This window comes from Melopsittacus undulatus, chromosome 6 (assembly GCF_012275295.1).
Source record: "Melopsittacus undulatus isolate bMelUnd1 chromosome 6, bMelUnd1.mat.Z, whole genome shotgun sequence".
Taxonomy (NCBI): Eukaryota; Metazoa; Chordata; class Aves; order Psittaciformes; family Psittaculidae; genus Melopsittacus; species Melopsittacus undulatus.
The window spans coordinates 74,880,943-75,002,838 of NC_047532.1; the positions used below are offsets into that span (position 1 = coordinate 74,880,943).

Below are 121,896 nucleotides of genomic sequence, written 5' to 3' on the forward strand. Positions count from 1 at the left end.
TCACTTCTGAAGATGAAGCTAAGCTGCCTATTTAGATGGGTAATATTATGGGGCCACACATAGTGTAAGTATTGTCCTGGGGCACCCTATGGTAGCAACCCCTACAATGTCACATTCATGAAGTGAAAGAGTATTTTGCCTTCTGTGATGTCTTACACTAAGCAGAGGAAGAAGGAGAAAAAAAGCCTGTTTTGCACATCAGCAGCTATTAGGCTGTGTCTGGTCACATCCCATCAGGTGACAAAATGTAAACCAGTGTAAGCAGATAAAATGTGACACAAGTGTCATGTTGCATCAGGTTTTAAAGGAGTTGGCAGCCTTTACACCATGAAGGAAAAATAACAAGTCCAACCCTCATACCTGTAGGCCTTCAAGATCAAGCAGTGCAGCCAACCACCCCAATCCACATGTTCATATTCGAGTGGCACGTTTCTAGCTTATGAAATGACCAGTTTTACTCTCTGCTATGCTCCTATTCCTTCCCAAAAGGCATAGACAGGATGAGGGCTAACCCTGACACAGCACACACCAGCATGGAATTCACCTGCTGAAAAATGGGTAAAACAGAGCCTGTCTCAAAAAACTCCAACAAAACCCACTCAAACCAATAGCAACCCTTCTACTGATGCAAACAGAAAGCAGAGAAAGGTCTCCATGTCCCAGGAAATACTTATACATTACAACTGATTTCCCACTGAAAGGAAAAGCGTGTGGGTCTTGAAGGCTGGGAGGAAAGAAGCAGAGCAGTTCTGTGTAACAGAGCAGTTCTGTGCAACAGAGCACACAGATTACAGAGGAAGCAGCAGAGTATCAAGTACTAATCCCAAATTTGATTTCTTTGCAATGATTCCCTCATTTTCGACCCACAGTGAGATTGTCACCCTCAGGAAAGAGCAAGCCTGATGTTTGCACCAGCAGCAGGACAACGACCCATTGTATGTGCTACAGCTGGCAGAGAAAACATGGAACATGGGCACCACAGGGCCCACAAGGCACTGCCCCCCTCCTTACCCAGCTTCTGGAGCAGAAAACAGCTCAGGGTACCTTGGAGCTCCCTTACATGTGGCTTCTAAAGCAGTCATTTCAGAGCCACAACACACAGGAGAAAGAGAGCAGAAGGATTTTCCCCCCTCCAGCCACAGCTGCAGCTTATCCCAAGTGCCTCCAGCAGCCTGAGGGTATTTATCATGCAGTGGCTTAGTAGGATTCTGCCTTTACAGCAGGTCATTGGCGTGAGGCTGGAGACGCTTGTGCTGCATTGATAGGATAAGACCCCAGTAATGCACACAGTTAATGAGTTTTGTTACAAGCAGAACTTGACTCAAAACTACACAATTGCAGCCTGACAAAGGAAAGAAGGCAACAAATGGGCAGCATCAGCATTCACCTGCTCAGCAGCACACACCCTGCCCGCTGCGGCACCATGGGAGGTGGGATTTTGTTCCCTGTAAATCCATCACCCGGATGATTTATCTTCCATGTACTTAATATCCTCCCATGATGTTATGCGCACATTGGGAAAGTTTCCCTTTACTGATTTGCATGTCAGGGTGAAACAGAAAGGATGGGTATCCCCACAGGGGCAGGGATGCTGAGCAGGGAGCTGAATGTGCTTGTCAGAGGTGGCAGGAATTAAAAGGACACGTGGCTCCCTATAAGCTCTCAGTAACCTTCTCCTTGGCTTTGTGTCTCCCCTGTAATAATGCTTCAGAAGGGGAGCTGTGTTGAACACTCCTCTGCACACAGACCCTGCTCTGCCACACCGCCCATTTTGCTGTGACTCTTCCCTTTCTCCTTGGTGAGAGCAAAGGCTCATCTCTTGCTTCCTTTTAGTCCCAAAAGGCTCTCACAGCTCCGCTCCTCAGCCAGTGCTGGAGGAAGAGAGCTCATGCAGGGAGATGCTGGGGACAGAGGAGCAGCAGGATAATTGTTGAAGTCGTGTTCAACTTAGATTCCCAGTATATTAAAAGGATACCTGTGCTCTTCTCCAGGCTCCCACAGTGGCTGCTGTCAAGGACAGGCTGCACAGAGGAGAGACCCACATGGCTGAGGCCAGTGCTGCCTTTTGTACAGACACTGCAATAAAGGGCAGTAGAACAAACCAGGCACTCTCTCTGAAGTGAAAACATATCCCTTTGATCCTTCAGATCGTTATTCATTGTATGCCTGCAGGTGGACCGAAGCAAAGATACTAATTCAATAATGAATCCAGCAGTTTAGCAGTAGACTAAGACTCAAATTGCAAAACGATTCATCTTGGAAACTGTTTATAAGTGAAAAACAGGTATCTCGAGGCTGGCAACCTTTTAGAAGCACCACGGTGACAGATTCTGCCTGATAGGTCTGATGTTGATGCTGAACATTGCAGACTCCATCTTTTTAGCAGGTACATTTCTAGGTCTAGAGCTGCACTGAGTGCAGCATCCCCCTGGCCCATCATGGCAACCATGTGGTGCAGCTTGAGGTGTTACTCAAAGTCATTAGCGCTTGAAAGGCAAAATTAATTGACAAGTGTTCACTAATGGTGTGTCTCAGGGAATTCTCAACCCAACAGATCCGGGACCATTAAGAGCCTCCGACACATAGGGGAAGGCACACAAGCGAACAGAGACTCATGTGATAGCATTGCCTTCATTGTGGTGGGGGAAACAAGGCATCCTGGCACTGATGCTACACAGCATCTCACCACCCTCACAGGGAAGAACTGCTGCCTTATATCTAACCCTGTTTCAGTCTGAACCCATCACCCCTTGTCCTATCACTACAGTCTCTAATGAAGAGTCCCTCTCCAGCATCTTTGTAGCCCCCTTCAGACACTGGAAGCTGCTCTGAGGTCTCCACTCAGCTTCTCTTCTCCAGGCTGAGCAGCCCCAATGTTCTCAGCCTGTCTCCATATGGGAGCTGCTCCAGCCTCCTCTGGACTTGCCCCAATTTAACTGATGAAAGTTTATTCTCACTTTTTAAAATGAAGAACGTTTGAATTGTTTTGGTTGATGATTTGCCTGCCCTGCGAATCACAGAACGGTTTGGGTTGGAAAGGACCTTAAGATCACCCAGTTCTGACCCCCTGCCATGGGCAGCGACACCTCCCACTAGACCATGTTGTGAGAAACTAAATTCTTTGACCCAGTTTCTAAGGATAAATCCCCTCCTGAAAGCTGAGCACAGCCACAGCAATCCACACTGCCTGGCCAGCTGAAACAGGGCATCAGCATGGGAGTACACAGAGCCCACAGCCTTGGGGATGCAAATGAAGCTGCTGTATAATTCTTTTGGGCTTGGTTTCTTTTTGCCAAGGCTATTCTGCAATTGTGAGGTCAGAGCTGACACAGCTCTGAGCCAAGGGAATTGACTGCGCTGAGAACAGGAGATATTAGAAGTGAAAACAGAACCTCACTGGGAAAAAAATAGGAGCATTCCATAATGTATGAAGCAGGGATGCGCCGTTGTTTAAAGTACAATAGCTGGAATGCTGGGGTTTACTGCGATGCTGACAAATGGATGCAAGAAAAAAGAAAGAAAAAGAATTTTTTGTGTAGCAAACATTCCTTGAAAAAATTATGACCAGATCTCTATGAACAAACTTTTAAAGCTGGATTATATAGAATGAGCTCACGGGGTATCATATATTAACTGCTGGTTGCCCACAGTCACACAGATCATTTCCCTTTGCCTCTCCTTTCTGTTCAGGCTGCAAATCAGGGAGTGTACCTCACTGTGACCTCATGCGCACACCATAAATCAGTGGTAGTTGTGCTGCTGAGCTGCTGTGCTTAAATCAAGCCCCATGTGTATTAATAAATATGAAATCATGCAGCAGCTCAGTGCTGTGATGCTGACGGGGCTCTGAGGAGCCTGGAGCAGGAGCATTGTACCCTGGTAGCAATTGCATCCTGGCACCCAGGATTTGAATTGCTGCTCAATGCCAGCAAGAGCAAGGCTCAGTTTTCTTCAGGTTGTATAGACCAGGGCTCTTTAATCTCTCCTGGTGGTGTATTTACATGCTGTTTTTCAGGGGAAGTCGTGGCACAGGCAGAATACACAATCAGCCTTTCTACAAGGCCTTGATCTTGCAAACTCCTTGCTCAGTGAGACCCTGGCGCGAGGTCCAGCTGCACAAAACCAGGGATAAAAGGAACATCTCAGGGAAGAGCCATTTGCTGCCACATCCCTAAATCTCACTGAGCAGAGCAAAGCTGCAGCAGCGCAAGCCCAGGCTGCCCAAGATCAGAAATCCTCATGCCCCCAGCACAGTGCTCGCTTCAGACACAGTAACAAACACAATGCTCCAGCCTGGAAGGAGGCTGGAGGGATCGGGATTTACAGGTGGAACCGGACCCCCGCAAGCACCTCAAACACCAGGTTTCCTGGTGGAACCATTTACCTCCTTCTGAAGATGTAAAAGCACAAACCAAGCTCTGTCAGTGTGAACAGCGAAGCATCCTTTGCAGCAGTGTCCCCATCCCTGCATCCAGGCACACAGCAGGAGGAGGCACAGGCTGTGCTCCACCACACTGAGAACAAGTTGTGATTGACTTGCGCTCAGCCTCATCCCTCAGAAGGGATTCTTGTGCTGAAAGTATACAAAACTCAGATATCTGAAGACTAAAAAATTTGCAACTCCATCATTGTGCTTTGCTGCAGAGGATGTATCCCTGACACAGGGCAAAGAAGGAACTTTTGTTCTATTTGATTCAGAAAACCATATTTGTACCTTTCCAAGAGAAATATTTAATCCTATTCAGATGGGCTAAAATTGTGCTGGAAGTTCTTGTCTAGATTTATCATTTTAAACAAAAATAGGTTAAAAGTCATCCTTAAGGAGAACAAAACAAAACAGGTTTGAAGGCAAAGCAGATGGAATTGTGGCTCTATCAAGCAGCAAAGATCCCTTCACACTTTGAAAGAAAATACCCAACTTATTTGCAGTCCTTCTTTTACAAGAAAAAGAGGTTTTTGTCTCCAGCTGTAGAGAAAAGAGCTGTTTCCATTCCATCAGAGAGGAACTCTGTGGACCTGCTCAGCCACGCAATCAGTTTCTGAGAGCAATGAGCTCCTGTGAGGCTGTGTTTGCTTCATTTGTCCCCGGGTGAGAGATTCTGCATTAATGGTGATTCTACCAGTACAAGTTATGAATATATTATGTGTCAGAGTCTCTTCTGTGGGTTTCTTTCATGAGCAAGAGGTCAGTAGTGGAAACAGTGGTGCGTATGTGATGGTCACCTGCTGTGGGCAGTAGAAGACAAAGCTGAGAAGAGAGAGAAAATAGATCTTGAGGCTCCTGCACAGGTGTATGAGCCAGTAGACAATCTGCAGGATCGCGCTCAATTTGGATCAAGATAGCTGCCATCAATGCTTTAGGTGGCAAGCTTTGGTAAGGATGCTGGGAAGCGTACTTCCTATGCTGCCCATGACCCTGTCTGAATTCAGCTGATATAAGCATCAGTGCTTGATGGAAGACATCAGTGCTTGATGGAAGACATCAGCAGCAGCCCTGAGGACGTTTCCTCCAGCCAGAGCTACTCATCACATACGAGGTGGAGAAGAGCCATCCTGAGAAGGGCACCAGACACCAGACCTAGTCCCTTTTGAGTTCAAACACTGCTCTCAGCCTCATCATTCGGTGCCATGAAGCAGAGGGAAGCTGTGCTGCCAGTGGGGAGACAGCATGGCGAGGCACACGAAGAGCCCCAGAGCATGGAGCTGCTCCTCAGCAACATCCATTTCCTTCTTCTTCTCATGTCTCAGGGGCCTGCAGCCCTCCTGGGTCCCAGCGTGCAGAGAGACTGCATAAAAATTGTTTGTTTGTAGAGGAATTTGCTCTGGGAGCATAAACTGCAATGGAGAGCCTGAGGGAAGAGGGTTTTGTGCATCAAGGTGATCCAGGCTGTGATTTTTCTTCTCTGTCCTTGTTGGAGTGAAGATACAGCAACTGCTTCTATCAGTGGAGAAGAAAACCATGGCAACAGAAACTTAGTTCATCCTTTAATTTATTGCCATCAAGATATTTGCCAAGTGCCAGCTCCCTGGGAAAAATGCATTTTTCATCAGTGCTACAAAGAAATTAGCATCAGAAGAATTAATGCACTTAATAACTGTCAAGGAACACCAGGAAATGTGCCTGAGACATGAAGACAACTGCAGTTATGAGCCCCTTCAACCCAGAGCACACATCAGCTAACTGGATAAATGTCACTGCAAGTTTGAGTCATGATTTGGTGTCATTTTAAATTTAAGTGAAGCGAGGGTTTTCTTTATGTGGCTAATGCTGGAAGCAGCACAATGAATAAAGGGCACAAGCTCTTGTTTGTGTTGTAGATCACTCAGCCTTAAACCTGGGAGAAAGTGGAGACATCTCCCAAACAGGTCAAGTCATAAGCAAACATGGCTGGTTTGTCCCCTGAGGAGAAGGGGTGTGAGTCCCTTTAGCCACACAGTCTTGGGACTTAGGTCACCTCCTTCTCCTCAATTTCCCTCTTTTAACTAAGCAGGGAGCCCCTGAAGCCATTGGCATTGCCATGAGGTGTCTCCCAGTCACGAGAGCTCTCACGAAGCACACTGGCCACCATGCTGCTATTTCACAGGTGGCAAAGCAGCAGCATGGAACATTCATGGGTGTCTACAGGAGATCCAAACCCGCTCTGTTGCTCCATTCCCTGGCTTAGCTCCAAGGTTATCCTCTGCTATGCCACACTCCCAGCAGCACAACTTCTCCTCATTGCTTTGGTGTCCCCCCTCCCTCCATATCACAGCCTGCTAATGTGAAGTGACAGAAAACAAGCAACCAGCTGCCCAGAGCATCTTCAGGCTTCACATCCCTGTCTTGAGAGAGTGCATGTTTTGGGCCAGGGACAAAACCAAGTAACTCTTTTCTCCAACACTAACGCTGAATCACAGCTAATGCATTAACACAAGGGCTTCAAATACAACTAAGATGACTACAGGTAGAATCATTGTGTTTCTGTGCCTATTTTTGAAGGAGTGTTAGCTCTTCTTTTTCTTTCTGTTGTTTTTAATATCCTGCATCACCTACAGATAGCATCACCCACTGCCAGACACGTCCTGCTGGACTGAGCCCTGGGGCTGCTTTCAGCACCTACAGAGACTTTAGGAAACCTAGATTGTGATGGGCCTGTTTTCCTACCTGGAGCAACAGCTCGTCCATTCCTTTCTAGAGGACGGGGGGTCAGATGTCTCCTGATGTGAAGCCAGACTTCCAAGTTACTAAACAGCATTCACTTACACAGGAGGTTGCATTTCTGACATTCATTCTGGGTATGAATCTGTAAGCTGGTAACGAACTGACCACTTTATTCAGCCTCATGCTTTTACCAGGGAACATTATTTAGTGCCACATACAAACAAGCATCTTTTCCATGAGAAAAATAGCAACTGATTCATTGTTCAGCTGATGGGAGGAATTACCTCCACCACCATGTGATTCATCTTGATACATCCCACGCCTGGAATCATGGACTCATTTAAAGTCAACTGAACACATTGTCAAGCTCTAAACTAACTGCAGTGGCTGGGTATTGCCCTGGGCTGATGGGGAAAGCCTGCTTGGTACACATTGCTGAGGGATGGTTGCGGAGTAGCAGTACTGCAAAGATGAAAGCATCCTTAAAGACATGGATGCTGCTCCCTCAGGCAGGGTTCAGTGTGGAAAACCAGCTCTGGTTTCCTCTCTCAAGGGAGAAGGAAGAAAAAGCAGCAAGTGAGAGAAGAGGAATACAGTTTTTATTGTAGGCAATGCAAGATCTGTGCAGGGAGAGTGCCAAACATTGGACTGTTCCATGTACTGATGAGACACGACAGGGCATGGCAGAGCACCCTGAAATAGCACAAAGCCAAAGACAAACAGAGGACGGGTAACTAAAAGAAAAGCATGAAAATCAGAAGCAAATATGGGGAAAAGAGGGTTATGAAAGCAATAACACAAAGCAGATACTTCAGGATGAGTAACACTGACAGGTAAGGGTAATGAGAACAGCAGCCAGGAATATGACTCCAAGATCAGAAGGACTCATGTCCCTGATGGGTTTGGGTCACAGAGGTAACTTTATAGACAAATTGTAGTGTATTTATCTGCCACAGAGCACTGCTTCTTTCAGGATCCTGCTATGGCCTGGACAAAGAGCTGCATGAGACAATAAGTGTCTATTGTTCCCATGGCACAGATTTAACATGGGTTTTCTAACACTTCAGCACAGGCTGGAAAGCATGCCATGGTGCCAAGGGGAAGCCAGGGAGGGCAGCCCTATGGGATGGCCCAGCTTATAGATTCACTAAGTGAATACTCAGAAACGCTGTAATTGCTGTCTGGGATGCAGTATTGCAATACGAGCGTTTTAATGGAGAGTTAAGAGCAGCACTGACCTTTAAACACACATTCTGAGGCTGCACCAGCTGATTTTACACCAATTATTTATTAGCATTATAAGTAAATGAATTATTATCATTCATGAATTCTGTAACAATCAATTTGTTTCTCTGCCCAGAGCCTTGAAGTGCCTATTCCACCATTTCTTAGAGATGTAACCATAGGAACTAAGTGGTTGTCAACATAAACCTTCATAATTAACAATGATGAGCTTTCAACCCATGGAGCAAGGTTGAAATGTATATAGAGACAATGAAATGCACCTCCTGGGCCATGGGACCCTGAAGGCAGTGGTACATGGGCTGACTGTATGTGACACTTAGGTACTGCCTGAGTGAGTATTTTGGCTCAGCTGTGCACCTTTGGAACTCTGACACAAAGCAGCGTGCTGTGAAATGGAAGCCCAAAGAGGCGGATTTTCTGCCCTGGAAAGCAGACATCCCTCTGAGCTGTGATAAAGAGCAAAGGCAGAGCCCTGCCTCACTCCTGAGCATCACAGAGGAATGGCAAATGGAAGCAGAGAGAGGCCACAACCCCCTCCAGGGACTGTGCCATGTCCCTGCCCCAGGGCAGCTGCAGCATTGAGGGGTTGTGTTGGGGATGCAGCTTAGAGCAGCCCCCAGCGCTGGACCCAGCTCCCCTCCTGCCCCGGAGGAGGTGTTTACCTGTAGATAGCTCCTGTGGAGTCAAACACACAAAGACAGGCAAACAGCTCCTGTGGGGATCCCTCCTGCCCCTTTCACACAGGGATGAATATTTCCACTGTGTTCCCATCTGAGGAGATTTGGTTTTAATCCTAAGCATCCAGTGCTGGGGCACAGACAGCCCCGCTGCAGATGATCATCCTCAAGTGGGTGTGTGGTTTCCAAGCAATAACGCGGCTTTTCCTAAGAAATCCTACAGAGACGCCAACACTGCATCCCTGGAGGTGATAATTTTATATGCTTCTATACCAGGGCATCAAAAAACTCTTTTGCTCTTTCTTGCCTATGACTGGGAAGGCACGAGACCTTCCTACATAGGAAATTGTTCAGTAACCCCACAAGTCAGGCTGGCAAACTGCTTTCTTGCCAAGAGAGCATGTTCACTAGAAGTGAGGTGGGGTGAAGTCAGATTGAGCTTGGTGCTATGGGTCCAACAAGCTCAGCTGTGGCCTCTCCTAACATGCATTTAAAAGTGCAGCCCAACCAAGCTGCTCTCTCTGCTTGCAGACTGGCTCTGCAGGCACAAGCAATCCATCAGGTCTGGTGGAAGGTGTCCCTGCCTGTGGCAGGGCATTGGAACTGGCTGAGCTTTAAGGTCCCTTCCAACCCAAACCCTTCTATGAATTCCAGTGTGTCCAGCTCCATGTTTCACACTTTCTTGGTGACCTCTGAGGATTGTAAGATCTCTGTTTTCTCCTCTGTATTCCAGCAGGAATAACCTGGAGGAATAATAATTTGGCCATATATATTTATATCCTATCAAATTATACTCTAAACAACTGCCTCTGGGTGCAAGAAATCACATTAAAATGTATGCAAACGAAGTTAACAAATGTCAGCTAGAGTCCCAAATACAAACTGTGCTGCTCAGCCCCCAGGCTGGAAATCTGAATAAACAGATGTTCTTTGTACTGTGCCTTGAAGGTGAATTTAACCTTTGTTAGACAAACAAGGGACACTGATGTTGTTTTCTAAATAAGAAGGGTTGATGGCATATATAATCCAGGTTTGACATATTTTAGGTTAAAGATTTTAGCAAAAAAAAAGAGGTTATAGTATTTCTAGGAAGGGAGAGGCAAACAGGCACTGCATAATACATCAATAAATCTAGAGGTCAGAGGCATCCCCTGAGAGACACCATCTCCCTGGTTCCATACCTACTTTCTTTGCAGTTCAGGGCCCACACCAGTAGGAGAGATGATCTCAAAGCCACCTTGAAGGAATGGCTCCCCCTGAGCACCCTGTTCCTAACAGGTTTCCAGGTTCATTCAGAACAAGAGTTTTACTCTCTCACATACCACTGACTTAGGGTTTGAGAACTGGACACGAGTCATTCCACCAGACGTTTCAAGCCAGACCCATGCCCATGATGAGAATATCAGAATGATAGAATCCCAGACTGGTTTGTGTTGGCGGAACCTTAAAGCTCATCCGCTTCCCTACAATGAGCAGCGACACCTTCCACTAGAGCAGGTTGCTCCAAGCCCTGTCCAACTTGAACACTGATTCTATGTTGTTTCCAGAATTCATGTGCAGAGACAATGCCTTTTAAACTGTCTGCAGCAAGACACTTTGTATTAGGAAAGTACAGAGCTATAATTGTCGATCGTCTAATTAAATTCCAGGCTAGGTTTGCTGTAATTTGATTTACTGATGTGCTCTGAGTGATTCACAAACATCTTGAAATAAGAGCCTTGTACGACAACTGTGCACAACGGCACAGAAAATAAAGGCCTTTCCTATGCCAACTGGAAATAAATCCACAGTTATTTAAACAAAGACATGAATTATTTATGGCACTTCAGTAGCACAAAGATGCTGATGCAGACACTATTATAACACAGGATATAAAGGCAGAAACTAAATATGTGACTTAACCGCCAATAATTCTGTAGCAGGTCTAAAGATACAGTACCTGGTTCACTTCAGCAGACCTTTTCCCCAGCACACAGTGGACAGCAGTTCTGTGTTTTAGTCATGGAATCAACTGGACTACATCAGTATCTTCATACCAGATCTTTTTCCATCCTACAGCAGAATCTCTGCTAATGTTATTCTACAGAGAAAGTGTCTGTTGAATAAATCCAGGCAGATATGCCCATTCCCATCATAAGCTTCACAACAGTTTCAATGCCTCCCGCTGAAAAAGTCAGCATTTTGCAAGATGAAAAAAAAAACAAGTTGAAAACAATCATAAAATACAAATTCCACAGCCCTTTCCAATGGGAAAAAAGCAAGGGCAATTATTCCTTTTAAAGCACAGCGTCTACTGCTCTGTTGTGAGTTGTGCTTAAATAGGGACTGAACTCATCATCTCCTCATTTCAACATCTGAAATAGTCTAAATACAGGACATTGGATCTGGATAAGAAATCTCTGCAAAAACACTCATTGATATTTTGTGCAAATTAGAGCTAACTCCATTCTGTACATGGAGCCCTCTGCTCTTCCCAAATGATCTGGAACAGTAGATATTTCTGTTAAATGGTGGCATTTTGGCTGCCTTAAGTGAAAGTTAAGGGAGCATGGCTGATGTGTAGTTAAATACTGGTTAAAATCAGGAACTAGGCTTGGTTAGATCCAAAACAGAATGCATGGGAAAGGGTGAGAGCTGCACTGCCCTGCTTCAGAGCTCCAATGTTAGAGCTGTATTATTTCAATTATAAGCTGCCCTGAAGCTATTAATAAAAGGACTAAAATTACAACCTGGAGATGTTGCACTTGCTGCATCCATAGCATTAATGATGGTTTCATCTCCTCTGTAACAGGGCACAACTTAAGCAATACCCTATAAAACACAACTGGACTCTGTACTTACAAGAGAGGGACTCAGCACCAGGGTGGTCCTACCATGGTGGAGCTGCTACAAAGGAGCACAGCAGCTAAGCATCATTGCCAGAGGAAATCTTAATTGACTGCACTTGTGGAAGAGGCATCAAAATGCCCCAAAATGAGCACATTATTGCTTTTTTAATGTGCTGACAGTCTGCCCCCAGGTAAACCTCTTGCACACTAATAGTTTTTCTTGGCCAACATCACGAATACAGATTTAGTATCTTTGCTAAATAAGAGGAACATTTACAATAGCTGCTGGCGAGAAAATTAACCAAGTGAACTCTTCAATTTGTCTGTCCCTGTCTGTCTCCCTCATTAATTTTTTATGGAAATCAAAGACTAATTCTGTCTCTCTGCTTGTAATCGCATTCAAAACATGCTCATGACTCAGTAATCTGCTTATGAACATTGCCGTTCTCTGCAGTCACTCTGCAGACTCCCACATTCGGGCGGGCTGAATGCTCACACAGCCTGCAGTTGCCAACACAGTGTTTTTTATCTTGCTGGTTTTGTCATTTCAGACTCTCCCCTCCATTCTGGCAGCTGACGGCATGAGCAGGAAACCCAGCAAGCCAAAGTTAGGAGCCACAAGGAGCTATTCGCCAGACTGAAAAACCCTGGTGAGCAGTTTCTGATGGCTTTATTCAAAACCTGAAATGGCTGCTGGTGCCTTATCAAAACAAGCCCAGCCTGAAAGGGCATATGTGAAACCCCACACTTTTAACCTCAGTGAGGGGAAATCTGACCCAGATCCAGTATTTCAGCTTAAGCAAATGCAGACAGCACGGTTCCTCTGCACGCAGAGCGCACTGTGCATGAGGTTTTACTCTAAAATTAAACTAGTTGCCAAGATGCTAACTTCCTGAGCTGTGTTCAGCATCATAATTCCCTGCTTCCACCAGGAATTGGTTGCCTTTGTACAGTAGGGCCATCCAGACATTATTCCTCATTCTGCCCCCATCAGAAAGTCTCTGCGGAGGAACTGGGAGCAGGAATCATGGCACCTTCCCATCAGCTATGGGAATAAAAAATGGCTGGGGTGAATCCACTTTTAATGGCAGCTTTACTGATTTGTGTATCATCAGTATATATGCTTTTCCACATTCAAAACATGGACCCAAATCAACCATCCTGCAGCATGCAAATGCTCTGTGGACAGCGCCAAAACACTGTTAGGAGAGTTTGTAGCAAAGTGATTTGAACACTTCTGCTGAAAGCTTTACTCTGTACACAGCAAATGTACATGTATGTGTTGCACAGAGCTCTGCTAATGTATTCTAATGTTCTCTCATGCTTCCTGCAATCACAGTCCCCAGAGCATAATATTTTGGAATAAGCTAATTTGTCATATTATCTAAAGAAAACAAGCACAATCTTCCCATCTCCACTCACACAGCAGCGCATAAAACCAGACAGGATTTCGTTATTCCTAAAGAATGAGCCCGACGCTGCCTAAAAATAAGCTCTGAGAAGCACATAAAAATAAACACCACAAATATGAATGAGAGAGAATTCTAAATGAGACATTTATTAGATCCAGGAAGGCAAAAGAATAATGAAGCCACGTGTGCCCTCTCTTCAGAACTGATTCTGTTCAATCTGACATGTTCATTTTCCTGTGTTTACAGCAAGGCAGAAACTTGCTGAAGAGCTGTGCTGGTGGGGCTGTACAAGTGGGTCAGAATGACATGTTTCTGCAGCTGAATCACAGCAGGTTTAACAATTACCTCCTAGAGACAGGGTAAGGACCAAAACCACGCCACTGCCAGCGCAGCAAAACCTCTCCTGCAAGTTCTTGTGCAGAACGCACTGTACTTCTGTTTATTTACCCCATGCCTTTGTTTCGTTTTGCCAGCTACAGCATTCCCATCTTCATCTAGAGCATGCTCATTTTCAACTTCAAAACTGGGTCAGCACACCCAGAAAATTCACGCCGAATTGCAGTTCCTGAGCACAGATAGGCAGAGTTGTCAAAATATTCTCATCACTGAGTAAATCTGTGCTTCGAGCAAAACCAACAGCCTGGAAAACACAAGTGCCCTGCAAGCTATCAATTAGCCCTTGCATCAGGGTAAGCTTGTGTCAAGAGGAAATGATTCCCATTTTACATGAAGACTTTCAGCTCTGCTTTGACTTAGCCAAAAGGTCAGCTTAGGAAAGACTCCATGTGTCTGCAGAAAGGGTATGTTCTTGCTGTGCTGTTTGATAAGATCCTATCCCCTCAGCGGGGTGCAATTTAATCTGAGCATCTTCTGCAATTTCAAAGATTTCCCATTTCTCATCAAGATGAAACAAAAACGCTCTCAGGACGTGTTTGTTTCTACAAAACCCACAAGGTCTCCCCAGAGCAACCCAAAGCTTCATGACTGGGGCAGCAATTTGGATGCTGGACTCCCCCCACAATGCCCTAGTCTAAATCAGATGCAGCGGGATGATGAAGCAGTTCTTCCAGACCCTGTGCAATTGCCTAGCCAAGGCTATTTGCAATTTAAAGGAAAAGCCTGTTTTTCAGGGAATAGGTATTTTCCAAAGGAAATACACCTCCAGACACCATATTGCATAAGATGTTTGCTTCATCTTTAGGTGAAGTATGGATTGCCCTCATCCCAAGTGTTCCTGCCAGGCTGTGTACAGCATCAGGGCTGTAGGTTCACAGGGAAAGTACAGAGAGGTTTCTGCTCATACAGTTTGTCCTGCGCTGGACCTTGCCATTCCAGCTGGAACATTTAGTTTCCACGTGTTGTTAACCTGCTTATGGAGCTGGCAGCATGAGTACGGACCCAGGGTGTCTGGAAATGGGAATGACATGTAGGAGACAAAAACACAGCCATAAGGGAAAGCTCAGCACTGGGCATAGCATGAACTCTGGTCTTTCTGCAGTCACCCAAATGAGAGCATCTACCACAGACTGCTCCAGCCCACCCCAAAGGCCACCACTTTCAGGCAGGGTCCATGCTCAGAGTGCCCTCCTCACCAGGGACACATTCCCAGCTAACAAAAGCTCTGCAGTGCCGGTACAACTCACAGATCCACTGTTCTTCAATGAAACCAGTTCTTCACAACCCAAGGAATCCACCTCCCCACAAATACACAGGAGAGACCAGTGTATTTTTCCCCTTGCTTACAGCCTTCTGCTCCCATGAGGCCTTTGCTTCAGAATAACATGTTGAACCAAACCCCTGAGCGATAACATCACTAAAACTGCAGGAAGAATGCAACATTTTAAGCTTTTGAAGTGTCTTTAGTTTGCAATGGCTCAAATTGGACTTTCTGTCTTTTTTAAGCTTCTCTTACTGCCTATAATTAAGGAATTAATTGTATTTGACTGACACACAGAGATGTATTCCATAAAACTGCACCAGAACCACATTTTTTCATAAGGAAAATGGACATCTGCTGGGGTTTCTTTCTGATCCTTGGAACAGATCTCAGGCAAGAAAATAGGGAGAGCACCATTATCTAGGTTATGCTCACCAGCCATGCTTCTCAGCTCCATATCAGACGCAGAGCAAGATGGCAATAAGCAGGTCAGCTTTTCCCTTCCTGTATGTACTCACACAGTATATGTGTAGTATTGAAGTCTACTTAGAGCACATGAATCTAATAGTGGGTGATTCAGATGCAGTGATTACATCTTTGTCTGCTTCTCTTTTCTTTTGGCAACTGGAAGCCAGAAGTGAATGAACCTGTCCTGCACAGCGTTTCCCAGCCAGATGAGACAAGAGAAATCAAACCCCATCTCCCTTCATTTCCAATCCAAGGAGCTCTCAAGATTTCTGGTCCTACAAGGAGACTGAGCTCACAGACCTGGAATTTGCTCACGGGTATTTTCCCACACCAGTGCTATTCGGTGTTATTGGCTGCACGTGGCTCCCAGTCCCAGCCCTGGCTGGCTGGTTTCCAAACAGCACTGCAACATGCTTTGGGCTGAATGTCATGGGATAACTACCTTAGACTCCAAGGGGAGTTAATGAACAGGAAAATAACCCTTTGGAAACAGCTCGTGCTTTTCAGGCTGCTGAATGGGGGCAATGTAAATGAAATGCTGAAGATCAGCTGATTTAAAGAAGAAAAAGGTGGAATGGATAAACTCATCCCTAACACGGTACATTTTCTAATCAGACACATACCCCTTCTGTTTCAGTACTGCTGATAGAGCACTACACCCCTTGGTAGGGCACACAGGATGGATGGGTCAGAAGAGTTCAGTTTTAAACTTGCTCAAAAGATGATGCTGTGTCTATTTTCCAGTTCTTGCCTGTGTTAAACTCCCCATATTGAGATATGCAACATTTACCAGTGTACACGTTTGACATTTCCTGCTTTAACTGAATGAACGCCCATTCTCTTCCTGCTCTGAACTATTCCAGAGCCTGTTAACAAGGGAAAATAGAACTGTCCAGGAAAATAAATTACTCTTTGAAGAAGACCATAGTGGTGCAGACATGGTTCTGAGTAAATGGATTGAGGAAGGGAAGGGAGTTGCAAATGATGTGTTTAACTGTACCTGGACAAATTGTCTTCGCATTACAAATTGGACTTGCATTATTCAAAGGCATCAGTTTGTCTTGTGTTAATAGTTAATAGTTAATTCAAGTAGTAGTTAATATTCTGTCAGAGTTAGTAGTGAATGCAATAAAAATTAAAATAAATACTATTATTTATATAAATATTATTTCAAATTATTGTTTAATACAAATATTAGATAATGAAAGTCAATAACAGTTGATTGTTAATTCAAGTTACTTGTTTCATGTTTAAGGGACCTATGTCCCTGGCACCACAAACCCCTACTCTCTCTCCTGCTTTTTCTTTAGCCCCTTCCACAGCAGCAGGGCACCAGGGAGATGGGTTCAGGGATGTGACATCCCCTTCCCATAAGCAGTGGGATGCACGGGGAGGCTCTGCCTGGCTTGTGACACCTCTGCTACCTCCAGCAATGCCCATTTCCAAGACTGCACCTCCTCAGTTTGCCCAGCAAACACCTTTCTGTTGGAGCCCACAGTTTCGGATGCAGCACTATGGATGCAGAGCTCCCCTCCTGCTGCCCCATGACCAGGGCCAGAGCACCCAGAGGTGCCCCTGCAGGGCTTGGGTCGCTGCTGGGAGGCAGGTTCCTGCTGCGTGCCAATCATCTATGAATTAAATCTATTGGCTTCATCATCAGTTTCTCCTGCAAGCGCTGGGCACTGACAGGGAGAGGGATGAAACCACCAAACCATTCCTCCTCTTCTGAAAGGATAAAGGCCAATAAAGAATGGATATTGGCATGCTGGCATGAATTACCACAGGACCTGACATTCTGAAATGTCCAGGCTTTGCCAGTATGCCTGACTGCTTCATGAACACTGAATAACATGACCCAAACACAACAGAAATCACTTGTGTCTGCAGAAATGATGGCAATCCATTTTGCTGTTCATTCAGCCAGCTCTGATCACCGCTTTTGCTTCAGCTGAGAAAAGGCATTAATCTGCCTAATTTTCCTCTTTGTAATTCAGATCAGACAGTCTCCATTTACTAAACGTGATTGATATATTCATTAATTGCACAACATTCATTGCTGACACTAGTTCTGAGCACACAGACTGGAAATAAGTCACTGGGAACCTCTATATGTGGAAGATAAATTATGGATGGTTCAGGGTTATTTTTGAACTCAGTACCAGAGGAGGATTGAAAGATTGTTTAACCTTGTCCAGTCCAGTTCTTCCCCATCTTACACCTTCAACAGCCATAAGAGATCACTGCAGTTGCATGGCCCAAACACAAAGGCCTGCTTGAATAAATGTATTGCTTCTGGCAGAAAAATTCCCCTCCCTATATGGCTCCATGGTCTTCTGGTCTTATTCCAGTGAGCACAAGAAGTCATTTCTTTCGCTTTTTGAAACAATAATAGCCAGCAAGTGAAACAAAAACGTTTGCAGTACTAAATGTTTGCTTGCTTGTTGAGAGAGAACATCGGAAGGACTAGATAGCACATAACAGAGGAGAACCTCACTGGGAAGAGACAGCAGCAGGTTTCCTGCATGGCCAGCAGCAGAACCAGGCTCACAAGGAAGCAACACTTGCTCCTTTATTAACCCTCACAGGCAGCCAGGACAGGTTGCAGTTGAGATGCACCCTGATTAATGAAAGATTGTTCCCTAAAGCTGATGAATCACTCATCAGGAAACCTGAAGCACATTCAGTTCCATCCCAACAGGAGGACCTTTAGTAGCTGTTCAATAAGCTTTATTACAGTATCTCCTGCAAGTTTTATGCATGCAATCAAAGCTCCAACATCAAGTTCTGCACATTTTAAACACCTCCATAAAGCAATGTAATGACCTTCACAAAAAAGGTAAATAAAGGCCAATAATAATCTTCACGTCAGCAAGGCACATATATTAACCATATGCAAATTGCACTGATAAACCTGAAAGGAGCAGGTGGTGTTCACCACTGCACATAGCACTACACACAGCACCACACAGTGCCACTGGAAATACTGGGACCAGGGGCATAAAATGCGCTGACTGCCGGTCCTGCAAGACAAGACATAGGTAGACACGTATCTCAATTGGGGAAACTAAATGCAAATGTGTTCATAGGCCTCTTTTTGGCAATGAAAGGATCAAAAAGGTAATTCAAATGTCACTTAATTTTTATGGCTTCAACAGCCAAACAAATGCCCTTTCCCAGGATTGGTTAAAACTTCTCTAATGGCAGACAATTAGGAAAGGCATTTAATAAATCAGTGCCAGCCCCTGCCCGCCACAGGCTGACTGGCACCTCCACACAGGTCCTTGCAACCTGCCCCTCAGAGAGATGGAGCTGGGAGCTGTCAGGGGACACAGGAAGGGCTGTCCCGACGAGGACAGCATCGCAGGTACAGCAGCTCTCTGCTGAACACTCTCAATGATAGGGAAGCCGAGCAAAGTCCTCCCTTTCATTTAACCCAGAGTGAGCATATAAAGGTGTACAGGTAATCCCACAGCTCCTTCACAAAAAGAATGTTTACTGTATCATTGTATTTGCTGGCTGTCTGCCACTAGCAAAGGACCTATACTCAAAAGCCATCATGGCATTTAACGCATTGTGCATCTAGTTGCAACACTTTGGCTGTTTCTGTTTGCACTGCATTACAGAACAACAAGATCTGCTTCTTTTGTAAGTATTGATAAGGCAAACTGAAAATAATATTGTCATTGCATTATTATCCCCTTCTTCATCCCTGCTCCTTCTCCTGTGCTGTGAGGATGCAGACAGCCAACGGAGGAGGTGTTTGAGATGGAGACATTGCTTTGACCAAGACTGTGGGCTGAGACCACAAAATGGATAAATTTCAACATCATCACATCAAACCACAGATCAGACTTAACCTGTTTTATCTGTATATACACAACCAAGCCAGAGGGAGCATGTTACCACCTCGCAGAACCATGAAGGATCATCCCAGGGCTAAGCTCTGTCTGCATTCAGACCATCACAGAATCATAGAAACAGTCACAGACTGGTTTGAGTTGGAAAGGACCTTAAAGCTCATCCAGTTCCAAGCTCTGCAAAGAGCAGGGACAACTTCCACTAGAGCAGCTTGCTTCAAGCCCCATCCAACCTGGCATTAGAAGAGGACATTACTCATACATTTCTGGTCCTGCATGTTGTCACGTGCAATCCTGCAGGAGTCCATAGGACTTTTGATGGAGCAAGGCAAGCAAGGCATTGTCTCTCCTTTCTCTACAACCACCCACCCCATGGTGAGGATGCCTGAGGCAGTTTCTATCTCCATGCCCTTGATGGCATCAGCAGATCTCTACAGCTGGATGCTGACAGCTTATGCTGAGGTCAGGTGCTGCAGAAGCAGCCCAGCAGCACTAAGCCTGGGTTTTAGATAAACAGTTTCTCATCCTGACTCTAACTCCATCCCTTGCTCCACTTAAAGCTGTGTGAGAGGTGACACTGTGGAGTCACAGACTGGAGAGCAGTGCTTCCAGAGGCCACACTGCCTGCAATTGCAGCACAGCCACAATTCATGTGCCTTATTCCATGCTGCTAGTCTGGTCCTATAATTACATTTCAGATTTAAGTTGCCTGTCAAGATGAAGTCTACTTCCCTGATGATGCTAATTTTCTCTTCCTTTCATACTGAAAAATAATACAAATAGGATGAGAGAGCCTTTTCATCTAGGCTGCAGAATTTTAACCTCCAAACTAGGTCAGCTCAGAGAAGGAACATTTAAATTTAATCTGTTACAGTGATTAACCAAGCTGTTGTATTGTTAAAGATTAAATGTGGAGGGTTTACCAGAATTATCAACCGTTTGGCACAAAGAGTTCCTAGATGATGCTAAGGAAAAGCAGCCAGGATGCAGAGGATGGCAAAGAAAAGAGTCTGGCAGAAGCCCATCAGTCTGAAGCTCTGATATTTTGGGCCTCTTATCACTCCCTGGGATTTGAAATTATGTCATCCCATGAATTAAGAAATTCAACACTTTCCACATCACATATAATCCTAACGAGCAGCATCAGAGATAGGTCATGGGTGAGGGAAGCCTGGTAGACTCCACATTAAGTACAGCAGGGTTCCTATCTTCTGTTGTTAAGTTACATCTTTTTAAAACTAACCAGCATCCAGCCCTTGAACATCAATAAAATTGGAAGCAAAACCTTTTCCCTCTGTCCCTTCCTAGCATTCTTGATGCCTGAAGATACAACCCCTCAGGGTCAGCAGTTTTGGGGTTGTTTGTAAGCAAGTCCTGTCATAGAATCACAGAGTCCCAGACTGGTTTAGGTGTGAAAGGACCTTAAGATCATTCAGCTCCAACCCCTGCCACAGGCAGGGACACCTTCCACTGCAGCAGCTGCTCCAAGCCCCTGTGTCCAACCTGGCCTTGAACACTGCCAGGGATGGGGCAGCCACAGCTTCTCTGGGCACCCTGTGCCAGCGCCTCAGCACCCTCACAGGGAACAGCTTCTGCCTAAGTTTTAACCTAAATCTCCCCTATTTAAGTTTAAACCCATCACCCCTTGTCCTATCTCTATTTTGGCAAGGTGCAGTAAGCCTCAAGCAGAAGACCACCGGAGGTATTTAAGCAGGGCTGCAGCAAGAGGCTGCCCATCAGAGGAGCAGTGAGCTCCAACACTGTGCCCAAGCCAGGAGAACCCTTGTGGCAGCAGTGTCCCATCGCCTTCCATGCATGCCACAGTATTTGCTGCCTTCTCCCACTTGCTCTGCTGGCTCTCCTCATTGCCTCAGCGTGTCAGAAATGCTGGAACAAGTGTGCTGAAAAGAGCCTGGAGCTCAGGCTGGCTTCCTGCAAAACGCACGCCTCCATCAGCTTCAACGGGAAAAGGAGCTGACCTTTAAATATCACATTGCATTAGACTTGGAATAACTTTGAGCTCTTTCTGCATAATGATTTTCAAGTATATTAATTATCTACAGCAATCCATAGAGTTTTTGTGTTAGTTCACTGCCTTCTTTCCCCAGACTGATTGCAAATGATCTCCTCCACATCTGGTGGTGTCTGGAGTATGGATGCTCTTCAGATGCTGCCCTCATCTCTTGCCAAGGAGCAGGGGATGTTTTACACCTTGCAGTTAGGGATTTTTGCTACCTTTGTAGATATGTTCTGCAAAGTCTTCAGGTGCTTTTAGGACTAAAATTAAGCCTCTTTCATTTGTGTTTAATTAACTTTTATTTGCTTGACATTTCATTTTTATTATTTTTAAGCAGTCTGAGGTTCTTGGCATTAAAAGCACATGTAAACTAATCCAACTGATAGACTATCTTCACAAAGGACTTGCTTCATCATGCCACTAGGAATATTTTCCTGGGGAAAGAAAGCACTTTGATTACCTTGGTACAACTGACACCATGCAAGGCAATAGCAGAAGGGGAGAAAGGACCTGCTGAGAATGTGTGGACACTAAATCAGACACACTCTGCTGCTACTTGAGCTCCTCCAGGCAATAGGAAGGTACTGGAGTGACTGCAGAATATCTGTTTTGTTGGAAAGAAAGCACTGTGGCCTTTCAATATCTAAAAGGGCTGCAGGAAACCTGGAGAGGGGCTTGGGACAAGGGCCTGCAGGGACAGGCCAAGGGGAATGGCTTTAAGCTGCCAGAACAGGGGAGACTGAGATGAGCTCTTAGGCAGAAGCTCTTCCCTGGGAGGGTGCTGAGGCGCTGGCACAGGGTGCCCAGAGAAGCTGTGGCTGCCCCATCCCTGGCAGTGTTCAAGGCCAGGTTGGACACAGGGGCTTGGAGCAGCTGCTGCAGTGGAAGGTGTCCCTGCCCGTGGAAGGGGCTGGAACTGGAGGAGCTTTAAGCTCCCTTCCAACCCAAACCAGTCTGGGGTTCTGTGATTTATTTCCTGAGTGGTTTAAAATCTGATTTTAGCCTGGCTCCCTAAGGGATCAAAGAAGAAAAGAGTCTCTATGCCTCTCCACCTGCTTAATACCATGCTCCTTCTCCTTCCCATTTTGGTCACATCTGGGGAAGGACCTGGTGTGACTGAGATGTGAAGCCTCTTCTGCCTGGGGGGACATCAGTGGCCACACAGGAGCAGGAAGGTGAATCTGTGCTTCCCCAGGGCTCCCTTGGAGGACAGCTTTGACTGCAGCACCCCCTCTCCACTGACCCCATCAGCCTGAGCATGAATCACCCAGATAGATAAAGCAAACAAGCAAATCAATCAACATGAAGTGTAAGCCTGCAGGGAGCACAGCATCTACTGCTTTTGAGAATGCTATACACATAAAGAGACGCATCTGAGAAGTAAAGGAAGAGTTCAGGAGAAACTTGTATATCATAAAATGTAGGAATCAGTTCATACACTGGGCATTATCCAAACATCAGCTTGCTGAAGTGCCCTCAGGAGAGTCAAGGAAAACGGTGTTTTGCATTTACAGATCATTTCAACCCACAATGATCTCCCTATCCACTTCAAAGAACTCGTAATTCAGCAAAGAGAGGAATCCTGGCCCTTAATGCATAGGAAACCTTCTTGCAATGGCACAGTTGGTATATTGATTACATTGCTTCTTTTTAAATATTTTAACACAGTCTTTGGCTAATGGAGTATTTAATTAAAGAGAAATAAACATTAGTTTTCAGTTTATGGAATGCCCTTACCCGGATGGGATGATCCTCGCTGTCTTTGCACATTTATCACTTGTACCAGACGCGGAGAATATAAATAACACCAGGCTCAGACTGGCGGCACCCAGTCAGCCTTCAGCGCTTCAGGATGCTCTGCTGAAAGCACAGTGTCTCTGCAACGCCATCCTCAGTGGCAGGCAGCTTCTTCTCAGGGAAATTAAAACCCACTGGGAGATGAGCAATGGGGGTACCGTTGTCATTATTCAGCTTTCTAGACAATGCGGTCTATTTGCATGATAATAAAGACAACATGCTGCTTCCTGGGAATAGAAAACAATGTTTAATAAGCATCAGGTTTGCAAACACCCAATTTATTCCCCTCTTTAAAATTGAGTTTTGTTTCATTTCTTATAATCCAATGGAGCCAAAGTGAAAATTGCTATTTGCCAATTCCAACCATTACCGAAAAGTTATATTCCAGTCTGCATGGATGTGGAATAGAGGTGGTCAAGTGCATTGCTGCAAACAAACAGGCTCTTTGGAGCCTTTCTTGCCAACACCTCCACTGAAATCAAACTAAGGGAGCAAGGCAACTTCTCTGCTGCCTGACAATAACTTCAGACAGCACGAAACCCAGAGGAGAGACCATGGAGGCCGGGGATGTCCCCTTGCCAGCACAGCCGCTGGGGTGGGAGTTAGAGCTGAGCTCTTGGGAGAAAAGATGAGGCTTTGAAAACCAGCTTTGGGCACGAGAGAAGACTGAGGTTGATCGGCCACAAAGGGGTTATCTGGGCCACTGGTGGGATCTGAATGAAGAGACATGCTTAAACAGTGGCTTTCAGAACATAACAAGGCTGACACAGGGAAGGGACATTCATGGTTTTGGGATCTGTTCCTACATGGACCATAGGAAGGAGTCTGAGACCTCCAGAGCTTCATCCCTCCCCTGGTGTCCCAGACAGGTGACACTAGTGAAAGTGGAGAATCACACAGGGTCAAGGCAGAGATCCCCAGCTAACAGACAGAGCTGTTTGGGGTTGCTCACCAAACGATGGAGCAGGAACCTCTCCCAGGGCACTCTTAAGCTTTGGGCATGCCATTAATGGTGCCACCATCACATGTTGAAGGCTGTCACCCACCTCGTGATTCACATCATGACATTTCCAACTTGGGCACTTTGAGATGTGTTTGTTCACCCATCTGCCAGCTGCATGGCCCAGGCATCTGCAAATAATCTGGAGTCTGTGCCTGCAATTCCACCTAATTCTTCCTATGCAGCACCTTGGTACTGTCAGCATTGACTTTCAAAGCTTGCAGTGCAGAGTTAACCAGGAGATGCTCTTTCTAAGGGATTTCTGCTGGCTGCTTTCTTTCTCCTTCTCTTTACTTCTCTCGCCTCAGACAGACCTTTGGGAGAGAGTGCCTCAGCACAGAAACACTTTGTTTGGGTGCCAAATCGTCCTCGCAGCAGGGTGTAACCAGAAGGCTCGCATCCCTCTGCCAGAAAAACTCTTTGCTTTTCAGTAGCTCTCAAGCTCCAGCATCCCCCTGGCAGCCAAAGGCAGGAAAAAGCAACCTCACTCCCACCCCAAAGCACTTCATTTCCCCCTCCACTGCAGGCTTCGATTCCACAAGGCACATCCCAGCTCAGAGGCGTTGCTCTGGTCCAGGTCTCTCCCCACAGTCTCTCCACACAACCAGCCTCCAATTTGCTGCTGTGGCTCCAAATGTAGCATCCAAAATCAAGGGGAAAGCCAAGGCACGAAGGGGAGATGAGCAGCCCAGCTCCTGCAGCACAGCCAGCATGCCTGGTCCTCAGCACTGCACCAAGGACATGGCTCCCCCATGCTCGCTGGCTCACCGCCCCTTCAGAGCAGATCTGGTATCCAGAAACAGAAGAGACTCTATTTGCACCTCCTCTGGAGAGCTCTCGAGCTGCTCTCAGCACAGCGCTCATTCAGGAGCTGGCAGGGCAGCCATGCCATCGCTTTTGAAGCAGTCAGCAGCGGAGGCGATGCTAGAAAAGGAGCACAACTCCTGTAAGAACAGATTCTGCCTGGGCAAATGCTGCTGTCAGCAGTGGCACAGAGAGAACCAGCACAAGAAACTTCTGCCTCCCAGGAGGGGTGGGAAGAGCAGGGGCTGCACCATGCACTGTGCCCCATGGGCACCGCTCAGACGTGGAGGTGACATCTCACCCAACAAACCGCAAGCATCCCTCAGGTTCTTCCCCTCTCAGACAGGAAGCACATCATTTGCCTTTCTTTTCTGCTTTTTTTCATTGCCATTTCTTTCCTTGTTTGCTTTCCCCAGCAAGGAAGCTAATCCATAACAGCAGTGCATGATATAAAAGGGTTTTATTCCTTGCACCATGGAACATTTCCAGTTACGTCCCCCTCCATCTTTCTTGCTGGCCCTTTTAGGCACCTGGAGCTGCTCTAAGGTCTCCTACCAAACAAGCCCAGCTCTGTAGTTATCCATTTTACTCATTCTTTCACATTATTTTTAATGAACATCTACACAGATGTTGAAAGACAAGGAAAAGTAGAAGAAAAAAGATCAGTTAAACCTGCAGGAAAAGCTGGGTGTGGGGTTGATGACCCAATAAGAGACCAAGGGGAGAAGCTGAACCCAGCAATCTCCTCTGCTGGGGTCCCAGAGCCCCCCAAGCCAACAGCCACCACAGTCACTACCTGCGGAGCTAGAACTAGCACTGCAGCCTCCTCACAGGCTGTGGTCAAACTGCAGATGTTTTCTCCTAGAAACAGTGAAAAGAGGTTTTCAATGAACACATCCTCCTGGGAAGGGACAGGGCAGGAAGAACAGGAACAGCAAGAGAAATTGCTCCTGCAGAATAGACATGAACCCCCCACAGGCATGGGGACTGGCCAGGCCTCCTTGCACTTGCCACAGACTCACTGAGTAACCTTGTGCCATTCCTCTTTGCTTTCCTTATTTTCTGCTTTCATGACAAAAATCCCTGAAGGAAGAGCGGAGGGGGGTTTGGAGCTGGTAGAATACTGATGTGCAGCAGCTCCATCCTGTTCCTTCCTCAAGTTTGCTCCCATCCCTTCCTCACTTGACAGCTTCTAGCTGTTACTACTTTCAGCAGGCACAGGAGAACAGATCCTGGCTCCCCTGCCCAAACCCCTGACTTCTGAACGTCTGCCTAAGAAGCTAAGGAAATAAACCTCAACACGTCACACACAGCCCTGACCCGGGCTGTGCTGCAGGAGAGCTCTGCAAATGGCCCTGCTTCTCCTAATCAAGTTTTGTAGTGATGCATTTGCAGCAAAAAATATATCAGGCCCCAGGAAAGCAGTAACACTGCTTCAATCACTGAGGCTCAAACATCCATCCTTGAGGGGCCAACAGCACTGAGAAATGGAGCGTGCTGCACCATATTGAGGGCAAGAATGCCCAGCTCTGAAGCCCAACAATGCAAACCAGTCTGCAATTTGCCTTTCTAAAGAGATCTGGAGATCGCACTCAGCAGAAACACCAGAGGACAGAAGTCATATGAAGACCCTTCCTTTCCCCTTGCAGCATGTGGCTCTGGGGAACCTGATGGCACCACATCCATGCAGCACCAGTACTCACTTGGGGGCTTGTGAAACTGATGGCAGCTGCAGCCCACCAAGCTCTGGACCCTGTCTGGCATGTTTTGGTTCTGGAGATCTACCCCCCCCCATGCCCAGGCCCTCACATTTAGCAGATATACCCTAAAACCTCATTGGGAATTAGGGTTTGCACAGTGTTTCCTCTCTCAGATATCTCTGGGTGCCAGGAGTGCCTTGGCAGGGAGTTTAAGAGGGGCTTTGCCTCTGCTTAATGCCCTCTTTGAGCTTATCCAGGAAAGATCTGGTGTTTGCTTCAATCCTTCCCTCAGCACTCTGGGCGCTGAGGGAATCTCGTGCCAGGTTTGCACCAGGCTCTGGTGCAAGCATCTACTGGTGGTGGAGTTTGTAAAAACCACACTTTCTTCTCTCATGCCAGTTTCTCTGCTGGCAAAATACAGACAGGGATGTGCACAGGGATGTGCGGCACCAGCAGGACCTGCATTTGCCAACAGACCTTATTTTGCTTGTGAAACCAGCCTTCAAACCGTGCTTGTGTTCTGCTGCAGTGGCCAAACTCCTCAGCACAGCCCGAGGTGAATTTCCAGGTCCTGGCTCTGCAGCCCCTGGATGTCCCCGCTCTGTGCCTTCCTACCCATGCTGATGGGGAGAACTGGCCTCAGGTGGCTGATTTCTCACCCCCCTACTCCACTTTGCAGCCTGTCCCAACTAAAAGCTGCGCTACTTGCAGGTCTGAGAGCAATGGTATCACCCAGCAAACCCCAACAGGACCCCATCAATACAACCCAAAACGTGTTATCTTTTCTAAGAAAGGCTCCGACATGAAGATGTATTTGGATTTTAGTAATAGCAGCAAGGACAATTTTAATCAGTGTTGAACAATTCAGTTTCTCCCCTAACCCTTGATTAATGAGCATAAAATAGCATCTACCTTATACTTACTCCCACACACCTAAGTGTGTTAAACAGCCTTTTGATTCTCTCCAGCTTTCTGAGAGGGTGTCAAGCTTCAGTTGAATCCAATTTGTGCCATGAGCAACTGGAGTTATCCTGCATTTGTCACTGTTGGCATTACATTTCTCTTAACCGTAATGAGGTGACACTGAATTATAGAGCTCTTGATCCTGTTTAAACACTGTGATCATCCGGGTGTTAGGACTCTGCAGGAATGTTAAGGCAGTGAAGCTGTACATCTGCCCAGATGAAAAGGCAGTTATGTTTCCAAGGAATTTCTGACCAGGTAAATTCAATCACAGTCTAAGCCAGAAATGGCTCTCCTGAACTTCCCCTGCAGACAGGCAGGTGTCTTCTGAGGGACATGCTAAAACCCAGATAAATCTCAGCTATCAGCAGGAGCAAGACAGATCTATGGGAAACAGCTTTTGTCCAGAGAGCCTCAGGTCTAGTGAAGCCAAGCACTGAAGGTGACTACAGACACTTCCAGGACAAACTGAAAATCCAGTGGCTTGCTGAAGGTGTAGGATGAAGCCTTGCTAAACCCCATAGATGGATACCCCTAACTCCAATGGCAACTGATTCCTCTCACCCACCTCCTCCTACCTTGTAGCTGCCTTGGTATGCTCATCCCATCTCTGATCTTCAACCCTCCTTTTCCTGGCACACATGAAGGGCCAGGCACTTGGCTTGGACCATGTAGCCAGAGCATCCTATCTACCAAAACAAATACAAGATGTCTCCAGTGTGATTACAGCCTGGGCTTACCATGGTGTGCCCACAAAAAGGGCTCTTGGCAAATTCCCATCCTCTCCTGTGCTCTCCTGCAGAGGTGGTAACGTGCAGGACACCAGGTCTACGTGAGCCAACAGGATCAGGAGAGCTGTATTTTGGCATCCAGATGTAGACATGTTCCAGGGTAGAGACAGAATGGAGCATTCTGGGGGCACCTCTGGCCACAAGCACAGCACATGCTGCACATCAAACATGCACATGGATCAATGAGGCTGTTATTACCCTTTGTGCCAAGAAGGAAACCTGTGCTGTCTCCTTAACCTCGAGGAGAAGGCAAATATTCATGATAAAGCATCATCAAAACCCCTACTAAATATTTTAATCAACTCAGTCATCATATGAAACAGAAGTAATTTTCCCCTCTCAGGGCCGCATGGATGGGTGCACACTGGCTGCCTGATGCAGCAGCAATCATCTGTTTAGGCTGCTTTAGCTTCATAGCTAGAATTCAGCACTTTGACTTCCTGTGCTTAGGAAAGAAATTGGTATACATATTTTAAACCTTGAAATGGAGAGCAGCTCGTAATAGCCACAAAAAATGGGGGAAAAAAAGAGCATTCAGTGCAAAACACAGCCTAGGGTAACCCAGGGGAAGTTTAAGAATGTTTCCTCTCATATGGCCCATTTCTTTTGCTCATTTAAAATCTCTCTTTGAAGATTCCCACAGTCCTTCCTAAACCTTTGTGTTCTCTACATGATGGCTGCATTATTCCCTATCCAGATCATTAAAGCAGGCACTGAGTGCCTAGGGTGGTGGGTACTGGCTGCCAACTTTTGCCATGAAGAAAACCAGCTGTTTCACCCCAACTTAGCTCCTTTGGCCATTGCCTTCTGAATTGCTGATGTGCATCTTTCACCCTGTGGGATCCTCATTTCTCCAGCACTCCCTTGGCTAAGACAGCCACCTCTGCCATGCGCCTTATCTGACAGCAAAGCAGGGAGCACTGGTCCCTACTGCCCCAGATTGATTCCTCTATAAATAAATACATTTAAGCTGTGCTTTTACTGCTCTCATTTAATTCTGTTTAAACTGTGATTATATTTTCCAGCATTTACTGTGTGCTAGTGAACAGTGTCAGCTCTTCCTTAAAAGCATTAATCTCTCTGCTAATCTCACCCAAGGAGGTGTTGTTTTCATCTGCCTTCCTACTCCCCTTTCACTGCCAAGCAAACAAGAAAAGTGAGCAGGAACCTGTCCCCCTTTAAATAATTTCAATAGCAGAGAGCCTGGAAACACAATCAATAAAATACAACCTACAGGACACTTCATTTTCATCATCTTTCAGGCAAACCCCATTTGATTCTTCCTGGTAAATTTGAACTATTGAATCCATGATACTAGTGGAGCAGTAGAGATAGATGAGAGAGGGAATGCAGAAATAACAGGGAAAATGTATTTTCAGATGGGATACAAAGAAGACATGAAATATCCCATAGCTCTGGGCTGCTTTCAGAGCTGCTGGGTACAGTGAAGCCATCTCAGCCTGATCCTTGCCTGTATCAGGGCCAAGATGACTGAAATGCTGCAGAAATAGTTGGTATTCCTATTCCCCAGTGTAAGGCACCAACTCACACATATATCTTGGCTGCTCCTGAGTGAAAAGGCCAGCATGGAAAATGGGCACATATCTAAGGAGAGCATTCCCCTTTCATCTGAAAGACACACATCAGCCTTTGTGTTTTGCTTACCAGGATGGTGAAAAATTCCACTGCAGAATCACAGCTGCTGACAGCCTGAAATGAGCTTCAACAGCCACAGGCAATTAGCAGTCTTCATGTTCATTACCAGGTTCATCATCTGTCATATGACCTGGGTTTTAATTCTCTCTTTATTAGTGAATTCGAGTACAGATAAAAAATGCAATGAAAACTAAGAAGAAATCCAACACAACAACAACAAAACGCTACAGGCTGCATTGACAATAACCAGAAACTGGGTTTTTACACCTCCCTTTCTTTGTCTACAAAGTGCTCACCAACTTTCATCATCTTGCCTTGCTGAGGATAGGAAGAATGAGGATGTCACGGAATATATTCCAATTACATTCACCAGAGCTCATGTTTGCTTTACCATTACTGCTAATTCAAATTTGCACTATTATAAGATATATATTGGAATAATAAGTTACCCTGGAAAGGATTTCTGGAGTCCTCTAGTCCATCCCCTGCTCAAAGCAGGGCAAAATTCAGAGCAGGACAAAGTTTCTCAGGGTCACATACTCAGAAAGAACATTCCCATCAGAAACCCTGTTTTGGGCTGTATTCAGACAGCCATGGACAAGTTTCAGATCTGCAGATGTATTCCCAGTCCAAGCAGATTTTCCACCTCACTGCCATGTTCTTAGCAAGCTGCGGTACAGGTTGGCTGATGGAGCAGGGGGAAACACAAGACTGGCACCAGCTGAGATGCTTTTGGCAGAGATGAGAAAAATACATCTCTGAAATGGGTCTTACCACAGAGCCTTCCCCACAGGCAGGGACACCTTCCACTGCAGCAGCTGCTCCAAGCCCCTGTGTCCAACCTGGCCTTGAACACTGCTAGGGATGGGGCAGCCACAGCTTCTCTGGGCACCCTGTGCCAGTGCCTCAGCACCCTCACAGGGAAGAGCTTCTGCCTAAGAGCTCATGTCAGTCTCTTCTGTTTAAGTTTGAACCCGTCACCCCTTGTCCTCTCCCTACAGGCCCTGACGAAGAGTCCCTGCAATCCCCTGCCTGGAAAAGGACCTTTTCGGCACCTGCATGGCAATTTCCAAAATGCACAAAACCCCAAAATATCCAAAGCAAAGCCAAGCCCTCAGTTTCCTTCAGATGGGGAAAAAACCCAACATCCCCAGAACACTGAAAAAATCACTTTTCCCCGAGTTCTTCCCCATTTCCTTTGTACATTTCATCTCCACCAATGTCCCCAAAGTCAGTTTTCCCTCTTGAGTTTTGCAGCAGTCCAAATCCCCACCACCAGCAGCCAGCCTGGCAGTCCATGAAGGAGGTGAGACTGAGCAAACTGAGCAAAAAAGCACATTTAGGGCTGTTCCTAAATCTGGATGTTTCCCTGGCAACATGGGGAACTTGGTACATCTCATGACTTGTGCACAGATTTCCTTCTGCAGCATCAGCCCAGGGACCTGCAGGGAACTGGCTGGAAACAGCAATTTCTCCAGGCACTGAACAGCATTTGAGGGGACACAGACCCCTGCAATGGCTGTGTCCTACAGAAGGACAACGCAAAGGCCATCACACTTGTCATGCTCCTCATCCCAGCACACAGCAATGCCATAAAGTGGAGAAAACAAAGCAGCAAAGCACAGCTTTAATTCATTCCCACTTGAAAGGAAATACCACATTGTTTTCCTTCAAGGACTTGGAATGCATCAAGAAATGGGGCTTTTGGTAGAGCACAGCCTATGAGAAATACAAACCCCAGATCCTAAAACTGCACAAATGGGAAACGCCAGCATGTCCTCACTAGGAAACATTCCCCAGTTCCCACTGCAAAGCTGGAAGTGCAACACCATCTCCTGACCCTTACATCTCTGTGTGAGACAAATTACACAGAGGCCTCCACCTTTAGTAATGGCTTCCCAAGCTGCAGTGTCACAGACAGTGATGGTAAATGGGTATGTGGAGTCAGTGTTCACAAGGGAAATGCAAGCCTTGAAACCAAATTACTTAGAAAACAGAAGAATTGACATGATGATGAACAAGAAATTAACAAAAAGGAATCCAAAAGAAGCTCCTTGGCTGCTCTCACGGAAGATGTTTTAACATATTGTTCTTCAATACAATTCACATTATCTACTGGTAGAACAATTATCTAACTGAAAGATTAAACCATGATTAAAGCCTAAACAATCTGCTGCACAAACACCTCCTCAGCTTTGCTTGAGCAGAATTTCAATTCCCCACGTGCTTAGTGCTTCCCCCATGGATTTTGCTGGTGCTCAGGGGAGCAGGGTACACAGCAGCATCTCTTCCCCTCTCACACAGATCACAATCCACCTCAGCATTAGCAGGAGGACCAGCACTTTGGCTGCATTTCTTTGGCCTGGCCCAGTCCATGCAGTCAGCTCATACTGTTTCAGGTTCCCATCTATATGCAGTTTATTTCTCTCCCAGTGTGAAAGCCAGTCAAGCCTAATACCACATCAGCATGTACACAAGACACAAACTGAAACACAATAGGGCACTCCAACTATTTTCCTTACAGATACTGCAAAATTCCCCACTGATGCCATTAGAAATACGTGCATTTAGCAGACTGAAATGAATGTAAAGAGCATAGAAATTCCATTCTCAGATAAACAGCCTCGTGCCCCAGCAAAACACTGTCAGTGCCATGCAGGGTACACAGTTTGGTCATCACAGCTGAAACGATGCAAGGATGTCACCACAGACGTGGCGACATTATTCTTCCCATGGAAAGGCTGCAACATCCCCTGTGTCCAGCAAACAGCCCACATGGCAGCTCTCTGGATTGTCTTGGAAAGGGCTGATGCATTCAAACAGGAGATGTTTTCCTGCCCAGCCAGCTCCTGGAGCAGAAGAGAGTTTTATAACCCTGTGTAATAAAAGAGCATCCTAATGAGTGATGGCAGAAGCAGATGGGAGCCAGTGCTCCTCCTTGCCACATGCCAGCCATCCCCAGTGAGGCAGATGCGGCTGACCTTTGGGTGGACAACAGGAGAATGAACCCATCCGTTTGTCCGATGTAGACAATAAGATGCATGAAAAGAAGAGGTTTATAGCAGTGAAATGTCAATATGCCAATAGGCACTGGTGGCTTTCCATAGGACTCAGCACCACTTTCACAGCCAGAAAACATCACTGCCTTGTGGCAAGAGCCGCAGGCCTTCCAATGATATCTATTTAAGGACCCTTGCAGCCACCCATCACCATGCTCATCATCACCTTACCTGCTGCCATACATGCATCAGCAAAAAGCAAGGATAATCCATTGCTGAGAGCAATGAGAAATACAAGCACAACCTGTGCTTACTACAGCTAACTTGGAAACAGCTCAAAAAATGCTAAAGTGTTCATTACCAACCCAATGTTGTGCCATGGGTGCAGCAGCTGAAAACAGAGAAGATTAACCTGACAATCTGCATTCTGATTTATGGCACAAAAATGGCAGGATCTTTGCTTGTTGTGCTTGATAAATAGTTATGCAGCTTGACTTTGTAATTAAATTGTGACAACTATTTATTATATGACTATAAATTGTTTGGGTATCTGGCTATAGTACTGAGGGATCTGAGAGCAAAGGCCAAGCAAAACAAAACCTAATAAAAACGTGGGTTTTTTTACCAGAAAATCAATAGTCATTTCGGCATGCCAGGGGTCACAGTTCTATCTGGGAAGGATTGATCATCTCACAGGAACATTTGGCTGGTTTCTTCTGATTTCCTGGAATCACCTTCTTTTGGAGAACTGACACCAAAACGTTAATACGTGCTGATTTTTAAACGTTGTGCTTGGAAAATCCTCCATATAGGTGGAGATCAGGCAAGTGATGGGGAATATACATCTAAATAAACCTGTCCATAAGCTTGCTGAGAGAGGGGAAACACCCCACCACGACATGCCGCATATCCACATGCAGCAATCAAACCAGCCTGTAATACCTGTTTCCCCACATGAGAATACAATGCCAGGTAATAAGAATCAATACGTCATAGAGGAGGATCTACAGGGCAATAATAGACCTGATTTTGTACCACTGGTACAAGAAATAACCTGTTAACTTACAGTAATGTGAGGAGACTTTCATGCCCATTGGATGCCAGAAAACTGCAAGGAAAAACTACAGCTGAATGAAGCTAACTATGGAAAATCCTGTATAACGTAATGCTGGATGCAGAACTGGGGATAGCTACCCACACTTTTCTGCATTACAGATGTACATATTCATTTAGCTGGATATCCCAGAACAGCAAAGAGAAATCTGAGCATGAAAAGATTACATTTCTGTAAAGAAAAGCAGAAATATGTTAGGAATGCCTCTGCTTCCTTCAGTACACCTGCACTCACAGGCAGTGAACTTCTCCATGAGGACCACATCTTGACAGATACAACAGGTTCAATGTAATCTCTTATTTATGTGCAAAAGTAAATAGAAAGAGCCGGGGAAAACTTTACATCTTATGCAATATTAGCTGTGCAAGTCTAAGGAGTGAGGTTTACAAGGTCTCAGCTCATTTACTGTTTGCCAGGGACACTGAAATCATCACCACACCTAGAGCCTGGAAGCTGTTATTTATGGGAAGTGTTGTGAAAGCAAACCAGCTCAGAGCACTCACCTCTCCCTGGAACCCATTTCTTGAGTTTGGCTGACATTTGCTATTAGAAATGGTGCCTGCCACCTGCTTGAGAGGTCTCCCACCTCTGCCCTTTGCTGCCAGCCACTGGAATTCAGCAGAGAGGAGCCCCCAGCCAGACGAGGGCTTTTTCTTGGGTTCATTCTGTTGAGGGCTGCTCATGTTCCCTCTGCTCGTGGTGCCAATAGCAATATCCTTTTGCAGCTTGACAAAGCAGTGATTAAATCCAAGACTGCAATCTAAAGTCAGCCCCCAGCAGCCCCAGCCAGGGCCTGCCTGCACCAAGGCACCATGCATCGGGAGAGATGGGAAGGCGCAGGCACCGAGCCCAGCAGCACCTCTCACCCCCTTGGTGGGATTAACATGTTCCAGTATCAAACCCATACGAGGGTCTGACTCCCCATGGGCATTGAACCAGCAACGCTTTGCACTACAGCCTCAGCTCCCCTGGTCGGCCCCATGCGTTGTGCTGCTTTTGACAGAACTCTGCCTTGATCTGTGTTGCAGCAGAGGAGCTCCAGTGATGCCCAAGCAGTTTTCCCAGCTCACCCTCAGCAGGGAGGTGGTGGAGATCTAAAGGGGTTGGAAGCAAGGCAGCATCCCCTATAGGGAATGGGGGAAGGAATACATTTGCCTGCTGAACCTGTTCAGAGATGGGCAGAGGATGCTGCACTCAAAGCAGATGCAGAGATACAAGGACTCAGAGGAATGTTAATTTCTTAGCAGGCAGAGGCAAAACCTGCTACTGTGGAGACAGTGATTATCTCTGCATGAAAAGGAGGGCCTGGGGCTTGTGAATGTCTAGGACACACCTCAGCAGCCTCTCCAGACACACCACCCATGACAAATGGCCTGCCAAGAACCCCAGTGCATGTTGTAGCACAGCCCTGGGTGCTGAGCATGCCCTGACCCCTCAGGTGCTCTCTGCACTGCTGGTGTTGCACCGGGATGTACATGAAAGCAAATACCTTTTCCATGCCATGATGCTCAAAGCCCAGACCTGTTTCTCACCGTCTCTCTGAGGTGTTATTGCAATAACAAAATTAAGCAGTAATTTGCTTCTGTGGGAGAAGCGAGCTGCATTTTATTGCACCCTCAGAAAGCATTGACTTGTGCAAAGATGAAAGAGCACCAGCGAAACAGAATGGGAGCTGTGACTTCTCCAATGGTTGTGATTCCTCTGGCAGAACCTGGCGAGACAGCAAAGACTTTGCGTTATGCAGGCCAGATTCTTTCATTAATATGTCCCATCCAAAGGCAGGTTTATGAACTTCTACATGTTTTGAGGAGATTTCTACATCCACACTTGCATTATTGTGCATCCTTCTCCTCTTTAAAAGCTTCATAGTGCCAATTAAGTTTAAAAAGCTGTGCAAGCTGGATCCATGAGGCTTCAAAATGGTCAGGTTTAGAAAGATGCCTTGCTTTAAACATATTTGCTTTGTCCCTGTGCACAGAGCTGAAGGTGACTCCGCTTCGCAGCATGTTCCAGCTGCTGGTACAATAGGAGCCCCTGAATAAGATGTGCATGTAGGTACTGCAGAGCTTCCTGTCCTCCCAGGCCCCGTTTCACGCTCCTGACACATTCCAAGTCACGTTTGTGCACACCTGAAGTCCCAAGGAGGGATTTTTCAGCAGAAGGTTTGCAAGATTTGCCCTTCGGCACTTGCTGCCGAGGTTTAAAGGAATACCTGCAAGGCAGGATTCCAAGGAAAGTGGATGCAGAAACTCCGGGCTCTCAGCCTGCCAACTGGCAAAGCAGCAAGGAAGGGTCATACCTCTTGGCGAGAGTTCTGTGAAACACTTCATTTTCAATTAACTGGCATTTCCAAAGGAGAGAGTGCTCCATCAGAGCATCCCCTTCAGCTCTAACGTGAAGGTACCCCACAACAGCCCCCATTGCAACAAATCCCCCACTGAAACGTGCTCAGTTAACAGGGCTGTCTGCCTGGAAGGTTATAGAAGGACCTGTACAAACACCAGCAAAGATGAGGTGACGTTAACGTCTGGATTAGAGCTAATCCTCTGGAAATAATCATTTATTCAATCAACAAAACAAGATCAGTTCCATTAACCTTGACAGATCTACAACAGCCACTCGCCAAGCTTCATATATGCACATGATGAGGTTTAGCACCAACAGTTCCCAGAATCTGTTTCCTCACTCTATTTTTACCATGAAACAGTGAAAAATATCCTCAGGCCTTTTCACTGTTTTGCTTCCATGGAATTAAATAAATGGAAGCTAATTTTAATCTCATGCTCATGTTTATCACAGGCTTAACTTCAGCAAAGTGGCTATTCTTCATGTAAACACAAGTGGGGCAGCACTAGGGATTGAGGCACATGTACCCCAGGTTTCCAGGTACTCAGGAGACCTTTCCAAACCTGGGCATTGCCAGGTATCCCTGGGCAGAAACCAGCACAGGTTTTGAACTCCTTCTGCCCCAAACCCCACCCTGGGCACGGGACTCACTGTGTTCTCAGCATGTGCTTCTGCACACTGAACCAATGCCTGCGAGACGAGAGCCTCTGCAGCAATCTCAAGCTCAGCAAGGCCATTCCTGGAGTGTGACCATTCCTGGCACTGGAGCTCTCAGTGACCACCCAATGGAGAAGTGCTGAGATCTTGGCTATAACCCATCTTTATGTGAGCAGCATACACAGCACAGGAGCAGGTTGCTCCAAGCCCCTGTGTCCAACCTGGCCTTGAACACTGCCAGGGATGGGGCAGCCACAGCTTCTCTGGGCACCCTGTGCCAGCGCCTCAGCACCCTCACAGGGAACAGCTTCTGCCTAAGAGCTCATCTCAGTCTCCCCTGTTCTGGCAGCTTAAAGCCATTCCCCTTGGCCTGTCCCTACAGGCCCTTGTCCCAAGCCCCTCTCCAGGTTTCCTGCATCCCCTTTAGGCACTGGAGCTGCTCTCAGGTCTCCCCTTCAGGATCCTTCTCTTCTCCAGGCTGCCCCAGCCCAGCTCTCTCAGCCTGGCTCCAGAGCAGAGCTGCTCCAGCTCTCAAAGGAATGCACCCACAACAGAAATTGCCAAGAAAGAATGGTTTAAGCAGAGGCAGTGACCGGCTGAAGGCAGCACAAGTTGTGGTGTGCTCCTGCGGCCACCCTTCAGCTACACACAACTGCAACAAGTCACCTTCATTCATATCCCTGTAAGGCAATGTCGGTTAACTACCACCTATGAAGAGGCACTGGAAAGATTTCCTGCAGAGCTGGAATTACCTGGAAATAGCCACCAAATCCAGCTGCAGAGGTGCATTTGGGTGCTGTACCTGGTACCTGGGGAGAGCAGGGTCCCAAAGGGTGGTTTCCATGACCGCTGCATGGTGCTATACAGGAGCTGCCTGCAAAGACATAGAAGAAAAGCAGATGTCTTGTATTGGCCAGGATTTGGCCATGACATTCACATGTCCAGGTACAAACCAAATACTGAGGCATGGATCCATAGAGTGACAGGAGCTGAGCAGAGCTGGATTTTGGCACTGAAGTACAAGCCCAAAGGTCAGCTCTTGGATGCTCAACCCAGCTCAGGCTGAAGCCAAGGGAAGGTTCATTCCAACATGCTAAGGAGCAAAAGCTCCTGCTGCTTATATTTATAAATATAGCATTAACATTTCTGAAAGGTTCATTCTGGGAGCTCCAGAGAACAGCAACAGCAGAAGAAAGCAGAGTGGAGAAGAGAAAGGGGAGGCTGAGTCAATAACAGTGTCTTTATCAGCCACATATTTAACAACTGCACCTTTCTGTGCTGTTTCTAAAAGCAATCACCCTGCTTTGCTGTCTCTGCAGTTGTGAAACACCTTTATTCTGCAGTCCTCTAGGAAAATAATTAAACTTAATGGAATCCACCCACGTTCTAAAGCTGAAATGGAAAGTACTTATATTTAATAGAAACTACAGCTTCTAAATGATTATGGTAGTAAATTTGCATTCTCTTTGCTATTTCAACTGGGGCTTTATTAGAATAGCATTGTTGGCTGCAGTGTTTATCTTTTACCACCATTGTCATGATAAGAAAAACATGGAAAGCAGATGAAAACCAGGGAAAATGTAAAAAGACAGAGCACAGGCAGAGGAGGCTGAATATTTGTGTTTAGGGAAAAACACCTCAGATCTCTGCAAGGCTGAAATCCCCATTCACCCTCCATGCGAGCTTCCAGGAAGAGAAAAGAAGATGTAGGATGCTGCTGGCTCATTTCCATACCAATTAAACATCCTTTTGCTTCATCAAAGAGGAGCAGGCAGCCAACAGGTGAAACCTCAGCCCTCCAGTGAGCTGTGCCCATTGGCACCAGTGGAAGAAGCTGCTCTCAGGCTTCCTCCATCATCAGACAGCAGGGCCAAAGATTCCCATTTCTTCCTGTGCTCTCTCCCCCTCAGGACTCACTGAGCTCTGTGGGTTGGACCCGGTGCCAGATGTCTGTGTTTCTCCAGTTCAGATCCCCAGCCAGGAGATTACACGCGTCTGCACCCAGAGCATCCTCCTGGATCCACGTTAATGAACCCATCACAGACATCAAGAGGTTGTAACGCTGCGCCCAGGACACCCAGAGCATCTGCAGGGGTGGACCAGAGCAGGTGAGCCAGGCACAGGCGGGTGCCCAGAGCCCCCCCCTGAACACACAGCCGCTCTACAGCTCCTCCAGGCTCAGTGATGGGGAGCCAGAGGATAAACTGGCTGGGAAAAGGCAACTTGGTCACAACCCCAGTAACCACTCTCTGAGCTGGCACCAAAGGGGTGAATGATTACACAGGGTGACAATGATGCTCTGCAAACAGAGCTGCAGTCCCAGCATCCACATTCCCCTTTGCTACCAGCTCAGTGCCATTCCCCAGATGCTTTTGGAGAAGCTCCTCAGCATGTTCCTCCTCCCTGCCCCAGTGCAGATGCAGCTTTGCCTGCTTCTGGCAGCACAGCACCATTGCACCCTGCGCACTGCCTGTGGAGCTGCTCCGTGAGGGATATGGAAGAGACAACTTGCCTGGAATTCAGCGCAGTTCAGTGCTACAATGAACTCTGTTTCTGATGCATAACAAACTTACCAGGAGAACAACACGGCTGCTGATGAGATTTTAGGAGAAGGGAAAGGTTTGGTTTGGTGAACTGATGCTTTTGAAAACATCCACCTTTTGCTCACTGCAGACATGAGTTTGGACAGATCCCCACCAAAAAGCAAACTCTGAGCCAGAACAACACTCACCAGACCTGGAGCAGAGCCGAGGATGCCTGCAGCTACAGGAGAGCAAAATGCCTCTGTCCTGGGGTTCCCGCACTGTGATACACACAAACCATTGCAGACAGCATAGTTCTGTTAATAATTCAGATAGCATCATTAATAGCAACCGCTTTAATTCACCCTTGTCAAACAACACTGAGCAAAGCACTGCAATAACAACACACCAAGGTTCATGCAGATCTGCTCAAGATCTGCTCAAGCAGGTTGTCATCATCCTGGCAGGACGTCCAAAGAGAAAAGGGTAACTGGAACATTTATGCAGAGACACATGAGCTTGCAACCATTAAATGCAAACCTAGCAAAGAGCTTACTAGAAGGGGAAGAGGTTCAGATCAGAATTACTGAACATCCCTTCAATGGTTTCTCTGTGCCTTCTGAATGTCAGACTTCAGCCCTTCTCTGAATGTGTTCCAGGTCACCTTGGCAGAAATAATAGAAAGAAGAATAGTGCTTCAGTGCTTGAGGCCTTTCCTGTGCAAGGGCTGCTCCACCTCCACCCCCTTCTTAGATCTGCTACAAAAAGTGGGTCTGTTGAGGCCTTTGCAAAGCAAAACTTCTTCAGATGCTGATACATGCCCTGATCTGTGCTTGGTGCCAAGAGGAAGCAAGGAGACTTCCCCTTTGAAGTCTTCGTTTGAGCAGGTCGGTTCATCTGACCAGAGGCAGGGTGGCTACTCAGGAGCAGGTTTTGCAGGGGACTGTGGCAGAGAAAACTCAAATACCCCATTTCAATGTATTCAACTGACTTGCAGTTATCCAGTGTAATTCATCCCTGGCATGGGACAGAGCACAGAGACACATGTGGAGTGCCCACACTGGCCCCAGTCAGCACCAGTAACTGAACTGGGACCCCAGCCCTGTCAGAGCACAAACGCTGGAGAAATGCAAAAGGGTTCAGCTCCTCATTGTGGCTCCTTTCCATTATTCCAGCATGTGATAGGAGCACCACAGGCAGTCCATAGGGTGTGCATGGCCAGGTCAGATCCTACAACCCATCTCTGACCTTTGGCAATGCATCAAATCACTCCACTGGTGTGGATAGATGAGATGAGCAAGGAGTTGCCACATGTGGAGATGATGTCTGGAAGGTACCCCTGATGCAGAGGGGGTGTTTCAATGCAAAAAGACCATGTCCCATTGCACACCATTGCTGCTGTCCCTCACCAGGTCCTTGTCTCATGGCTGCATCCACCAGGCTGCAGCTGTACTTTGCTCAGTAGTTTGTGTTCCCTTCAAGGTGAGCTCTTCCCTCGGGTTTAATGTGACCGCGTGGGCATGTTTTTGTGCTCAGAGTCAAGTGAAGCTGATTTCCCATGGCAATGAGCCAGCGCAGGAAACCGATGCACAAGCTCATCATTATCCATGCATAATGCAGAAATTATTTGCATACAGTAAACAGGCCATCATCCTGATGAAGTGTCAAATGAGATAAAGTGCTAATGAAAGGAGAATAGACAAGAGGAGATCATGAGATCGAGAGAAAGTGGGGGTGGAAAAACCATATCCTCCAATGAACTTTCCAAAGTCTTTCCAGACTCTTGTGTGTGGCAAGAGATGCCCAAGCCATCTTTAAGCACAGCCCCAGGAGCCGTCCCCTCTCCCACATCAGTGTCCAGGACAGTACAAATACCCCCAGGAGCAAAGATCCATTTCAAGTCCAGCTCAGGCTTTACCTGGGTAGAAATCAGCTCTTTCTAAACAAACCAGAAGTTATTTCTTCCAAGAGCTCCCACCATTGTTAGAGATGAAGTGTTACATTACAAAAGGCTTCCCCTCTGTCTCATGAGGACACCAAACTCCTTTGTGTGCATTATGCATGGTGAGATTATTTAAATCATTTCACTTCACCCCTATCATTTCACTTCCCAGCCTCACTCAAGTCTCTTTTGTTCTTACCCTCTGTCTATGAGAGAGACACAGTCCCCACTTCCAGCAACTGCAGAAGTAATACCCTGTGTTATCAAGAGTGCTTATTAGCAACATGTTATTCAAAGGGAGAAGAGGAGTCAGACTCTGATACCCCAGCACTTAATTCATTCACATTTTACAAGGAGTGTCGCATCCAGGAGAGAAACCCAGCTCTTGCTGAAAGCATCCTACTGGCAAAGAAAAACAACCAAAGCTTTTTGCTGACAGGAAATGCTTCACTTTTCAATGCCCAGGTTCATCATTATTACCTTCAAGTGTGAATAGTCCAAAAAAGGGCTTTAGCTTTCAAGATTCAGAAGAAATGTGCCTCATTTTTAATGTGGTTTTATGTAGGTGAATATGTCATAGAATCATAGAACAGTTTGGGTTGGAAAGGACCTTAAGATCATCCAGTTCCAACCCCCCTGCCGTGGGCAGGGACACCTCACACTAAACCATATCACCCAAGGCTTCATCCAACCTGGCCTTGAACACTGCCAGGGATGGAGCATTCACAACCTCCCTGGGCAACCCATTCCAGTACCTCACCACCCTAACAGTAAAGAATTCCTTCCTTATATCCAGTCTAAACCTCTGCTGTTTAAGTTTCAACCCATTACCCCTTGTCCTATCACTACCAAAGTCTAGGTCTAAGTAGTTTCAATCTGAAGATAAGTCTCGGAGAAAACACTGACAATCTTCGTGAGAACAATGCTTTTTAGGGCAATTTTTCAATGTTTCATTTTAAAACCTTTTTTTTTCAATCATTACTGCTAACGAACCCTTTCGACAGAGAAAGGAACAGTGCAAAACCAAATTAGGCAGCACAATTCCTGTCCTGATTCACAGTGTATGACCCTGTTGCTTTGTACACATTACAACTGGCATAAAATTAAATAGGACTGAGAAGGTATTACACCTTGTAGTAACTCCTGCTAGACTGAATGACGTCCAAACAGGCTTTTTCAGGCTCACAGGGGCTATTGGAGTGGTTTATCATTGATTAGGTGTCATAAAAGGCCTGACTTTGCTATCTGCTTCCATTGAAGTGGAAATCAGTGGTATCTGCCCGGACTTGCAGTGGATTTATGATACTTCCACCGCACTGAAAGCACAGCTATTATTAATGGCGGGGCAGACGACATCGTCACTAAATACAGGTACCAAAACAGTCATTATCTTTTGATTATATTAGGGTTTGCTTGTTTCTACTCTCACATCAAGAGCAGCAAGGCTGCGTTCAGAGGACAAGGAGATAGGGGCCTGCTTCATGTGCATTCCTGTCCCTTTGCTTGCTTTTTGAGCAGATAAGGCTGCCTCACCACAAAACCTGTTTACAATCAAGGCTTTGGCCTTGCTTTCTCCTGGGTATCTTTTCCCCATGAGTGACTGCCAGGGGGAGCTGAGATCGGGAGGTAAATGCCTCTGCTGCAGTAGCATCGGCTGTAGCAGAGGAGAGCTGGCGACCAGCACAGCTTGCTCCTTCCTGCTGCTTTATGCATGATAAAAAGGATCTTTCCTGGTGAAAATGAGGAGAGAGGAGGAGGGAGACAAAGTCTGGAGAAGACAGGAGCACGTTGTGCCCTAAGAAGAGATTTAAGCACATCAGAATGAAAGACAGGAGCTTTCCAAGTGCATCACTTCCAGAGAATTGCATGGGATGTGGGTGGCTTCAAGGCTACAGCTCCTGCTCTGCCACAAACAGGTTTCAAGGTCAGAGTCTAATTTTATCCTGTGGTATCACACTTTGTTGTGAAGCTGCCGAAACGCCTGCTTCCCAAAGGAATTCATGCCTCCCTTTCCTTCCCTCCTTGTTTTCCTGAGGCTTCCGGCAGCACGGCAACAGGGCAATTTGGGATCACTCGGGGACAGTCACACATTGTCCTTGTGAAGTGTGCGTGGGACATGGTCACAGCCACAACCATCACTGTTGGCTGTAGAGACGGGGTGAAAGGGAAGGAACAGAAGCAGAAATCCCTATGGTGGACACAAGCTATGGAAGATGCCATCTTTTAGTCCCAGTTGCCCCACAGAAGCCTCAGCTTGAAACTTCACTGCTTCAATGTAGGGACTAGAAGTGCAAGGCAAGGAGATAACAGTAGCAGTGATTTTGTGCTCATGAATTCAGGAGCTGGTCTCCAATGAGCTTGGCATCACCCAGGGAGAAGCACTGAGATGAAATGGGATTTCAGGCAAACTTAACCAGAAGAGAAGAAAGCAAAGAAAAAGCAAATTAAATGCCACCAAGACAGACCTTGAGGAAGCTGATGCAGATAAACACTGTCTGATGTCTGTTCCTCACAGAGGAATATGGGGTTTGACAGGACCACAGGGCTGGCTGGGTGTGACCTCTGAAAACTGGTCCATCAGGATGACTGGGATGAGCTCCTGAGAGCAGGGCAGGCAGAGATCTTCACATACGTGGCTCCTGTCTTGGAGCAAGCTTGTGATAAAATGACTTTCTGCATCCCCTGCCATTCCATCATCTCTTATATCCACCAATTCCCTCTAATTTCTCTACTGTCATCCACAAAGCATCCCAAGGAGACACAATGAGCCCTGTGAAAGAAACTCAGGTAATGTTTTGTGATGCTTAGAAGGCTTTGTCTGATTCTCTGAAGCATCTCCTGAAATAAATCCTGTTGGCGTTAGTGTTGTTTCTAACACAGCTTTGACAATTCCTTGGGAGTTACTGATCCTGTCAGCCCTCAAAACAAGAGCAACAAAAAAACCCAACCAAACACAACGTTATCTTGATTTTGGGTGGCTTAGTGAACACCAGCAGAGAGACCAGTGAGGGGCTTGTGTTCACACACATTATGGATAGACCTGGCTGAAAAGAAAAAATCAATAATCCCCTTTGCTCACACAGGAATCACTGCTATCAGCTGGGAGAGCTGTGTGGAGCAATTACAAAAGGAAAAAGGAAGAAAAGGAAACAATTTCCCTTTTGTTACTCCTCCTGTAAGCCACAGACACACCAATAATGAACACACTTTGATTTTCCTTCATTTTCTTCCCAAACACAAACCTACAGATCCCAGGGCTGTGCAGAAGGTGCTGAAGAGCTGAACACATCCCTGCAGCCCAGAGCTGCTGTTCTGTCTGTCAGCCAGTGTCAGGGTCTGCTGGCACCACCACATTCCAGGGGCTGAACAGGGAGATGAGCCCTGGAAGGATGCTCCCTCCCCCGTGAAAGGCACTGAGCATCCCCTGAGTGCCCCGTGCTCTCAACCTGCAGACACATTAGTTTATCTACACCCTGCCAGCCCTGTCCCTCCTGTGAGCTTACCCGCAGCAATATCCAAGTGATCTCCTAATGACAAGCTCAGAGACAGGTTTTTTCCCTGCCTAAGCAAGATCAGTGCCAATTCCACCCACCACAAGTATCGACCGGTGCTGGGATGGGGTCATGCCTGGAGCGGGCAGACAACAGAGAGCTGCAAATTGGAAAAGACAAATTAAGTCTCCATTGACAGCTCTGAGCAGTGGCACAAAGGGAGCTTTTCCTCCTGCACAGGGCTTTGTGAGGCTCTGTGGATTGAAAAGAACAACACCGCATGGCAACAAGGACCTCTGGGCAAAGGCAAAGCCAGGGATGAAGCTGTTGCCTCTGCAGTGGGCTGGAGGAGGAGCAGGATTTGCTGTGGAGCACCAGTGGTGCTGAGAGCTGTGCAGCCACCACATTGATCAGCTCGGGGGTTTGGCTCTAATGAAGCCATCAGCCCCCCAGGTCAGAGACTCACTGAGAACACTGAAGCATCTCAGCAACTGGAAACCATAAATTTTCCTCTGAAACATAAAGCAAACCCTTCACTATCTTTCCATCTTTGTATTCATCTGCACTGAATCTTGTGTTTAACTGCATTAAAATCAGCTTACTCCACACCAGTCCAATGCTGACTACAAATTATGCTGCTGCTGATTATAAATTCTTCAGGAAAGAGACACAAGGTGAGAGTCTCTCCTATAAATCCTTTTACCACAATCAACCAAGCTTACTATAAAGAAAACAGTCAGAAAACCAGTACCATGTTTGCCTGACAAGGTTGTCTTGTCCTCCTTTAGTGTTTTACTGGTTATGAAGTAGGATTTAAACTAAAGATGCCTGCAAGGTCCCTTTACCCTTAGCAGATGGCAAAAGTCACAAGGCAAGAGTTGTAACTGAACAACCAACAGCAGGCTCATCACTTACTGCCTCAGTGCTGCAAAGGACAGGCAAGCAGGGTGTGTGTGTGCGCCCATTTTCCAGTGTGACATTCCTCAGCCATGGATGGCCACATCCCATATGGATTGCTCAGGAAAGCTCCAAACTGCTCTTCTGTTTCCAGGAGCAAAACCAGGAGATAGCTGTCATTGTACCTGACAATAAGTCCCCACTCACTTTTCTTTAATGCCTTTGGAGCTGGTTCATGAGGATTAGCAGGGGAAGGGCACTTACACTGGGATGGTGCCTTTTGCATCCCCCTGACCAGTGACCAGGCTCAGCCCAGAGTTTCCCTCACACTGAGGTGAGTGCCTGCAGAAAACCCACACTCCCAGAAGTGCTCCTTATGGATCTGGGTTGGACCCATTTTCATTACATCCTTTCCCACTATTGTTCTCCCGCAGATTCCCAGGCTCGTGCAGGACCAGCAGGACATGCTGCAGGGCAGGCTCATGATCTATGAGTTTACAAGGAGCTCTATTTGTAAGCCATAAGCATAAGGTCAGACCTGCATCCTCCAGGTCTCCTTCCTAAAGCATTCAATCCTCAGCAGCAGCATGGAAAGCTGAGGAATGAGTAGCACCTTGCCAAGCTTTTCAGCAGGGGCTGAGACCTGCTGGCCTGGCTCAGAAGGGACACAGAAGCACCCAAAGAAGTGTCTGGGCTTTGGCTGCAGCGCTGCCCCCATCCATAGGCTCCTGCATCCCTGCTTTTTGCACCCAAATCTGACCTACCCATTGCACAGCAGGGGGGAGGGTGGGAAGCCTGACCCAAGAAAGGGGCATCATGTGGAAGTTAGCAGGGTACAGGCAGCATCCACCCAGGAGCCATTCTAGAAACATCCCACAGAGCAGATAAATGCCAGGGGAGAGCATTTCCCTTTAATGGCCCCTTCATTTCTTCTTTATTGGATCTGAAGTATGCAATAAAAGGAAAAACGTCTGAAGCCATAAACAGCCACAGAGAAGCAGCTTGGCATCTCCTGAAACACTGTAGGGTTGGACCCCTGCAACTGCAGGAGGGGAAAGGGTGTTGGTACAAAGGAATAGTATTGATGGGCCTGTGCCAGGGGAAACCTCATCATTCCTCGGGATCTCCATCTGAATGAAAACCCCACCCTGGCTGCTCCTCATCACTTGTTCTGCTCCAGAACACTTGCCTGCAGGATCCTTGCCTGCAGGAGCAGGAGAGCCCTGCCTGGGGTCATGGAGGCAGCAGAAGCAGTGGGAAGGGGCTGAGGAGGACGCGGGTGCCTCCAGCAGGGTTGCAAACAGGGTTTCTGGGAGAGCCTGTCCACCCAGGGTTAATCCTATGGAGTTTTGCTGTTAAAAGAGCTTCAGACATCCAAGAAGGGAGCAAACAACACAATAAGCAAGAAAATTACCCATTGCAACAAGAAGAGTGAATAGGGGAGAGGTAACTCATTGAGATGCATCCGCAGGGAAGTCTCCCGTTGGAGCAGGCAATATGAGCAGCTTCTCAGCAGCTCATTACATCTGCGTGAGTTAGAGTGGGCTTGAAAGCAGGGAAAAAGGTAAAAGTCCACTCAGTCCTAATGGGCAACAAACATCTGAGCAGCCTCAGGACTAGTGCCATGACGACAGTGACATGTGTATAGGAAGATGTTAAATAGCATCTGCTGCTGGTTTTATTTAGCTGTATGCTGTGGAATAATGCCAAAGTAGTGAAAAAAGAAACAAAACAAAACCGAAAACAACCCAAATGACCCATTTCCACTCTCCAAGTGTCAGTAACCAAGGATGGGAGGGAGTTTAACAATGCTATTTAGAGTAGATGTGCATTGTGCTGTTGGTTGTCCAGGCAGCAACACCTCATTGAACCAAACTGATTCATTCTACATATCTAATTAGGAGGCACAATCTCAAGGCTGTGATATAATCACTCACTCCATGTCAGGCTTTTATATGACACAGCACTGATGACACTCACTTGTGTATGGCAAGAGGAAATGCCAGGGCTAGAATTGCAGCTTCCCTTTCCAGCAGATATTAGTTTATGACAGCCTTGATCTTTCTGTCATAAATTCACCAGTCTTACTTCTGCCACAGATAGCCCACACCAAATCCATCCAAAAGCATTATCCAGTACAGCTCTTGGCAGCACCAACTCGGTGATGCCACCCAGCCAAAACAGAACAACTTAGATCGTCTCTTTTGCTAATTATGCCCCAGAAGAAGATGTAAACAGAATCCATTAGGATTATTATGCATGAGTTCATGTTTGTGCACAAATCACCAATTACCTGTAATGCTCTTCTTACATAAATAACACTGGAACTATAAAGCTGACATTTTGGGCTGAAGACTATGACTTCATTTTGGCTTTCAGAGAAATTACCCTTAGATTTATGGTCTTATTAACCCATGACCCTGAAAATGGCTGATGAGTCTTGATTATCATCCTGGTCTGGTGGCTGGAAACAGTCCTTGATCCAGATGACTCAGTGCAGAAGCAATAGGGCTCTGAACCGAATCCTTAACAAATTGCTCTGGAAAACCACCCCCAAAGGTGTACAGGCACGAGTGTCCCTATTTTGCCCAGGAGAAAAGCCGTTTCTGGAGGATGAACATGTAGGATCTCTTTCCTTTTCTGATTCAAATCCATCTCAGGCAAAATGGGAATGCTAAAAGGGACAGAACTGCTGAAGGTGTTTATCCAGCAGCATTCCCAGCTCGCCCCAAGCTCGCGATGCTGCTGCAGAGCCATGCAGGGAGGAACAAAGAAGCAGCAGCACCGCCACATCCTGGATAAATAAAGCTCTGGATACATAAAGCTGTGCCCTCTCCCTGGGGCTTCACTCATGATGTGCTCGTGCTCATTGCTTTGCAATGTCACTCCCTTTCCAAAGCCCTCCATCCCCAAGCATCAGCCTCCATGCTTGTTTGGCCTTTTCTGTTGCAAAGTGTCAGGCAGTGACTGCACTCAATTTCCCAGTACCTTTGCACTTCTTTAACAGTGCATAACCCAATCAGGACAGACTTCTTTATTAATTAACCGTATTAGTATTTAGCTACTATTTTCTTCTGGGTTGCTAGACACAGGAATGCCTTTCTAACCCTTTGCACACTGCAAATTGCTTTAATTTGTACCTACCAAGCACTGGCCCACTGTTTGATTCTAGAAAGGCTAAATCTGCTCTGAAGAGATTGCTGGTTTTCCGCAGTCTCTTCCAGCAGAACTAGAAGGAAGCAAGATGAGAGCAACACAGGACAAGTATATCACCGGCTTGTACTGCAGATGGCTTTGCTGGAGCAGAGCAGTGGTCCCAGGCTCCTCCTCTCAACTGGCTTTGTACGTGTGCAGAAAGCTTCAACTGACAACCCTAAATAACCTCCATGACTCTTTAGAACAGTCCTGAAGCACAGTCAGGTTCACCAACCTTGTGGCATTCCCAGAATGATGCTGAGTCTTTACTTAGGAAGTGGGGTAAGAGCACCTTGTCCCAGCTTGTCTCCTGCTCTGCATGAAAGTGCATCCAGACCCTAAACATGATGCTTGTCAATGGCATCCATGTTCTCCTTGACTGTGACATTCACAGCCTTTAACTACAGGTAGTTTAGAGTGATATTAATGTCTCCTGTATAATGTAAGGCAGATTAGAGCTCATTTAATCTCACTCATCCATCATTTATTTAACTTTGCATGCTGTCATTCAAAGCAAGTATTTGAAAATCAAAGCTCCATTAAACCTATCCAATTACCTGTTGTTCTGGATAACTGTTATTACTGGGTGCAATAGCTTTTAATAACTGAAATAGAAGACCATGAAAATAAAAGTATGATTGTTAACCTTGGAGCATCCCCAGGTCCTCATTTTTAAGCAGCTCAGGCCTTAATCCTACAATTTATAAATAAATGATTAGTAAAAAGACTAGGAAAACCTGTATAAACAGGCAACTAAGCAATGTCTCCCATCATTGCTTTTGCCTTTTTAAGCAGGTAGGTCTTTCTTCCATGCAGCCCAGAGAATGGCTTTGATGTTTCATGTGATGCTGTCACCCAGTGAAGAGCAACTTGGAGGTCAGCACATTCAGCCCGCATGGAGGGTCCAGTATCACAGCTTCTGCACTCCCACTTAGGGAATGTTTTATAGTGAAGAGTATTAATACACCTTGAAAACTATGTTCAGAAGAGACAAAACTGGGGTGAGTCAATCTTAATCACTTTGTAATTAGATGTGGGTTTAGTAACTTCAAAGTAAGGGGAAATATTGATCTATTTCCGTACTATTGTTACTCTATGGCATGCTTGTAAAAACTTCAAAGTGTTTAAAAACCCGGTCTGATTTCATACATCATTAGGTATGGAACTGATGCTTCCAAACAGGAGCCGGAGACAATAGCACCCACTGCCTGCGTTTGGCAAGGAATAAAACAAGGCAGCAAGAACCAGCTGATAACCAGAAATCACCTCCCTACTTTCCAGAGTGGGAAAAAACCTTGGGAGGAGACAAACCGCACGGGCTGCACATCTTCACGCTTCTGGTTTGTGCCAGGAGTTAGAAAGGAAATCGGATGGACTGAAGCCTAGGAAATGGTCACAGATAGGAGGTGAGATTTGGAAACACATCTGAAACTTGAGGTGTTCCCCTTCTAAGAGAAGATGCTGCCAGCCCAGCTCTCTGGAGCCCAAGGGTGCCTGGTACAGCACCACACAAGTAACTAACGACAAGGCAAAATTGTAAGACTGAAATTTCACGGTGCTTAAACACAGCCATCAGCTTAATCCAGGCAGTGTTAACCCAGGCCTGCTTCTTAACATAGAACCCCAGCCTGGTTTGGGCTGAAGGGACCTTAAAGCTCCTCCAGCTCCAACTCCTGCCACGGGCAGGGACACCTTCCACTGGAGCAGCTGCTCCAAGCCCTAGCCTGGTTCGTTATGAGTTATCTTTCTCTCTCCTACCACTGGCCAGCACCACATCACCCAAATAGCCCCAGCCACTCTCCCATGGACAGCAGTGCCTGCCCAGCAGAGCTGACCACCTCCTCAGCAGTCTCTGGTGCAAAATCAATGCAGACTCTTATGAAGGTCTATATTTTTCTGTTGCTCTCCATCACAATGCAGTGAATGAAATCAGACCTTGAAAAGATGCACAGATGGGATCAGATGAGTTACAGGCAATATGAGCAAGAAATAGGTGGGTATTGACTAACCTTCTTGCTTAAAGTAATTACTGCAGGCTGCAGCAAGGAGCTGCAGTGTCCCAAATTCCTCCAGTCATATCTCATTGGCCTCCAGCCTGCAAGAACCTTTTCAATCACACGATGCTATAAAGGCCTATTTGGTTTCATAATGGCGATGAATCTCTCTTCTGACAAACGTTATTTGCTCGCTATCAGAAGGCCCAGCTCAGTGTCAGCTTTATCCATACACTTTTTAGTGGTGTGTTAATCACTCTATTGCTTTATCAGTGTGCCCGTATTGGGCAATTACCTCCATCCGAAGAACACTTGCTAATTGTCCCTGCTTGGGAGGCTGGACATCTGTGATAAATCTCATTAGAACAGCGTTGCAGTGGTTCTATCAGAATGCAATAATAAGGGATAAGACAACAGGAGAAAACCAGGATAAAACGCTGTGTTCTCAAGTGTGGGAAATCAACACCCCAGACCATGGCACACCATTCCTTATGAGAAAAGTACCTGTTGGATGGGAGAAATGCACTTGTCCTCAATTATCCAGAGTGCAGCAGTCGGTGAAATCTGCCTGCTCAGAGGTGGAGCCTTGGGAATTAGCTGCAGGAAGCAGCTCCCTGGGGATTGCCTGCAGGCAGTGCTGAAATGGGACTTCGTCCGTTATGACAATGCTGTTCACGGTGGCCATTGAGCATCCTGGTCCACAAAGCAGCTCTGACATTCACAGAACACAGAATCAAGGCAATCGCTGTCTTACAGAGGGAGACGTTAACACCAAACCTGGGCAAAACTGCACTCAGTACCAGGCTTTTCTTCTATTTTCCTTTACTTTCCTTCCCTTTCCTTTCTTCTCCTTTCCCTTCCCTTCCCTTTCCTCTCCTCTCTTTTACTTCTCTCCTTCCCTCTCCACTTCCTACCCCTTCCCTTCCTTCTCACCTCCTCTCCTCTGTATTTTAACCTCCCCACACTCAGCCCCACAGTCAGAGAGGGCTGGTGGTACCCGAGGTCCTCATCCAGCTGAAGAGCAGAGAGCTCTGCAAAGGGACATCTTGTTCTGCTCTGCCCCAGGCCCCCGGGGAGGGCAGCCAGGAGGAACGTGCTTCATCGCCTGAAGGATGAAGGCCTGGGGAAGAGGAATGTAATCAACGGTGCAATTTGCTTCTAATTCAGAAACCCTGGAGCTCTGCTGCTGTGAAATTGGTTATAACGAAGCAATTCCTACCCCTGCGCTGAAGAGGCAGAAACAAAACGTGTGGGCCAGGAGCAAACTGAAAGCCACTCCAACAGTCATCCCTCTTGAAGAGCCATCAGCACTGCTGCTCAAGTGCCTTCAGGGCATGTGAGGTACCATCCACCCATCCATGCATCCCTGCTGCGCTGAGCCAGGAGACCCAGATGGTGTCTGAGCTGCTCTGACGCAGGACTCGGAGCGTGAGATGCTCCCATTTGCCTCCCAGGAAAAAACTCACATCTCAGTAATTAAGCAGTGGAGGGAAATGGGGTTTATAAACCTCTAACAGACTGAAGCTCTGCCTGCGAGGCCTCTGCCCCACAGGGAGCACCAGCAAAGGCTCAGCTGGTGCAGAGGGTTTAGTCCACAGAGGGGCGACAGCAACTCCTGCACTGAGCTCAGTGCTCACCCTCATGAGCTACCAGTTACATCAACGAACTGCATTCATGTTAATACTCTCCCATTTATGCCACAGTCATTGTGCTTTCACACTCCACTTACCTCATGGTGGCCACTGAGACAAACAGTGGCTTAATATTAAAGCAGTAGCATCTCTGAACCCCCAAGGACCCCAGACTGGAGGAGTAAAGCTCAAGCTGGGACTCACTGAAGCCCAGATGCCGCACAAGGGATGCAGGGGAGAGTGGACCAGTGCTTGGCTGAGAGGAGGTGATGATTTCATATCAAAAACATAGACTCACAGAAGAGTTTGGGTTGGAGGGACCTTAAAGCTCATCCAGTTGTGAGACGCTGGCACAGGGTGCCCAGAGAAGCTGTGGCTGCCCCATCCCTGGCAGTGTTCAAGGCCAGGTTGGACACAGGGGCTTGAAGCAGCTGCTGCAGTGGAAGGTGTCCCTGCCCGTGGCAGGGGTTGGAGCTGGATGAGCTTTTTAAGGTCCCTTCAACACAAACCAATCTGGGATTCTGTGATGCTCAGCCCAGGACAGGCCTTGAACCCACCTACTGCTGCCAGCAGCTTCAGCAGCTCCCAGCCCAAACAGTCCTGGGAACATCTAGGAGGAGGCAGAGGAAATCTTCAAATTTATAATAATACTAATTATACTATATAATACTAATTACAATAATGCAAATACTATGATAATAATAAGACATCATAAGGACCAGCACACTTCTGAGTGGGGGCAATGCCTCAGCATTTGCCAGACACTTGATACCTTTTTGCTTTATTACTGCAGAGAATTACCCAGGAGGCAGGCTGCAGCACTCCAAAAGCCTTTCTACGGGTTGATATTTAATTTAAGAATCTAATCTAATTCCTTAGTAGCCTTTCCCTTCTGTTAAATTAACACTTAATTCCTTCCTTGCTGTTTGAATGAATCCATATCTGTGGTCAGCCAGAGAAGATGAAATTGGAAATTACCATTCTGGGGGTGTTGTGCTGCATGCAAGGAATGAGCACTGTGGGTTTTTACACGCATTTTGAACTTATTAATTCCCTTTAATACCACTTCTTGTTGTGTGTGACAACCTCATCGCAACCTGGGGTCGAGGTTCATAAACACGGCACATACAGAGATCAGGGGCAACCAGAGGGCTCAGTTCCGCTCCCACTTCCAGCCTGTCCACTGTGTGCCCTCCTGAGCATCACCAGCACACAGAGCAATATCCCAGGCCATCCATACCCTCCAAAACATAACCTGGGAGCTGGTGCCATGGCAGAGGGGCAGCAGCCAAGGCCAGATGTGCCAGATGTGCCTTTGGAGTGACAGAAAGGAGCCTGTTGTTCTGCACATCTTCCCCTCTTGCTGAGCGCTCCCTCGCTCCCATCACTGGATTCCTTGTTCCTTCACTTCTTCAGGGCTCTCATGCATCCTGCATTGTGCAGCCAGGCTTGACCAGGTCCTCTCCCACCACAGGCAGCCCTGCCCCTGCTCACACCTTCCCTCACCAGCTCCAGTCTTCTCACTCTCTGAGCCAAACCCTGAGGTGATGGATGAGTGACTACTGCACTGCTCCCCTGCAGACCCCACAGCCATTACTTGCCCTGGTGGCTTGCTGGGATGTGCTTGTTTAATGTGTACCCATTCCAACCCAACCCCATCCCATGAACTCTCTTGCTCACTCATAGGTGTTATGCACTGAGATGGGTGATGGCAGCTGGAAACCCCCTGCCCTGTATACCAGCTTTCATTGCAGCATCTGCCCCCCGGACAGGGGCCTCAGAGGGTAAAGCTTTTCCTCCCCAGCTGTGATCCTGAGCTCCCACCCTCTGGGCAATGCGCTCCAGGGCTCCAGTGGTCGCTTTGCTGCAGGTGGGTGGCACTTGCCATTGCTCCATGTTTGCAACCAGCCCTCAGGGACCATCCCAATGAAGGAGGGCAAGATGGGCTCAGTTTGCTCTCCAAGGCACTGAGTTCTGCTCCTGTGCTCGCTAAAGGAACAAGGCAGCTTTAATATGGGGATGGCAGCTTTAATCCTGCTGGAGGAGAAAATCCATCAGGAGTTAATTTAGTTCCATTGGGCAGAGCCCTGTAAGTCAGCTCTCAGGCCATCAGACACTAGTGAGAGGCAGCACCAGGTGGGAATTAACCCATATTGCAGTTACAGCTAAGCCTCTGGGTATAAGTATTTTAAAGGAAGCATTTGAATCCTCACTCCTGGTCTTTCCAAGAGATCTCAGCCTCAAAGCAGGTTCCTTTCTACAACGGCAACTTCAGATTCTCCCTATGGTAGGAGGGATCCAGAGCCCCAGCGGTCCCAGGCCATCAGACTCATCAGGTATCCCATGACCATCAGCCTCAAGGGGTTTTCTACACACAGAAACAGCCCTTTTGCTCTATTTCCCTCCCTCCACTGGTGCAGCTGAAGCTCATTTTCCTTTATGCCAAGCCTTTATCCCTGAACAACACTGTCCTGAGAGGATGCAGGAGGACTGTGGAGAGGTTTGTGTATCATAAGGTCACAGCAGGCTTTTGCTAACATAAGCCACCAGCAGTGTGGCCAGAGACAGCAAACGACATAAGAGTCTGAAGTGGTTCATTAAATAGCATTTCAAAGCGATACTCAGCCAGCCTGGGACGAGGACTGGATTTACAATGGCTTATCCTTTGCAAAAAAGCCTGTACGTTAGAGAGGAATATTCAATGCAACCACACATCCTCTTGGTGACCTCGTTAATCTATCCCCTTGCTAAAAATCCTCTTGGCTTGTCTCTGGGAATACAGTAACTCTCATCAGCAAGCCGTGGTTATTCTTATCTAATACAACAGCACAGACTCATAGACATGGAAAATACATCAAAGACACTAAATGGTGGCTTTGTGCCTGAGTAGTAAAAACAGTCAAAGCAATGAGATATTTTATGGTGAGAATATAGGGAAAACCCAAAACCACTACATGCAAGAGCTACTAATGGGACACGGCTTGGAGCAAGCTGCTCTAGTGGAAGGTGTCCTTGCTTGTGGGAGGGGTTGGAGCTGGATGAGCTTTAAGGTCCGTCCAATACAAACCATTCCATCATTCTATGGTCCTGCACAGCTTTCTAAGGGAAGGGGAACCATGGAACACAGACCCCTGCACGTGATCAGCTCCTCAGTGGGAATGAGGAACTTCACATAACCTGGGTTTTCCCAGGTTTTCTTCCCAACTCTAGTCCTGTTTCAAAACACAGCAAAAGGGAAAAGTCATCCCAGATATATCGAGTCCAGCAGTGCTGGTTTCTTTGCATGGATACTGGCCTGGCCTAAGCGGGTGGTTTATGGAAACAAGCACTTTTGGCAACTGCTGCTTTTTAACCAGATGCTTTTCTTGTTTAGGTACCATCACTGCAGAACTCACTCATCCAGGATCTATAGGAAAAGAGGCAGCTGCTTTTCATCTTGACACTGCTGGCTCCAGGTACTACGATGGGTTTACTCTTCAGAGAACACCCTGAAAATGAAGGTGGAGTATCTGCTATAGCACCTCTACAGCTGTGGATGCAGAGATGTAAAGGGTTTCTTATGCTATGGTTAAAGATGTTAATGAGCATCAAGTCACTTCACACTGCATCACAGCAGAACACAGTCTGCAGGTTTGGGCCAATCTCTGATGTTTGCTTTTCACTCCTGTTGGGGAGGTGCTAACTAATGACACTGTGAACACTTGAATCCAGGGGAGGATTTAAGACAAAACCTCAAAGATGAATTTGACTGAAGCACTACACTTAATGCACTCTGCTGTGTCCAACACTAATGACAAAAAAACATCCCAAAGTCATTCTTACACTGTGATAATGAACCACTGGAAGAAATCTGCATCATGGCCAAATGCCATCTCCTGAGCTACCCTCAGGGCTCAGACACAGAACTTTGACACAGGTTCATAGGATGGTTTCAGTTGGAAAGGGCCTTAAAACTCATCCAGTTCCAACCTTCCACTAGAGCAGGTTTCTCCAAGTGCTGTCCAACACTGCCACGGATGGGGCATTCATAACTTCCTTGGGCAACATCCTGCCTTCTAACCATCTCATAATGGTTAGAACCCACCCCAAGCTTCTTCTGAATAAGGAACACCAGTGAAGACACACACTATTCCTTAGGGAACAGTGGAGCTCCTCTTCCCCAGCATACAAACAGCAGGTTATATGTACATTATCCAACACAAGTTGCAACTACAAGTACTTTTAGGTTTAATTAATACACCAGGAATGGGTTTCAGGAGATTTAAACTCAAGCAGGCTCCAAAATCTTACCTCTGAGCTGGAAAAAATGTATCAGTAGCACAGGACACTTCAATGACTGAGACATGGTGAAACCACAGAGCAACATTTCCCATCAGGGGCCTGGCACAGCATCAGAAGAACATTCTTAAGGTGACAATTCATATTGCCTGGGCTGCTTTAGGAGTATCCCTGTGATCACATCTGCAGTGGTCTCCCAGCAAACCAACCTCCCCACCCAGACACACAATGCACATCCTGGGACCAGTGAGGCAGAGGAATCAAACCCAATGCTCTAATGATGTAGCTCAGACTGAATAGCTGCAGTTAAAAGTTTTATTGAACAAAAGAAGGTAAAACGTGGTAGTCCAAGTCCACTGAGCAAAAGCAGCTCCCACTGAAGCTGCACCTTGTGCTAAATAACCTTATTAACGGAGACTATACAGAGGACACGTTATGCAAGTTATCTCAACAGCAAAGGAGAAAAGGTAGATTCAATGCAATTCGATGGAACGATTTGGTCAAATTCAGTGGCTTAAGTTAATGTTTCTAGCCCTTATCTACCTATATTCAGTACAGGCATACAGCAGAATATACAACTGCACTGAATTCCCATTAGTTAACAGTGTGCTCCCATGCAAGCGGAAGCCAAGTCCTGGAAAAAAAAAATCCAAATTAAAAACCCCAAACATTTTAAGTATCTTTTGTTTGAAGCATCATTCAACTGGCTCCGGAAAAACACTCAATGTATGCTATAAAACCCCCCCAACCTCTGCAAGGTCTGCCCCTGTGTAGTGCTGATAGTTTAAAATCACTTTCTCTCTCCCCTCTGCCTAAGAAACTTCATACACTGAAAGCACCCATGGCTCAGGTGGGCAGATATGTCAGGATGACTCTGTGAAGAGAGGGAAGTAGCTCAGGCTCCTTGGCAACCCCCTGTCATAGTTCACGTTGATGTGGGTCTACCTCCCCTTGTCACCTGTGGTTAAAACGGGAAGGAAAAAGGATTCAACTCTGAAATTTGGTGAAAGAATGTGATCAATACAAATTTAACTCATTGGGCTTCCAAATGTCAGCTAGAAAGTACCTCACACCCAATACACAACATTAATAACGTACCTAGGGCATACATTTTATAGACAATATCTTCTCATTTGTTAAACATTTGGCTCGGGTGAGTACATGGGGGTTTGGAACCACTTGACAAACATTCTAGGCCAAACAAACAGCACAGATAATGTCAAAGTCTTTTTGTTTTCCAGTAATCGTACGAAACGCTGTAGGCTAAGCCTAACAGAAACTACTGAAGAGAAGGAACAGACTCCATGATGCAGTGCAGAGGTGTTACTACAACATCGTAAGTCAAGGGATGTTCTAAGGTGCTGACAGAGGAGACTCTCTGGATGGTGACCCTGTATTGTCCTCCGGGGGGAACACGGTGAGAGTGCAGGCTCGGATGCCACCGAGGGATTCCGGAAGGTCAAACACTTTATGCCACTCATCCTTTTCTGGATCATATTTCTGAACTATTTCCACCATGCACCGATTATTCCAAGAATATCCTCCAACAACATAGATTTTATTTTCAAAGACAGCAACCCCAACATCACTTTGCCCACGCAACATGGCAGCAATTGGAGTCCACTGGTCTAGAGTCGGTGAGTAATATTCACAGCTTAGAACATCATCATAATCACTGGTGCCTCGAAAGTGATTCCCACCAATAACGTACAGCTTGTCTCCTACAGTACACATGCAGTGCAGACCTCTGACTGTGGTCATTGGAGCTTTTTGAGTCCATTTGTCTGTGTCAGGGTCAAAACACATAAGTTCCTTTTGGAAAGTATCATGAGTAATTCCACCTGGAGAAACAAAACACATATTAGAGTATAACACACCCTCATAAGCTCAGTTCTTAGAGGTCATCCCTTAACATGGGATGAACATACATAGTTCTAGACCTCTGCAGAGATCAGTGACAGACAGCTGGAACCTCCTTTCAAAATTGAGCAGACAGCAAGTTCTCAGAACACCTATTGCTCCGGTTTGGGAAAGGCTGGAATGAAACTACAACCTCAGTGACATTGGGACCGAGCATATTACAAATGCAAGACCAGAGCAAGCACAAACATCATGTACATACTGAGATTAAGATGAGAGCTCCCCCTTTTCCATTAGCTCAATAAAAGCAGATTTTGTTCTTTAAAGTATTAATATTACCAATGCTTCCCAAAATGTTTCAAAGCGGGTATGTTCAATGGTTATCACTACATGAATGTCCATGCATGGTGTTGCTACAGAAAAATGTACTCTGGCAGTTAAAGGAAATAACTGTTTTGGAATTTGGAGCTGTCATTTGCTATGTAAATGCATAATATTATCTAAACCAGCTTCCCCTGACTCTACAGTCTATCTGCTGCTTGACTGCCTTCATATGAAATCGCAGCAAACCTACTGCAACCAGAGACTAATTTTCACTGTCTCCCACTGAAACAGGAGCAGTCAGGTAAGTACTTGTTCCAGAGAGATAATGTGATTATCGGAATTACTTACCTGAAATATACATTAATCCCCCATACACAGTTCCAGCATGTCCATAGTGGGGTTCGTTCATCTTCGCGACATAGCTCCATTCATTCATTCTGGGATTATAACATTCCACAGTGGCTGTTTAAAACAGATGAGAATATAATGCTGTTGAAGCTGGCCTGGCAGTTTGGATTCAAGTGCAGTGGCAGTAATATATTCATAGACACAGGAAGCATCAATGAGAAACAGTGTTCAGCTGAGAGAGCGCCAAGGGAATTATTGAGCATTATGTCGAGACATGATACAGGGAAAGCTCAAGCTTTGTCCCAGAGGAGCAAAAAGGAAGACAAAACCTTCCTGCATCTTTGCTTTCCACTTGTCTCATTCCCATTCCCACCTGGCACAGGACTTGCCCTGTGGGACAGCAGCAGGAATGGCAGTGGAGCTGGGGGAATTCAGCTTTTGAGCCCTTGCCTTGGGTACAAGCAGTGTTTGCTGCAGAGAGGGAACAAACGTCAAACCTATCACTAAGGGGATCAATTCAGCTGGTAACCAGAACAAACCCAAGTCCTCAGCAATGTCCCATCCAGGCCAGGTTTCCTCCTTGGTATCACACACGGAAATGCCCACAAAGAGGGCAGCCACCACTGACTTCCCATTGTCCTGCACTCCCACAGCAACATACAGCTCAGTATATGCAAGTCACCAATTCAAGCTCCTGCATTTACTCAAGACCAGTCCTTCACCAAACACTTCTACCATCCAGCCTCCTTGTCACCACGTTTCCCATCTCAGCCATTTGAAATGAGCCTGGAGCTGCCCTTCACCTGACACACACCTACAGGGAGAGCCAAATCTGCACAAGGAAAGGTATGAAAAGGCATTCAAGCATTCTTCTAGAATGAAGATGTTTAAAGTCAGGCTTGACTTGGACTATTTTGGTGGTTTTCCCACTTGATACTTGCACCCACTACATACCTGCAGACTTTGTATGTCCACCAAGGACCTGCACAGCCACAAAGCCAAGGAATGCTGGGGACAAGCTCTTGTCCAAATAAAGGTATAGGCACAAAGAACTGATTCCATAAATGACACCTAAAATTAAATCCGTGAGTTGTATTTATGTGCTGCCATCTCAACACATGCAGAATCTGCCCAAAATAAACCTCTTTCTTGTACAAGTTATTCACCCATTGCAATATTCTTTTCAGAAAAGGAAAGCTCCTTTCTACTCTGCTCTATTTAACAGGCAGAAGTAAACAAAGATGGGCAGAAATTTCAAGGACAGAGAAAACCAGATTTGATGTGCAAGTAATTATAGATGTCCCAGCTCTCCCCTGGGAGCAGACCCTGTCAACCTGATGCTTGCCTCACCAGAATCATCATTCTGCCTGCCTGCACCAAAACAAAGCCATCCTATGGCCCACAGTGCTTCCATTCGGTGCTGCAGTGAGGAGCTTCCATGTCTAATACACTGTGAGTTCAGGAAGAGTAGAGCATGTGCAAAGCAATGGCAAAGCCAGCCATAACTAGATCAACAGGACGTTAATACTGGACAACCACTCAGGTCGCTCTACACTACAGATTGCATTTAAGAGAGAAACCCCAGGCAAAGATCACTTTAGCAAGAGAAGATTAACACATGCAGACACTGGTACACACTGCTGCCATCACTATCACCACACCATAAAGACTTCAGTTGTCTGAGAGAGGATGATGTTGAGTCCAAGATCCCTCGCTTTCTGATATGGCTTCAACAATCCCTTGAACACTGCCAGTACACCCGAAATCTGACCAGTGTTTGACACAAACCTGTTTGACAGTATTTCAGACAAACCACCCCAACTCCGATCTCAAATATACCCCCACAGCACAGCGCTGGTCACTTAAGCTGATAAAAGCCTCCTGTTCTCTTTGGTTGTTCATGGAGCCATCTCCCTGTTCCCTTGCAAGGTCATTCCATTGCTGCCTTGACAACATCTCCCTCCACACTGAGAAGGAAACAAACATTTAAAATTCCAGCTGTTAAAGGTGCCCATCAATTGAAGAGCAGCAGGAAGAAGGTCTATACATCATCTGCAGACAGAGCACAGCTCACAGGCACAAAGGAACTGCCACGAGACTGAACCTAAGTGTATATCCTCTATGGCAGGAGACTGCTGTATTCATCCTCCCAACAAGCATGAATGACTCAAATCAGCTTTATTTATGTTTGACAGTGAAACACCTGATCTGTTCATTACCATAACTCAGGGAGGACAGCCCTCATCTTAACAGAATAAAGCAACCTCAAAAAGACACAAAACTTTGGCAGTCCCAAGGGATGCTCAGCCTGCACTCATTTTATAGTACCAGCTGTGATGCTATTCGAGGAAACAAAGACATTTAGCACTTCTCTGTCAGTAGCTTCTAATGTGTCTTGAGGTTTCATACAGCAGCACTTAGCAACTATGTGTGACGTCCCAAAGCCAAGAAGTCTTCATTTTGGTCTATTCTTTCTATAATATAGCTTCCTTCTGTAGAACTCAAAGCTAATTGGGTTAAAGAGAGTCCTGAGTAATTCTGTTCTTAGCACAGCAAGGAGCCACTTCAAAATAAGGGATAATCCAGTTCCAACCCCTGGCCATGGGCAGGGACATGTTCCAATAGAGCAGGTTGCTCCAAGCCCCACCACAACTCAGTTCATCTCCAAGATCCATTTACCACACAGGGATGTGCACCACACGTGTGCATGTCCACTCCTCTTTACCAATGAGCCCAAAGGTCCTCAATGGCATGTGCTGTTCAAACAGCGGCCATTATTGCCACCAAAGCATGTCCTTCTGAGGAGGAAAGGGGTATTTACAAGGTTCTCAGAAGTTTAAAGATATGAACACTCTTTTGGGAAGGCTGGAGGAAGGGTCTCAAAAAGTGTAATTGTCATTGCAGAAAATGGCAGGAGAAAAGAAAGAAATTCATTTTAGTAACTTTAACCCATTGTCCCTTTTCCATAAGAGCTGATCTTCTGGAAAGCTGAATTCAGGTTTGGGGAATTTTTCTTCTCTAACAAGAGACTGAAATTAGTTTGAACTCAAGGGCAACTTCTTTAATACCTGTCCAACACATATCTGACCTTCTCTTCTCTGCAAAGCTTGAGAGTTTCACTCATCTGAAGAGAAAGGGAAGTTGAAACTAGATTTCATCCTTCAGCTGTCAAGGTTTATGAAAGAAACATGAAAATGCAAAGTGACTTGCTTCACAATTAACAGGAAAACAGAAGCAGCCCCAAATCAAAGCATCAGACAGCTACAACATGTAGCATTTATAGAGTGCTCTTCCCCAGAATGATCCAGTGATGTTTCTCAGGGCTGTGGAAAGCACTGCAGCATTTTAATGGGATCTTTACAGCAGAGTTTCAGACAGGTGATAGATTTTGTATTTTAATTAAAGCTGCAGAAGAGCTGAGGTCAGCAGAATGACACTGCTTCATCTCATTGAAGAAGAGCACTGCACTTGGAGCCTGCTGCACACGCAGCACTGCCTCAGGGACACTTTTATTTCATATTGATTTGGTCAGACTTGAAACTTTTTCACAGACACTCTGATAAGCCTGCTCTGTTTCACTGGTACAGGACACAGGGGCAGCAATCTGGTTATCTGCCATCAATTCATACCATTAGCAAATAGCTTGATGAAGGGCAGGTTTTCTGATACTCAAGATAAAGATCAAAACACATCAGTTTGTACATTTGGTATCCTGTTTGCTGTGAGGACGTAGATAAAGGGACATGTAAGAAAACCTCAGGATCTGCATCACAACATGGCTGTGTAGAGAAAACAAGTTGCTGCAACACAGTTTTTCCCTTGGTTTTTGGAAACAGGAGGCATTTTTAAGCATCCTATTTCATCAAACATTAGAATGGATTTTCAACTCCTAGCAAACCCAGCCTAGTTTGTGTAGTGGAAGCAATGCACCGCGTTTCCTAAGACAGACTGCAATATGCTCATGAAACAAAGTACATGTGTGAATGACTGAGATGGATTAATTAAAATAGTCACAGATGCTGCAGCATAGATTAGGTTCTGTGTTGTTTCTATTAAACACATTTCCCATTGCACTCAAAGATCTCCATGTGTTTCTAACAAGTACATCTCAGCAATAAGAGCCGCTTGCCACAAAGACTTGACAAGACACAGTTAAGTATTGGGCTGAAAGCAGCAAACAAAGTAACATTACATCTGCTTTAGATATAATATTATGCTAAAATCCAAAGCAAGATGACTACAACATTTCCATTTTAAAGCACAAATTTACAACTGATTGCACACTCCCAGAGCTGACTGCAAATGTAACCCAGTATGGCTCTGGAAAATGCAGTGCATTAATATAGACCATCCTCTGTAGACTTCTGTTACAAGTTACCATCTACTTATTCTTTGTTTCCAATCACCTTATTTCCCCAAAATCAATGTTTTGGGGGTATTTTTGGTCAAGTAAAAGAAATCATCGTTTGCAAGGGGAATGGAGCAGCAGGACAGAGTCACATCAACAACTATGTAGTCTCAAAATCACAGGGAAGGTATTTTTGGTAATTAAGAAGTGCAGAATGTCAGGAGAGCTGAACCTCAGGGGTATGTGACTGAAATGAATCACCTAGTCACCAGCATTCTAAAATGACTACTCCAGAAAAGCTGCGGCTTTCCAAACACACCCTTCCCCCACCAGCGATTTTCAGTCAGGAAGTCAGGATTCACTCAGGACTGAAGCAAGTGGGTTAGGTTTCTTAGCTGAAGTCATGATGGGTTTTGTATGCATTTGCTGTACGCACACACACATGTAGACACAGTCCTACTGCATATTTGATGCTAAAGGTGAAGAACTGGATATTACGCATCAATACAGAAGGCACATGCATTTGGAATTATTGTTGTGGAAGCCCTCCTGATATTAACACTAACAGTATCCAGACACGTTTCTCTCTGCATTTGCAGTATTTCCAGAAAGAAGCTGCTCAGCAACACCTTCCACTCGTGTCCTCTCCACCCATTCTCAGGGCAGCATGGCATTTCCATGCCAAAGAAGCAAGGCCAGAAGCCATGCTTCAGGAGCAGCACTCACCTAGCTCACCCGCTGCGTTTCGACCACCGACTGCATACAAATGTCCTTTGAGGGCACTTAGGTGGAAGAAGGTGCGCTTCTCATTTAAAGATGCAACTTGCATCCACTTGTTGTAGCGAGGATCAAATCTGAAGACCGTGTCAACCGCCGTCTTCCCTTTCGTGTCGTAATTGCTCTGTCCCCCAACCACGTAAAGGAAGTTTCCGATCACGGCGATGCCATGTTGGTACCTTGGTGCATCCATGGGAGCCAAGGACTTCCATTCATGGGCCTTCTCATCATACATCCGGAGCTCCTTGCTGACAACCAGCTGCTGCCTTAGCACCCCCCCCAAGGTGACCAGGTGAGTGCTGTCTGACCGAATGGCAGTTCTCTCTGACTGCATCACCGGCTGCATGTACGGCATCATTTGGTAATTGCTGGCTTCCAAAAGCAAGTTTACACAGGTATTGTCAGTCCTCATGAAGTCCACTGTCTGAACATAGTTAATAAGATCCTGGGGAGTCATCAGTGGAAACCTGATGTTCTTCATCAGCTTCGCAGCATACTCCATCCGGGGCTCCTCATACCGCAGCCAGCGACAAGCTGCCTTGAAGAGCTCGAGTTCAGTGCAGTGCTTAAGGCTATTACTTGAAAGCACAAAGGCAAGACGTTCAAAGGGGAGTTTCACAAATTCACCAGTACTTAATAACGCTGGGAAGTTCTTCAGGATGAAGTTATTAACATATTTATCCACTTCCGTGAGGTTGTATGTGTTGGCAATGCGCCCAACCTCCACACAGTTTTCCAAGGAAACCTATAAAGTAAACAGACAGAGGAATCAAAACACTTCCTTAATTTGGCATCTCAATGACAACGTAGAATGTAATGTATACTACAGAATCAGCAGTGTTTCAATGCTTCCCAGTGCTCAAGGTGACTTACACATGAGCAGATAAATATTCAATGTGATGTGGCAATATTCATGGCTGCAAGGGGAGACCCAACCTACTCCTTCTTTTGAAGGAAGAAATGAGGCAAGTAAAAAGTAGCTGATATATATTGTGTCAAATGCATTATACAGTGCTGGTACAAAGCAATTATACAGCACTTCATCTTTGAAAAGCTCTGCAAACATCTTTGAGACAGACACATAGAAAATACAGCTAAAGGAGGAGTGATCAGCCCAAGGTTACACAGAATTAAGGAAAAATAGGTCTTGCCATGGGACATTTTCTAATGTTATTAAAAACGTATTGTCATAATGCAGCCAAAGATGCATTTCAGACAACCTATTTACAGCATTTAATCCTATGAATACATTCCTTAGAAATGACTAAAATTAATCTTTAGTAAATCAAGATGGTGCTCTTACAGAATATGCTCAAAATTCAATATGTATCAAAGTTAAGATAAAGGCAGTGATTTTATAGAGCAGTTTTAAATAGCATTATTATTTTTAAACACTCAACCTAGGAGGATTTCCCCTAGAAATACCCAGCATATGAACTACTTGAGCTGTATGGCTCACCCCCTAATTTAATTCAGTACTTGGGTGACCATATCTTGGTGACCATCCCTCTCACACTATTGCTTCATCTACCTTTCTTAGATCTTCGGCTCCTAAATATCTAAGGTCACTTGGGCCCCAGTGCAGAGGGAGGAAATCGACAGCAGGAATGGGACATAACTTTAAGCAGGTCTCCAGTGAAGCCAGCCAAGTGATTTCAGCCAGCTTGATGGTACATATGCAGGGCAAGTCCACTTTCAAATGCTTCTTGGTGATTATTGCAGCCTTTTGGCATTCAATCCTTATTCTAACCCAAGCCCCATTTACAGATGTGCTTTCTAGCCTCTGTGCACATCAATCTTCCTCAAGGTCAATGACTTCCACAACTTTGTGTTTCTCATTATATCTGCAGTGCCTAAAGAATTTAAGGTTCCAAATCTCATGGTTACTTTAAAAAAGATTATAATGATTGAGGACTATGACCTGATTGCAGACTAAGAATGCACAAACCTTCAAATGACCTTCTGGGCATGCAGAGATTACAAGATTTAAATACTTTATAACTCAATCTGATCATTGCCCTTTAATACTACACAAATTCAAGGTCTAATGAGTATGGGAACAGGAGATTTTCTTTAATTCACTAGAAACTGATCTGCATTAGGCCATCCGAGGTCTTCATTCACACATCCCAAAATGCCTTCAGAAAGTCAAAGGTTCAAATCTTATTCTTCATCTGCAGGAACAGCAATCCCATAATCAAGTCCTATCTATAATGAACGTGTGCAGACTGTCAGGAGTTCTTATTACAAAAACATCTGTGCAAGATACAGATGGAAACAATTTTTGTATTGCAAGACAGACCATATTGTTTATATCAAAATACGATGACAGCAGCCAGCAATGACCTATAAAACATTCACTGATGCTGAAGAAGCTTTTTTACTTTAACTGTTCGAGTCTTTGTCAACCTCATTTCTGTATATTTCAGTTTAAGATTTTTAATTTAGAGTCACAGAACAGTTTGGGTTGAAGGAACCTCAAAGCTCTTCCACCTCCAACCCCTGCCACAGGCAGGGACACCTTCCACTAGAGCAGCTTGCTCCAAGCCCCTGTGTCCAACCTGGCCTTGGTCTACAGTATTCAGGTTGCAGTGGGGCATTTAGACCTACTGCAGGACACATACCCATTATGAAGTGCCCACACACACACCTAGTTGCTGTATTATCCTCACTATGTTATGCTGGAAATCTATGCAATGGAATGTAATCCTGGAATACTTACATTTGAGAAATGTACTGACACTTTATACACTGTCAGTGACTGAAGAACACGAAACCAGCAGTTTCCAGTCACCCCTAATTCTTAGGAAATTCACTTTATATTGCCTTAATTAAGCCACTGGAATTGTACCACACTCAGGGTTGTTATTTCCATACTATGACTGCAAGTACTCCCCAAGATGCTTATGAAACTGTGCACTTTGGCTCACTAACAAATGCCAGCACTCACCTCTAATCAAGGTATCATATTAAGTATCTTCTTAAATGTTACTTTCCTTGGCAAAAGTACTATTACTAATTTCACTGTGCTCTAACATAACAATCAATGTACCAGGCTAAATTATATTGCAAAGACTTCATAGTCATAACAACATATACTCTAGAGATTCAAGTCCTGAGCCAAGAAATCATCTTTCAGAATGAAATGCAATAGTTACTTCGACTTAAATGTTCAAAATTGGGTAGCATTCAAGTACAATAATGCTACTTAAACACTTAAATACTTCAGTGACTCAAGTGTCAATTTAAAAACCAATAAACAAAAAAAAAAACCAACAGTTTGCCTATGCTTTGGTACCTGTGAGAGGCACGGAATGGTTCTCTATGGAAATCAGTCAATCCGGAGTTCATCAACAACCAGAAGGAACCGCTGCTTCTGGAAATCCCACTGAAGTGAATGGGAGGAGTGGAAATGTGAGCCTGGCTGTAGAGTGAATCCAGGAACTATAGATCCTTGCACAGGATGAGCTAAATGCTGTAACCGATTAAACAGTTCAGCAGCTTCGGGATAAATGAAGGACTTCACATCAGCCTGATTTGATTTGGGCTTGGCTAAGCAGAGCTGCTCAGTCACACTCCTCACTAGAGAGCAGAAGCTGAAGTTCCAGAAAACACTAATAAGCTTTCACAAAAGGAAAGGTGAAGCCCAGCACAGCATCACTGCAGCCTGAGAACCCAAGTGCAAAAGCCAAAGGATTTCCATGAGAAAGCAGCTGACTTCATTTGTTGCAATTTGAAGCCATCAATTCCCAAGCTCTGCTAAAACTTAACTGCCTACAATATGCGACAAAACTGGCCACAGAGCAAAATGAGTACCTTGGAGAACTTGAATAAATGACAAGCACAGAAAATCAAGCCCTCAAGACCATTGAGGTGTCTAACCACCTGTTTCAATGACTATTAGACACTGGAGCACTTCAGATGGTGCTTCAAGAGGTCTAAGTTTAAAAGAGCTTGCATTTCCTTGAAATCCTCAATTCTTCTATGGGCTCCCTTAAAGGAAGTTCAGAAATAACACAGAAACTTGACCAGCTCCAGAAACAGCATCAATTGTACCATCACATCAGAAAAGGCAAGTTGCTGGTGGCTGGCAGAGCCTTGATGCTGCATCCCACACTCCCACAAAACTGAGACCATTTTGCTCCACTCTCATTCACCAAGTTCCTGTGACAAGACAGGACTGCCAAATATTGACTCCAAATATTGGACAATTTGCCAGTTATCACAGAAAGGTTTTTTGCTTGGTGACCTTTGCTTGGAAGGGACCTTAAAGCTCATCCAGTTCCAACCCCCTGCCACGGGCAGGGACATCTTCCATTAGACCAGGTTGCTCCAAGCCCCATCTGTGATCAGAGCAATGGGCTATTTGACAGGAGGGGTGCAAATGTAGAACAAATAAAAGAACACTTACAATTCAACTACAGCATACACCATTCTCTGAAGGTCTCACTATGGTTTACACAAATTAAGCTGTTACCTTAAGCTTATGTTTTCATTTGTAAATATTTCCAACGTCCTCTTCTGAAGTAATGCAGTTATATGATGCTTGACATAAACTGACGTCTATAATCTCTTTAATAACGGACTCCCAAGACAATTAAGCATGTGTCTGGGAAGGGTCACGTCAGCTCTCGGATGATAATGTCAGCAGAAATAAGCTCAAGACTCACTCTGAAAACTCATTTAAATTACAGAAATGCTTCAAAAATGGCATGAAACCAGTAGAACAGGGAACAATCTTTGTCAGACGCAGACATGGTAATTAAAATGACAAAGACCCAACCATTTGCTCACCAACTCTTGTTCCTGTTCCAACAAACTCAAAAGCACGGTCAAAAATTCTTTATACAAGGATGCTGAGAACACAACTGCGCTCACAGCACAAACTTGGCTTTGTACCCTCTACAGTTATACAGTGGATGAGATTGTGTCCCCTTAGACACTGGTAATAAATCAAAGTGTTTCAGAGAGAATCCATAAAATTAAGAGAATGATCTTAATGATCTTTCCAATACATAGTGTCAAACCAGACAATTCTCACTTGAACCAAACCAGTGACTGAGTCAGCATCAGAAGTGAAAGAAACTTCACAACACAAGGCTTTCTTAAGCAGTGAAAAATAACCTATCCCAAATCACACTATTTAAGAGGAAAGAAGCTCTTTCCCCAAGAAAGCAAAATTAAGAAGGAGCTGCCCTACTCAGAGAGGGGAAGGGACAATGCAGTGTCCCTGGGGCTCAGTCACTCCAAGGGGAGCCTGCTCCAAACCCCCAGTTCAAAACACCACTGAGATTCTATTCCAAGTTGGCATTTATGCAGATGCATCTTCTGGCAAGGGAAAAGTACACCAACATACAAGCAGCAATGGGAATACCTGCTGCTTTATTTCTCATTACAGACTAGCAGAAAGCTGAATTCCAAATAATATTATCATTCACATCAAACTCACCAGTTTCCCTGTTCCAGGGAAGGTAAGATTCCCAGTGAGCTATATAAGCAATTAACATCTGCAAACCTCCAGAAAGCATTAGCAATAATGCCAAAGTGTTTCTCTAGGCAGAAGTGCTTTGACAGCAGAGCAGAGCTCTTACATAAAGTCATAGGACCACTTGGGTTGGAAAAGACCCTTAAGCTCATCAAGTCCAACCCTTCCCAAGGACTGCCAAGGCCATCACTAACCCATGGCACTCAGGGCCTCGGCTACACGGTGTGTGAACACTTGCAGAGATGGTGATTCCCTGTCCCACAATTCCTATAATAAAAATGAACAGGGAAACTCTAAACCACAGACTGGACTACACTGGAACTACAGGAAACAGCTTTCAAGGGCTTTTTATTTGCTGCTATTGCACAAAAGCAATCATGCTATGTACGTATTATTCCTTTAACCACCCATTATTGGTAGAGGAAGGAGGAGAGGACTGCTACTTTGGAGCTATCCCCTGTTTACAAAAGCACTTATTTTGGTGATTGTGAAACAATATTTCACAGTAGGCATTCAAAGGCATTTTTAGTTCTAGCAAAACAAGGCAATCAACTTAAAACCCTTACAAATCTTTCTCTTATATAACTAAGGTTTCTGTAACATCCCTATAGAGGATACATCATTCTAAAGGACCATAAGCAAGCTCACTGGTTTACAAAGAAGTTGTAAAGATCATCACAGAGACCATTACAATTGAGGGCTTCATTCCTCAAAGCAAAAATGTTTCAAGAAGTACATTAAAAAAAGAACAACAGCAACTTACTCTCCTATTATTTTTATTGTTGTTTAGTTTAACTCACTGAGTAGCTTTCTTATGGAAGGATTTGAAGTGTGAGGGCACCTAGTAATGAATCTGGGAGCTATGAGGATCACCACTGCAATCACACACAGGAATTAGAAGAATTTTAATGCGATATAATTTATATCAAACTCAAACTGTAAATGCTACTCAGGGGAAAAGCTACAAAGGAAGCTTGTTCTCTGTAAATCCAAATGGTGAATTACGGCAAGTTTTAGATTTCACTTGAACTGTTAAAAACCATACTGAGGCTTTAATCATTATAAATGTGAAACAAGGCATAAGTCTTACCCCAGAGATAAGAAACACTTTACAGAAGTCCAAAACAGGTAAAATCTGCAAAAAACTGGCAGCTTCCAGAGTGTCCTGAAGGTTGTCCATGTTAAGGGAAAGTTTTGCAGTATAAATAAAATCAATGATTTTCTTTAGGCCTATTTTATTCACACCATGAAGCTTGATGCACATTAAATCCTGTTCCTTCATTCCTCCTGAAAAAGACATGGAGGTAGTAGGTTGATCTGATCATCTTGATTGAGTTCATCAAGTTAGATAAAATCCAAACAGAACTTTCAAGTTCAATTTAGAAGCCCAAATGCCACCCAACCACACAAAGCTGCCTGCAGTCCTGGCCTGATTCACCCAACGCTTAACATGTCTCAGTGCCATTGCTGAGACAATTAAGGGGGAGCAGCATGTGGTACTTCAACAAAAACCCCACCTGTGAACATGGCCTTGAAGTAGTCACTGGCAGAAGCCATCATTGCTCTGTGGACAGGGAACACTTCATCACCATCCCCTGGGACAAGTGTCACATCACAAAGCAAACCTTCCACCCGCAGCTGGTCAAAACCCTGCAAGAAGAGCACAATGCAAAGATCCACTTGATCTGGGAGGAGAGTAGGAATCTCCTTTGTCTCCCTTATGGAAATACTTATTTACTCTTATGTACAGATGCACTCTATTTCCAAAAAGTGACTTAGGAAATACTTTGTCACCTTACAACCATAATTTCTAATATATTTAATAATTAATTATTCATTGCAAAACAAGCAATGGTTTGAGTTGGAAGAGATCGTTAAAGCTCATCCAGTTCTAACACCCTGCCACAAGCAGGGACACCTTCCACTGCAGCAGCTGCTCCAAGCCCCTGTGTCCAACCTGGCCTTGAACACTGCCAGGGATGAGGCAATCACAGCTTCTCTGGGCACCCTGTGCCAGCGCCTCAGCACCCTCACAGGGAACAGCTTCTGCCTTAGATCTAACCTGAACTTGCCCTGTTTCAGTTTAAAACCATCACCCCTTGTCCTAAATAAAAATAAAAAGTAGAATAATTGTTATTATTTTCTAGACATGGTTGGGGAATGCAAAGCACACGGGGCCTGAGGAAGCAGCTTTGTTCTCCAAGCTGCTGGTAAAAGTCAACCCTTTAACTCCAGGAGAAGTTCCAAGACATGCCTGCCTGTGGGCATTGCCAGCACAGCCTAACGTGCATTTTTTGTGAGGCTTTTGAGGAATTACTGGTCTATTGAGCAGAGGCTTTGTTTGGAGCAGCCCAAATTCTGCTGCAGATCACAGTGACACAAGAGTATTTACATACCTGTAATACCACAGAACTGTGAGTGTTGCTGGTGAAAAACCGTGTGGTCCCTGTCTTCGAAGACTGTAGATGGGCAGAGACGCCCATATCGCTGCTGCCAAGAGACACTTTCATATGAGGATCCTCCTCTTCCACCAGAGATCTAAGGAGATCAGAACAAAGAAGCCTTAAGCCCAAACTTGTTTTCATTCAGTGCTCTTGTGTAGTAAACCAGCAGTCTTCTGGATTGGACTTGATGATCTTAAAGGTCTTTCCCAACCTAGCTGATTCCCTGAAGCATACATAACAGCATAGGTCAAACATCAGCAGATGACAGACTCAGTCCATAGTGGTCCCCCTTCAGCTGATCTAGAGAAGTGAAGCATTAACAGCATTAAATTAGCATTAACAGCTAATTAAATTAGCTGAAATGATGTCTACCCCATGCACATTGTTTCATTTCTAAGTGTGCTTCCACTATTGTAGGATTCTTGCAGGGCTTTCATCCAGAAAAATCCCAGATTGCCAAGGAAAGCTGAAAGACTGAAACTCTTGTCGTAATATCAAAGTTCAGTAATTTGACTCTCAATGGCTTGTGTTATCTTGCTCAAGTATGAACATAATATATACAGCGGAGTTTCAAGCTGTAACTCTCAGCTAACCCACAACAACTCCTTCCTTAGGACATCCAGTATCCTGCTCCTGCAGGCAACCACTTCAACATTTTTAAGTTAAAACGTGTTAGTGTGAAGTCAACACTTCTGGTTTTCATGCCAAGCAATTCCTGTCCCCATCTAGATAGGAAGGGCTAATTTTAGGTAGAACTGTTCTGGAATTGCTGCACTATTATTAGCCTTCCATTTTAATCTTCAGATGGAAATAAGATTCATATAAAGAGATCTGTATATGAGAGTCCAGCTCCCCTATGCTGTCACTATTATAAAATGTAAATAGTGATCATCTCCAGAAATATTAACGATAACCACTTCCTGCCACTGCTGTGATCTAATGCGCTGTTAGCATTGCATTGCGGTATAATGCACACACACACAAACATAGCAAACAGAAGCTGTTCATCCACAGACGAGGGCAGCTTCGTTACTCAGAAAGACTCCACATGTCACAAACAATTCACAGCACTTTGATATAACTGCTGCAAATTTCAGATTGTCAAGTTTGCCAATATTCAAATGTGCAGGTTCAGACATGGGTCTCCAAGAGGTTACTGTCAATAACTGTGCCAAAACTCCCCCCAGCCCAATTTACTTGAGGACAAATTGGGAATTTGAGGATGAAAAGTAAATTTTGTTTTTCCAATACCCAAATAGGTTCTGTTTCTACTGAAAACATATGCCCCCCCCACCCCCTTCTTTGGGAACACGGACTACGCAGAATGAATCCCACATTCCCCTGACAGCACTGATGTGCCTTGTTCAAACCCACAAGGACATAAGGTCAGCTACATAATGTGTTCAGAACAAATTCACCATCCAACAGCGCACACGGGTTTGAAGCAGGGAGATTTTATGCACACAGACATAACAACAGACTGCAGGAATGAGGGAACATCCAAAGAGCTTTGACTTTGAACGTAGCAACCCCATGCTCACACATCTGAAAGGAATTCACAAATGTGGGTGTACTGCAGCATGCAAGAACCATGTCCTTTTGGAAACAGAATTATCTACTTTAGAAAGCAAATCCATAGTGTAATTGAAATACTGTTTTACAGGCTGCACCTGAGCTCTCCAAACTACCTTTGGCATCCCACAAACGCAGCCAAGGATGGAGCCCTGCAGCAAAAAAGTCGCTGACTCTGTTGCCTTTGTTCTGGGGTGGTTTGGGGATTTTCGTTGTTTATTTGTTTTAGTTTTAATCCAATCACATCAAGGGAAGAGCCTGACATAACTTCAAAGGATACCCAGGCTCTAAATCTGTACATGTCTTTCTGAGAAGAAACAGAAGATAACATGGGGAGACTTGTGAGTGTGGGTGGGAAGGAACTGCAGCTCCAACTAGCCTGGACCTGACTGCGTGCTCCTAAAATGTCAGATCAGATCATCATTACACCGAGGGGCTTTTCAAACACTGTTTCCGAACTCAGAAGGAAACAGAAGATGTACACATAGGTTAAAACCATTAGGAAAATAACCATACAAGTAAACCAACCCCCTTGCTGTTTGGAGCAGGGTTTTTACCATGCTTGCCCATGCTACTTCAGCTCCCAACAGCCAGCAGGCTTCCTAACCTGTACAAATGAAGGCAAAGCCCTTCACCAGGATTCATCTGTTCCAAGAACTGCTGTGAGAATGGAAGCATTGTACTGAACAGGCCACATTGCACAAAACCTCACAAGTTTTGTCCTCAGTGGTCTCCTACAGCACAAGACAACAGAGAAAGTACCACAGATTTCAAAGGACCCTCAATACTTGTCAGTACACCCTTGACACGTTAGGTGTGCCTACAACACAATACTTCCCTGCCTCATTTTCAGTCCATCCTAGGCAGCTGTCTTATTCCCACAGTGCACATAGGAGCTCAGTAGCTCCCAGCTTGATGCTCTTCTGCAGAAGAGACTGTCATAGAACCACAGACTGGTTTGTGTTCGAAGGGTCCTTAAAGGTCCTCCAGTTCCAGCCCCCTGCCACAGGCAGGGACACCTTCCAGTAGAGCAGGTTGACCAGAGCATTACAGCTTCTCCATTTGGGAAGGCCAAGCTTCCTCTTTCACCAAGGGCATTATTCGCACTAAGAGCTGTCGAGAGTGCACTGATCCTGGGATCCAGCCTCGGGACACTCATCAGGAGTGACCAGCAGTGACCGGTTTGTCAGAGGCTTTGTTCCTCTTTCAGCATTTACCTTCACACAAGCAGAGAACCCACCTTTGTAAGACACAGTGGAGACACAGCAGCTCCTCCACACTGTGTTGGTACCAGACACAAAACAAAGGCAATGCTCAAGCACTGCATCACACACAAGAGTAACCCAGAGCTCTGTATTCCAGGAGGATGCCAGTGAGCAACTTGAGAACACACAGACTGACCCAAGTATTTACAAGACTTGTGTCATTCACTGCTTCCAGTTCTGCAACAACCTCTGCAGATTGTCTGCAGTGAAGTAGGGAGAAACTGCAGCATGTACCCAGCAGGAGAGCCACTAACCCAGTGACTGGGGTGGGACATGAGACCCTGAGCTCACAACCAGGATGTCAATCTTCCTCCCTCTACCCTTCACTGAAGGCTTCCCCCATCTCTTGTGGAACTGCTATTTGTGCCTTCCTGCAAAGGCTGTTGTAAGTACTGGAACCTTCCAGCAAATACTGACAAATATTTGTTAACTGCCTGGAGTCACAATGTGATGCAGAGGCAAACTGCTTTCTAAAGCACTAAGCAAATACTAACCTGTTAAAACAGTCTGTAGGCACCCAGGTGACCCATGAGGAGCAGGGGTCTCTGGAAACTAAGACAAATTTTCCTCTCAACTAGAAGATTCAAATGATGTTGTTGCCATTTTGGATGGAGTTCAGTGATGAATGGAATGAAACAATGTTCAGTGGTGATGTTTTCTTCAGAAGTAGCTGAACCCATTCTGATGCAACAGGAACAAGGTGACTGTGAATATTATTAGGAGTTGGTTCATTTACATGGGGAAAGCATTGATCTGTTTGTCAGAGCATAATGCAGCCTTTGAAAGCAAAGGAAGGAGATCAGCCTACAGCTAGGGCTATTTCAGAGTGCGTGTTCTCTGATTTATTTAAAACCCACAGACTTTACATAACTCAGTAAAAGCTTGCCAAAGCCATATTGGCTACACAGTGAATCCTTCATTTGGTGAAGCTCAATAGCTTGTTTTTGAAAGGATTATAACCTTATTTTCTCTGTCAAATTACTGTTCAATGAACCATGACTGCAAGTGCTCTGGTCACTGGTAAACAGCATCTTCAGCAATCATGCCTGGCACACGCCACTACTCTGGAATTTATCAGCAAACAAAGATCCACATTTCAAGTTCATCTGAAGATATTCTTATTACAAAACAAAGCTTTTCTATTTTAGGCTTTATCAAAAATGCTGGTGTATTACAGGGCTTTCCTATACACACAGCTATGCATGGATTTTGCTAATGAACCTGCTAATGAAAAGGCCTGTGAAATACAATGAAACTTCCATTTACTATTAGATATAGAGTAATTCCTTACTTTGCATGCGTAATCTGCAAAAAAGTACCACAGTATGCTTAGTCTGCCAAAAAAATAATGAAAGTATTGATTATTTTACAGTCTTCTCATTAGGAACAGATGTTAAGCTTGGTGAGTAATGAATTTAGGAATTCCCCAACAAATTACACGGCCACCCAGGAACTCAATAAGCATAACTGATGGAGCAGCACTGTATAAAAGAAAATCTCATAATGCTTATATTAAGAAATTTAGATATTAGTATAATGTATATGAAGAAATTACACAATCACAGTATTTCACACTGCTTTCATTCCAAAGCTTCTACCTATACAGTTGCTGGAAATCCTTATTATCACAGTCACAGAATCCCAGTTTGGGTTGGGAGCCAATCTGTGCCAGCACCACAGCACCCTCGCAGGGAAGAGCTTCTGCCTAAGAGCTCATCTCAAAGCCATTCCCTCTTGTCCTGTCCCTGTCTGCCCTTGTAAAAAGTGTTTCTATTTACATTTTCAGCCTCTAGTTCATCCATTAAAAACTGCATTTAAAATCTTCAGGAAACCCAGTGACACCTGAAGCTGCTCACATGACACTAGTGCTCATAATAAGAAAGGAAAAGCACGATTGCTCTTCCTGACCCTTTCTGTGTAGCACATGGTGATTCGGCTCCTGCCTTCTAGTGATGCTCTTGCCTTCATCCTCCTTTGAGGTCTCCAGCAGCAGCCTGTGCCAGGACCTGGATGTCCCCAAAGCACGGACTATTTTTTTGCTGAACATGTTCCTTGGTCAGTTTAGGGAGGAGTTGACTTGATCGGAATAAAAACGATCTCTTGTCTTTGTGTTCTCTTTTAGTTGGAGTCATGTATCTATTTTAAAATCTGAACTTCCAATCCCTATAGAAACTTTTCCTGTGATTTTCTTACAAGGAACCATTAACAACTTAAGAATTTGGGTAGTTTTCTTGGTTACTGTTATCAGAAGGGAATGAAGTTACAAACTCCTGTTAAAAAATGTAACTTCTGTTTCAGAGGGTGCTGAGGCGCTGGCACAGGGTACCCAGAGAAGCTGTGGCTGCCCCATCCCTGGCAGTGTTCAAGGCCAGGTTGGACACAGGGGCTTGGAGCAGCTGCTGCAGTGGAAGGTGTCCCTGTCTGTGGCAGGGGTTGGAGCTGGAGGAGTTTTAAGGGCCTTTCAATCCAAACTAGGCTGGGGTTCTGTGACACAGAACCTTGTTCAACCAGAGCCAGGCTCAAGGTAACTAACATAAGCTATTCTAGAAGCCAAGTTCTCAGGACTAGTGCAGAACTGCCAAGTTTTTAACCTTTCTTTTTGCTCTTTTATTAACACAGCCAAGAACTTCAGCCACAACCACCTTGACAAAAAGTCTCTGCCCAAGCATGCAAACCCACGATGCCATGAATGCAACTAGAAACACCCAGGTGACTGAAGGGATGGTGTTCCAAACACCAACAGAGCTCTGTGGAGAGGACAACACAGAAATGAGCCTATTCCCAGCATCACTTGAACCTTTCTGTATCACTCCCTAACAAGGCCATGCTGTGACTGAAGCCAGCACAAAAACCAAGTCCCACAAAGCCAGCAGAGGACTGAGCAACATCACCAATCGTTTCTTGGATTTCCCAAGGGTGAGCACTCAGAAAACACACTCCTCAAAATTCCTTCTTAAACAACTGAACTATCAGAGGTCTCAAGCTGTTTGCAGCATAATTACAGCCTGCTGGTTAATTCAAATTTGTTTTCCCCAGAAACAAAGCAATATTTGGCTCAGTCGTTGCTATAAAGCTTTTGTTCCTAACAGTATTTGGTCTCTCTGGGAGCCTTAGTCTCACATCCACATTTATCTGGTTGACAAAGGGTTTACATTCATTGAGCCATTTGTAGCTCGACTTTGCAGACTCAGATTGTTTAATAATGCTAAATTAGGAACAGTTCTCTAATGACTTGTTGCCAAAGTTGGTGTTAGTCTACTGATTCCTACGATCCAAACCAGGAAAAGCAAAGCCAAGCCACATGCTCTGTAGCTTCTACAGAAGATGCAAAGCTCCTTCATTACCTTGACATTCAGAAAGGTAAAACCCAACAGTCTTTCGGGGATTCCCCAGGTTAGGCTGGACTGATGCTGCACATCCCACTCTCTGCCCTTCATAGTCAGTCTTGGCGTTCAAAAGGTAAGTCATCATTTTAGCTTTAACACTGCCTGTGCCTTACAGAATAATTCAGAACACTCTGAATGCACCAGTGGATCATATTCTACCTGATGGGTCTTTACAGCTGACAGACTGGCAAAGCTGACACTGACAGAACAGGCTGAGGAACTAATTCACAACAGCTCAATGAAGTTGCTTTAGCATGTCATGACATGAAGTCAATGTCACAACACTGTGCTGTGCAAGAGAAGGTTAATTCTCAGGCACTGTGAGCCCCAGCATCCCCTCTGAAAGGCTGCCCAGAGAAACCACCAGCATTGGGAAGCTTCACAATAAAGAGTTTGGGTTTTCCCTTGGTTTTGCCAGTTTATTACTGCAGTGGAATTTCTCTTTGAATAACATACTGAAATACCTATTATTTAAAAAGCAAAAGTCACATCAACAGGCACAAATGAGAATTATATATACAAAATCACTGGGATTAAAAGCAGTCTCCTATTTATAAAATACAAGCCTCTTCTATTCCCCACCCACCCATTGATCTGGTTTTGTGCATTGTCAGATTAGTTGATAGAATAGCTAGGGTGACCTGCACATTGATGTGAACGTGTTGAAATCTGCAACATCTAGGAAGTAACTGCTAAAATGGGAATGCTGCCGAAGACAGGGGAGTCTGGGCTGGGGTCAAATGCTTGGCAGCCCAACAAAAAGGGTGATTGACTAAAATGGACCAGTGAAGACAGTAGAAGCACAGAGGGTGGTCCCACAAAAAAGCACTAATAGGGTTGGTCTGATGAATCCTGCATACACACCTCCTCCCATTTAAGTACATATCATTGTACAGCATAAATTCCAAGAGCTCGTTGTGGAGCAAATCAGAGATTTGCAAGAAGACACAAAGGCATTAACCTATATAACCTATCTAAGCAGCTAATGCTAACACTGATTACTCCAGAGTATTAGGAATTTCTTCTACTTCTCTGCACAGCAACCGATTTCCATCACTGCCAGGCAGTTCCCATTAGACAAATTTCACAAACACGGCTCAGGACAGTGTCACAAACCCTTTGATAGCAGGACTGGAATATTGTATTTGTCTCCTAATGTTAGTTATTTATGACAACACATGCAAAGGATAGTTTCCACTGAAAATATCCACACACTATTCCATGTTAAAGGAGAAATAGCATTGAGTTTACAGACAGATTATTCTGCATTAAGGATTTTAGTTCTTTTTAACCAAGGCATGCTGGAGGCTGAAGCCACTTCACTTGAACAAGCCTGTGTCAGCGGAGCTTTGAAAATAGCATTTTTGCAAGCAGTGTTTTTGCACTACTGAGCTCTTTGCAGATGCCCATCACTGCACTTTAACCTCCAGAGCTCCCACAAACATCGTTTCCATCCTTGTTAATAGACCTGCTCAGCTTTGGAAAACCACACAGATGACATCGCTGCTGTGAATAACAAAGAATTCTCTTTGGTCTGAAGAGTGTGAGATGATGTGACCCACGCACCGTAATTGAGATGCCTAAACAGTAACTGGGACCCATAGACAGTAATTAAGAAGGAGGTGTTCCTGGGAGCTGTGTACCCAGCCAAATGCTGATCCGTTCCTCATCCTCTCTCGAGCAGGGTGTCTGTTCTCAACCTCAGCTCTTGCCAGCCACTGGGGTTTTGGTTTTAAACACGTGGCTCTCAATACACAGCTATGATGCCAAGCTCGGTATTACTAGTCCTGGCTTTGAGCAACCTGCTCTAGTGGAAGGTATCCCTGCCTGTGGCATGGGGTTGGAACTGGAGGAGCTTTAAGGTCCCTTCCAACCCAAAGCACTCTGTGATTGTATGATGCTATCACCCAGGTCTGTCCCCACATGGCTGACAAAACCACAAATATGATTTAACTGGCAGAACATAAATTTGCTGCAACAGCTTTCACACTCATTTTGACAAGAGGAATATAGCTTCTAAACCCCAGTGCCACAAGTGTCATGAAACCCACTGGAAAGCAGCTTGACAAAGGCACATACAGCACATTGCCAATTTGTTCACTGAGCCAGGTTGCATTACACCTACACATGCTGGTTACATGCCAGCGCTTCAGTCCTAACATGATCTCATTTTCCCTATGCAATGTCACAATCTCCCATCAGTTTGGGGGGAAAGCTCAAGATGCTCTGGACCAGTTCTCCCAGGAGCCAGGGTACATCTGTTCCAGAAGAACCCTTTGCCCTCCATCTAACGTGAAGTTACCTCCTGCAGCCAGTATCTCTCAGAGTTATCCCTAACAAATAACTGGAGGTGAACAAAACCACCAGCCAAGAGGGAGCAATTCACTGCTGCTCCTTCCTGCTGCCAGGAGAGCAAAACCAGACCCAACAACTCCAGCACTAACAGAACCACGTCCTCACTGCAAAGTCATCAGCTCAGCTGCAGCAGGTCCCTGCTCTCACATCCTACAGCCACAGGTTTCCTGCAGCAGAGAACTCCCTAGGACCAGCTCCTTGAACACCTTCCCCACCTGGGGAACTACCACAAACCCCCTCCCAGCTGCACAGCCTGAAGACAGTTATCTGCTCTCCAGTGGTACTTTGTACGTGCTTCATCCCAGCAGCCAAACGTGTCCAGAACCACCAGTCTTGGCCTTTCTGTACAGAGAAACTGAGGCAGAGCTCAGGTATTGGCTACATGCACCAAATCAAACACCAATCAAACCTGTGTGTCCTGACAAGCAGTTTAACCTCCAGGTAAGGCACTTGTAAATCATAAGCAGGATGAAGCTTGTGAAGTTCAGTGGAACTTTACTAGAAAAACCTGAAAAATTGGAATTTCAATTTAGGTACCCCCCAACCTCCTAACCCTTTAAGACCTCCCTATGTTATGTTTAAAATTATACTACAAACCTATTCTACAAGGTTAAGACATCAATTATTAAAAGCAATCGAAAGCTCAGTTCTACCCTTCTCTATCCTAGATCCAACATACCAAATAGAGAGGTGTTCATCTGTGAATTCAGGAGTTTTATGGTCATTTATTTCACATCAATACACATCCTGTTTCACACGCCACTTATTCCTGAATCTTTCACCTAAAACATAAGCCTTTTGCCAGTGTGCAGACTACTACTTAGGAAAGAAAAGTCATGAATATGAATGTGAAAAGCATCGGATCACATAAAACAGTAGCAAATTTACTGTGATCTCTGCAATGAAGATAATTAATTCCATCACCTGCTTTACTGGTCAACCTAAATTAGATGGGGTGGGTTATTAGTCCATATATATACTGCCTAATCAAACAGATGCCATTTTGTCATGTTCCTCATTCTTTATAATAAAGTGTACGAATGATTTTCATGTTAGCTTTCAGAGTCCTGCTAATGTCTGGGTTGCATGCCAGGGAAGAAATGTCTCCATAAGCACTGGGATACATGGACTCATTATAAAAAGGTTCTTAGGGCTGCTGATCACATATTTCTGATGCTCCAGATAAGCACAGCATCATACAGTTCAGCGTGATCACTAAACCTGTCCCACACTTTGAACACACCGAGATAATCAGCTACATGATCCCAATCAGAAAAGCTGGAGCACACACAGTGCTGGATGAGCAATTTAAAGCAACACAAAAGCAATGCTCAGTGTCAGCAGCAGACAGAGCAGACCAGGCTCCTTCTGACCTTTCCTGCATTTAATAAGTATAGTTTAAAAGCAAAAAGCATAATGTACAGCGCTGAAGACACTGCTTCCCTGAAACATGTTTAAAAGCCTCACAACTCCCATCACGACGCTTCTTTTGTATTTAGCCAATATTTTGTAAAAACTCAGGGTAAGGAGCAATTTACTGGAAATGGCTCATCTTCTGGCAGCCTTAAGCATCCGTGATGCATTCCATGAGAGGAAAGGCTGAAATGAAGACTCATCTCAAACAGGTTAGCTGTCGAAGCCCAGCCCTTCCCAGCGAGGACAAGAGGGACCCCGCAGCTGCATCAGGCTGCTCCGGCCCCGCTGCTTATCCAGGCGATGCACAGCATCAGCCAAACACCATGACATGCAGAGGATCCCCAAAACCCCTTTTTACAGCCATGTCCTTGCAGGAGCTGAAGCAAAAACCTATCTGCATGATGACAATACAAGCTTAAAATTACTAAGTAGGTATTGGGCTGGAATGTTATTGGAAAGTAATAGTCTTTATAGTCATTTCTGGATCGGGAAATCATCTACACAGCTATTTGTGCTTTTTAGAGCAATTTTGCCTCATTTTGAAAGAGCTGCTTTCTTAAGGAAAGGCAGAAGCAATTCAACACACACCCTATGCTTAGTTTGATAGCACAGAGGGGAAAAAAAGCCACCTGTATGTGCTAACCCAGAGCTGGCAGCAGCAAAAGGTGAACAAAAGCTCCACCAAGGTTTGGCAAGACAAAGGCACATTGTTTCTGGGTGTATTAAAATGCCCTTTTCTGTGAAGCTACTTCACATGGACAAACGGCAGCACCACAAGTACTTAGCCCTGGATGACTGATACTTGTGGTTTAAGCTTTTATTGTAACTTTGTCACAAGACATTCAAGCTGTGTTTAGGCTAAGACTTTGCAGACTAAAAGACGACAAAAGCAGGTGATTCCTTCCATACAAGACCTGACACGAACAGAAGTGCAGTACAATACAGCAGGTGATTTCATGTTTAATTTCCAAGTGCAATAGTCAGGAGGAGGAAATGTTAGCACATACACTAGAATGGAAGCCTGCTTCAGAGCTTTCCTTGTCAATTCAAGATCTACAGATTAACAGCAACACAAACTTTTCAAATAAGCATACATCGTATTATTACAAATACAGTTTAATTCATACAATTTCTCTCTGTTTCAACAAAGAGGGAAAGACTTAACACAACATCCACCATGAAACATCCAGGATAAAGTCTACGGGGGGGTCTACACAAAAAACAAGGTAAGATTCTGAGTGCCAATGCCATTTAACACATAACAGGGCATTTTGCCACAGGGAAGTCTCACAAAAGCAATCCCACCTTATTATCCTCATTTCTCTCACTTACATGTATGCTGGAGAAAGTGGCGATGACCTGGATGTTTTAAGCACAGGAACTGGGAATTTCCAGATAGCAGGAGAGCTCGTTTTCCATTTCAATGGCATGTTGTCACCACGGTACTACAATAACAGCAAACAGCGTTTCCATAACAGGCTACCAACTAGGACTTCCATTCCACACACACACCACTGACACAGCAGTGCCTGCTGCTAGGAACAAGGAGCTGCTTCTGCCAGTGCCCTTAAACCGGTGCTCCCGAGCTGTAAAGCAAGGCTGCCAGCCATCTCCTTTTAAATCCTGCTGTCCCCTAAAGCGATGTGATGATTCTATCCTTCAACTCCACAATAGTGCCACCTCGTCAGGGAAGCGCTGACTGCAGTAGATGCTTAAACCCCCCCCCAGACAGACGGACTGCACCGTGCACACTAGCACAATGCAGCTTTGGTTCGGAAAAGCAGCTAATTTTCACAGAGCTGTGTCGGATGCTATTGTTCTACCTGAACAGGGACACTGCAGCAGTGCACTCTATTCTCTTCCTATTAACCTCCTTTCTGACCAATGGAAGCAGGAAAAGAAAAAATGGGTTTCATATGAAAACGAAACAACATACCTACTCAGAATACACTTGTCATCCTCTGAACATTCTTCTTTTGAGCTGCAACAATACAAATGGGATATAAATCTCAGCATAGCCTTAGGCCACGGCTAAGAGAAATCAGTGACTAAATTCAGCAGCCTGTTTTCCTCCTGTGCAAGCTCTGACCAAACAATACGAGAATGCCATTATGAAAAAAGCCCATTGCAAAAATCAGTCCTTCTAATCCATAGCTAGGAAGACAAAATAAAGCCCAAATCACTGCAGGTTTCTGCATGCTCTTCTAACAGCTTCTGCTTCAGGATGCTCTCATTCTCCTATTCCCACTTCCAAGGAGGATGAGCAAAATCTCATGCATTTTACAACACGCTATGGGAACACAAATACCACTGTCTCCTGCAGCAGAGAAGCAGAGAGGAGCACGCTGTTATCGCAGGCTTTGGAGGGATGCTATCAACAGCCTCATGCTCAACATCCCCCCCAGCAGCTCAGTTATCGCCTGGAGAACTGACGGTAGATGGGCACACCGGTGGCCATCAGGGACCACCCCACACCTCCATGCTCTGCCTGGGGACCTCCCGGGGCTGGTGACTGCAGGGAGCATGGGAGGGAGCATTGTGCATAGGCAGAGCAGGTTTTTAGGGAGAAGGCAGCAGAGCTTCACCTGCGCTGACTCCCTTAGAAGGGGCAAAACCGAAACAAACCACTTCCAATGCATTGCCACAGAAGACAACTGAACACGAGGGTGTTTAATCTTGAGATGTCAGAACAGCCTCTGTACAGCTCAGTGATTCTTCTGTTCATCAGGACAGCTCAATCCTGTCACAAAAAAGCCAACACCCTGTCACGCTGCTCCACAATAAAGGACAGAACCAGGAGCAGAATTCCTATAAACTGGAACATTTAATGGCATTTAATAGCACTCCGATCGGGTTTTGTAATGGTGAAACCTACGCTGTTCAGTTTATTTTGGGCATGAAATCACCAGGGAATAATTGCAGCTTCTGATCATTATTATTGCAAACGTTTGCCCAAAATAGTTTTGGGCACTGGAAGCTGTTACCATAACCACAGGCAAGGAGCTGCAGTAATGCAGGGTGGTGGGAGCCGAGGACTGATTCAAGCCCAGATGCACTCTGACAAACAGCTCAGGAACACTCTCCCATTCCTCTGAAGTTCCAAATTACACATGAGCAGCACTAATGCAGGCAACAAATTCCACACAAACTGCTCCAGGAAAGCAGAGCAGAGCAACAGAAAGCTGTGCAGGACAACATAGTTTATATGCTATAAACACTACCCTATATGCTATAAACACCATCCTAAAGAGAGCAAGTAAGTGGGTTTAGGCCAAAGAAGTGTTATTTTCAGTAAAAGAATCCCTGCATTCATATGCAAAGAGCCATGCCTGCCTGCACACCCTGTAAATATTACCTGCAACAGTCTCATACATATGTATATATACATATATATATATACACATATGTATCAAACACCAGACTGTTAGACCTTGCCTTCTCTGCACTGAAGGAAGCGCAGGATGTAACAAATTTAACCCAAAGTGAAATCTGAAAGAGATGTCAGACAGCAGCTACTACAAGCACAAAGAAAACCATCACTGTTTTAAATTCATACATTCAATCTTGCTGTTGCATCTGCCATCATACAGAAGCCGTCTCTAAATCTAAACAGCAAACACTGTTACTGCCTCCCTCGCATCCAATGCAGTCAAATAGGAACTGCTCTTACAGTCTGTACCTCCTGCTCTGCTGACCCCAAGGAGCTGATGACACAGTTCATTTACTGACAGCAGCATTACCAATACAAAAGAATGAGGTTTAGTGCAATCAATGTGACTTTTCCAAAAGTGCCTCTTGAGCAGTAAACTAAAAACCAGCTAAAGCCACAGAGCCATTCCCAAGCACTGACTGGTATTGAAGTCAGTCAGTGCACACCCACAAATCAGTTGCTTCTCACTTCTGAACCCAGTAAGATCATTCATCCCATAGGGCAACAACAGTCCTCAAACACCTACTCTCCTCTGGGGGCTACTGTTCCCATTTATTTTTCCACTTAGCTCACAAGCAACCTAACTAAAACCTTAACAGAAAGCACAGCAACAGTAACGGGTTGAAATCCATGAATCCCAAAGCCCAGCTCAGCTTCACCTCCTCCTCATGTCCCACACGCTCTGCTTGATAAAAGAGCCATTGTACGAGATGCAGAACTGAAGGAAGCAGCAATGCCAGGTACTCTAGAAATGCTTTTCACTTGCAGAAGCAGCACCACATGAGCACTGAGTCACCTATCTTGTACACAAGGAGGAAAACAAGAAATCAAATTCCATTCTTTTCCTGACAGCCACAAGTGGGTTGTGTATTCCCAGGGAAAACACTACTGAGATGGACTCCACGCTTTACATAAATATTCCTAAAACAACAGAAAATCACAGTATATTATTCTGCTATTTTAATTAAGACTCCAAAACAGCAGTTTAATTACACATTTTAAAACACAGGGGGAAAAAACAGCTGATCTCCTGGAGCACGCTGCACCCATCCAACAGACATTTCTGTTCTCCTATCACATTTCTATTCACATTCCTTTGCCACTCATCCCCAGACCAAGTTCAACTCCTGCTTTCAGTCCTTACACTGGTAAAAACAAAGCTGGAAAATAATTGTACAGTGAAGTGATGTGCTGTGGTTAAAAGATTTGCTCTTCAAGCTCTACCCAGCTGCTCACCTCTCTGCTTTTATCCATCTACTGAGGATCAGAGGAACTGAAACGCTAGGTGGAAACGGGGTGATGCCCTATGGAAATGTGCTCAAGTCTTGCAAACCCTTTCTAGCATGACCCAAAATGTCTCCTGCACTTCCAGAACCCCAGGCTTCCCTGCGCTGTACAGGAAGAAACACGTTCAAAGTTACAGGGACGGTGTGAGTTACATCTCCCATTTCCCCTAGAAATACAGACAACAGGAAGGCCTAAACCACAAAACCCGAGACTAGTTTGGGTTAGAAGGAACCTTAAAGTTCACCCAGCTCCAACCCCTGCCACAGGCAGGGACACCTCCCACTGCAGCAGCTGCTCCAAGCCCTTGTGTCCAACCTGGCCTTGAACACTGCCAGGGATGGGGCAGCCACAGCTTCTCTGGGCACCCTGTGCCAGCGCCTCAGCACCCTCACAGGGAAGAGCTTCTGCCTAAGAGCTCATCTCTGTCTCCCCTGTTCTGGCAGCTTAAAGCCATTCCCCTTGGCCTGTCCCTACAGGCCCTTGTCCAAAGCCTCTCTCCAGGTTTCCTGCAGCCCCTTTAGGCACTGGAGCTGCTCTCAGGTCTCCCCTTCAGGAGCCTTCTCTTGTCCAGGCTGCCCCAGCCCACCTCTCTCAGCCTGGCTCCAGAGCAGAGCTGCTCCAGCCCTCGAGCATCTCCACAGCCCTTCATTATAAACCTTTGCTTCATAAAGGTTTAAACATCTGACACACAACAAAAAACTGAAGTTCAGTGCTTTCAGAAATACCCATGTAGCATCTTGAACAGGTCCCACAAGACCTCACCACTGCTGAGCCCTTTCACCAGCACTACTGCACACTCAGGGGAGTTTTCAACATCTTTATAGTGCTGTACGCACTGCTGTACATAGGTATCACTTGCCTCTGGAAAACCATCCTTTGGAAATACAGAGCTAAGGGAAAAATAACACTGGGCAAAGCTCTGAGAAGGACCTGTGGAGGTGGGATGAGGGGCTCGGCTCAGGGGCAAAGAACCAAAAGGGATCCTGCAAATAGCACAGGACTGCTCTGCAAGCCAGTCCCCATCACTCACCTGTGCTGCTCTACTGAATCCCAGCAGGCCCAGGATACATCACCAACAGTGATGAGGGCTTGTCCCAGTGCAAAGTCCTTGGAAATAGTAAAAAATCCAAGTTGTAATTCAGGTCTTTGCTTGCCAGAGGGAACTGAAGGAAAGACAAAATCCCCTCTGTCTCCTTGCTTCACAAATCTGGGGTCCCTCACCAATTCATTTAACCATTCAAACCAGAGAAGGGTTTGATGCAAGAACAACCCCGGCTCTTTCTGGCACAGGGCACCACCACCTCACCCCACATAGGGCAACCCTGCCCCAGCACCCCATTTAGACCAGTCATGCCCAATACACTGGCGCTTATGAGTACCCCTAGAAACTGAGACAAACCTTGTAAGGTATATTTAAGTACTTTTTGATCTACACCATCATGGAGATGACTGCCCCACAGACAGGCTTCTCTAAGAAGGAAAGCATCCCATGAGATGGTATCTAAAAACCTTATTACATCAACTTGTCATTAAATACTTGGCAACACTGCACAAAGATCAAGTTTTCAGACTGCTAGAACAAAACAGATCCTATGCTGAAAACAGCATTTAAATGCTTATTGGTGGGTTTTGCACACCATTTCCATTGACTGTTTCTAACCCTTAACACTGGCACACCTATAAGTGGTTACAACTATAAAATTATACATTATCATGTTGATAATTTATACTTGCATAGCACCAGCTAACCTGAAGAGCTTGTACCAGACAGGAACTGGTCTTATTCTGCAAACTGTTAAGGCAAAATACATGCTCGTGGGAAACTGGGATGATGTGAAACAGCTCAGGGAACAATTCCACTGCACACAGGAAGGACCCCTTCCTTCCCTCCTGCACTTCAAAATACTTCCAACTTCATAAACTTTATAGATATAAAAACCAGCATAAAACCCAAGAGTTTACACATTTTGTTCAATAACAACGTGTGTACCTTTAAACGGCTCCCTTAAACGTTAAGGGCTAAAGTGATCCAACTTTCCTTCAACCAAAATTTGACCAATAGCTTTAAAACCTTAGCAGCATTCTGTGTAGTTCTGGCAGTCAAAATGCTCTTAGCAAAATCAGTGATGCCATCTTCTGGCATTCATCAGAACTGCTGCACAAGTTTAATACTGGTTTTCCCAAATTACCATTTTAAATGGGGGGGGGGGGGGGAAATGAGCAGAACCAGAAAACTCAATTACTATCGGACACTGGTGCAAAACGTGATCTTTTTTAACCTGCATCATAAAACCGTGTCTAAATGTCAAACTTCCACCAGCAATTTCTCAAGCAGAAAAAGATCATCAGTGAAGGAAGAAAGGCGGCACAGAATTAGATATAAAACAACATTAATGACCTATGATGATAATTGACTCCAGATGTGCCAACTCTGATGCTCCACTGCTCCTCACAAAACAAACACTTGGTGACTCCCCAACCCTCACCCACCAAGTTGGTATTTCTGGCTATAATTTTCCACTTTGAACTATACGAGTTTAATTACATGAATTTAAAATGGAATTAGTGAGTTTGGGGTGTAGGTATCAGACAAGCCCAACACCCTGCTCAGGTACTTGTACATAAATAGCAGAACCAACATAAGGTATGGCTGAAGCAGAAGGACATCTGTGTGTATCTCCACTTGCCCATCACACTTTCCCCACAAGCCTCTGCATATTCCTTCAGCTCCCTGCAGTGTATGTTCCATTGTATAATCATTGTCTGCCTCTCCAAACAAAGCAGCACTTCTGTTAAGCAAAGCTTTGCTCTAATGTGTTGGTACAGTTAAGGGGTTTTACTCATTCTTAGGTTCAGCAGTTTGGTATCTGAGATGCTCTGATTATTTTTGCCCACAGTGATCACACACAGAAGGCTGCACACACATCACAGACCATGACTTTCAGCACAACCACCACCAGCAGACATGCAGCAGCACCACTGCGTTCGCCTGAACACCAGAAATAACTAATACAGCACCAAAGTTGCACAATAATACTTCAGAAAAGTCATTATGGCAACTCAGAAAAGGCCTAACGTGACTGTGGCCACTGACATAAGTCTTGCTGCATATTGCACCAAATGTGACCTGGAAATGTACTATCATCCCACATAATGAAGGGTTAAAGTAATCAAATGTACAAAAAATAAAACCAAGCACTGGCATCAGTCATGCCTGAGCTGCTCCTGTATTTACAACCATTTATAATTGTCACCAAAGAGACTTTTGCAGCTTAAGCAAAGCATTTCTTCACTCACTTGGAACACTGATTCTACATTTCGACCATCGAACGGAGAGCCATGTTGGGACACAGTGGTTCAGAGGCACTCTCAGATTAACCTAGTACATTTATAATGCTGAAATCCTTGAAAGCTGAAGTTTTGAGGGCTTTGAATAGCACATACTGGAAACATGGAAATGAGACAAAACTAATTGTGGGGGACACCTATGAAATCTCTGCTGAGCCAGCCACAACACAGCAAACCCAACAGCACAGGATACAGGAGGTGGGTTGAGAAGAGAAGGAGGCAGGGCCAAGAGACAGACATTTGTGGCGATGAGGTCAGTATGGAACTTCAAGCAAAATGCAGCTGGTAGCTGAAGGTCATAGAATCAGTTTCAGTTGGGTTGGAAGGGTCCTTAAAGCTCCCCCAGCTCCAGCCCCTTGCTCAGGCAGGGACACCTTCCACTGCAGCAGCTGCTCCAAGCCCCTGTGTCCAACCTGGCCTTGAACACTGTCAGGGATGGGGCAGCCACAGCTTCTCTGGGCACCCTGTGCCAGTGCCTCAGCACCCTCACAGGGAAGAGCTTCTGCCTAAGAGCTCATCTCAGTCTCCCCTGTTCTGGCAGCTTAAAGCCATTCCCTCTTGAGTGCATTCAACCCCTGAACACAATGCAGTGCTTGAAAGCATTCCCCCTTGAGCGCATGTTGTGCACATTCAACAACAGAGAGCCGAGGCTCAATACTTTTAATTAGATTCCTGCCCTTAGCATTCTGTCTGCTTTGAGCAGATTACAGCTCCGAAGGAAAAGCTCAGTTACACTGTGCCTTGGGCACTGCTCTTCGTTGCTGATAACAGATAACCAGAAATAGGCTTCTTGTCTACAAATACTGGGTGTATTTTACATGGAGGTGTTCGATAGACGGCTGAGGATCCTGAACAACCTCCTACCTGTTTAATGAATGTAACTGTTTAGAACATGACCAGTTGTCTTCAAAGAGATCTTTTTAACAAAGCAGCATTTTGGGCTGAAATCAAGCATAGCCACTGGTTCCCCCTGACTGCACATTTCAGGTCCCAGCAAATTTTGTCTTGTTTACAGAAAGAATGTCCCCAGGAGCTGCTTTCTGCATGCAGGAAGGTGTCTGGAGGCTGCTGGGGTCTGTAGTTCAGGGAAAGAATCGAACAGAAAAGGTGTGTTTGTGCATGCTGTGGCTTGATTCAGCACACGAGCCAGAACGCAAGTTTGCAGAAATTTGATGAGAAGCACTAAAGAGCAAACACTTCTGTAACAGTGTTTATGAAAAGTCCTGTAGTCCAGGCCTTGTGGTTTCCCTGCATCAGTTCATTATTACCTGGACAGTTCTGATATCAGTGTTTACAGAGACTCTCGTGGCAAATGCTCATCTCCCAGTGCCAAAAGTGGCTCCAGGAAACCTGCAGAGGGGTTTGGACAAGGGTTGGAGCTGGTGGAGCTTTACTGTCCCTTCCAACACAAACCAGGCTGGGATTCTCTAAATTCTTTGTAGTGGCAAATTCCAGTAATATGATTCAGTTCATTTACCCTCTTTCTCCCTCCCTTTGCTCCCAAGTTCTGCATTGTAAATGGTCTTACAAGCGAGTACATTAACTGCCCAGAGAACAAGGCCTTTCCTGTTCTTAAGCAGCACTCCTCATTCCTCCTAAGCCATGCATAGCAGAGAGGTGGCTTATGCTGCCTTCAGCTCCAGCCACATCATGTAATTACTCCTCACCCACCACAGTCTGTGTCACTGTGGAAGAGCAGCAATGACAAGGATTTCCGGCTGACAATGACAGCCCTGTGACGTCCTGGCAAAGCCCCGGAGCAAAAGCCGGGATGGATACTCTGTGCTTTATGGGCCCAGCTCTAATTATGTGAGAACAGAACTAAACACAGTTGCATTGGTGCTCTAATTACTGTGGAGACGGAGCAAGAGAGCAAAGAGGAGCCCAGGCAACAGCCAAAGATGCTGCTCTAGCCAGGAAAGATCAGCTTTGCAGGCTCATCTGCTTCAGTTCTCGAGCCACTTTACTCCCACATTGCTCTGACTCACCCCAAGTCATGTCAATCCACACCTAAGCAACTGCAGCTTCAGCTCTGCTATCCTTGTCCAGCTGGGGTACTACAGAACGTGCTGATCTGTTGATACATGACCTCTGTGCTCTTTGGGACAACAGAAGCAAATTGAGACCCTATGAAAAGGCAACAGATTCACTTCAAATTAAGCCTGCTTTCAGATCCTTGGCTGATCCACCTCCTTGGCAGTCAGCTTTGATTCAACTCGCCTCCACCAGGTGAGCTGGAGCAGCAGAATGAAACCAAAAGTCTGGAATTTGGAAGAGGACACACGCTGAAAACGTCTGGAATCCAATGGGATGGAGCGGGATGTGATAACACAGCTAGGGAAGATCCAAGGAGATTAGCAAGATGCTCAGGTTTCAGAAATGCCATAGGAAGGTCAAGCATAAATATAAAGAGAGCATCATCACAAGGCAGAGCAGCAGCAACTACAACTGAGGGGTTTCTGTGACAGACACACTTCTAGCGCAAATACAACCCAGCAGCTCTCATTCTCATAGCACAACATCAAGCCCGAAGTGCAGCCCATAAACCACATCAGTTCTAGATGCAAAACCTACTGAGCTTCCCACACAGTTAAACCAGCAAACTGGGTATCCTATTTGTCCAGCCAGCCTCCACCACTGCACAATTAGCTAAGATAGGCTTGATATTGCATCCAGATGAACTAAAAGCTGACAAGACAAACACATCCCAGCTGCTCAAGGACAAGGGAACCATCAGAAACATATTCCCAAGTTGCACACACCTCCAGCATGGAAAACTGGAACATACAAGTGGGGTTGTGGCTTGGTTGGGTTTTGTAACACAAGTGTTTTTGGTGTTCAGGTGTTGGGATTTCTTCCCTTTCAAGTAAGGCACAAATGCACACATCCTGCAGTCGTTTGGGGTTTTCTGTCCATTGATTTCCGACTATAGGAAGTACTGAATGATTTAGCACTCACAAAGGTACAATTCCCTTTCCACAACTTGCTGGCTTCTTTCCTTAGCAGTGAAATGAAATAAACCCGATCAGAGGCACCACCACCAAGTTTTATGGGTTTTCTCCTTCCCTTTATGAATAGAGAATAACATGATTCTTCCCCAGTTGACTGGATGGAAGGACACTGATTATAGATGAACATTAGCACCACAAGTACTGTCTGGGAGTAAGGGATTTAGATACAGCAAGATGAAAACTTGCACTTCCAGAGTGCTTATTTAGATGCTCAGCTGCTGGCTAAGGCAGATTCAACTGCCTATTCAAGTGATTCCTTTCTGAAACAATAGCAGTGAAGTCCTGGAGTGTTCTGTGCATTATCCATTTCAGAACCATGACAGTCTGTACCCACAGGGATATGTCCAATGGAAATACATGGTCACAACAGATAAATTATGTGCAGAAAAACAAATCCCATACCCCCCAAAAGGGAGAATCCTGTACATACTCTGTAGATTAGTTTAGATGTAGGACTCTAAAGCACATTACCATAAGCATAAAGTCGCTTTGGATAAAGCCTCTCTTGAACTTGATGCACTGAAGCAAATCCCAAAGTGAGCAGGGAAACAGGCACTTGTGACACTGCAGCCACCACCTGACACCAAGGGAACAGCTACAGCCAACACAGGAGACAGATAGGGAACTGAAAGGGAAAGAGACTCTCAGCATGAGCTGACATTGCACTGCCAACATGGCATCGCGTTGTCTCTGGTTTAGAGAGCTTGGTGATAAAGGGTTGACATCTTATGCAGAGTACCTGTTTTTGCTGACAACCATATTTTGTATGACCCTGGGAGAACATTCCAGGGTCAACCTTCCCAACAACTGCTCACCAGGGAGCTGTGCAAGGGTTGGAGCTCGATGAGCTTTTAGGTCTCTTCCAACACAAACCAGTCTGGGATTCTGTGATTATGTTTTGGTTTACCTCTGTACACCAGTATTGCTCATCAGGTCAGTATCTAAACAACATCATCTAAGAAGAGTTTCTGCCAGCCCAACACTGAGCTTACTTCTCACACCACTGAGTGGAGCATCTTTAGGTTCCAAGGACTAAAAGATCTAAACTTGTCACAGAGCAAGTCGTGCACATGGATGGAGTAACAAAGAGATCTGCTTCAAAAGGAAGTGCATCAATTTCGTCAATGTGTTGGTTTGGGTTTAATTTCACTTGACCTAACACAAAGCCCACTCCCTGCAGAAGGCAATGCCCAAAGCCTCTCAGCAAGAGCCAGAAGATGACAGAGCCCAGAGGTCAGAGTTATAAGCACAAGTTGTTAAAGGACTATTAACCGTTATAAGCAGCAGAAGAAGCAAACACAAGTGCTCATCATTAAAAACAGAAAGCTGCGTGAAACTGTCCAAAGTCTAACATTTCACAAAGCTTTCATACTAAAACCCAACAGTTCTCATGCTGCACTCAGGAGCTGGTTAACATTCAGCAGCAGGTACATGCAGGATCACTCCAGAGCTCCTGCAGTGGCCTGTACCAGCGCTGTAATACAGGCAAGCCGCATGCACTGAAAAGGAACGAGACTGTGTAACAGAACAGGACCCACTACACTGATCCCTGTAACACTAACCCAGATTCAAACTCAGGGAAATCAATTCTTGTTTTGTGTAAACCATTCATAATTCATTATGTAAACCACAGGGATGCTGGTGAGGGACTATTCATTAGGGACTGTAGTGATAGGACAAGGGGTAACGGGTTGAAACTTAAACAGCAGAGGTTTAGACTGGATATAAGGAAGAAATTCTTTACTGTTAGGGTGGTGAGGTACTGGAATGGGTTGCCCAGGGAGGTTGTGAATGCTCCATCCCTGGCAGTGTTCAAGACCAGACTGGATGAAGCCTTGGGTGATATGGTTTAGTGTGAGGTGTCCCTGCCCATGGCAGGGGGGTTGGAACTGGATGATCTTAAGGTCCTTTCCAACCCAAACTGTTCTATGATTCTAGCTTGTGCAGCAGAGAGCACCATCAACATGACACAAACATCTGGCTTGGGAAAAACACACTCTAATACAAAGGATGAAGCTGGCAATGGAATCATTCCCGATGTGTGGAGTGTAAAGCTCCAAGAGATCAAGTACTTTCTCCTCATCACAGAACCCCAGACTGGTTTGGGTTGGAAGGGACCTTAAAGCTCCTCCAGCTCCAACCCCTGCCACGGGCAGGGACACCTTCCACTGCAGCAGCTTGCTCCAAGCCCCTGTGTCCAACCTGGCCTTGAACACTGCCAGGGATGGGGCAGCCACAGCTTCTCTGGGCACCCCATGCCAATGCCTCAGCACCTTCAGCATCCTTAAACATGTCCCATAATGGTCCAGGACACATGCACCAAATCAGAACACAAAGTGTTTCACTGCAGAACCACAGCAACCTTTAGTAAGACAATGAGCAGAGGGCAGAATAAACCCCTAGAGCTATCACAGGGAGAGAGAAAGACCTTTAGACAGTGAGTGCAGCCAAACCTATGATCTCAAAACCATTCAGCAACTTTAACCTCTGCAGAACATTTGCAGGAACACAATTGTGCTTCTGTGCTTCAGAGCTAAACCAGGATTACTTCATGGCCTAAGTACCCCAGCATCTGTGCCTGATGGAGCTCGGCTCCCAAGTCAGTCCCTGCTTTGGCAGTTTCAGGCTTCCCAGTTGAACTCCAAGAGCAACAGGTCTGACAATAACAGACTCACTATTGCATTTCAAAGCGAACATATATGAAACTTGATGTAACTAACATCTAAAACCAGCCCTGTCTGCTCACACACCAAGTGACACGTAGGACAATACCTCATCCACACGTGGCACCAGGTCAGGACACTGGGCAAGACCAGCTTCAACCCACTGTCCTGAGAGAGCCAGGCAGCAGAAAACAGAGCTTCTGCAACACTGAGATGTTGCAGCAAAACACTGTGGTAAATGAAATATTACTTTGAACAGCAAGTCAGCTGATTGCTGCCTGGATTTGCACAATGAATCAACGTGAATTCTCACACATTTACAGCAAGACAGATCAAAATCTGAGGCAGGTTATTAGAAGGCCAAAAAACTTCTCATCAATTTTATGTGTTCTTAGAATGTTTGAGTCCTCATAGAACTACCACATCTTCACTGTTCTGAGGACTTTCGTGTCACCTGTATGTGCCACACTTCATCAAGCCTAAGTCACCTATGGCTACAACATCAGCGTATTCCAGCTCATTCAACATCACCTATACTAAATACATTCACACTGCTGAAATAGACTCCACTGAGAAAAAGTTGATTAGATAAGCATTGCATGTAAAAAAAAAACAGGCACACAGAAGCAATCAAGCAGTGAAACACCTGTGTTACCTCCAGGAATACAACAGGACGTGCAACATTTGGATCCCACCTTCTCCTCACTAGCAGAGAGAAAAACCCAGGTAACAAACCAGCTGCTGACTGACAGCTCTTTTTAGAGAACCAAGCTTTACGTCAGGGAAAGCAAACAGAACGTATTAGCCCATTTAGAAGGAAACTGAATAGCTACGATACAGCGTGTCCCTTCAGTGTTCGCCTTGTCACATACACTCCTCATGTGCTGATTACCCAGGACACAGCTCAAGTGCCCATTGGTATGGTACAAATTAGACTCACTCAGACTTGGGCAGATACCAAGTAGAACAAGGCACCCTCATTCAGCCTGTCAGGAAGAAGACAGCACAGGGAATGGGTGTGCTTCCCTGCTATGGGCCAAGTACTTCATTTCCACAATTCTACGTTCAGTATTATTCAGCATACTTCGGAATTCATGTCGTTTGAAGTTTATGACTGCAGGAGACAATACTATTATATGGGAAAAGATCCATTGTACATTCTCACTTTATTAGCAAAGCCACATTTTAACTAAGTAGTCTAAATTGCAGTACGTATTTTAAGCTCTTTAAATCTTCTGCATGAGCATTCAAAAGGTAAACCATTTTTTCACTTCTACCCAGAAACACCACACAAGCAGAAGTGCACAGTAATAACCATGATAAGAACAGCAACAGGTAATAGCAATTTCACCCCATAAACTGTATATAACTGCATAAATACCTTTCACAGAAACAGATATTACAGCACAGAGGTTAAAGCCAAGGTTATGATCATGTAGAAGTGAGAAAAGAAATCAGTTCCTGCACCTCCACCAAGGAGTAAACTCTATTCAAACTAACCACCATATTCACCCTTGCAACAGTCCCAAGACAACTCATGAAACCAGGCAGGCATTACCTGTTACTGAATCTACTAACACTGACACAGAAGAACCTTAACGTAGGCAAATCCAGAAGCACTCCTCAGAGGGTGTCACTGGCCATAAGCCTTATCTGCTCCCTTAAGCATCAGAGCACAACCTGCCTCAGCCATATGCTGAAGCCTGTGAAGAGCTGACTGCTGTGCAACCGAAAGGTCCTTAGCAGCAGCCATCTGTACAACTCCAATGCCAGCCCCACAAGATAAGAGGGGGTCTATTTTTCAGAGCCTGTTCTGAAAATTAACACATAGAGTTAATATCTGTAAATACACTCAAAGAAATCTGTTCTGCCTGATCAGCAATTGTGGCATCACTATGGAAATATTTCAGGTATGAGGTGATACTTCAAACATTTAAACCTAAACTCTATTTTTTGTTAAAAATAATTAAGAAGGACAATAATCAAGTTCTAATTTTATGAAACTGATAATCACAGAATCCTGGAATAGTTTGTGTTGGAAGGGACCTTAAAGCTCACCCAGTTCCAACCCCTGCCACAGGCAGGGCCATCTTCCACTGGAGCAGGTTGCTCCAAGCCCCTGTGTCCAACCTGGCCTTGAACACTGCCAGGGATGGGGCAATAACAAAGATACCTTATCAAAAGAATACAAAGAAAAGGAAGTTATTGCTGACCTGCAAGCTTTTCCAAGCTCTGCAGAGTGACACCCAGCCAGCACATAAACATGTACCCATCTGACACACTGGAGCTGTCTAAAGTACAGCAAACTTCTGCAAGCCTGCACAGATCAGGCCACACAACCTCTACTTCCTTCCTCCCCCCTTACACCTTCTAGAAAGCTACAGCAAGAGCTTGAAGAACTTTTTTCCCAGGCTATTAAAAAGCTCCTTTGTCCTAAGGAAGCAGCTTAGGAATTTGAAACAAAAGCAACTGAAGCAAACCAAGCCTTTGGTCCCATCCCCTCACTACTAACTGCAGAAATCTCTGTTGGTGAGTCTGGACAACTTAAACACAGACTCTTATGAGAACAGTGTCATCCACTAAGGAAGCAGCCCCCTGAGCAAGTCCTGCCTGATTTACTGCCAAAACAAGTCTTTCTCAGGGGCAGATCAGAGGAGCTGCAGAAGAAAGCTCTGCCCAGGAGATGATGCAAGGATTCTGCTTGAGTCCTGACCAGAATCTGAAAACAAGGAGAACAATGCATGCCATGACCAAGGAATCCACTAATGCACTGCTCTGCTTACTCACAAAAGGTATCACAGAACATAATTTTATTACAAATATGAATCATTATTCCTAGAAGTTAAATTATTAAATAGTATTCCCCATTATCGCTGCTACTCAGCCAATGGTGCCAAAGTCTTCCTGCACTTCAGCCACCAGACAATGATGTCCAGGTCAGAGCGGATCAAATGGACACTGTCTCCTGGCTAACTCAGCTGGATCAGCACAAGGATTTCTCCTGCTGCTTCATAAAGAAGCCAGCACCTGGCCAGGACACAGTTAGGAAGAAATCCTCCCACAGCCTTCCTGAACTGGCAAGCAGAGCCTGGAGGGAGCCAAGGGAAAGAGGAGTACAAGCCAATATTGTCTGGAAACAGACTTTCCTCTTGACTGAAAGGAAGACAAACTACCAGTCCCTATTTGCACATGCAGAACCTCATCCCACAATGAGGAAATTCATCATTATGATGATTTTTTGTAAGTACTTAATAAATCACAAAACCATCTCTAGGCAAAGGGCTTCAGGATGAGGGAAGCCTAAAAAACTACTTAAACCTCTTCTCCTTAGATCTAGGTCACAAAAAAGGCAAACTCCATGTTAAAAACCCAAACTGGTTCCTACCTAACAGTTTAAGCACTTGTTAACTAAACAATTCATAGTCTATTATAAAAAAGTCTATTTTTTCAATTAAAAACACCATTATTTTCATGGTGTAGGATTAATACAAATGCAAACTCAAATCAAAACTGGAAGAGCCCAAGGTAACAGAAGTTCTTTAACTCAAGCTCTTCAGTGCCAAGAAAAGCACTTTGAAAAGCTGCCCACAAAGGCACCATTATCCTGGATAACAAAGCAGTAGCTCCAGAGTATCAAAGGTTTAAAAGAAAGCACTTGAGACCGTGTTACTTGTATTATACAAAAAAAAAATATTAAGCATGAAGACTATAATGGAAAATCCTAAAATAACATACTGCTTTAAATCCCAACTGTTCCTGCTCTGTGCACTGGGACTAACTGCCCCAGAGGAGAAAGCTGGCTGATGATGAGGCTGCAGCACTAGAAACAGCCTATTTATGGAGTCCATCTGACAACTAAGACATTGCATCATCTAATTGTGATCATAAAAATGACCTTGTTTCCACAGAAGTAAATCCTTTAAGTACTTCTTTAGCTACAGTTATGTCCTGTCATAGAGGTTCTTCCTTTCCTGCAGTATTTTGGGAATGCAGTTTAAGTGTGTGGTCCCAGAATAACTTTGTGTTCCAGCGGACAGGAAAGTTACTCTTGAATGCTATTTCCATCTCTTTTAGAGTAAATGTATCAGACTTCCAATCAAAATTAAACAAGGACAAGAAAGTGCCAATAACCTGCTATGTAGAACAGGCAGCACCTTTAACTTGACAGAGGAGCTTCTGTAAGTAACAAGTCAACCCTACTACAGGTTCCCCATCTACCCAATGTTTACTATGTCTAGAACACATTGAGCAGTCAACAGCAAAAATCACTCCAGCATCAGTTAATCAGTTCTGAAGCCATTCACATTCTAGTGCTCTGCCTTCCAGCTCTTCCTGGAAACCAGACAAAGCTGACTGTTGAAATAAAGGGCTTCATATTTACAGCGTTCTAGACCCAAATGAAACTGTTGGACAAGTTGCATAGTTATTCTAAGTTAGGGGGGAAAAAGAACGGTCATTCCCACACAGGCATTTTGGGCTTTTTAGAAAGCCCCCATCAGATACTCACAAAGTGTCTCTCCACATCATCTCTGGTACGTGGAAATACCTCCTCTGCTCCTCATGCACCTGCGGTCAAACAGAAAAGAACTGAGGCAGAGTAACAGCCAGCCCAACACAGCCTCTGCTTCTCAGTCCCCATGGATCTTCTCCAAAAGAACCAGGATTCATTCTAAGCATTCACACACAAGAAGGCTTTTCCCCCCTCTTCACTTTGGCCAGTAAAATGACAAGAGATAAAGGAGCACAGAAGAAAGGAAACTGCTTGTTTGCATGTATCCCACTGCTCCGGCTGCAGGATCAAGGCTGAGTTATGAAAAGCAATCAAGGGAACAGGGAGCACATGCCCTAGATTCTTCAAATAATCTCCTGGTTTAACCCAGTTGCTCCTGAGCCCGCCTATCCCATGGACAGTTCACTGAAATGGAAGCTCTGGATCATTCAAGCCACCTTTATGGCTCATTATTTATGTGCAAGATATAAGCACATTCATCTGTGCAGAAGAGGCCAAAATGTTAATGAGTTCCAGTTTCAAGATCTAATGGAACTGATAAAAAAAAGCCTTGCTCCATATTTTTGTGCCTCAAGAGTGTGATATCTCACAGCCATTACCCAAACCAAGTGACTACGGATTATATCCCAGTTTGTGAACTCGTACTTCCACTTACGGGACAGTGAGAAAGTTGTCATCAGATTGAAATGTTACATCATTAACAGCAAGTGCTGCAAGACGCAATCACAGAACCCCAGCCTGGTTTGGGTTGAAGGGACCTCAAAGCTCCTCCAGCTCCAACCCTTGCCACAGGCAGGGACACCTTCCACTGGAGCAGCTTGCTCCAAGCCCCTGTGTCCAACCTGGCCTTGAACACTGCCAGGGATGGGGCAGCCACAGCTTCTCTGGGCACCCTGTGCCAGCACCTCAGCACCCTCACATGGAAGAGCTTCTGCCTAAGAGCTCATCTCAGTCTCCCCTCTGGCAGGTTAAAGCCATTCCCCCTCATCCTGTCACTAACACTACATAAGTGTTAGTAGCTCACAGTAAATTTGTGCTGGACCCAGAAAAACCAGCTCTGAATTCCCAAACAGATCAGTTTCACCTTATTCCAGAGACTGCTGAATACATCAGACTGGTCAAACTATTCACATACAGTCAGGACTACCTCTAACAACTTTAATCCTGCTGCCCAGTGTCAAAACATAAGTTGATACACTGAAAACCCTTCTACCTGTGCATGGCCTCCCTTCACTGAAGGTTGCTCCAGGATGGGGTTTTAGCAGAACAGCTTCTGTTACCTGCTCACGTTACTCTGCTCAGGAGAGAAAGCTGAGCCAGACACAGCGCAAGGTGAAAAGCGAATGTCTTTTTTAGGGGCATTTGTTCAAAACCCACTGCTGGTGAGGCAAAGAAACAGCTTCCCTGGAGCCACGTGGCTGGGCTGCAGTACAAAATCATGAGAAATGCCACAAGCATGCTTGCTTTCTCCTGTCCACAGGAGACCAAAGATTGCAAAGATAGGACAGGATGGACAAACTGATGCGCCCAAAGACAAGACAGGATGCACAAACTGATGCGCCCAAAGACAGGACAGGATACACAAACTGATGCGCCCAAAGACAGGACAGGATGCACAAGCTGATGCGCCCAAGTTCTACAACTGGCAACTGATGGATTTTCTTCCAATAAAGTACAAAGCTCAGCAGCAGCTGCAGAAGGAATATTTACCAGGTCTCATTACCACCAAAATCCAGACAGTTCAAATTCCATGGCAGACAAACTTTTCATCCTCTGAAGAGCTGTGTTAACTTTCACCTTTAACATCCTCCCCATTGATTCTACATGCCCAGCACCCAGATAGGAGACATTCACACCTCTGCTTACAACTGAACAGCTACTTACTACATCCACAGACAGGACACACCTGATCATCAGCACTGACCTGCCTCCCCCTGCCAAGAGCTGGGAGATGGATTTCTCACTGCTCTGCAAGTTCCTCAGGTCCCTGGTCTGTGGTGTTGCTCTTGTTGCTGTTGTTACAACATTGCTACAAGGTGCCCAGAGAAGCTGTGGCTGCCCCATCCCTGGCAGTGATCAAGGCCAGGTTGGACACAGGGGCTTGGAGCAGCTGCTCCAGTGGAAGGTGTCCCTGTCTGTGGCAGGGGGATGGAGCTGGATGAGCTTTAAGGTCCTTTCCAACACAAACCAGCCTGGGATTCTACAATAATCTGTCTCCAAATACAGAGAAGTATATGCCTAAGAAGGCATTTTTATCTCACAAGTAGGGTGTAGAATAGCCTGATGTATGCAGTTCTCAGCCTGAACTTTGGACGTGTTTCTGGATGTTAGCATGGCCTCAAGGCTTTTATAACAGGCAGAGTTGCATTGCACAAGAACAGCATTAACATATATCAAATATCACCTGATAATCAATCATTAACAAGGAAAACCATTACTATTCTCCACCCTCAAACTAGAAGTATATAAATACTTCAACACTTTCAATAAACATCAAGTCCCCACACAAACCAAACCCGCTGTCTTAGACTACAGAAGACCCACCTGAACCTACCACTTGGCCTCAGTCAACCAAGCTCCTGCACTATGAAAAACTCAGTGTCATAAAGGAAGTCAATAAACTGTTGAAATACAGCTCCAGGTAGCAGAACAGATCTTATCCAAATGGAGATTTAGTGACTGTATTAAGTGAAGAAGTTTTGCCCATGAAAAAGCAATGCTCCCCTGCTCGCTAACTGCGATTACAGCACAGCCTTTGTTAATGTACTTCCAAAATATGCTCAATAAAAATTACTCAACCTATTTTAGGAGCACAATAAAAATGCTTCAGCATGTTCACACAGGCATAGGAGTTTTCAGTAATGTTTTGTGTATAAAACACAAGCTCCTCAGTATAATATTTCACTCAAAGAGCAGGAGAAAGTTCCCTGAGGAAGCTTAAAGCATTAATAACTGCTTATACAACACACCATCATACCTACAGTTTGGAAGGGACCACTGGCAGCAGGGAAAGGTTGAGCCACACTGGGTGCCCCTAGATGATGCTCTCACTACTGGGAGCTTACACAGTAATGGAACAGCAAAACCCAACCTCGCAGGAACAGACAAGAGCAGCTCCACACAGAGCAATCCCAGCCTTGACTAAAGGACAGGAGCCAAAGCCAGGTCATGGGGAGCTTTCTCCTCACCCAACATCCCAAGTCCTTCTCCTTCAGGTGGCTCCATCCCATCTCCCTCATCCTGTGTCTGTGCTGGGAACCACCCTGACCCACTGCAGGACCTTGCACTTGGCTTTATGGAACTCCATGAGGTTCACACAGTCCCACCTCTCCAGCCTGTCCATGTCCAGACTATAACACAAGCATCCTCCATGCCACTCCTCTATCAAAGGCACTGTGGGCTTCTGCCTCTGTGCTTATGACCAGATGAAGGGTTCTAATCACAATCTCTCAAGAGCCCTGAAAGTATAGAGTTACAACTCGTAGCATGCATGGATTGCTCCCGGGGAGCGTATGCCACAGACTGGGAGGCATCAACTAAACACTGCTCTGCAAGGGTTAATGAAAAGCCTGAAAACATCACATCAGGAGGCAAAATCTTGTGAAGCTTCTTAGTAAAATAACATACACTCAGTAAACTGAATCTTCCAGTGTTCAGAAGTGACTTTTGGGTAGCCAGCTTACACTACCTAACAGTAACAGCAAAGAAGCTCACAACATTAAAGCCCATTTTCTGATGTAAAACCTTCTGGTACCCCTCTCCTACATCACACACCAGAGCATCACCACCGGCTTCACTCAGAAACTAAATCCATGGTATTTCCTTAAGCTACCATTCAAGGATCCATGTGACAAGGCACCTTGGAATCCCTTTCCACTGAACTTTGAGACTTCTCACCTGCTGTCACTTCCATCAGCCATATCCTTTACCTGCAGGTTTCACCTAAAGCACTTCCTTGGGAAAAAGATCTACATATGCAAATAGAGGCCTGGGAAAAATGCTTCTGGATCAGATTAGTCAGCATGATCCCAAACACCCATCACTGTCAGCAAGTTACTGGCTCTAGAGTGCTGTTAGTGGGTGAAGGTGGAAGCTCAGGGAACACCAGGCTGCAGATCAACTTAAAAGGCATCACTTCTCCTTTGCTTCCTAACACCTATCTTGAGCATACCTTAAGAGGACACAACCACTGAACTGATAATGCAGAAAACACCAGGCCATGAAGCTGTGCAGAGCCCAGCATTGTACACACTGCTCACTGGCCTACCATGACATGAGAGCTTAGTAAGATGTATCTCACATGTTGGTGATTTAGCTTACTATTTGGTAGCATGCGGACATGTTCTAACACTACAGGATTAAAAGCCAAGATGAGATTTGGATTTCTAATGCTACTTGTCCTAGAAACAGACATTAAGGACCTCCTAAACACAAGGACCTTGAACACCAGTACAGGAGCAGCCCAGCTCTTCTGGCTCCAGCAACCACCTCTAAAAGAGGAACCAAAAGCCACATAACTTTTAGATGACTGATTGGCAAGAAACAAAAACCCCAAGGTCATTCTGGATGTCCCAGCTTGTACCAAGAATCATTTCCACCCTTAAGATCCCTCTTCACCACACCGCACATGCACAGTTAATCTCTGATGCTACATTTGTTCTTGACTCCATAAGAATCACAAGGATTTGTCAGAGCAAACCTGTGAGCAGCCAAGTTCCCTTCCTACCTTTCAAAGGGTGAAGGCTGCTCAATAGGATGCTTCTAAAGGAATGAATGCACGGTTTGAATTGTCAGCTATGCAGGCTCAGGAAAAGTCAAGTGAGGCTTTAGCTGCATTCTGCTAAGATTTCAAAGCCACTCAGCAGTCTACAAATACACACATTTGCTTTCTCAGCTGATCTGGACAAGCTCAAGAAGCTAAAAGCCATCAGCATTACAGAATCTCTTTGTGTTCCATACCCCAGTGCATCCAAAGAACTGAACAACTTCCTGGGTCTTTATCAGTTGTTGTAACAACTGACCTAAGGCCACACAATTTGCTCCACAGCAATTAAACAATTACAGTATTTCATCAAAGCAGAGGGCTCAGATTTTGAAGCCATGAACACTGTAAGGCAGGCAGACAGCCCTGGGTAAAACACTGTTCCATGGAAGAATTCAATGACACGGTCAAAGAGCTCTACAAAAGAAAATGCAATCATTCTCATCTGAACATTCGCGTGTTAAGCATTAAACTGCTGTGTAGATACAAGAGCTGCTCATTTCCAATTGCCTATTTCCAAATCATGATATTTAACAATACAAAAACCTTCTCATTCTAGCCAAGGCTGACAAACAGCATCAACAGCATCTGCTGAACATTTGCACTTCACCAGCACACTACTCACCCCCACAGGCCCTCTTAAGTCATCTATTTTGTACTGGGAAAATTCAGCAGAATAATTTTCAATGCCTCAATTGATGCAAGGATGCCTCCTGCAACATCTGCAAAGGGCTATATAAAGAATACAGAGCATGCACATACAGAAATGTATCCTTCAAACTAGAAAGTTTCATGTTACCAACACCTGAGGATATTGTTAAAGGTGGCTGCTTTCTCGATACATGAACCATTTAATCAACATCTACTGAATCCTAAGTTTCATAGAAGGAATTCAAATATGAAAGGTCAGACAAAGATCTACTCAGCCAGGCTTCCCATCGAACAGCAGCTGATCCAGGAGGAGCAGGAACAGGACAACACTGCACCATAGCAGCCTTCCTCCCTCCAAAGCCTTCCCAGTATTGCTTCCCAAACAGCGCTCCCTCTACTGATGCACTGCCACTTTCCTGCATGAAAACCTGGGACCACATCCACATTCAGCTACACAAATTGTTGCCCAGTTATGTTAATGGAACAGGAACAGTTTCACCGGGGTTTAGCCATTAGAAAACATTATTATTTGCATACACAAAGCATCTCAACTTTCTTACTGTTCATGGCAGGATCCCAGGGCTATGTTTCGCCATTCCCAAGTGGTCCAGGTTAATTTTGACATCTAGAATAAGGTTCAGGAAAAGAAAAAAACATTGTCACACACATTTGCATGCTGTTATTCACTGTAGATGTTATTGTAAAGAACTGCAGGGTACAGCATCTCCCACAGAGTTAACTATTGGCTTCTGCAGTTCTTTGAGCTCCATCTCTGCTGTGAGTGGAAAATTGGATAGCCCCACTTCTTGCCTAGAGGGAAAGTTCACAAAACTGACTGCAGAGCTGTGGCACCCTGCTCTTTCCCATGTATAGACTGAGTATTTCAGACCCAATTCTGCAAGACCACAGCTTCAAATAAAAACCACTTTTAACAATAGAGCAGAAGAAAGAAACTCAAAGCTCATTTCTGCTTTCAGGCTACTCAGTCTGTATCTCAGAAGTAGGGCCACCATTTCATGCAAGTCACTGTATGCACACAAGTCACAGGAGGGACAAGTCCTAACAAAAGCAACACTTTCATCATGACATTAAGCCAAGCTTTCAGACATTCACCCCCACTGCAGTCACACTGGAAGCCATCGGCTGAGCTTGCAGGAAGAGCACCAGGCACAATGGGCTTGGAATGGCACTGAGCTGCAGGATCTGGCAGGAGACACTGCTCTGCTTTTGAATGCCAGGAAGACAGCATGTCCCACTGACATGGGAAAAAGCAGGCAGTTACCTCAACACGCAGGGAGCGAGTAGCTGCACTGCTACCTGCAATGGCTGTCATGTGTTCAACTGTTCTAACGTAAAGCAGAGTGAGGAAACACTGGTGACAACACCACTGCTCCTGCTTCCTCTGCACTTCCGCTCCCAGAAGAAGGAAGTTGTTCAGTCTGGAGAAGAGAAAGCTCAGGGGGGACCTTATCACACTCCACAGCTACCTAAAGGAAGGTTGTAGTGAGGTGGGGTCAGTCTCTTCTCCCAAGGAACAAGGGATGGGACAAGAGGAAACAGCCTCAAGCTGCACCAGGGCAGGTTTAGATGGAGCTGAGGAACAATTCCTTGCCCAGAGGGTGCTCAGGCATTGGAACAGGCTGCCCAGGGCAGGGCTGCAGTCACTGTCCCTGCAAGTGTTCACACACCGTGAAGATGAGGTCCCAGTGCCATGGGGTAGTGGTGGCCTTGGCAGGACTGGGGTAAGGGTTGGACTGAAGAAGCTTAAAGGGCTTTTCCAACCTGGCTGATTCTAGGATTCTACAGTTCCAAGCTGAAGCATCCCATCTGCTCACATTCAGGCAGCACCAGCAAATGAGGGTCGCTGCTCAAATAACTCAATGAACAAGCTTTCCTCAGTGTCAAGCCCTTGCCAAATGATAAAGCACCAGTAACAGCAATATCACACAGGAAACCACAGGTTAACCAACAGTATCAGATAAAAAGCACTATAGGATGTTCAAGCTTCTGAGCCAAAACCAAAAGGAGTTACCTTAAGATCTGAGAGGCTATTGCAGCCTATTTCATGAAGCTTTCTTCCTTTATGCTCCTCCTTGAAATGTGTCAGATTATTTGGCTTTTTGCATATGCCCACCTATGCGAGGAGCCATCAGAAAGACCCAAGCTTCAGAACTCAAGTATTAAGGTGTCAGGAATGACACACACAGAAACCTCCTACCCAGAGGCAAACCAGAGACACAAGAAGTTAGGAAGTTGTTTCTGATGGCAAGAAGCCCTCTAACCCCAGGAGGAGGTCCCAGGCTTCCCCCCATCCCCTGGCAGGGCACTCTGCAGAACCTGCATCCCTGCAGTGCCAGGCAGGCTGCACCAGTGACGCATGCAGCACCACACTGGAGGGCTTGTGAGAGGCTCCGGGTGATGGAAACCTCACACAATGTCAGGCTTGTTCCACACATCTGGGATGGCCCTGACACAGTGAAGTCAATACAAAGACAGCGTTTTTTCCTCCAACCCACTCTTTTTTATTTCCTCCCCCCATTTCTTTTTCCACCATTATTTATCCCTGACTCCCGGTTAGGAACTGTGAAGTGTTGCCATGCAACCTCTGGTCTGCCACATTCACACTTCCCAGCCAAACCCCCTCCTACTGTTAATTTTCCTAATGAATAAACAACCTGAGCTAATAATGGGAGCTGGTGATAACCACAGCCCAGGCTTCTCCATGGGGAAGACAGGCCACAGCCCCAGCAACCCCACAGCACGTCCCACAGCACCCGCCAGCACTGCTGGAAGAGCCTTAGCATAACTGCCATCCCCATAAACCATGTCAAAACCTAACCACTTCTTCTTTCACTCCACACCAGCAGATCACTACAGCCTAAGCAGGAAATATACTCATTCCCTCAGAGGATCATGAGCTGGGATGCTCTGACTTCACCCATCCTCACAGAAGCCACATTTCTGCCTTTTGAGAGGCATTTTAGGTTGTGACCCTCTGCCCTGGGTTTGGATCTCCTCCTCCAGGAACATCTATGCCATGGAGAGCTCAGCACCTTCAGCTGCTTGTCCTTGCTCCATGGCACAAGGCTGCCAGCAGACCTGCTCCCAAGGACTTTCTAACCTAGTTATGCAGGATCAACTGATACAAAGAATGATTCTTTAGGCTGTTTAAACCATTCCATCTCATTTGGGTTGGCATTGTGCAGAAGAGCTCACATAAGTGTCTAAGCTGCCAGAGGCAAGGTTTACAGCCCCCTTACAGAAACATTGCATCCTTCTACACACCAGGAATGATAGCCAGCAGCAAAACCGGATGAGAAGCCCCTGGCAGCATCCCGAAAGAAACAAGGGCCATTGGCACACTGTGTCACCCAAGGAATGAATTCTAAGAGGAGGACAAGTCTTGCCTACATCTGTTCAGCCCGTTCCAGGACAGTCATTTCACCCAGCTCTTGGAGAAGGCCTCACTGGGACAGCCACACAAGCACCTGTGGTCACACTGTGTGCAAGCCTCTGCCCTTGCAGGAAGGCAAGAGATGCTGGTGACATCCATCGTGTTGTCCTAAGGCTACAAGTTCTGCAAGATCAAAATGTCATCAACCAGAGGCTGGAGTCAGACCATGTGCTTACTGAGCTGGGCTGTATTACTGCAGCAGGCTGTACTACTGCACCCACCCCACCCACAAACCCCAGGAAAACAAAGTGTGAAGGAAGACTACAGCAGTGTAACAAGATTTGGGAACAGAAACCACCTTTTTCTTCTGTATACGTGAAGCAGCATCGCACCAAGGCCTCAGTCCATGACTGTGGCTCTTAAACACCACCAGGCATACAGATCAGCAAGAGGACTGAGGACAAAACCGAAGCTTAAGGAAAACAAAACCTCAGGGTCTCCATCTCCAGGGTCCATTTAGAGCCTCACAGCAAACTCCTCCACATATCCAACCTTCCATTAAGATAAGCTCCTAACCCAGTTCTGAAAAGGATAAGCCTGCTTGCAGAGAGAGGAGCCAAGCTCTGTCAGCACACGACACCACCACCACCAAGTTAATGCCTCTTCCACCAACACCAGGGTAGCTGATACCATGGTTCTTTCACTACTGCTCCCCTCTAAAGTCCCTGTTTGGGCATTAAGGGCAACACTGTCAGATTCAGGGGTAAATGTGCTGCCAGGTTTCAGAGGTGCAGAGCCACCGAGGGAGCAATGTGCAGCAACTCAAGCCACTGAGTAAATCCAGATTCAGGATTGCTGCATTATATACATTTACCCTTTGACTCTTCTGAGCTCAAGTGTTTAATTCCTAACTTCCAGTTTGAATGTGTAAGCTTGCAAAATCTTTAATTTATATAAAATATCTCATAGGGCACATACCCTGATGGAAATATTTTCATTCCACTGTATAGCAACATGCTTAGAACAGCAAACACAAGAGCCCTGCTTAAATTGCTAGATATAACATCACTGCTGAATTTCAAATTCAACATGAAAGAGAACAAAACTGGTTACGTTCTGTTCCTGTTAAAAGCCTCCCACATAAACAGGCAATAAAATATAGTTGTTAAGAGGCAGCAATACAACCACGTATGCATTTTTTAACTTGGAGTTGCTACTACTTCAAATGTTACCCACTAGCAGTGAGCAGAAAGATGATCAGGGAGGGGGATAAGCTATTAATACAAGTCTTCTACAACTCTGGCACCACGGTGGATAATCAGCTTCTAAAAAAATATACAGCTACAGAATAGATGCCAAGGTCCGTAGGATTCCAGTGCCACAGTTTTAAATAACAGATGTGCTACTCATTTCCTCTGCTCTATTCCAAACCTGTGGGCAGCCATAAACTTGCCCAGAACCATGCCCGTTTCCTAACACTGAAGCTACACAAGTCAAGCACTGCGCAGCCAAAAGTATTCAAGGCAGAAGAGCAACCCATTTTTCCTGCATGGCTTCCTTCAAGAGCCAGGCAGCATCTGCCAATGTTCCAAGTCCTCCAGAGGAGAGACAAAAAGCTTTCCCCCCACCCTTCTGTAGTGCATAAGTCATGCTTTCATGTAAAGATTTTACTGAAAGCATGAATTTACACAGATCAATCAGCTTCCGCACAGGTGAAAAGCGAGCTGGAGAACAGGAGCATCTCTTTAAAAGCATCCAGAAACTTGCGAGCGCTGCCCTGGTCCTGCTGTGTTGCGTTCAATGTATCACAGAATCATAGAATGGTTTGTGTTAGAAAGGACCTTAAAGCTCATCCAGCTCCAACCCCTGCCATGGGCAGGGACACCTTCCACTGCAGCAGCTGCTCCAAGCCCCTGTGTCCAACCTGGCCTTGAACACTGCCAGGGATGGGGCAGCCACAGCTTCTCTGGGCACCCTGTGCCAGCGCCTCAGCACCCTCACAGGGAAGAGCTTCTGCCTAAGAGCTCATCTCGGTCTCCCCTGTTTAAGTTTAAAGCCATCATTCCTTGTCCTATCACTACTGTCGCATCCTCGACCTGCTGGGAGAAGCAGTCCTGCTTTCCCTCCACTCACCTCTAGCCACAGCATTCCTGCTTCTACCTGTGTGAGCAACAGCAAGGTGTAGCCACGGGGTAAGTTCACATCCTGATATGAACATTACTGAGTGGGTTAGTTTCCCATGAGATAAGAGCATGAAAGAAATCACCCTGCAATCACAGCAGCTCTGCCAAGGCAGCCGAGCAGGAGATCAGGTACCAGGCAGGACCACCCAGAGACGCAGCAGATGAGGTTCCTGCAGCACCAAATCACCTCCAGAGCCTCTGGCATTAGATTCTGCCCTCCAAGTGTGAATCTTCTGTTTCATTTTCCATCTATACCAGGTTATGAAGAAGTTTCAAATTTAAAAGAAAATCTTTCCATTTTATTCTTACAGAATTGTTTGAACACATAGAAAATGTGCTACAAGAACGTGTAACAGAAACAGAGCTTCAGAGAGCTGGGGTTTGTGCCACTCCAGTAACAACCTGCTGGGTATTTCAGATCATCATCTTAACACACTGCCGGGTATTTCACATTAGCGTTATCAGATAAGGTCAGTATTCAAAAGAATCAAAGTTCCCACGATGGTAAATGAAATGCACGTGGAACAGATTCAATCTGAAACTAGCACAGACCACTCGCATGGAGATCCCAAAAGCAGGCAGGAAGCAGGAACTGGGTCAAAACTCACGTGTTTCTCCTTGCTTTCTTCAGCCCACAGGAGTCACTAATCATCACCACTCACACACCTCAAATTGTGATCTGTTCTTTTCAGGACACGGATCCTCACCTTCCTCGCAACAACAGCTTGCACAGGACCAGATGCAGGTGTAACTAAGCTGGTTTACAACGTATCACGGTTTTCATTTGTTGTGTTGCTAAATCCCAGTCTGCAATTTCTGAAGGATACAGATTGTTAAATCTGCCTCCTTCCAGTTGTTCTCCTCACCAAGAACAAAGGAAACAAAGTTCTCCCTCGCTTCCCTGCAAAGATGGAAATTCACATTCAGAACACACAGAGATGCTGAGCATTGCAATACCTGTTAAAGCAGTTAAAGAACCCAGAGCCAGGACAGGCACTCAAACCATCCCCTCCCTGGTTTAACCACACAACCTCCACAACACATTCACACATGCTTTAATGGTTTTCCTCTCCCAAGGTGAAACAGCTTAGGCAGGACCTCTGTCCTAAAGCAGCTTATACCTCCCACTTCCAGGCAAGCAGAATCAGAGAGGCAGGACAAGCAAGTACACAACCAGCAAGCAGGAGCTACAGGTGTCTGACATGGTGGGTAATAGTCCTGCTGCTGACAACAGGTTCCACTGCTGGGCCCAGCCACATGCACAAAACATTGGTGGTTTAGGAATGGGATCCAGAGGGACCTGGACAGGTTGGAGAGGTGGGACCGTGTGTGCTGGGCTGCACCCCCAGACCATGAGCAGCAGCTCGGATGGGGGGATTGTCCCCATCAGCTGCACTCTGGGGAAAGCCCCCTGCAGTCCTGATCCAGCTCTGGGGCAACAGCACAAGCAGGATGTGGCAGGGGGCTGGGACTGGATGAGCTTTAAGGTCCCTTCCAACCTAAACCCGGCTGTGATTCTGGGCACCCCCAGAACAGAGGCCCACGGAAAGGAACAGCACAACGCATGACCTCAAAGGGCACTGGGTAATGCTGATGCTCTTGAAGATTGAAATGGGAAAAGGTTTTCAGTTTTCCCCCAAATCTCAGCAACAACACTTTGGGGTAAAAGCTCCAAGAACTTCTTTGAAAGCAAAACTTCTGTTCATGATCTAATTTCATTGGGATTTTCACCTGTACCAGCAGATATTTCCTATGAAAGAAACCAAGCAGAACAGTGTTGGTATTGCCACACATCTCTCACATTTCACAACTATAACGCACCACCAAGCAGCTGCATCAGTCACAAAGAAGACAGAACAAAAGCCTCAAGAAATCATATGACCAGAGCCATTAGTATTTACAAGGAAGCACTGTTCCCACAAAGGAAACCAAATGACAGATTCCCCACAGCAAGCTGAAAGCAAAACCATTGAGAATATGCATCAGTAACTGGTGCTCTCGTCAAAAAATCAGTACACCTGATTCATTCCAAAAGAGCTGCTTGAAACATGCATTGAAGTCATCAAATTCATTGTAGAAGATAGGAAATCGCTTGAATTCCCTTACTGTTGGTATTCTGAAACACACAGGCTGATTAAAGGAGTCAGATTTACACTTGCAAGTTGCTCTTGGGTTTCAGCAGATCCTTTCCTACCTCAGCAGCCAAAAGGTATCTTCAAGAAACCCCCTTCTGAAACACTCCTGACACCAGTTCCAGGTCACACATAGCAATTCCCTGTATCTCACTGCACTTACAGCATGGTTTCCTCCTCGGATCCTGCCCACACAGGACTCAGGCTATCCACACCATGTGTCTTCCACCCGAAACCAGCAAGTTCCTCAATCACCCTGTATGCCCACTGAACACATGCCTTGTCTTCCAGTGACTACAACCCAGCATGGCTTCATTACTTCCTAGTTTTTCCAAGACACTTTGCTTCAGGAGAGCAAATACACCAAAAGAAATTTCATCCACACTGTTGCTTCTGACTCCTCCATAAAGCTCTGATTTCCCAACTTTAAGAAACCTTTTGCATCACAAAGAGTTAAAAACATGAAGATGTTGCCCTCCAGTGCTCTGACAATGCAAGACACCGTGGGAATACAAGAACCTGAGGGCAGAGAACCTGGAAAGGAAAGCAGAACACATGCTGCCCCATGAAGTAATGACTTCACCTCCCACTCACACTGGCATCCACACACACACTGCACCAGATCTGTGATAGAGACATCCATCCCTTTGAACCCAGCCCCAGGCCACCAAAGTCAACTTTCATAAGCTGTAAGAGTCACTACCAAAGTGTTTTACTATTGATGGTGAAACAGCCAAACAATGAGCACTCTGAGGCTGAGTGCTCTTAAATCCCAGGCTGGTTTGTGTTGGAAAGGACCTTAAAGCTCCTCCAGTTCCAACCCCTGCCACAGGCAGGGACACCTTCCACTGCAGCGGCTGCTCCAAGCCCCTGTGTCCAACCTGGCCTTGAACACTGCCAGGGATGGGGCAGCCACAGCTTCTCTGGGCACCCTGTGCCAGCGCCTCAGCACCCTCACAGGGAAGAGCTTCTGCCTAAGAGCTCATCTCAATCTCCCCTGTTCTGGCAGCTTAAAGCCATTCCCCTTGGTCTGTTCCTACAGGCCCTTGTCCAAAGCCCCTCACCAGGTTTCCTGGAGCCCCTTCGGGCACTGGAAAGGCACAGTAAATGCTTTACTATAGGTCATTTTCTGCCACAGTAAGTTTTGCCAGCATGGACAGACCAACTAAAAGAGTAAAGACACAAAAAGCAGGTTTTACATATCACAGCTACCTCAGCAATGGGACAACCATGCAAAAGCAGAGCATCTTTGACAGCTTTGCTTGTGGTGCTTGTGGAGGTGATACGGTAGAGCTCACAGAAACTCTCCCTGTAGTACACATTGCACATTCAGTGTCTCTACCAACATGTTTCTTTGTAGTGTGGACTAATTAACCCTTCCTAATAGCTGGACCACACTATGAACACGCAGCCCTTGAGGTCACAACATTGGTACTTTGAATTCAGACAGCAGAGGTGATGCCTTTAGATCCAGACATCCCGGGCTTCATCACCACTGCCAAGGAAACACAGACAAGTACTATGTTATACTGAGATACACTCAACCAGTTTGCTGATTTGGGGGTTATTTTAAGGGGCTCCAACATTTTCTGAGCTTCTTGTAAACCAAAAGAAAGAAAACCCACAATTTAAGGTTACTGGAATTCCAGGGGGAAGCAAGGCTTCACTTTGTATGCTCAACCCCATGTGCTTCTCTGCAGCTCATGTGCCAGAACAAGAGCTCTTGTTTGCAGCAGCTTCATTTCACCTCCTCTCTGAGCCCCTTTAGAGCTCACTGAAGGATCCATCACCAACCTCACACATGCATCTGCAGCAGTATGAGCTGAACACATTCCCTTCTCTGTGCGAGCCAAATCCTGACAGGCTGGTTGAGATGATCTCAGTGCCTGTTGTCTCCCCATGGAGATGCTCTGCTCTTACTGTGGGAACACGCCGGGTCAGGGAGTCTGTGCATGGCCCTGTTTTCTGGCTGGGCAGGTTCAGCGATCTGCTTCATTCCCAGCATCACCAGAACATGTGCCAGTGGTACTACAAAACACACAAGTCCCCAAGCCAGAATCACTGCTGCAGAGTAGGTACAGGTGAGCTGCAGCCTCAGGTGACTTCAGCTCAGTGAATCTTCCACAGAATGGCAGAATAAACCTTATCAAATGATAATAAATAACTGCTGGCTGGGGCAAAGCCACTTGAATTCATGTCAGAGCCCTGGTGCCAAGCCAAGGATCACTAGAACTCTTGGTGCTTTGAAGCAGAGCAGCATGTTAATTCGTGCTGGGAGCTCACTGCGATGGGTCTAAACCTACTACTTATGACAGTCTTTTACTATCACCCCTCCGCAGCGTGTTCTGCTATTAAAGGAGACTGCAGAACAGGCTTTGCATGGAAGCAGAGCAGTGGGGAGAGTGCCCTGAAGGTTCTTCATTATCATTATCTCTGTCTGCAGCTCACTGGGGGAAGAGTAAGGAAACTCCTCCGTGGCGTTCTATTCAAATGTATGAGCCACAGTTAAAGGAGAGACGTTTCTAGCGCAGACTTCACAGCAGAGCTAAGCCAGCATCGGTTTCATTGACACTGCCAACACCTGAGCTAAGGAGCCCTTTGCCACACGGAACTGCAAGCGATGCTCCCCGCACCTCCTGAACGGCAGCCAAGATCCGAACCACGGCTCTCACTGCTCCCGAGTTAACACCGCGCTCCTCACAGGCACAAAGTCCTGAGCAGTGAGTCCCGAGTAAAACACAGCTTGGCCTAAATCTGATGTGAACAAGGAGAAGAGGAAACCATCAAGTTAATTACACCCTGAGTTACATCCCTATTTCTAATGGCTGCATCTCAGAACTAAGCCCCTAAACTCCAAACCTCGACCAGCCAAACAGCGACCGAGGAACAATGAACACCGGCGGCACACGGGGCCGCGGGACGGAGAAAGCGGCTGTAGGGCTCCGGGACAATGCCTGGAAGATCGGAGCTGGAGGCGCCTCTCGGCGGCACAAAGCCCGCTCCGGAGCACGCCGAGACCCGCGGCCCTGCCCGCGCTCCCCCCCTCCCCGGCAGCACTCCCTCGGTTCTCTCCCTCACTAACCGGGTACCCTCCGGCAGCACCCGCCGCCCCGCTCACACACACCGGCGCCGCGACCCCCGGCCGCACAGGCCCCGCAGGACACAATGGTCCCCGGCCCCCCCGTGCCCTCACACCGCGGCACAGCCGGAGGGTGTCCCTCACCCCGCTCTCACCTGCGGGCTGCGGCCGCCCGGCCCCGCCGCGGGCCCCGCTCCCGAGCGTCCCCAAAGTCCCGAGCGCGGCCGCGCGCCCGGTACCGCCCCCCGGCACAGCGCGTCACCGACCGCGCCAACATGGCGAGGAGGCGGTGCGCATGCGCACGTGGCTAGGCGACGCGCGGCGAGAAGAGGCGGGGGGGGTGGGCTGTGCATGGGGCGGGGTTAAAGGCAAAAGAGGCGGGGCTATGGGGAAGGGGGCGTGGTCTGAGAGCTCGTGGGGCGAGGGATGGATGGATGGATGCATGGATGCATGGATGGATGCATGAATGGATGCATGGATGGATGGATGCATGAATGGATGCAGGGATGGATGGATGCATGCATGCATGGATGGATGGATGGACAGGTTAAGTAGCTCTCTAACTCCAGCTTGATTCCAGCCATAGACAGGGCACTTCTAAAGCCCACTGACTACCCTGGTCCCCGTTAACACACAACAAATCCCACAGAGCTGTTTTTTCCAAGTAATCGTAATAACTTGGAGTAAAACCTAACGCCTGCTGAGCACAGACAGCCTGTTCGTGGCTGTTCCCACAGGCTGGCATCCCATCCTGAAGGCCAGGACGTGCCGACAGAAGCTGTTCGCCCGCCAACCATCTGGAGAGGCTCTGTGAGAATTACTCCAGCCTCCAAGAGGGAGGAAGGGATCTGAGCAGCAATAAATCATGTTTGCTGAGGCTGATGAAGCCTCGTAAAAAGTCTCTTGTGAGCAGAGCGTGCCCGGGTCCTGTTCTTGCTGTTTGCCCATGGTGTGAATGGGAAATGTCCCCAGGGAGGTGACTGAAATAAAAATCCCTGGAGGGAAATTTGGCCTCAACACTGGAATAGAGAAGCTGTGGCTGCCCCATCCCTGGCAGTGTTCAAGGCCAGGTTGGACACAGGGGCTTGGAGCAGCTGCTCCAGTGGAAGGTGTCCCTGCCCGTGGCAGGGGTTGGAGCTGGAGGAGCTTTAAGGTCTCTTCCAACACAAACCACGCTGGGGTTCTGTGGTTCTATGAAATTCACTGTCCCAGCAGTGCTCTGCCGCATTGTTCCATTTCATGTCCCCATGCTTCAGGGCAGAGAAATCGGCACCATCCTTCGCCCCAGCTCACCTCAGTAGGATCAGCCCAGCTGAAGTTCACCAAGCCCAGGCCATGGCTACTTGAGCAGGAAACAGCACTAAAAGAGTTATTAAAGCTTTGTGAAGGGGTATTTGAAAAGCCTCTCCTTGCAGAGTCAGTGCCTTTAAACCACGAGACATCAGAGTTCTTCCCTGTGCTTGGAAGAGGAAATAACTGCCTGGCACATGCTGGCACACATAAGCATTTACTTTACGACTATAACACAGATAAGCCCTGAGTGTGCATCCTGGGTTTCCACCACCCACAGCCATTTCCACAAACGTAAAATCCAACCTAAAGACTAATTTTTGTTGGTACCACTTTTAATGCCTCATCTCTCTTTACCCTCCATAAAGTCTCCAACCATAGACATGATAATTATTGGAGCAGCAGAGAATCACAGGCTGTTTGCCATTCCCTGCCAGGCAAAATCACAGCAGAATAGGGAAGAAGTCAGCTGAAACATCAGCTCTCTTCACAGAGAAACATTTCCAGTGGAAATGGAGCATCCCACTGGAAAGGTGCAGTCAGAAGATTAACATATGTAGGGAGAAGGAATTATATTGGCCACTGAGCATTCAAATTCATCATGTGTGGGGGTAAAAAAAGAAGGCAGAAAACAGTCTAGGTATAATTGATCCGAGCCTTGGGAGCTGGAAAAGATAAATGGAATGTGAAATGAGTGGAAGGAAAGATGGGAAATCAGGGAAGGTGCCCCAGACAGCACAGCCCGTAACTAAGGTTCGGGAAAAGGAGGCCATCCAATGCAAGCAGAGCGGGAAGTGCCCCAGGGACTTGGAGTGGCTGCAAAATTAAACAGAGCAGCTACAAAGACAGTATCTGACCTAAATAAGGCACTTACATCCTTACATTATCCATAGCTTTATAGAGAGTATTATAACCACTAGCAGAGGGCCAGAGCATGCTTCTCTGGGCACCCTGTGCCAGCACCTCAGCACCCTCACAAGGGAGAACTGGTGCCTAAGAGCTCATCTTAGTCTCTCCTGTTCGAGTTTTAATCCATTGCCCCTGTTCTACCACCACAGCCCCTAATGAAGATGATTCTCCTGCAAGCCCCCACTGTGGTTCTAGTTTGGGCAATAACTGCAGCACCCTGCACAGGATTACTGGTGGCTGCAGGTAAACTACTCACACCTCTGCAGGCTGCGTATTCCTCCTGGCTAAACAATTTATCATTGCATGCTTATATGCTTTTCTTCCCTGCTGTCAAATGGTATTAACTCCTGTTTCTTCTGAGTGCAGGTCAGATCTAGGAACATGGCAAGAATTCAAGAAGAAGAATAATTCCCAAGCTTCAGTAAAATCACCTTGCTTTTGACTCCTAAAACTGGTGACGCAGGTCTTGCTTATCAGAAAGAGGAAACAGGGAGCTCAACACTTCTCATCTCTGAAGCACCACTCACGGCAGTGTCCTAGGGTCTGATCAAAGTTGGTTCTGATACAGCCCAGCTACACCCTGCCTCTTACCTCCCCCAGCATCACACAACTGGTGCATGCAACTCTGCTCTCTTGCTCTTCACAGTGTGAGCTGGTAACTGGGCTTTCTGCAGCAATCAATAGTTCTTCTACCTGAGCAATCCATCTTTAGGTTCACTCCCAATCAAAGATCACAAAGAATATAAAATAAATTATTGATTGTTGCCAGGAACCACATTAATAAATCTGTCCCTGAGAAAAAAACAGCTCAAAGATTCAAAGGGAGCAAATTTAGTAACTGTCACAGATGTTGAAGTGCTCCATTCATCAGCCAAGCTCACCCAGGAGTAAAGCATCTTAAGTGCCACCCAAGCTACTCCTAAGCCGGGGCAGGGTACCAATGTGGGATTATCCAGTGGACATTTCCAAAAGCAAGGCTTCAGAAAGAAGTTCCAAGTCTGCATAGGGTAAAATGTAGTGTATCATTGTATTCCTGGGAGCAAGGGGGAACAGGTAAGACGCACGGGCTCTCCTGCCCTGCAGCAGATTGGGGTGCATCTACTGGAGCTGTACAGCACTGCAGGAGCACAGTGAAGGGCATCTTTGCAAAGTTATTTCTTCAGAGATAAAGAGGTCATTGTGCAAAGTGTTTCTAACTGGGTTTACAAGCATCAACAAAACTCATTTAGTTTTGCTTATTATTTCAAGGGATTCTTGCTTGTTTAATGCTCCACAGTTATCTGTGCTGTAGAAGAGACAAAGCTATTGCTCTGTTCTCACTCGTAGCTATTTATAGCTTGTAATAACACTTCTCACGCTACAAGGAATGAAACCAATAGTGTAAAATTAGGACAAAGACACAACCTCTGGGGCCTTTCTGCCCAAAAGCTGTCACTAACATTACCACCTTGTTTTGTTTTCCCCGCTGCATTGCTCTCCTGCAATGTCTCAGGGAGATGCTCTTTAGTTCTGTTGATTTAAGTTGAATGCAAAGCAAGAGGAGCCTGTGTCTTTGGGGAGAACAGTCCCACATCAGCATGAGTCACACTGACACCTCCGAGGGAGAATAAACCTTGTAAGAGCTGGGAAATCAGAGGCGGGTTTTGTCACACTGGTCAGGTAACACCCGGCTCTGCCTTCGGGTTGATCTGTCCGAGCCCCCTGGTCCGTGTGAAGGCGCTTGCTGGGGACTGATTCCCAATGGAGGAAAGGGAAAACAGGCCCGTGGAAACCCAGTGCCATCTGAGCACTGGGCACACACTGATGGTGCCTTTTCAAATGCTTCCTCTTGAAAATCACAGCTTGTCTTTCCAGGAGTTTGTTGAGATACTGCTTGGCTCCCCCAGGATGTTTTTCCCTTAACGATTCCCTAAGGAGAATCTGGCTGACAAAAATAAGCACTCAGTGAGTCTTTGGAAGTCAGATGTGGATGCTCTTCCCTTGAATCTCCACTGCCAAAATAGATGTAGCATACAGAGAGCTCCTCCTGCCAGCTTGTATTCAAATGATTTTTGAGTTGTTTCCCCTGCTATTAAGCCCATCTGTGAGACTTTCACAAACAACATCAGAGGTCCTGCTCCTTCAAAATCGTTTCTGTGCTTAAAAGTGACTCATGTACCCAGATGTCCCCCAGTGTGTTACAGCATCCAGGGCTATTTTTATCCCTCCCTGTTTTCTGCAATGATTAAAGCTTTTATCATGTAACCCAGCACTTTGTAACTGCTGCTAGAGCAGGACAAGGCGGCTCAATGCTCATCCCACATTAACCTCTTCCTGACTGCAGGGAGATGCTGCCCCAACCCCTCCAGGCAGGTGGGGCCGTACTCTGAGCACAGCCACAACACTGCTTTCTCTGGGGTTCCTTTATTTTCCCATATAACAAAGGCACGATAAATGCACAGTGACCTCATCTGGGCACAAGCACATGGCAAGCTGCTGGCCTCTCCCCAGGCCTCCCTCCATCACTGCTGGCCTTTGCTGAACAAAGAGCTGCTGGAGCATCGTTCCCTGAGACAGTTCTTGGCTGAAGGCACAGACTGGGGCTTGAG

At 45.8% G+C, this 121,896-nt stretch overlaps 1 protein-coding gene across 10 annotated transcripts; it reads right to left on the reverse strand.

Moving 5' to 3' along the window:
* Positions 1–57,380: 57,380 nt before the first annotated feature.
* Positions 57,381–117,378, reverse strand: KLHL13 (kelch like family member 13). Of its 10 annotated transcripts, XM_034063943.1 has the most exons (10): positions 117,265–117,365; positions 112,606–112,799; positions 106,882–106,946; positions 100,906–100,964; positions 72,618–72,759; positions 71,739–71,871; positions 71,312–71,508; positions 64,686–65,481; positions 59,612–59,725; positions 57,381–58,920 (listed from the first exon to the last, which is right to left on the reverse strand). In XM_034063943.1, the coding sequence occupies exons 4-10, from the start codon at positions 100,923–100,925 to the stop codon at positions 58,433–58,435; spliced, it is 1,890 nt and encodes a 629-aa protein (XP_033919834.1). In that variant the 5' UTR covers positions 100,926–100,964; positions 106,882–106,946; positions 112,606–112,799; positions 117,265–117,365; the 3' UTR covers positions 57,381–58,432. The 10 variants fall into 10 exon arrangements, with proteins under 10 accessions (XP_033919834.1, XP_033919837.1, XP_033919832.1 ...); XM_034063946.1 differs by lacking the exon at positions 106,882–106,946; XM_034063941.1 differs by lacking the exon at positions 100,906–100,964.
* Between the last annotated feature and the right edge of the window lie 4,518 nt (positions 117,379–121,896).

Bases quoted from the DNA above. Each gene is read 5' to 3' on its own strand.
- KLHL13 (XM_005148227.3), bottom strand. From the start codon at position 84,089: ATGCCATTGAAATGGAAAACGAGCTCTCCTGCTATCTGGAAATTCCCA. The intron at 71,872-72,617 runs GTATGTAAATAC...CTCTTCTTGCAG, and splicing joins ACAGTTCTGTGGTATTACAG to GGTTTTGACCAGCTGCGGGT. The intron at 65,482-71,311 runs GTAAGACTTATG...TTTACTTTATAG, and splicing joins AAGTGTTTCTTATCTCTGGG to GTTTCCTTGGAAAACTGTGT.